Below are 126,722 nucleotides of genomic sequence, written 5' to 3' on the forward strand. Positions count from 1 at the left end.
TCATTTATTAAATACCAAGAACTAGACTTCCCTTGCCAGGAATCTGCAGAAGTACAAGCACCAAATTTACTTATGCCGGAGGAGTGGACCACAAAACTCAGAACACGCAGAGAAAAATCCAACTGTTTCCTTGAGCAGTAATAACTATCTGATCAGGGCAGCACCAGCTAATCCCCCCACCACTGACTTTCTCATAGCCTCTAGGTTATGCCTAAAGTCGTGCACTGGAAGTGACTCCTGGTCACCAGCACCAGGGAGGAGATTCAGGTTGGCTTCCTCAGTGGAAGAGGCCACACTGCCACTGCATCACCACTAAATGTCCTCCTGCTCCCTCGCCCCTGCTCTCCACAAGCCACATCCCGGTTTTATCTGCTCAATAATGATTTATTCTACAGGCCACTTGCCATGTTACAGCAATGGCAGCAGGGATCTGTGAAGCAAGAACAAACTTCTGAGGTCTCCCAGTTGATTGTTTGAAGCCCCTTAAGGAATGAAACAAGATACCTACGGAGACTTGCACATGAAAAACCAAGTATTTTTGACTTAAATCATTCAAAACAACACACAAAACTAATTTGGTAGGGAAGCAAGTTGATCTTGTAGCTCATTGGCACCGCACATTGGATTTTTCTCTGTAAAAACATAACAAGGTAATTATTGGTGCAAAAAGGATTAGGCTCAGGGCAGTTTGCAGAACTCTTTCCTCCAGCAGCTGTGCAGTATTACCATTTTCAAAGGCAGGACTCAAAGACTTATCAGCATTGCTATCTAAGGATCTTTCTTAGGCTGTGCGATCCAGAACTAGACACAACAAATTCTCATCTGTAAATGTCAGCACTCGCAGTAGGCAAGCTTTGGTTTCCCGTTAATACACAGATGGAGGATCAGATCAGAGATCAAATGTCAGAGTCACTGACGACAGGAAATTAAATCAGTTTAGATGGAAGCCAAAATAATATCAAAACATCATTTTTTTTTAAATTAGATCTCATACTTTATGCAACACAAATATGACATAATTTTAAGGGCAAGGGAGTAGATGGAGGTTTTGAAGGAGTTCTGATTTAAAATGCCCGAGAAAGACCGAGGGTGACAGCTAACATAAATTGTGGCTAGCCTCGCTGCATCCAGAGGGAGCTGCTGGGATGCTTGGGGACAGTCACTGGACAAATTCAGCTAAGAGAGTCTCAGAGGAGTTTGAGAGTCCCCGCAGCACGAGTACACTGTCAGAAGTGGCAGAAGCTGAGAGTTTCACTACTCCCGCCCATGACGGCCTCTACTTCTACAAGCTGCAGAGGAAGCCAGCATCTATCCACCTCTTACCGGAGAGAAAGCACGGCCGTGTTAGTCACTCCTATAACGTGCTTGACACAGGAATCAGCATTCCTGCTAGTCAGAAATTACGTTAGGGCTGCAACAGGCTGGCTGGCCACAGTTTGGCATTAGTGTAGCAAGGAAATAAGGGCAACTTTCCACAGCTGTGCAGGAGACCCCTCTGTTACTGCACAGTCTCACGCCAGCATGTTATTCTGGGTCCCTTTTCCATATTTGAGCAGGCAAATGGTGAAACTTTTATCAAACACTTGATAAGTTCAGATTTCATTGCAGCTACCTATTCATTTGGTGCCCAATCCACATCCTTTTGTGTGACAACAGCTGGCCACCTGTGTAAAGAAGGTTTTGAACTTGAGCTTCAAGCATGTCTGCAATCTTCCCAGAGATGCCATGGTGGGTCTTTCACCTCTCTAGTTTCCAGAGTGAATCAGAAGCAGGGAAGTGGGGAGGCTGCAATAACAGCTTCCAAATTCATCTCCAGAAGCAAAGAATCCACAGTCCAGAATAAACACACGTTGCACTTCTTTGCAGCATTAGCGGAGCTCAGAGAGGATAAGAGACAAGGCTGGAGCAAGAGCTACAGCCACAGAATTACACAGTACACTGGCCCTGGACACAAACATACTTACAGTTATTCAGGTGGTATATGTGAAACCTTGCATGAATACATACTTGCATATAAAACGTTAATACAGCAAGTGTCAAACACAAGTGCATGCACATAAACAGTGGCAAACAGAGTTGGGAATCCAAAAATCAGACCATGACATGCTAGGAAAAAAAAAAAAAAGAAGGAAAAAAAAAGCTCCAGCTCTTGGCCTTGCTCTTCATGTTTCTTTGGTCTTGTATTTGGAATACAAGCAATACAGAATCCGCATTGTAGTCTTCATATCTCCGTTCACAATATCTGTGGATACACAAGAAACAACAAAACCAGATGGGAATTATTAGCAATCCCTGGAATAGAAAGAGACTGCAACTGCCAAAGACAATCTTCCACCTTTCCCCAATTAGAATCTGAACTTAGACAATCTAATTCTAACAAGAAGCAACACAGGAATGACAGAGCTAGCAAATTATTTATTTATTAAATGAACTTAAGGAAAAGGGACCTTCACTGCACTATCTTGCTAGAAGACAGGATAAATAATGCATAGAAAGAAACAATTCTTCACTAGCAGAGAACAGAGTAGATAATTTAATAGGACTTTACAGCTTTAGTTTTTTATGATTCTTCTACAGCAGGAATCATGTTGGGAATTACGTGACACTTTATTTTTTGGTTGTAGTGTTTCCATCATGTTTTGCTGCTGTTGGCTGTTTTCTTTTTTTCATTTAGTTTTCAGCTTCCGTGTTCTTGACTAAACAAACTGCTCTTGTATTTAATAATTGCAATGGAAGAGGCTAACTGATTTAGAAGGTTTACTGTTCTTCTTACAGTGCTGTAAATCACCCGGAGAAACACTAACAATGAAACACTAGTAAATGAGATCCTTGAACAGTCTAAATAGTGTAGCTGTAATAAGTACCCCTAAATCATATTAAATTCAATCACTAGCTGAGGATTTTCCCAGTGAAGTTAAAGGACCTGCAGATGTTGGCACCAATATTTCTTATACTGATCAACTCTGTATTTGAGGCAGTGCAGAATAGCCAGAGGGAAGGAAAGAAAGCATGGGTTTAACTCCTTTCATACAAAAGGTGGATCTCAGCACAGAGACGTGAGCTCACGCAGATTACTCTTTTCAAAGTTAACATAAATAGCTTTCCAAACTCCTAGCTCTATGCAATATGGCAAAAAGCCCACAATTCATGCATGCCCATCATGCAAACTGCCAACATCACCAAAGCAGTAGCGGAAAAAGAAAACAAAAGAAAAAACAAGGGAACTCCTAAATTGTATCCTTCTCTCTCCATGATGCCATGGGTTACGCACTAAACACGTGCACTCACTTGCTTATGAATAACTAACAGGGGAAGAGATAATGCTTTCTATTTTTAATAAAGATTTTATTTCCTTATTCAACAACAAGTTTTTGATGGGGTGAGGTTACATACCCTGCACTTTGCAAGGGGTCAGGCTAAGCAGTCACAGCACCATCCATTAATGTAGCCACATCCCTCATCCCACCAGGAGCTAATAAAAAATTCTTCTGTGGAGCATTTTTTTAACTGGAAAATTGGTCTCATCCAAAGGAAACTTTTTTTTTTTTTTTTTTTTGGTGGGGCAAGAGAGAGGAACATGCATGTACATTGACTCAGCGATGAAAGCATTCACTTGGATGTAGGAGATCAAGATTCAGCTCCCAGGTCTGAACTAGGCAGAATAACAACTGAAAACCTATGCATTTCACATTCAGAAGACTGACCCACCAGCTCTTCTGGGTTTGAATAGAGCAGTCAGTGTTTCTCATTTTCAGGACATACTCTACAAAGTATCTTCCCACGTGAAACAAGTTTGTTTTTAATGCACCAAAACTTTTTATGAGATAGGAAAATAGCTTTCCCTCCAGCTCAGCTGCTGTAATTTCCCTAGGAGCTGCCACTGTTCTAAATCTTTAACAAATACTGACTTACTAAACAGTTTAAGTTTAGTGTAAAGTTACTAAACTTACAACGATCCAACATTTTTAGTATAGAAATAAAGATTGTTCAAAACAATTCTCAGCTTTACTGCTATTCATTCTGAATGAGGAGCTATGGGGCAGCCATATAATGAAATGTGTCAGTGTCACATTGCAGAACCTACTTTCTTCAATCACCCTAACTTTTGCTAAGCCAGGACATTAGCAATTCTATTCCAGACAAGTTTGCGTGTCATGACTCACCTTCAGAGTTCACAGAAAAATTCAGAAGACCTCCATCTGCCAGCAAGTCCAATGCAAGGTTAACGTTGTGAAGCTGTTGATGAGAGAGAGAAAGAGAGATCAATATAACAGAAAATATTTTCCATGCAATGATGCAATGGCCAGGAGGTTTTAAAAAATATTTCTCTAGTAGCTGAAGATACTGGTTCATAAATATGTACCCATATCCTTAGCTTTGATGGAGTGCTCTTCAGAATTTCTACCAATTATCATATAAAATTGGATGTAAAATCCATCTCCAACAAAACGTATCCCATGAGGTGGGCAGAAGAATCCATTTATTTAAAAATAGACCTTGCATGTGAACGTCTTGTGTTAATGGATGTTTCCACAGGGAAAACAGGCTAGATTCATACCTGGATCTAATAGATGCATGGAATTTATTTCTACTTTTTTAACAATGCCCATATGCTTACCACATTTGGAACAAACAAAAAACACATAAGGAAAGAGTTCTCTATATTTCATTCAGAATTACAAAGATTGGAAATCTTCCCATCAGCTATATTTGTGAGCTAGAAGTTTATGCTTAACGTATAAAGATGTCTATACACAGTAACAGTAGTGATGATATCCTTAATATTGCTCATGACAAATTAAGCACACGTCTATGAATGAAGGCTGGGTTTTTTTCTGATTTTTCCTCACTGGTTTTTCTCTCCCTTCCCCATATAAAAGCAGCACCACACGCATATGCAGTAGTCATGAACGATTTTTCAAGTAATATAACATCCCATTACTAGCTTCTAACAGCTTAAGGGCAGTTGTTTACTTGGCTGGTAATTAGCAAGCTCCCTTCCTCTAATGAAGTAACAAGGCCTGAACGAACTTCAAATTGTCTCTTCATACATTCCTTAGGCTACCGAGCAAGTTATCCTTTGGGAGGCACATCATAACTGCTGCTGTGCTGTTCCCTGTTATCTTCTGACAATAAGCACAGGGGTCCCCCATGCATAAGCCAACCAAAAACTGTGCATTCTGAAGCATAGCAATAGTTTTATGTTTTACCTGGTTCTCTGGTTTACAAGTAACGAGACTGACAAGTAACTGAGTTTGGATTTGGGCTTGTTTTCTTTCTCTGATAGTCAGCAGCCAGGAGAGCTTAAGCTTATACAGATCTACACAATTTTCTGATGGGAATGAATAAATCGAATGTTTCCTTAATGAACCAGCATAGGTAAAAGGATCACATTTTCTTCTCTGTAATGCATATGAGATTTGCAAGGAACGATAACATGCAGATTTCAAAATAAATCTTCAGACAGAAATACTGATAATTACCAAAAGAAAGGCAATCTAGAAAAACAAGTTGTTTCATCCAGCTGCACTTGCAGACTCAAAAGAGCTGGACAATTCTCTAGGATTTACAACCGGACAGAGGTCAGGACATTTGGGGTATTTCAGCTCTGGGCCTGTTTTGGCAAAAGTACCGAGTTCACACAGTTTTGATAAGCACAGGGGCCCTCCTTCATCATCATCTTCATCTCCTGACTGCACAAAGTTCACTCCTAACTTCAGCCTGGCCTATTTTGTGATTATATTCTTTGTCTCAGAATACACACCTTTCCATACACATGAGTGCCCAGAGCTGGACTTTCTTTTCAGTTACTTGTAAACCTCATTTTTTGGTAATAAACACCCAAAAAACCTGCAACAAACCTACCCATGGGCAGTGTTGTCTTCTTGCACCTGTAGGTGGGTCACCTCCCGAATTTCTGCTCCTGCTTTCCTCACCCCTCCTGTCCCTCTAACACAGGCTCCTGCCCTCCCTATTTCTTGTTACTGTTTCCTCCTCAGTATCACTGCTTCCATCCCAGTTTCCCCTCCTTGTGATTCATGAAGTGTACGTAGCAGCTTTGAACCACAAGCTTTCAGCTTGAATGAAAGTTGATGCACCACACCAATCGTAACGGTGCGTGTGGTTGTCACCATTTTTATAACACAAATGACGTGTCTTAAATCTCAGCAAAGGTTACATTTTCATACTTTACTGTACCAATTAACGTCTAAAATGACAGGGAGTTAGAAAGCACAGGGGAATTGAAAGACGTATTTTATGTACAAATGACAGTTGAACTATGGTCGCTCAATATTTTTAGTTTTATTGTCATCCCGCTTTTCATCTTGTAATGAACATCAGAGGAGAAACAAATGGTAAATACCACTTTGGCAAACTGTTCAACAATAAGTCCACTACTTGGAAGTAACTTTGCTAAAATGAAATAACTAGGATGTAGAGAATTGTACTGAACCAGTACCCAACCCCATTATATTCTTCCTGGAGGCCAGTGACCAGCATGTGCAGGGTAAGAACTAGAAAGTCTGAGCTCTGATTTGTACCAGAAATGTAGGGGTATCTCATTTCTTGAAAGAGGTCTGTGAGGCTTGAATAGGGCTGATCCAAAAAGAAAAAGGTTATCTATGAAATTTTAAATAAAAAAAAAAATTCATTGACTTCCTCTAAGTAAAGTTAATGGAAATGTTAAAAATGTATTTCCAAGTCAATGGACTGGAGCAAATTTTGAAAACTGAGTGGAGGAGGAGAAAGGGAGGAAAAACAACTGCAAGGAAATGCTTTGATTTTGTTTGATTCAACCCTTCAAAATATATTTTCCCCATTCTGAATCATCTTAGATTAAAAAAAAAAATCTGATTTTTCCTAATACCTTAAACAGTCATCAACAGACAGCAATGAATTTTTGACAAAATTTGAACCCAGGGCTCAGACAATTGTGCTTTTAAATGTTTTGATTAAAAGCTCCACAGTATTTATTAATTAATATGGGACCTCTGAGAATTTTCATCACAAATAAATTTGCCCAGGGAGATTAACTGTGGTGAGGTCAGGAATCAGACAAAAGCCTCATCTGTGCGGGGAGGCTGTAATGCAAACCATGCCAGAGGAGAGATTCCCTTCTCAGGCAGCTCTCAAGCAAAAACGATCTGACATGTTTCACCTTCAGAGATCTAACTGAATATAACCCAGGAAAAATAGCTATGGTGTCGAGATTTTCAGAGCTATTCAGTGACCCAAATGAAAAATCCCTACCCACACCAGAGACAATTTGAAAATATCTCAAATATCTCAAAATATATCAACATCCTAGATCTGTGGAGGAGGCATTTACACCGGCAGCCCAGCACACACTACCTTCTGGCTGATGCCACCTTTTTCTTTTAAAGCACTGATGAAATCTGCCTGGTAGAGGTTGAAAAAGGTGTCAAGCAACTCTGGCTGGGTAGGTTACAGCTCTCAGCCTTAGGGGAGGAAAAGATGTAAATCCTCAAGAGCTTCCTAAGCACAGAGGTGGCCTTCAAAATGTGCTGGTCATATCTTGATTAAGCTATATTTTTAGGACAGCCTAAGGAAACCTATAGGGATCCAGTTCTGCTACGGAAGAGGTGTCATCCACTTAAAAATGTTGTTTGCAGGACAGACTTGTAGGAGACAGCATACCAAGTCCCCACCACACAGAGCCTCTGTATTTCACTGGAAGGCTTCAGAAGCATGTATCTGCCAAATAAATGCAAGTAACAATAGTTTGCCTCCCATGAGATAATAACTAATTTTGAAGACGACATTGACCTGTTTCAAGGTATTTTAACAGCACCGAGTGCGTACATTTGTACTGTCCCAAACCACTATCCTGCAAATACTGTGCACACATATGACTTCACACGCAGCAGCAGCAATTAAAGCAAGACGCAGAGCTCTTCACTGACATACGGAAGCATTAAACACACAAGATGTTTGAAGCCTCAAGCTCTAAGTAATTAAATAACAACCTACCATCTCCGTGGTGCTGGCTGGAGTCAGGAAGAAATCCCTTAAATTCAGAAAGTAACCCTCCAGTTGTCCAATTAACAGAAGTAAGATAACTCCATCTGCAAACTAGATGAAGAATGATCTGAATATTATTTATTACATTGGCTTTGAGTAAATTACTCCGATAAATGCCATTCCAGCAATAAAGGAATTTAAATGGTACTCTAGCAAACAGACAGCCTAATGACTCAGCTCCCTCAACCCCTTCCACAGTGAGCTTCGTATTTAGTTACATAAGGCTCCCAAGTTCATATTAGTAAAAATACAACCTTGTAAAAGGACAGCTATTGTTAACAAACTATTCCAGATGTGAAGAGACTTCAGACAACCACAAGCAACAAACGCGTAACTATAAATAAAAGAAAATTGTGGCTAGTGCCTGAGATTTACAACAAAACACTTGCAAAACTTTCTTTCTCACAGTTGCCCACCAGGAAAACCCAGAAGAGCACTGGAGCACGGCTCAGCTTTTCATCCACGCGGCATAAATGGCAGGGACTGCCACTGCCCCGAGGTTTTGAATGCTTGGAGCAAAGCAAGAGCTGTGGGCTGATTTCTGCGTGCGTGTCTGCAGAAGCAGGGAATGAAAAAGCCACGAGGGACGTCCCCAGGCTCATTGCTCATCGCTCGCTTGTTCCCTGGGGAGGCGCGGAGAGGATGCTGCACCTCCCCGGCTCCACGTGAGCTGCCCGGAGGCAGCTGAGGAGCACAGCGGAGGACCAGTTGTGCCTCTCTTCACCAGCACCCAGGGAGGTGATCCCGCAGTGCCTAATGAGCACTTCTCTTGCAAATTCATGGACTCTAAAGAAGCTCGACGTTCAGAGGATGGGACTTTGAAATGTAATGAAAATCAGGCCTTCCTACCATGAAGCAAATCCAGCATTAAAAATCACTAAGCACCAGCAATCAACTTGGCTTTCAGTTTAATTGTCAGAACACCCTTATTCCCATCCCAACAGAAAGAGCATCCATAGGAGTTGGGCAGACTCCAAAAATTACTCCCTGTAGCATTACAAGGGCAGCATTCAATACAAAGCTATATTTTTTCATTACTTATTAACTTCAGAAACTTCAGAGACTGAAGCCTGGTATCTTAACCCGAAGCTAGAAATAATTGTTATGTTGCCAAGTTTCAAATTACTACAACAAAAAGGAGGAATTCTAATCATGAGAGGAAACACTCAAATGGCTCACAAAACATGGTTAACATGCAGCTTAGAGCAGGCTACCTGAGATTCGATGTCTTTCACATTTAATCCTAATTTTCCAACATGCTGGTTGACAAATTGCAAAAACACCTAAAGAAAACAGAAGGAGAAGAGAGGGTGGAAGAAAAGAGAACTTTTTTTCAGTGAAGTCATGAATTATGCTTTACCTTACAAATTTTGATGTCTATTAAAAAAGTAAATTACCTTTGTTACAGCTTCCAGTTTATCTGGAGCACGGCTAAATAATTCATCAAAGGCATCATCTTCTGTATCAAAACAAAATTAATTGCTATTATTTGGAATAACTGTCAGATCAGAGGTTTTAAAGTGGCTCCAGGAGGAGAAAGGTGTTCACATCTTATAAGCCAAGGAGGAAAAAAGTAGTAGGGAGACGGGTAAAAATTCTGCTTTTGTATTTATCAGAGGACAGGGCGACAGGCTTCCCTTCAGCCTGACTACATCAGAGAAAACAATTTACTTCATTCAGCTCTGTAATTTTCGCCTGCAGAGGTTCTCAAGATTTGTGCTGCCACCAGTGTGAGCAATGCCTAAGTTTCACATCTCTACAGTTTATCTCTTTTCAGTTATGTTTTTTTAACCCTGAACCTCTGGGATAAAAATATTGTAAGCAGAGAAGAAGAGCTATACATTTTACTGCTCTCCCCCAACAGAAATGTCAGTTACATCAAATTTGCAGAAAAACAGCCCTCTTCCTTCAAAAAACCACAAACTAGATATTGGGTTTGGAGACACTGCCCCTCCTCTCAAAATTCACGGACCTCAAAAATGACCAGCGCTGCCACCCAGTTTAAAGGCAGGCACCAAGCTGGTGCCAGCAAATCTGCGCCAGAGAACTACCACAAGTTTAAAGATTTCCAAGGAAATTAGATTCATAGAAGTCCTTGTGAACACCCACCCTCACCTCCATTTTCAGCCCAGGTTTAGCAAGAGCAGGATGCATCTCCTCACGGTAACCCGGCCACAAGACTGCTCTGGTTCAAGCATGAACAAAGCATTTGAAACACCCTTAAAAATCAAGGGCACTCTGGCAGCATAACTAAATGGAGAACCAGTTTCTATGGTGCAGGAAAGCAAAGGCAGCGTTGCTTAAGGAAGATTCCTCCCAAAAGCCAGCAAGAGAGAAGACTCCACTGCAAAAGGGTTTCCTCGGGCTTCTCCGTTCTCCCTGTTAGGGGGTTGCTGCAGGAGCAATGTCAGGGAATAGGTGAATCCATCAAACAAATCACTGAGCAACAGTCTGAAACCTGCAACAGTCTTGCAAACTAGAGAGCCCTCTTCTGGAGCCACGCTTTGGGATTTCTCTCTTTGTTAAGCAAGCTGTGTTAAAAATAGACAGAGAGAGCATTTTGAAGAGTGAATTGCAGATTTCTCTTTCCAGTAGAATCAGCCCACTGGAATAAACACTTAATTACAGGGGTGGGGGTTTTTTCACAATTTCAGCCCACACTAGAGGCCACTCAGTGGAAAAAGTGATAAATATGTATTAAATGATGTAGTTTGCACCTCTGCAAAGGATGAAAACACTAACGTAAAGGGCACAGCAGAGAATTAAAATGGTTGTGTCATTTCATTGGGGATGAAACATGCTCCTTTGGAGCAAGGAAGAGCAGCTCACACTGAAGCCTGAGCAGTGCCCAGACCTTCTGCAGGCTCTGCACACATGCACATTTTTCACCTCAGGTGTTTCACAGCCCTCAAAAGCCCTAAGGGCAAAATCTCGGGGGACATTGGTTTTACTGAGCTGCCGTCCATAATCAAGTACAGTAGATTTCAAAATCTCATTTGCAAACTGCGGAAAGGAAACTACATTGAAACTGGTAGCAACAAGAAGCACAATTCTCAAGCCATTATGCTCATAAATAGTTCCAACAGCGAATGAGGTCAACATGTACACCCAAGACATACTCTGCCCCCAGTCAGGTCTTCTCTGTTGAGCCATCAACCCACTGTTTCATTTCTTGTCTCACCTCCCATCTGTTGCCTGTAGTCCACAGACAAAGTGACCACCCAATTTCCAAACTATATTGTATTGATATGAACAGACATTAACAGAAGACATTTGGAGAAAAATACTAGGAGAAATCCATGAATCTCCATTAACTCTAGTGGGAGCATACTGATTTTATCATGAGGTAAAAAACGGATCAGAATGTGGTGTATAATAGCACATAATAGTGAAACACTGAACTGGGCAATGCCAGTACTTACTTGACTGCGCTTCTAAATTCTCTCTGAAAGTGCAATAAAAAGGAAGAATTAGAAAAAGCATTCAGTAGAACTAATCTTATTCATAAGCAAAGCTTATCTGGGCCATCAGCTAACTTGTAAAGCAGGAGACACAGTACAAAGCACCATTAACTTCATGTCAGAGTAACTTTCCAACAAACATTTTTAAGTGCACTGTATATCTGTATAGGCTCTTGGAAGTATATGAGATTTTAACTGGCCCACAGACCAATGAACATTTATTTTATAAGCACAATCCATAGCATCCTCTTCCAATAAGCTGCTCATGATATTAGAGTTTGAAGATGTTCTAGCATATAAAAGATGATAGTAGGAAAATCTGTTTCTAATTCTTGGAATGATGTCCATATTTTCTCAGTGTATAAATGGTATCCTACTCCTTTAATAATGACAGTACCTCACAAACTCAGCAAGCTCAAACCTTTCTTTCACAGTAAAATAAGAACAGAACTGCCTCCTTTCTCTTTATTTAATGACACCATATCAATAAATTAAACATAGATTTAAACCACTGTGGCTTTAGAAAATTTCCAATTTAGTCTGGGACAGGTAAATTTACAGTAGCCAATTTTTATTATTATATTTGTTACTATATTCCATGGCAATGACAAATACTAGGCCTCAGAAATAGTCATACACATTATTTTAGAGAAGTTTATATAAAGAGTAAAGAAGGGTATTATAATACTGAATCTGAAGAGAAAAAAAAGGAAAGAAATCAGAGAAACAGTTTGCATGCATATGCATGCCTGGGTTTATGCTTTTTGTCATCATGATGATCCCAGCTATTTTTTCTAAGGGGGAAAACACCCACAATATTTCCTTTCTGATTGACAGTGTAAAAACCAGATATATCCCCTCTTACTTGTTTTCTGTGATATATTCCACTGCATTTGCTGTCTTTAATCCTCTGGAGGTGTTCTGTTGAAAAGACAATAAATATTTTTGGTTTTGTTACACAAAAAAAAAAAATCCGTAGGCGTTAATGAGGCTTTCATGACCCATTTGCTGCCTTAAATGATTACCAGAGGGCATTTATTCAAGAAGTCCAGTACAGTTAGTACAGGCACTTTGAGAGGTTGCTGCTCCCTTCTGCTCTGTTCACTCTTCAACCAGAAGTTACCTACTTCCCCATCACAGGAAGCCAACAGAGAAGCACATGGTGCCTCAGCTGGTGAAGTTCAGAGGCTGGCATGTTCACCTGAAGACTTGATGAATGCATCAAGTTGCTTTGGGCAGGCAACAATTTCCTTGTGCACCTCACTGCATTAAGGACTCCAGTTTTACAGCACTGGAGGTGGTCACCTCTGCCTTATAATAACCTCACACCACAGCCTGCCACCCATTGATGAATCCCCCTGCAGAGGACTTAAGTTTGGTGGGTTGCTTAGATTTAGGTTGGCAATTCTTACTATTTCTGAAGCCACCTGGGATCTTTGCTTACGTCCTTGTATCTTTGCTCCTCTATATAAATCTTAGTACTCCACAAAACATCAAAAAACCAGTGCTTCAACCCAACTGACAGTCTGAAGAGATAGGAGAGGACGGGCATGCTGGCTGCTTTATTCAGGCACCTGGCAAACATTTCTTATCACAGAAAAGTCTTTGGTGTTTGCTGCTCTCCCCTTTTAGGCAGCAAAAAACACTGTTTACATACTGAGTCAACTCCTTTGGGTCAACTCATCGCTGAAGAGGAGCACACCCAGCGCCACCGGCGCAAAGGCAGGTCCTTCCTGCAGGCACGTGTCACGGAAAGGCCAGGCTTGCTCTGGTCTCCTTTGGGCCTCCTCAACATTTCCCCCTTCCTGCCCTCGACCCCTCTTCTGAGCTGTACCTTCATGGGCTTTTCTCACTTTTGACCTAATGATTACCGTTCCCATTAGGAGCATTGATTTGTCCTACGGGGAATGGGCTCACTACCGCAACCCCATTATCTTCATTGCCGCTCCTCTCTCTCTCTCAGGGTTGACAGCCCTTTCCGATGCTGCAGTTTCACAGATAATCCCTCCCAATTTCTGCGCAGCTGAGGCACTCGCAGGCCCATAAGGCACTAGATGGAGGGCTGCTTTCCTCAGAGTCTGGGTTGTCACTGATCAGACCCGCATGACAGGAGCATGGGCAGCAATGCACAATTTGGACTCCCATTAGATACCAGAGAGACCACTCCTTTGCTGAAGTGCTCGGCTGGGACGGGGCCATAACGGCTACCTTTGCAGAACCAAGCCCCAGAAGAAGCTGTCCCTCCAGGACTCTTTTAAACCTCCTAAAGTGACACACGTAGCTCAAGGGCATGCTTCGTTTCAGTTCCAGTTATGATCCTTCAAAGAGGGAACAGCGCTAGGTCATGCCATACAGACCATGTGCTGGGCTCCCAACACCACTGAATTGCAAACCCTCTGTTTAAACTGTAACACAGTAGTGCTAATTTTTGCAATTATATCCCAAATTGCGGGATATTTGATGTTCTCCTAAAGTCCCAGAGTTGATTTTAAGAAACAAAATAGAGGAAGAAAGCATGTAGATCTCAGCTTGTAGTGAAAAATACCAAAATGTGACCCCAATGGAAGGGGAGTAAAAACTCCCTTCCCCTAAAAAAATAAACCCTCAGTATTAAACCAGTGTCACGATTTATGAGTGCAGGCTTCTATTCTAAAACACTTAGAGATAGAAACAGCAGAATTTCTTCTTTTTCTTCTTTACAGAGATCAATAGCTGTTTTCAGTTTGGACCATTCCTTTTTTTGATCAAGGAGAAAAAAACAGCACAGTGTTTCTACCCTTTTAAAGATACAGCATCTGAACTGAGAACAAAATGATAGTCTAGTCCAGCACTCAGAAATTAAAAGGCACAGTTCACAGAAAATACAAGTATCTCTTTCACAGCTGCACACACATTTCTCCCTAATTCTAAGCAAATTAGTCTTGTGAAAGGTCTCTAGGATCTACTGTAACAAATATTGAAACTATAATTACCTCAATGGTGATTGTTTCCACCTGAACATTTGGAGGCATTGCCAGGTTGGGTTCAAAGTGCTTTGCTATTGCAACCAGAAGATGCAGTGTGCTCAGTAAGTCCTTTGTCAAGATAGCTATTCCGTGTAAAGAAAGAAAACAATGTTTAGTGTGCAAAACAAGTAAACCTCACTCTAATGTCATAAATTCTCCCTGTGCAGAGGATCCCAAAGTCATGGAGGGCCATAACACAGGTGGGACATCAGATTGGGGTTTATATAATATCACAATACAGCAATACCACACCTTAAAAGTTCTTTTTGTGAGACATACACACGGACGCTGAGGGCTGTTGTCCACAAGCCACACACTTAGAGGATGCAGCTTGCATGACCCAGTCAGGATCAGATATTCCTGTCTCACTTCTGATTCAACTAGTAATTGAAAACAGGTTGTTTAATTACTGTTCTGGCACCCCTTTGCCTCATAGCAGCCTTATAGCAGAGGAAGCCCCGTGATGGATAATCTTCTTCAATTTCAGTTCTGCACCTACATTCCACACTCCATTTCAGCTGACTTTCTTCCAGTTGCAAACACTTCGCCACAGCTTCCAGAATCACAGAGAGTTTCTGTCGCTGTTTTTTTTCCGTTAATGCAATCTTGTCAACATCCAGCTTGAGAGATCCTAGGTTTTCTTTGACAGAGAGTCCATAGGAAGGAGAAGGATGTATTTTAACACCATCATAGGAAAAAAATAAAAATAAATCAGAAACATAAAATGACAGCAAAGCACATAAAGTCTTGTTTTAAACGTTCAATACCACTTAATAGCTTCCACAGACCCACATCCCACACCTGTATGCCTTGTTAAACTCCTGCGCTTTCTGAAAGCCTCAGTAATATCAGTGAAGCTCTGCAGAAGAGAGACGACTCAAGGCGTTCCTTGCAGCATCATCCCCCAACCCTAGCACTCCACGTTCCTCCTTTTCCTAGTGGAAGCTACAGGAATCCAACGAGTGAATCCTTCCTGTACATAGTGTACAAAGGCAATATCAACTCACATATATAGAAGAAATCCCAGCTCATTGCTCATGCAAGTAAACTATGAAAATAAGCCAATCCTGTTCATGCTGCTGCCCTCAGCCTTGGTGAAAAGGAAATATGATTTGAAAGACATCCCCAAAGAGAGTGAAAGGGGAAAGAAAAATGCAGTAGGGACAAGAGAGATGGAGAAATAGAAATAGACCAAAAGGCTGTTCCAAAAGGTCACTTCTTTATACAAGCACCTCGTAGTGTAGAGAGCCTCTTAGATTTTCATTAGTTCTAGTTCCAGTTCCAGCCCAGTGCTTTAGACCTAAAACTTTTTATTATTTTTTTTTAAAGCAGAAAAACATATAAATTATAGTGCTGACTCCATCCAATGTTTCTTGTAGCATCACAAGTCACCTTTGTGTTCCTGGCTTATGAAGCCCTCCTTCCCTTCAGAGGCACTGTAATTTCACACTTCAAAGTTAACCTTTTTATTATGTTAGGTAGCAGTCAAAAGGACTTTCTTAGGAGAAAAATAATTATATAAAAGAAATAGCGGATCATCAGGCATTTGTTCAGAATTGCAATTATCCCAGGTGGTTCACAGTGCAGTGCTTTCTCTGTTAGTGAGAAGTGAGACTCCAGCAGATCACTGCTATTGCGATTTGTGAGGTTTATTCTCTGATCTGGAAGTTCCTCCATGATGCGTTTGTGAGCTAAACTCAAAGCAGAAGCTTACCCAAAAGATGATGAAGTACCAGCCCATCATACAGATCTTCTTCCAGACTTTTAACTACTATGTGTTCCTCTTTCAGAGTTGTGTTAATCCAGTCAATCAATAACTGCGGAGGAAAACAAAGCAGCTGGCAATCATATTCTTGTTGTTTAGACAGTATAGCACTCAGTGTACAGCACTCACTCACACTATACTGTGTTTCACCTTTCTCTTTAGTCCCTTATCTCACATCTTGGTTTGCTTTCAACCTCCACTTCGTTTGTGCCTTTTGGTTGTTTTTTAAAGGGAAGTTAAGTACCAGTTAGTTCTCCCTAATTTTCAAGTGAGATAGATGTCTCACAAATTATATTCCTATTAATTTTGTAGAAATAGTTATACAGGTGGAGAGACAGACTCTATTCCCACTTCCATCAGGGAAAAGGCTGCAGAGTACACTTCCCAACCCCTGCCTTCATTGGACATCACAGAATTCGCACAAATTCAACCGTCAGACAAAAGTTTGTAAGAAAAGAGGCTTCACTCATTCTGTTGGTTGTTCCTTGTAGTCATCCATGTTACTAGCACTCCTCCCTTTACTCTCCTATTTTTGTTTTCTTTTTCTTTCTGCAATTTTGTACTAATCTGTCTCCAAATACTTTTGGGGGGAAAAAAGGCATTTTGTTTATTTCGCTTTCTTACGTGGTAGTCCTCCCATCGCCCTTTCCAATATCCTTCCTGCCTTTGCAAGGGGAAGCTGCTCAGGAAGCCAAGGGCTGGCTACAAGTGGTAAGGAACCACGTTCCCAGTTACATCCCTTGGCCCTGCAGACCCTTCCTTGAGCACTGTGCTCCTACACAGGAGAGCACAGGAGCTCCTCAGCACTTCCCCAAGCATGTGTTTTATCCACATATGTTGACAGAGAGGGAAGATGACCTGCTGAAGCAGAACTGAAAAGCAGTAGCCCCAGCTGGCTGTTAACAAGAACCTCTCGAAAAAAGGATGGGTATTGCTTGTATTGCTGTTATTGCTACAAGTGAGTGTCTGGAGTTTGTTGTGTGGATAATATCCTTCTCACTCACTGTAAGCAGAGGAGAATATTCATACCAGATCCCTGTAAGTTAGCCAACATTAACAAAAATGTAAAAATCCATTTGGGAAAAAAAAACCAAAACAAACAACTTGCTTGAAATCCCACAAGAAACAAAAATGCCTGGCACCGGCACTTGCCTGAACTGAGAAGCTGTCAAAGTGTTTGTAATACACTTCCAAAGCTAAGAAGTAAAAATAATTTTCTAGAGCAGAAAGCTGTGCTCCTCAGCTAATGCTTGCGCATTAAGACCCGGTGATGCTCTAGATGTGCGAGAGAGAGAGCGGTACCCCAAACGTAACGGTATAACCAGATGGAAGTCAGAAAAGCAGAAAGTACTGCCGAGTACAGATCTATGAGATCCCTTGTTTGCCATCTCGGCTCTAAACAGCCACATCCACAGCCTGCAGCTCACACAACTCTGCTTTCAGTCCAGTTGTTGGGGCCCCACTCAGCTGCAGAGCAGAGCAGAGTGTTGTGTCTAAAAATGAGTAAATAGGGAAAGGAGAAAGGGAATACTTCAAGAAGTTTGCTACTGGCTTCCAAATGTAACCATCTTCTATTTTACATGCAGTTCGATATTTATAGTAACTACAGTGAGCTATGTCACATTCCTTAGTTCCCCAAAGCCACCTCAAAATGAAAATGAAGTGGAACAGAGCCTTTGACCGAAGCGAGTTTCTTTGCTCCCCTAATTCTTCCCTTGAAGATACCTCCCTGTCTCCATCTCCATCCCAATCTCTTCTCTAGAGGAGCCACGAACTCTTTAGATTAAGGCGGCAATCAGTGGCACTGATGGGCACCCAGAGGACTGCCTCCCTTGGGACCCAATTTCCACCTCCTCATCATCCAAAGAAAAGAAATTAGACAGTGAAGAACATTGTTTCAGGAGTCTCTGATGGGAAATGGATTAAGCACTGAAGCTCACAGGAATCTTCATAAACTGAGGAAAGCTCTTCATTTTTGGCAGTCTGGAAAGAACAGATTCAGCGTCTCTGTAGACAACATAATTGCATTTTGCAGCACCACCTTTCAGATTTTCTCTTTATATAAAAACATTGTGAAAGCCTGACACAAAAATTAAATCTTTTTTATCAAATGTGCATGAAAGTTTAAGAAAAAGTAATATAGAAATGCACATATTTATGGATTTATGAATGCCATCTAATACACACATCAGCACATAGCCAAAGCTGGTTTTTGTAATATTTATAACAATTTTAGCATCTCCATAACAATTTTAGTATCTCCATAATGCAAGAAGTGCTGGCCTCATAAGAGACATGCCACTTTTCTTCCAGGAAATTTCAGTATGCTAGCCTTCCCCTGGGCTGTGCCATTAGAGAAACACGGTGATTGAATGCACAGGGGAGATTTTCAAAATTACTTGGAAATAAAGTACTTTCCCATGAAATAGGATTCATCCTTCACAGTTACCTCAAACAGACAATGTACCATACAACAACTTGAAAGCTTGTCTCCTGAACTCTTGGTGACTTGCATATCCTTCATCCCTTCTCCCTCTGCTCTATGCTATCCTCGTCAGGCTGCATCGCAGCCGAGCCAGCTGCCACTGGAGGTAGAAGACAAGACAGAAGACTGTTGCAAATCAGCACAGCAATCCTAAAACTTGTTATCATGGGATCATGGCAGCAAACTTGCACATATCCAAACATCTCTCTTTAGTCACAACAGATGCTGACGTGGGTTTGCTTTCGGTCATGGTCCGCTGTTCCATCTGGATTCTCATTGCTATTACACTATCACTACAAGTAGCAACTGGGTACTTCTGGTGTGGTTCATGAACACGTCCCAAGGTAGGAGAGGTATCATATAAGAAGAAATTCAGTTTTTAAATCTACACTCCACTTTACACACAGCAGTGACCACTCGGGTGATGCAGGCATTTGAAGCTTGGTCCTGTGTGGCCCCAGCCATCGTGGCACTGTGCTTAAGCAAAAGCTCTGCTTTACTTGTGTGGAGCCCAAGTGCCAAAACCAGAGCTCGTCCCCATCCGTAGAGAGTGGGGGACTGGGGCCAAAGAGTTGCGTAATTTACAGAGCTGAGCATTAACACAACAGGTTAAAATAACTTGAGGTGAGGGTTAAACAATATAGTAAAAGAAATGGTACCTGTTTTAATTCTTCCAATTTGGGATTGTTGCTTGAGGTCGGTTTTATGAGTTTCTTCTTCTCACCTATGAAAGGAAGCAAACAAGATCCATTACAACTATCAGATATGACTAATGCAAGTTTGCTGTAAAACCTGCTATCAGTTTAATATTACCCAATATCACTAATTGCCATATGTAGAAACTCTGTCATTTTTTAACCAATTCCTTATGAGCAAGAAAATGGTCTATCAGACTATTAAGACTGCTGTTGGAAATTATGCTTCAATATAATTCAAATCAGTAAGATCTAGATGGACAATTCTGGAAAGAGGAAAACAAACTTGGTCAGATCCTTATGTGTGAAATTTAAACTTCAGTTAAAGAAACAGCTAGAATTTGTGTTGCTTCTTCATGATCTGCCTCTAGAGAGTCAGCAGCCAAATTACACACACACAGAGCTTACTCACTGCTGATAAAACCATGGGACCACTGCTGAAAAATACACGATTCATTTCTACTGCACATTTTCTGCTTGGTTCTTCAGGTCATTCTTTGGACCTTTTTCTGTCCTGGTTCATAAAGTACATACCTTGAGCGATGACGTTCTCAGCTAGGAATTGATTAAGTGCAGCAGGCTGTGTAAACACATTTAAAAAGTCTGGATCCATTGTCTTTTCTCACTCCTGGTAAACTGGTAGAAAATATGGGGGGAAAAGAAACGTGAGTAAAGGCACGTAAAGATCAAAGTTAGTGCTAAGAAGAAAACAAACAAACAAAAACAGAAGCGTTTTTTCCAGTTACTATTTCATGACTGGTGGATTGCTTTTTAAAAAAAATATCTGAAAATGTATTCAAATGTGTGTAAAGAAAAGGAAGTTAAAAAGAACCTTCCTTTTTTCTGTTATTCATCAAAATGTAGGAAGAAAGCCCTGAAGTACTAAAACTTGCCTTAATTCCATCTAATTCTGTTTCACCTGAATTAGATCAGTAAAATCCTATTTCAACTGAAATGAAAAAGCTTTCAGTTCCTAGGTATCAATGGATATCTACTATAAAAATGACCAATACTTAAGAAGTATTAAATCAAGAATACAGTAGTTAAATTACTGAGACAAGCTTATAAATGTAAGCAGTTTCCTTTATTAGACCAGCTGGTATAGCTGTGGGGAAACAATGACATGTTTCTGGGTAGAAAATCCCATCTTCATGTTAGATTAAGTTGCATGGCTTCTCAAAGATTTTTTTATTATTTTAAACACAGATTGGAGAACAACTTTCCTTCCCAACCCAGATGTCCTCAAATGAAAGCAGAATGACAATACACAATACAGTGGTGAAAATACCTTGTCAAGAAACACAAAACTATGGGTGAGGTTTTCCGAAACAGCTAGGAGTCGTGTTGGAGGACAGCAGAAGTCAGAGAAAGGAATGGGGTTGTCAGAGCTGGGTGGAGAGGCTGCATAGCCATCTATACGTGCTGTCCTACCAAACACCCAGCTGAAGTTTATCTCTATCACCAGCAACTATCTACAAATAAAAGTCTGGCAATGATATCTCCCACTCTTCTAGAAGCCATGACTCAAACCACAGTGCAAACGGAGACGAGTCTGATTTTTTCACCATGGGAATGTAAGACTGTGCCGTGCTGCCTACACAGACAACACAAAAGATAGAGCCAGGCTCTACAGGCAGCTTACATGGTAGGAAATGTTCAGTTTTAAGTGCCTGCTTCTGCAATCTTAATGTTCATGTAAAGGTTTTTCAGTCAAGTCCACAAGACTAAAAAAAACTAAGACGCTTTAGCCTGGCAAAGACTAAAACTCAATAAGAAGTTACAGATAGTAGAATTTGAATAGTCTCTTTTACAAATTGTATTACAGAATCATAGAATCATTTAGGCTGGAAAAGACCCTTAAGATCATCGAGTCCAACTGTTAACCTCGCACTGCCAAGTCCACCACTAAACCATGTCCCTAAGTGCCATGTCTACAATGTTCCAATGCTTGATAACCCTTTCGGTGAAGAAATTTTTCCTAATATCCAATCTAAACCTCCCCTGGCACAACTTGAGGCCGTTTCCTCTCATCCAATCATTTGTTACTTGGGAGAAGAGACCGACACCCACCTCGCTACAACCTCCTTTCAGGTAGTTGTAGAGAGCGATAGGGTCTCCCCTGAGCCTCCTTTTCTCCAGGCTAAACAACCCCAGTTCCCTCAGCCGCTCCTCATAAGACTTGTCCTCTAGACCCTGCACCAGCTTTGTTGCCCTTCTTTGGACATGCTCCAGCACCTCAATGTCTGTCTTGTAGTGAGGGGCCCAAAACTGAACACAGTATTTGAGGTGCAGCCTCACCAGTGCCGAGTACAGGGGGACGATCACTATCCTAGTCCTGCTGGCCACACTATTTCTGATACAAGCCAGGATGCTATTGGCCTTCTTGGCCACCTGGGCACACTGACAGCTCATATTCAACCAGCTGTCGACCAACATCCCCAGGTCCTTTTCTGCTGGGCAGCTTTCCAGCCACTCTTCCCTAAACCTGTAATGTTGCATGGGGTTGTTATGACCCAAGTGCAGGACCCGGCACTTAGCCGTGTTGAATCTTATACAGTTGGCCTCGGCCCATCAATCCAGCCTGTCCAGATCCCTCTGTAGAGCCTTCCTATCCTCAAGCAGATCAACACTCCCGCCCAACTTTGTGTCATCTGCAAACTTACTGAGGATGCACTCGATCCTCTCGTCCAGATCATTGATAAAGACATTGAACAGAACTGGCCCAAATACTGAGCCCTGGGGAACACCACTTGTGACCAGCCACCAACAGGATTTAACTCCATTCACCATAACTCTTTGGGCCCAGCCATCCAGCCATGCAAGAAGTAAGATGGGTCTTTATTAAATCAAATGTATGTTGATTTAAGTGCAAGAAATCAGAGTTATATACTGCAACTGTACAAATATATGGTTGTCTGCAGAGGTGAGGGGAACTACAGAAGGATCACAGCTCTGAGCCCTGGACAATCATGGCAGCGTATAGTTTGTGTCACAGCAGCATCTGTACTAGCATGAGTAAGAGATCTCATCTTTCCCGACAGTCCTAAAATCTATGAAAGCCAGAGCAGAGGATACAACAATATGATGACCAGGAAGACTTTTTACAATCCTCTGAATCATCAAATCCCAGCTGCTGCTGGACGCAGGATACCCGGCAGGATGGACTACTGCTCTGCACTCTAATTGGGAGTGCTACCTGTTTGTGGATGGGAAATGCTCTCCCTTCTCTCTGAAGTTCAGTGCTGCAGGGCCACTGTAGGAGAGGGGAGGCTGACTCTTTTTGTTCTTTTTTAACAGAAAGCGAGATGCCCCATGTTAGAAGTTCACACAGGAGAGGACTCCTATTGTCTACCCGAGATGCCCAGTATCAGGAGCCCTGTCTCCCAAGGCTCCCTACGTAATAAGTGGACGTGGCACCTTTAAAGAGCAATCCAGAGCATTTAATCGAGGATCTAGCCCTTGCTTGCATTTTTCAGTTACCACCTCCATTCTGTTACCAAAAAGACAGCCTCAGCTGCTGCCACAGGTGCCTGAAGTGAGATGCTGTGATGACCCAGCCCTACAAGCACAGTGGAGCAAGGCAGCTGCTGCAAATGCTTTGCACACTGCGCACAGAAGATCTCCAAAGTGACATTTCTCTCCTTGATAGTTTTATACGCCAAACATCATGGTTCTGCTCTGCAGGTTCTCTCTCACACATTTATTAAAGGCTCCAGTCAAAGTGCATTATGAACATGTATTTTAACACAGATTTTGCCAAGCCAAGAATATTGGTAGAAAATAGCAACTGCATGCTTTTGCACATCAGTCTGGTAAAACAAATTAGGTACAAAATTCCCAGCAAGCCACTAGAAGAAAGGGTCATGAGAGAATTAGTTTCATTATGGTGGCTGCAAAACTGAATGCTGTCTCTAAAAAGGTGCTTGGTAAAATAAGATAGGAGAAACTGAGTCATTTAGTGCCTGAGGAACAACTGAACTATCTGAGATAGGACTGCCCAGATGAAATGAACTGAGAGAGAAAAGTTAATTAATACAGAGCAACCTAAGGACAACTTACTTTTAAATTACGTTTCTGACAGCTGTTATGCCTTGGGAAGTCCTGCTCATAAGTCTTCTGTAATCATCTGTGTAAACCACAACTTACACTAACTCAGCTTTGCTGCAATACTCAACTTCTGTATCTCTTACTTCCTTTGACCATTTACACATCAAAGTGATGTGTACTGCCTGCCACATCCTTGGTCTCTGTTTGGCCAAGGAACCCAAACATCAGAAGCCACTCTTTAAAATTTGGAAGTCTGTATGAAAGGCCTGAAATTAAGAATTTGCAATAGCATAAGTTAATATCCTCTAAGGCCTCAGTCCTGTGTGTCCTACTCCTCAGAGTGTTAAAATTGCTACACTGGGTAAGACTAGTTTGTCTAGTATCCAGTCCCTTACAGCACCCAAAAGCAGAAGCTTAGGGGAAAAAAAAAAAAAACATAACCAGAGCAAGCATATACAGATATTTTCCTAAAACACTTCAACAGCCTGCAGCTCAGCCTTCCTAAATCAAAACTGGGGTCCTGGCAATTAGAAGCTGTCAGCACATTTGCTTCCCATGAACTTCCCATTCACCCCTTGAATATGTGTATCTCCCACCATTCAGCAGTGAGGAGTCAAAGACCGTGGCTTTACCTTGTGTGAAGCACCACCTCCTGTTGCTTGCTCTGACCTGCCACGTGCCAGCTTCCCCTGAAGCTCCCCACTACGATCAGTGCAAAGGAGACCAACTGATTCACATTCTTCATCTCACTGTGTTACTACTCCATGTTACTACTGTACTACTATCCTACACCCTCAACAGTCATTTCTTTCCGAAACTGAGGAAGCACAGCCTACATCTTAGTCGTCCTTCACAGGGAAACCACTCTGTAGTACCTTTGATCATCCCGGTCGCCCTTTTCTGAACTCTCTCCAGCGCTATCACAGCCTTTTTGAAGTGCTGGGAACCAGACCTGCACAGATTTAGGGAGGTACACTGCAACCTCTCGTTGTTCGCTGCATTGTTCTCCATTCCTCTCCTCCTCATTCCTAACACTGTTTGCTTTTCTGATCACTGCTGAGCGCCAAGCTGACACTTTAATGGAACTATCTATTACATCCCCAAGATCTCATTCCTAAATGGCAATGCTCCGCTCAGAGCCCATCATTTATCTGGAGAGCTAGTATTGTTTTTTCCCCCATGTGTTTCGCTTCACATTTACCTACATTGATTTCCCACAGCCATTTCAGAGCCTGAGAACTGCAGTGCTTTAGCATTTAATAGACTCATTGCTTATTACTAATAATTAGCATTTGCGACCAGTCCTTAATGTGGCAAGTTTCATTTCTGTGAGGCTTGATCCTAGACAGCAGCCTTTCAAAGAACAACATACTGCAGAAACAACATAAAATGGAACACGACTGGGTTGGGACTCCTTCTTGGGGTTAGCTGTTTAATGAGAAATAGGAAGGGATGGAAGATTTGGTTCTCACGCGCAAGCTTCCATGTTTGCTGCAACCAGCCTCTGCAGCCCCTCGTTCAAATTTGCTGTTCAGAGCTGTGACTGACATGCTGTTTTTTCCAGCCTCCATCCTCCTGCACGCGTTATTTATCAGTACAGGGGAAGAGATCATTGTAGGAGACAACTGCTTGAATACTGATTGTAGAGGCATTTCATGATGACATTTTTAAATAAAACTGAGGTTTAATTATTGACTATTCAAATGAAATGGCATAATTTGATCCTTCATTCTCTGTTACTGAGACAACATCACAGATATTACAGGCTTGTCTGTCTTAAAGTCAAGGAGTGTTTTATTTCTCCTCCGTCACTGGCTGAGGCAGCCAACAAGTGAATTTTTCTTAGGCCAAAAGCTAGACTATTGCACAACGTTGCAATGCCGCAACTACCGATAAAACAACTAATTCTCTCAGTGGGTCAGATCAGCTCACTTCTCCTCCATGAGTCTTCACACAGCCTGGCTCCCACGTATCCCTGATATACCACAGAAAGCATTAATGAGCTACCAGTGGTCTCTGGCATACAAACTAGCTGTAGAACATACAGAAGGCACTTGCCGATGTTACCAAATTGTTTCAACTGTTTTATTTCCTGTTTGAAAAGACAAAAGCCCTACTCCGCATGAGCTCAAAGACATTTCCTAGGAACAGTTGTCTAAATAGATCACACAAAGGAGGGAGCAAAAAACAAGTGGGAATGTTAATGTTAATAGTAATATTTCTACCTTCAGAAAACCAGAATTAAAAATAAGTAAGAAAAAAAAGAGCATATGCATTGTGTGCACAGTTTAAAACTTACTTTTACTTCCTTGTTTAGTACCAGATCTTTCAAGAGCCATTTTTGCTCATTAGCATCAGAAGAGATGTTGTCTTAGCAAGAACAATCCACATGGATGCAGAAAGTCTTACAGTTAAAAAAAAAAAAAATTAAAAAAGCACCCAAAAGAGTCCCTTTTTCCAAACTTACTATTCTCTCCTTCAGTAATTCTCCAGAAGCTCTTCCAAGATCTTCTCACAGCAGGCGCGATGAAATTTATGGGGAGAGGGGACCGACCCCCAGGCTCGGAGCGTCCTGCACAGAAGCTGCAGCCTCCCATGCGGGGCAGCACGAAGCACGCCGACTATGCAAGAGGGAAGTTGTGCCGCGCGGTACTGACTACTCGAAAAAACGAAACCACAGTCGTATCCGGAACTTCATTGTCTATGTGCTTGGTCCCTGCTGGAGACTAAAACAAACAGAAATACAAATGCAGGAAACATGTAACCCTGCAACTCCTGAAATACCAGAAAGCATTAGAAAGATACAATCATTCTTCCATGGTACTGCATGGCATGACTGTTTGCTAGTCTGCATCTGGGGCAACTCATAGGGCACTTTTTCTTTGCATGTAATAATAAAACAGCCAACAACAGACAAAATCATCACGCTACATTACACCTTTTACTCATGGTCCTTTGAGCATTTTATAAAGCAGATCAGCACTACTCTACCTACCTGGTAGAAGGAGAAACCTAGGCAGGAGGAGATGAACTCATTTGTCCTTAGAGAGCTAATTAGCCACACCAGGGCCCAAAACACTCATCTGAGACAAGAGTTATCTCCACTAGGCAGTGCTGCTGCTCTTCCTTCCCCTTTCCATCATTGATTAAAGAGGGAAAGCTCCCTACAGCAACCACTTTCCCTGGACATGTCCTTCAGGTACCAGTTACATTCGTTAACTCCTCCGGAAAGCAAAAGCAACTCTGCAGTCCTCCATGAAATCCCTGAATGAGACAGTAGACAGCCACACTAATTAAGCTGGTCTGGTTTAACACTGTTAAGGGACAGACTCCTGTGTTTAGCTCCGTGCTATAGACAAGAATGGATAGTTTGGCATGAGCTAAACGGGATAAAGGAAAGTGGTTTGAAAACAATTTCCAGCTGCCATGAATTCTTAGTAACTGAGAACTTAACCAAAAATCCTTAATCAAAGGGCAAATTTAACTGTATTTTCTAAGCAGATAACAAGCACAACAATACCTCAAATTAGCAAAGACCCAGAGTACCTTCTTACCTATGCAGAAGTGTATGTCACAGCCTAGAAATGTAGTAAACAAAAAACAAAAGGAAGGTATAGTTGGAGATGCTATTGGGAACTTTGGACAAATCCAGTTTTATATCAGCAGGCAGAGGGAGCAGGAAGAAGTAAACATTGGGAAATCCATCTGTAATTACGAGGTCTCTCCCTACTTCAACTGGCAACTCGAAGGACTTCTTTCTTGAAAGTCTTGTTCACAATACAGCGCGTCAGTGCTAAAAGACGCTTTTCAGTCAGGTCTGAAACACACGTGATGGACAAGCATCTTTTTTCCTCCAAAAACTGATGTTGCCACCAGTGCATGAAGTATCCAGTCTTCTGTAGAACACCACCAGTAAATTCTGTATCAGAGTCGCATTTGATTTCACGCCCATCTCCCCCCCAGAGTCTTTCTGTACATTCTCAAAGCACACCTCGTGCACACACACACACCCTCACACACACACCTGGCCCTCACATAAAAATAGCCACTGAAGAACAATTCAAGGAATCAAGAGCACTCCCACCAATAACAAGTTCTGATAATGCATTTTCCTGCTTCTCCACACGGCCTTGCTTTATTGGAGAGCCACTCTACACTCTCTCCATACCAGAGCAAAGGGAAGCACGCAGGCATTTTCAATGTCACTCCAGATTTACTTGGGCTTCTGGCTTCCCAAGTGCTCTGTAGACACATGGGACTGGCTTCCACATGCCAGGCTTCCCTCCTGTGCTGCTGCGGAAGAACTGGGCCGTAAGTGTTCAAATGGTATCAGAGAGTGTAATTCAGTTACTTTTCTCTTGTGGAAGGAAAAAGGTAAACAACTTGATCAGGTCCAGTAGCTGAGCAACACACACACACAAAAAAAAAAAAAAAAAAAAAGGCAGCTGATGAAACCTACAGAAGAGCTCATTTGTGTCTGCCCATACAATCTCATCACCTGTACCAGGGCCAGAAACCTGAGATCACTGCTTTGCTAGGTCTGCACAGATCATCATGTATCTAGGACCCCTGATGATGAAGATGGCTGAAGCTCACCTTTCAAAAGTTCTTCCCACAGACTTGTCCATTTAGCAAAAAAAAAGATGTAGAAAACCAAGTGATCATTATTTATTTATTTGAATAAATAGTACAACTGTCACAAACCATGCATAACACTCCTGCTGTGATTTTTAGCAAACATAGCATTGCATTGTAACTTGCTTACAGTACACAACTCTTGTCACAAAGCTGGATGTCTCCAGCATATGACAAGTCCAGAATTTTATCTGCAAGGCTGGTTTTTAATAGTTAGAAATCCAGAGTAAACACTGTTAAAAACATCAGAAAAGACTCTTAAAAAATACATTAATACTGAAAGCACTGGGGTGTGGGGAAGAAGGGCAAGAAATCCTATAAGGTTTAAACTGATGTAAAAAAATCTGCCACTGTTGGTTTTTCATCTTGAAAAACAGGATGCAGCTGAGGAGTATATGAGCTTTTTCTGTGGTAATATAGCTCACTGGAACTGAGTGCGTCAAGCAGATGCACCTAAAAGGCAAGTTGTATGGACTGGAAGACAGACATTCATTAAGTACTTACAAATGTGGAAGCTTTAATGCTGCAGAACATTCAACATTCCAGATGAACTCAACAGGATTCAGATCTACCCCACTGGCACCCAGGGAACATATGTAAAACTCCAGTAACACAAAAAGCTCATGAATAACACTTTTAACATTGACTTATCTTTTTGAGAGGAAAAGAAGTAAGTATCATGCATATGTAACAGAAAGGCATGACAAAAGCAGGTGTTTAGAGAAGCTTTACCTACATTGCTCTTCCTGGAAACTGGACTGATAGGGATAAAGTTCCAGTTCAGTTAAATCCACCCTGCTCCCAATCTGGTTAACAATAAATACAGCATCTACAGGCAGAGTGACCTGGCTAAACAGCAAGGAGCCAAGGAACGAAAAATGTATTTTCCCTGTGCAACATTTACCAAAAGACTTGAAAACATAACAAAAGAGGGTATGGCACCTGCCCCCAACCTGTTCAGGGCATCAAGCCTACAGTCTTGACTGACAGGGATATTAATGTAAGGAATGCTAAAAGGGACCCATGCCTCAGGTTGTAGAGGAGGGACTCAGGTTTCTGCAGAGTGATCAGAAACACATAATTGAACAAAACAGAGACTCTTTTAAAATTTGGTGGTAAGTTCACATCTGCTTACATGCAATGAAGATGCCAGCTGTATAATCCCATCTCAGAAACAGGCATTCCCCCTCCCAAAGCCAAACTGCTCTTATCAATCTCCTCTTGTCATTTTCTGTTTGCTTTTAATATTAATATTGCTTGCAATTTCAAAAGCTAGATTCTCTGGAGGTCTTTCCCAGCAACTCAGAGAATATAAACAGCATTGGCACTTCCACATCACCTGAAGGGAGGTGCGTGGAATGACAGCTCTTTAACAGACCTGTTTCCTGCAAATAACACTGCATTAAACTAAAAGTTTGAGAGACCTTTCAGTTCAATCACCTTCCAGCCTCACGATACCCCTATTTCACAGCACAAAAGTTAGACCAATTTCATTAACTTGCCAGGAGAGATGACCCACCAGGCCTTAGTGCCTCTGCAAGTCTCCTCTGTAATAACTGCTAGCGTCGTGGTAGAGTCTAGTGGCCCCATCTGAAATTCAAGTCCAATTGTTCTAGGCTCTGTATAAACAGCGAGAGGTCAGCTCCCTCCTGAAGTACAGGCAAGCAATGATTCCCCACAGAAGCTTACAGAGTAGATAAGCTCTGAATTTTTCATGGAAAGAAATGGCAACTTCCTTCCATCTTTGTTTTGCAGGTGTGAGGGGAGGTGACCCAAATAATTCAAATACTAGAACTCAGAACCCAAAAATATGAAACAAAGAAGCAGAAGCCCATTTCTCTCCCTTTGAGACTAAAAAACGTTTAAGGAGGGAAGGAGAAAATCCCAATTGTAAAATTATACCATTCAAATAGCACGTTTCCTCTTGAACTCAGAAGGGTAAATAATGTTTGGTGTAAGAAATCCATTTTTAGGGAAAGAAGATGCCTACTTACAGCAGGACTCAAGTGAGCCCATGGAGCTGAGCAATACTACGTGCTTCCTCTTTGGGGCACTCTGCCTAATGTTTCACACAAAGTCACGGCTGCCCCAAAAAGAAAAGTTGCTGCTGTGATACATAAAAGCAGTAGTCAAATCTCTCCCCTGTGCACTCCAAGGAAAGGAGTGCTATTATATGCATATTCCACACATAATTTACTGTGGAAATTACAATCCCATTTCCTTCACACAGCTCTCCTCAGAAATCTACTCAGACGGCTCATGTTCCAGCACAGCCTCCTTGTACACAGTGCTGCACCTAGCACATCACCAGCCAGGAACAGCTCTACAGATGAAACCTGTTAAGTACTATGAGGTAACTAGAGTCTACCGGATAAATCTAGCAATCCTTTTTAAAACAGATTCCCACTAAAATCCATAACAGCTTAAAAGACTACAGGACTAGGCCAGAGCCTAGCAGAGTCTTTCTTGGGATGGCACAGAGCAACTCAATGAAATTAGTTTAAAGCATAACTGATCACTGCAGAGCTTTACATTTGAGTGCTAACCATTGGCTTGCACTATGTATACCACGTCTTGCATAGCCCAGTGCAATCCATAAGTACAGGCAAGCTCTTATTTATACAGGAATTCAGTTTTACTCTTCAGGAAAGAAAATACATAAAACTGTTTATAAAAGCCTGACCTCCAGAACTGTACAGCTGCCAGTAACTCCAACAGGAATGAATCTGACCCTTTAACTCAGCTACGTGAAATGAAGAGTCAGCCTTTAAACTGCCAAGCTCATTATTCCCCACGTTCGTTTCAGAAAGGACTGGGGGCAAAATGCATTAATCCAGCCTGTGCCTATTTGACCAGCTCCTGACTGACCAGCTTGAAGCTGCATGCTTAACGGATGACAGTGGCTCTAGCAACCAAATTTCTCCTAGAAAGGAGATGAAATAAAAAATAGACATCAAAAGATTAGCTGGTCATCCCATTGCAAGACTTATTCTGTGTAAATACTGAATGGAAATAACACTGAGTAGCATGAGGTTAACACAAAAACTGAAGCTTTTTCCATTAGCTTCAGATAGTGCCTGTAATTCCCCTCAGCCCCACCCACCCAACACAACATACAAAACCTTATTTAACAGAAAAGACTCAGCTTCTAAATAAATTCCAGTGCTGATTTTCTATTGCTAACACTTAAGCCTGGAAAATCATCAAATGCCAGTTGCAACCAAGGAGTATGCAAAAGAAAGTCTATTGTAGAATCAAAGAGTCTCCAGCCATGAGGAAGCTCTCATGTTTTCCCTGCTTATTAAAGTAGTTAGTGGTATATTTCCTTTATCAAAAGAACATTTGTTGATCATAACAAACAGACCTAACAGTATCTTCTGGTAAAAGTGTGAAATATCTACACAGTTTCAAGTGACATAGAGAATACACATGCATTATTTTCAGTGGGATTGTCATACAAACAGCTACAGACAGACCACATCAACTGTAGAAAGAATGCATGAAGTATAGCATAAGGCACAACGGGAGCGTGCAGAGGGTGTGTTTATTGTAATTTCTGCCTAAGGAGGTTGGAAGGATGAAGACCTCAGCAGCTTCCAGGATCATTCAACGTTCTTGTACTTTGTGAACAGGTTGTATAGAACCCTGAGGGTAGACTTCAGATCCAAGTTGACAACATCTGTGGAAGAAAAAGAGAAATCCTTAATTTGCTTTTGTTCTCCCTTGCTTGTCCTCAAAAGAACAAAAGTCCCCACATCTCTGAGCCGGTGGGATCAGCAACAAAAAAGCCCACAGAGTTCTGGTCTCCCTAAGTGAAGCTTTTTAAATGTCCAATATGATGCACTTCAAAACACCTTCACGATAATACAGTCACAGCTAACTTCTCTGGGAAACAGAAGAAAGATAATTCCTTCCTCATCTAAAATTGGTTACAGAGAAAGTCTACAGTCCACAAATAAACAAAGCCTGAATTCTCTTAGCAGACTCAAAGCTTTCTATTATCTAATATCCCTTCTTACCATGCCAGGCCAGGGAACAGGTCTGGAACAGTTCTCAACAAAAAGCTTTTCTGCTAGCACCTCCCAACCTATTACTACAATAAAATGCCAGGAAATACCACAGTGTCATGGTTTAACCCCAGCTGGCAACTAAGCACCACATAGCTGCTCGCTCACTCCCAGCCCCCCTCAGTGTGATGGGGAAGAGAATCAGGGGAAGAAAAAAAAGTAAACCTCGTGAGCTGAGATAAAGACATTTTAATAGGACAGCAAAGGAAGAGAAAATAATAATAATAATAATGATAAAAGAATATACAAAACAAGTGATGCACAATACAATTGCCCACCACCCACTGACCGATGCCTAGCCCATCCCCTAGCAGCAATCGCCACCCCCCGGCCAAGTCCCCCCAGTTTATATGCTGAGCATGACATTCTATGGTATGGAATATCCCTTTGGCTAGTTCGGGTCAGCTGTCCCGGCCATGCTCCCTCCCAGCTTCTTGTGCACCTGCTTGCTGGCAGAGCATGGGAAACTGAAAAGTCCTTGGCTTAAGATAAGCGCTACTTAGCAACAACTAAAACATCAGAGTGTTATCAACATTATTCTCACACTAAATCCAAAACACAGCACTATACCAGCTACTAGGAAGAAAATTAACTCTATCCCAGCTGAAACCAGGACACACAGACACGTAATCCAGGGACTATGGGGGGAGGCACAGCACAGAGAAGGCTGAAGAGGTGGAAAGAAAGGTTGGATATAATATGTAAGAAAGGAGGAAGCAAAAAATACACAGTAAACAATATATATGGAAGTAGAAATAAGGAAGAACAGGTAATTAAAAAATCTTTCTAAGAACTAGGAAGACAGCAAACAGTTAACAGACTAAGTACAATTAATGTGAGGTCCAGGGAAACACCTACTGCCTGTTTTGAAGAATCATTGCCAGGACCTCTCCACCCTTCCCTCTCACCTCATACTGGGTAACACTCTAACCCCCACACTTCATCTGGTATTTTCAGTAACCTCTCAAACTTTTCTTTCTACCCTCTTTCCTGTGTTATTTTACATATTTAATTTATGATTTTGTATTTTGCATTTGCAAAAGAATCTTCTCTTGCCCCAAAGAAAGGAAAGATCCTAACTGCTGTGAAGTAATACACCCTGAAAAAAGAGATGTCTTACCTGGATAACTGAAATATGAAACACATTTCTAATTTTTCCAGGTATCACAGAAAGTTGCTTACTACCACAGCATTCTCAGTAAGGTAACAGCCAGAATCAGCATCGCTTCCTCTGTACCAAGACCCAGTTCACTCAGAGATGGATTTAAAATGTAGATTTAGCCATGGGAAACAACAGTTCGCAACAGCCATGCATTTCTAAAGCTGGGAAATCAAGGCAAATATCTGGAGAAGAGACAGCTACCAGCAGATCTGACCGACTGATGCTGGCAGTCACTTTTGTTTGCTAAACATAGTGCTGGCACTATGAAAATGCCAAAAAACCTGACCCAAACAGTCAGCTCTGTAGTGGTCAGAGATTTGTAGTGTGTATTTGCCCCACTCCTCCCAAATGGTTTTCTTTTTCCCATGCCACCCATTTTCAGCTTCCCACTGAAAGCAGGATGGATCTTTTCCCTGAGCCACCGTAACCTCCATCTCAGCTGACACAGCATGAAGCAGCGTGATCAAGTCTTGCAGGATTCAGTTCCTGCCTCTGGCTGACATCACTTCAGAGGCAGGAACCGCCTATGTCATAAACCAAGATCAAGGCTCCAGTGGAGAGAAATAGAAGTCTGGAGGGTAGAGCAGAAACATCGTGGGAAGCTAGAAGCACAGCTAGGAAACCAGGGCATGTCCCAAGGAGAGAGCAGCTGGGAGTAAGAGGCAGCGAAGTGCCAGAGCAAGAGCTAAGGGCACCAGAAAGAGCACAAGCAGGAGCTGGAAGGGGGCCCAGACCTGCAGCACTGTGCTGGGCAGGTACCATCCATCTGCCCTCATGGAGGCATTTAAGGCTGACTCCTACTAATCTCCAACAGTGATTTGAGCTAGGTACCTGCTGCTGATCACCCCTGGCGATTACCCTGAGCAATGAGAGGTATGGGAGGCCCCATCACTAAAGAAGGAATGGACCCAGCTCTTTTGTTTGGCAGCGTAATGACATGTAAATTTAGGGTCAGAAGAAACTATTGTGGTCACATAGTCTGATCTCATGTACAACACAGTCCAGCTTTACCTTGGAAATCCTGTATTGAGCTTATGAACCAACCTGTGGCTGAATTAAAATATAAGCTTAACATTGCATGTTTTTCTTTTTTTTTTCTTTTTAAATCTTCCAGTGGTGGAAATCCCACCTCCATCCCTTGACAATTCAGACTGATGGTTAACTATCTTCACTGTTGCAAAAGTTATACTGTAATTCTAGTTTGACATTTTCCTAACTTTCAGACCTTGTTATGCCTTTGTTTGCTGCATTAAAGAGTACACTAGTGTGAGATGCATCCTCCCTGTGTGGGCGATTACAGTGTTCCTTATTGATCAGCATCTAACAGGCATTCCCAGGAATAAGGATATTCTCAGCCTCCCATTTCTTATTTTGAGATGAAGCATGCACAGTCATAACTACCAACAACAACTAATAAAATGTTAACTGAAAGTGGCCATAAATCATCAAAACAGTTTAAAATATTCCATTAATTTAAACCTTTCACACTCCATAACAACCCCATTAGAGGTTAATACATTAATCCACTACAACATACTTTTTCTGCAATATCTCAGCATCAAGTTCTGCACTGGCTCAATCTACTGAATTGGGCTGGAAGAACAAAGAGGAGCTGTCCTGTATGCTCCTATTTTTGTTTATCACCTGTACAAAGACACACTAAAATATTAAACAAGACCTCTTTCTTGCAAGCACTGCAGAAAGCATGGGCTATAGAAATAAAAATTGTGATGTTCTGCTCTAGACAACGTTTTACATGAAAATCCTTGTCGTGGTTCAAGCCCAGCCAGCAACTAAGCACCACGCAGCCGCTTGCTCACTCCTCCCCACTTCCCAATGGGATGGGGAGGACAATCGGAAAAAAAAGTAAAACTCGTGGGTTGAGATAAGAACAGCTTAATAACTAAACTAAAATATAATAATAACAATAACTGTAATGAAAAGGAATATAACAAAATGAGAGAGAAATAACACCCATGAAAAGACAAGTGATGCACAATGCACCCGCTAACCGATCCCCGAGCAGCGACCTGCCCTCCTGCCCAACTCCCCCCTGTTCATATACTGGGCATGACGTTCCATGGTATGGAATATCCCTTTGGCTAGTTTGGGTCAGCTGCTCCGGCTCTGCTCCCTCCCAGCTTCTTGCACACCTGCTTGCTGGCAGAGCATGGGAAACTGAAAAGTCCTTGACTTAAGATAAGCGCTACTTAGCAACAACTAAAACATCAGAGTGTTATCAACATTATTCTCACACTAAATCCAAAACACAGCACTGTACCAGCTATTAAGAAGAAAATTAACTGTATCCCAGCTGAAACCAGGACAGTCCTACAACTAATTCAAGAGGCATTTACTACCTAATTCATGCTAAAGGACATGGATTCACCTAACAGGTTTTCCAGCCTATTTAGGAATGAACAATAGATCAGTATGGCATTAACAGAGTATACTATATACAAAACTTTTTGCAGAGCATCAGAGTCTATGACAAAATTAATTCTTGTTCTAAGAAACACGTATTATATGACTGTACTGACTGTCAAGATCCTACAGAGGATTCAATGAAACGACAGTGACAAGCAAAGCCCAAGATGTTACTGTCCTCTCCACATGGGCAGCTTTTCAAGAGCAACAGTCAGTTTTACAGGCAATTCCAGCCACACAGACACCACATGAGCACACTCACTCCAACAGCTGTGAACTACTGCTGCCAGGACTGGGTACACACACAGAAGAGTAAGGAATACACACAAGAGACCATACATCCTGCAGCAGCAAAAAGCGAAAAGGAATGCTCTATGAGCTAATTTGGCTCTCTAACTTCTATTAATAATTAATTTTTTCAATCAGTAAAACACTTAAACATATTCTGCTGCTTACTGAATCTACACACCTTGTCCGGAGCAAACAAAAGATCTGCTGTAGTGTTCTACCACTCATGACAGTGTAAGGATATAAGATAGCTTTATGGGAAGGTAATCTCCTCTGTTAGATCAACCAATGAAAACAAAACAAAAAAAAGGACAAGCTTTCAACTAGAGAAGTCTTCTCCTAGGTTTTTAACATTTTTTCTCTCTCAAAACAGGCTTATCTAGCTTACCTGGTCTCCTACTGCAATCTCTTTAGCCCTTCCACTCAAAAAACTGGCATTCCTGATTGTGCATTTGTATTTCTCCAGTTTCCTTGTCCTCCTCATATACCCACCGACTCAGCTCCAATACCCAGAACACTCCTTTACTTTCCCAAGTTAGTGTCTTGTTTCACCAAATTCTTCAGGAGCACTTTTCATCCCCAAATTTAAAAGAACAGCACTGACAGGATACATATGCATTTAATATTGTCTTTTGCCTTTTTTTCCCCACTATAACCAGCTCCACTATTTGTTCATCTATTTACTATCACCACTTTGTCTCCTTTTAAGTCAGACTGAACATTTCTTGGGGGCTCCTCATTTTTGATTGTTCTGCGGAAGCCTCCAACACGTATGTAGTTTGTAACACCAGGAATAAAAATTGCTCATTTAGCACTCATAAAGTTTTAATTCCTCTTTTTATCCCTAGTGCAAACAACAATGCAGACCTCATCATTAATTAATTTCAAGGTTCAGAGACTTTAAAGGGAAAACTCAGTTTTTACACTTTTCAGTTCTGACTCCCAAGTTCACATAAACCAGGAAGAGAGTTTGCTACCAGTTCTCCTAAAAAAACCCAAAAGCCTTTCAGGTATCTGTCACTGAAATCTGATCACAAGAGCCCAAACTAGCGCTAACTGTAAGAATTATGAGAATTAGACCACGAAAAGCTTCCTGCTTGGATTGTAACTGAGAATACCAGCTGAATTTATAATATAGCACTGAACAGCTCTTGAATCATTCACTAAAGCTAGACCTGTACACCTCAGTGAATCTATTCCAGACAAGAAACACAGGTAAGGATATACCCCAGTCACAGACAATGAATCCTTTGGAAAACTGTGAAGGGGCGCATTTACAGCTCCACTTTGTGGTACTACTGCTACTGTCTTCAAATGGAGTTGCACTTGAAATGTACCTGCTATTATGTCTTTATATACAGTTTAAAGCCACACGGCATGTCCATACCTTCAGGGCGAGCTTTTGGTTTCTTCAGTCCTCCATCCTGCATCAGCTCAAAAGCAAAGGAAACATTATGGACCTGAAAGAGGTAAAGGTTTTAGAATCTCAAAGTTATACAGGCATTAAAAACCTTTAATCAAATTTAAAAAATGCTTTATTCTCTCTATACTTGACATAGAGAATGATAATTCTATTTAAATGAGTATTAAACACTTACATGTTTAAGCATGGCAGAAAGTACATGAGAGACTAAGAAATGTAAGCTTGTATCATTATAGGGCAAATATTCACTTTTTCATGCAAAGGAAGTAATCTAAGATTTCCAAATTTCAAGTGTAAAAATGTGACTGGGTACCACATGAACCAGAAAACCCCATTAAGCCCCGATCTCATTCTCTATGGCAGAGGCCAGAGAGCTCCCAGCAACAACGACAACAGAGCTGCATTTTGTTGAGTTCTTCCTGTCTGTACCCAAGATCAACATTTCCGAATACAAGGCAAGAGATCACTCGCCATCCAGGCAACAAGGAATGTAACAGAAGTGACATGACTGAAGAGAGATGAGAAAATACATACGGGTGTGTAAGAAAGAAGAAATAAGGACACTAAATGGAATTATTTTCAAACAACATTAGTCTTTTCTGCATTATTATCAGCTGCATATCAAGCAACATCAACATCACATCATCAAGGAGCCAGGCTGCTTGTTGCATGACCTTGTACTAATCCTTTAGTCCCTTGGTGCTTTGGCTTCCTCTACTTGAAAACAGAGATAAAAGTCTGTGCTGGTTTTGGCCGGGATAGAGTTAATTTTCTTCATAGTAGCTAGTATGGGGCTATGTTTTGGATTTGTGCTGAAAACAGTGTTGATAATACAGAGATGTTTTCGTTATTGCTGAGCAGTGTTCACACAGAGTTGAGGCCTTTTCTGCTTCTCACACCACCCCACCAGCGAGGAGGCTGGGGGTGCACAAGAAGCTGGGAGGGGACACAGCTGGGACAGCTGACCCCAACTGACCAAAGGGATATTCCATACCATATGACGTCATGCTCAGCATATAAAGCTGGGGGAAGAAGAAGGAAGGGTGGGGGGACGTTTGGAGTGATGGCATTTGTCTTCCCAAGTAACGGTTACGCATGATGGAGCCCTGCTTTCCTGGAGATGGCTGAACAGCTGCCTGCCGATGGGAAGTGGTGAATGAATTCCTTGTTTTGCTTTGCTTGCGTGCGCAGCTTTTGCTTTTGGACTATTTGGTCCACTTTTGCTATTGGACTGTCTTTATCTCAACCCACGAGTTTTCTCACTTTTACCTTTCTGATTCTCCCATCCCACCGGGGGAGAGTGGGCGAGCGGCTGTGTGGTGCTTGGTTGCTGGCTGGGGTTAAACCACGACAAAGTAAAATTAAGTTTCTCTAATGAAGCAAATGCTTCAAAAAATGCTTGGTGGTGGCAGTTCCTAGACAGACTGTGCAGTGAACTTGCAAAACAAGCTAGGCACAACTGTACAGAAAGAGCTTCCTGAACAAGCCACCAAGGATCATACATGAACATAAAGTCAGAGGAAAGAAAACGGACAAAAAGGAAAAATGCAAGAAAGTGGGTGTCTTCTTTTAATCTCTCCTTTGAGGGTGAACATTATGGTTTAAAGAGATCTGCATAGCAGCTTTCTCGTCCACGCTTACTGAAATTTAAGCAAGGTAATTTGGATTATGAATTCTGTGCATTTTTGTTACTGCAAATGACAGTTCTGGAGATACATAGCAAGGGGGAGAGATTTAATTAAAGCTACTCATCTTGAAAATCAGGGAGTTACGCATACAAAGCTCCCCCTACAACAAGGAAGAAAGGCCCCTTTCGCTGGCGCTTATTGCTCAGGACTTTATTAATCTCTTTTTACCTGCTACAGTTCCTCCTCATTCATTGTGACAAAACCAATCACTTTCAAGATGAAAATATTCTTTCCTTTCCCAAAAACACAGTCTACCTCTCCTTCTTTGAGTTACAAATCCCCTTTCCTCAAGGCAGAGTCTCCACACAAAACCACAACATTACTGCAGGAATACTGGATAATCTTTATGAATTTAAACTGTTAACAACAAAATCATAACTGAACAGGTGCCGGCTACAACTCAGCATCCTGCATTTCTACATGGGCGAAAATTCAAGATACTAGGATAAAAAAAGCAAGACAAAGCTAAAAAGGAGAGCTTGTATAAGACGTAACAGACAACCATTTTCACACTGCTCTATCAAGTTCCTGTGCAGTATGCAACATTCAAAATGAACTAATCCCCATCCTATTCACAAACAGAACACCTAAAGAAGCCCCTCTTACCGGAGCCTGATCTCCTGCCTTCAGGGAGCCCCTTTAAGCTCCCTATATAACCTATAGAACCAGCAGGCTCAGCACATTAGCCTGGGTCTGTAACGGCACTCCTTTGGTGCAGCTCAATTTCCTCTTGCAGTGCTGATATGATCCACCCAGGCAAAGCTGGGTTATTCTACCGATGATGAAGTCCCATCCCTCAGAGAGCATGCACCTTTGCTGAGGGGTGCTGGACAGCAACAATCTGCACTGAAGTCAGTACGAAAAATCCACCATTTTAAACAGCCCTCGCGTTACAAAGCATTTGATCTTTTAATTTTTGCCCATGTTTCCACTCCTGACCTAGCCATCTCCTGCTCCAGCTCAGCCAACACAAAACTTGCATCCTCTCCACTGCAGAACCTGGCAGAATAAAAAGCAGGGGGCAGATGCATTACTCCAGCACAACCAGGCTCAGAGTATTCTGATACCAGGCACCGAATATACACAGGTGTGCATGCAAGTCCAGGAACAACTGCAGAAAGAGGCAAACTTTTGGTTATGACAATAAAATATGTGTTAAGCACTATTCTCATCGTTAACACTAGGAAGGACACAGGACAATGGAGCAAGTGTGGCGCTAAGAGCAAGACACTTATTTCGTCTCCTTCCATCTCTAATACCCTGATTATGAGCAAGACAACCTAAGACTGCAAAGAATCTACTCTTCTTCCTCAAAGCTTGTTTTGTCTGAGACACTGTTAGGCAGCAAGTCATTCGCTCCTTACCAAACAGAAAGAAATATCCAAAAAAGACAAGCTAGCACATTCTCTCAAAAGTTAAAGTCAACAACGTTGGCGATGATCCTGCCAGGAACTGGACACAGAACCAGATGTCTGTGCTCACAAATTGACTTCAGACAGGCAATTTTTTGCATGCTCCCTCCCTGGCAGGATCAGGGCATCCATCTTGGCTTTAGATCAGCTCTAAAACATGTTACCTGTGAGCACTCAACATACAGTTTCTAACCCCAGATCAACCAAAGATCATGGCCCAGGTACCACCTCTTCTACTACTCATTTACAGTATCAAGTAATGTATCTCATTTACATATCAAGTAATGATATTTATATGCTTGGTTTGTAGGAACATTAAATAAACTACAGAAAAATAACTAATAGGTATTAGGCAACTGATACTAATGAGATGAGGGGGCAGTTTTTAGGGATGACATTCTGTGACCTCAGGAAGAAGCTCTATCTCCATGTCAACCCCAGTGTATAGGATGCAGCTAAAGCAGAGCTTCCGATCTCTCACCTTTTGTCTTTCTTGCCTATTTACACAGTACATACTAGGCAAGGCCAGGCATCAGCTCTGCTGTCTAGCACAATAAGGCATCCCTCCGCACAAAAAACACTTCAGGCAGTACTACAATTTAATAAATCGCTTTGATTATGCAAAGTACTATACAGTACAAAGCACTTATTACTGATTTATTCTTTCCAGATATTCAAGAGCTTTATGTGCCGTTTGATGCTAGTAACAGAATACCTTTCTTCCTTAACTATGGGGAATCTACTCATTCATTTCACAAGCAACTTTTAGTGGTATTAACTATCAAGTGTCACAGCCAGTGCATCTTTGCTACAGCTCCTGAAGAGAAGAATGTACCAGGTTCTGATTTACTGGGCACAAAGAGAAAGGACACAATGATTGGAAAATATCATGTGGTAACAAAGCAAAAAGAATATAACCTGGAGTTTCTACTCACCTTTTGATCAAAACTTTCAGGTGTTAAGTAGAAGTTATGAAGTGGAACAAAATAGTCTTCAAGGAGACCCATGAGCAAAACCAAGTAAACACCATCTGCAAACTAAATAGAAATACTGATGACATTCCTAGGTGAAAGCATCTGTTTTCAAATAAGCATTCATAAACAAGCAGAACAAAGAATGCTTGGCCCACATTATGTACTTTGATTTCTACCTCTGTTGTTTGCTAGCACAGAAGTGTAAGATGGTTCAGGAGTCACAGACTGCTCCTTTCAGGCATAGCAAGGAATTGACAGCATGTGTAACAAGCATTTAGGGGTTTGTTTCATTTGTCCCCTGGATTCACCTATACCCTTGCAATCAGCAGTGCAGCTGAGCAAGCTAAATCGGTCTTTTCTTAAGAGCCTGTTGATATAGCTGCTTTCTTGTCAGTTTTCTAAAGAAAAGAAAAAAACACAGGATACAAGGCTTTCTCCCTACATCTGGTAGCACTGTTTCCCCTACCCTCATTTCCTGAGCAAAACAAGGAAGCCCATCATCTATTGCTATAGCATTAACCATGTAAGATCATGTGCCAACGACTACTTAAATTACTTACATACAGTAAATAGCTCTAAGCAGAAGAAATTAAAAGCAATTCACCTGGGAGTTATCTACAATTTGTACTCCTTAGTTGTGCAGAGTATTTGGTCTGAATACACAGGGACTGAAAACAAGATCTTCTTTATCTCCAGCCAGTTACCTATTTACTAGGCTACTGAATACTTTGGGGTGAGGTTAGAGTGTGTATGTCTGTTCTTGCTCTTCCTCATGTTCATTTTATTTGCTTGAGGAATCTTGCCAACTTCACTACAGTATTTAACACAGCTTTTTTGATTAAAAAAAAAAAAAAAAAAAAAAGACTTCCTGGGAAACATGTTTGCACATTATATACTCCCAGTCCTACTACTACAGCACCTGGTCATTTCAACCACAATCCCTCTTAAGTCGTGTGTGTTGGACATTCAAATCTCTGCCCTTAATCAGAACTTGAAATTAAGTCTCCCCAGTCACAGGTAGGAAGTTTAACTTCACAAAAGAATTTTTTTTCCAAGTCAAAAGAGATTGTTTACAATTGTAGTAAATACTAAATAATATACTAAATACTTTCAGCAATACTATTCAGTATTCCTACTACACAGGACAACTACTTACTGGCTAAGAGGGGTAATGTTATGTATTTCTAACAGACTTCTCACTTGTGATCCTGATATGGCGTATGTGACATCCTCTAACCTTTTCAAAAAGAAATTGTTGGGTACTTCCAAGGCATTAAGCAACAATTTCTTGTGACAGATCAGATCCAGTCACCCATTTATTTCAGCAAAGCTATAAAATAGCAGTGAATGACTGGTATTAAACTAAGCCAGGCTCAAACCAATTACCCATACTCCTGGTATAATTCTCGAGATGCTGTGCTTATTTTTTGGCCAGGACAATAAGATAACCATCTCTCCACAGTTCAGTGAACTCTGGAAAGAATATCTGCTTCTGCTTACCCAAGCCCATGCCTGAAAATTGCTTAATTTTATCTGTAAAGTGAGAACTACCTCACTGACACTGACATTGTCACTGAAACACTTTCTTAAGGTTTCCAAGCATATTCAGTACCCAGTTCTGTGCTAAAGGCAGAGAACTCCTCAGAGCAGACGGTGGTGGACAGTCACCTCCGCTAGCTTTAAACAACTAACCTGGATACCACTGGCAGTCAAGCCACTGCAGTACAGGAACTCCGAATCGTTAATCCACACTGCTGAGAAGCAAGCACAGCGCATGTGCTCACAAGACAGCAGGGTAAAGAGGAGGATATGAAGGCCTTTGCTGCAAAAGCAAACTTGTTTCCAGTCCCACTTTGATGTGATCAAAGCTAGCACTGACATCTCTATGATGAACTGCACGCTGCAGTCCACACTCCTCCTGAGAGCCCCAGGCAGCCAGCTATTAAGAGCTTATACCAGTTCATCATGAACCCTCACAGCTAGAAAAGCCACAACCCGCCATCCGCCCCTAACTATTGCAACTGCAACTGCACTCCACTTTGATCCAAGAGACAATCTGCCCTGAAATCCAGCCGTATTCTACAGTCATTAATATGACCCTATTAAATATCCAATAATTTCACCTTATAATACAAATCAACAGCAATATGAAGTACGTGTAAACATGAGTAAAGGAAGCAAGCATCAGTGAATGTCATTGCTACTTAAAAGACAGAGCCCTGATCCCATAAATTAACATGCCCAAAGATAAATAGTTCCATAACAAGATTTTATGGAGTGAGGGCCTAGATTTGCAATTTACAGATTACATACAAAAAGACAAAGTCTCCTACCTGGGTTTCTAACTCCGTCACTTCCAAATTCAGTTTATTCAAGTGTTTGTTCACAAAGGTGATCAGAGACTATAAAAGAAAACACCAGAACCAGTGATGTTAGACACTACAGTCAGTGCCCATGTGAAAGAGTTAACATAATCTTTTAAGACTTTTTTTTAAGCTTAATACATATGCATGTGTGCTATTTGCTTTTGCATAAATAAGTACATAAAACTGCAAACAACTCCGTCATATAGTCATTTTTGTTGCACCATATGCCAGAAGTCACCAGATGGTGCTATTACATACAGCTTACTAGTTATTTTTCCTAGCACATAAAGCATACTTTAGCATCGTGGGAAAAAGCTGTGATGACATTGGTTCTTTTGTAGGTTCTTTGTGAAGATGAAAGTAGTATGCAGTAGGTGCATTTACTGTCCACACTAATCTTTTGAGGTTCTTGGAGAAGATCTACTACCTGGGAGCCAGGCATCAGCAGCACTGAGCTAAGACTCCCAAGAGAAGATGACAACAGTACGTTGTCCTGCACTCACCTCTGTTCCTGGAGTGATGTGTACATATCAATTAGCAAATTACAGTCAGGATGTAACCCAAGTTTGCCATTTCTATTCCCGCAGGAAGCAGACACATGCAAGATCCTGCTACTATGAGCCAGATACGTGCTAATGTATTGAAGCACAGAGATTTGCCAGCCTGCTTACAACACTTCCAAAACGGACACAGAGTTGGGTGTTAACACTTTTATTGTGTGGATAGAGTTAATTTAATTCTCTATCAACTTTAAAAACACTCTTCTAGAAGACGTTTCAGACTGGAAAGATAAAATCTTCCAGAGACTTCAAAGCATTATTTTAAATGCATACATCCTCTGTTTCATATGAAGTGAAGGGACAAATTACAACACTGATCTTCGCATACTACGGTTCTAATGAATAGCTTAACAGCCATGTTGGAACTAGCTGATGGAACAACGTGGAATCTCTTCCTTATGTGTTCTCTAAAACTAACAAGAGCTGGCAGAGATCAACAGCTACTTTACCCCTCCGCTCTGCCTAGCACAAAGAGCCATGTCAAGAATATGTCTGGATAGGTGTGCTTTGCGATGATGCCCAGCCTTGGAGGAGAGACCACAGGACCACACGAATTAGTGTTAAGAAGAGCCCTGGGACAAAAGCAACTCTTCTGTAAAAGCTTTATATTTAGCAAACTTATTTATGGGTGAATCACATTTCAGGGCACTGTGGAAAATATCTTCCAGTTGTGGAAGATCATCTTTAGTACAAGAACGAGCTGAAAACCAAACAGCGAGTGCTTCTTGGGGAGACTGAGGCTGAAGACATGCATGACTGGCTGCTGTTGAGCCTAGCGAAGGGGTCACCACCACCAGCCGCCCATTAGCCTACAGCCCAGCCCCTCCTCGCTGGAGGACAGCACCTGGGATATAAAAGCATGTACAATTGTCCAGTCAGAATGATCTGTACCACTGCAAATCCTCTGCAAAGTAGCTTTTTCTAACCTGCATCATTTTGATTGAATCTAGCAGTGCTACCTAGAAAAGCCTTGGCCAATAACCCAGAGTAATGAGACAAGCCTAACTGAAGCCAATGAATCCAGGTATCACCTGGCTTTGAAACAGTGATCTTTGGGGGATAAACATCCTTTTCACTATTGCAGAATCCTCTTCTGCTGTTTTCCAGACCTTTCTGGATATGTTTCCAAAAGCATAAGAAAAAAAGCAATGTAGAAAATAAAACTTTAATTTTATTTTTTACCTTTTTGACTACGCTGAGTTTGTCTGGTGCATGATCAAAAAGTGTGTCAAAGGCATCACGCTCTGGTTTCAGAGGGGGGGAAAAAAAAAAATATCAATACACCTCCAACAGCCAAGTATGGGAAGCAGGTTATGTGTCCCAAGCTTAAAGGTCTTTCTCAGAAATCCACGTAATAGAGACTCAAGTTAAACGTTATCACCCTATTTTGGTGTCTAACTAAGTGCCAGAGTGAACTCCCCTGGGAATTTTAGAGGTAACTGAAAATAAATGTATCATTCACTGATTTCCCTTTTCTGCCATTCATAATTCAAAATACGTAGGTGGAAGAAAAATTAAAATGAAATACAAATTTTGACTATGCCCCAATCCTAACTTAAACAATGAGCCACTGAAACATCACCTGGTTTTGGTGCACTACAGCTACAGTGATAGCCATGGTTACATCCACCACTCAGCATCAAAATCAGATATTCATTTGGTTAATTTAAAACTACTAGTAGTACCCCTGACTTCAGTAAAGCTTAAAACTGAACATGAGTGAAATCTGATTCAGCAGTGTATGAAGAGCAAAGCTTACATACAGTATGAAGATTTAAATTATGATTAGACCTTCAAAGCATTGTATAACAATATCTAATCCAATCTAAAATCTACTAAATTGTCTATATTAGTGCAACATTTCACACTGTGGCAGCTTTGGGCTGACTGAAATTTTGCAAACACTGAAGTTTTTGAATGACAACTGTCATCATCAGGTAAAACAAGAAAAAATTAGAAATCTAACAAATTGCAGTTGCATTAAAAAAAAAGCATAAAAAATGCTGGAAAAGAGTGCAGGTTTTAAGCTGTTAAAATTTTCAACATAGTTTTTAACAGTTTTTCCAAGTTCTAATTCTTTTTATTTACAGAACACATTTTCTATTGTTAAATAAACAAACACATTTATTATCCAAATTCCTTTGGTATCTGAAGATATGTTATTTAGCCCCTATAGCCCCCTGACATTACTCATTTTCTGAGTACCTTATTAATTATTAATGTAGATACTCTGCAAGAGGGGAAATGGTAGTGTTCACATATTATAACTGGGGAACAGAGAAACTAAATGACTTGTTCTTCATCACACACAGTCCTTTACAGGAGCCCACATCTCTTCGGTGAGAAAAAGTGACTTAATGCCACTAACAAAAGTAAATGCAAAAAGAGAAGTCTCTTGGCAGCAACAACAAAAAAATTGTTTTTTGTTTAGAAGACCAGATCTGCAGTTGGTAAGGTCTAAACTCTAAAATCATGGAGGATGTAAGATACTCCATGCAAAGGAATTAGAGAGGGCTGACTGGTCGCTGAAAGTGGACAGATAAACAGAGTTTTCTTAGACCTTGTACCATACACCTTTGCTTCAGTAATTTTCATGTATTCATTTATATATAAATTAAATGGTCACATTATGAAGAAGGTGCAACTCTTATTGCTGGGCGTTGCAAGATTTTTACTTGAAAGCCACTAGCAACAGTACTAGGAAATATTGCCCTGTGCATCATTTTTGCTATTCATTACTTACCAATGAAAACAAATCAACAGAGAACAGTCTAAAGAGTACAAACAGTACACTGGATGATCTGGTTCTACCCATTATGCTCCACATCTGTGTGGAGTAACAAAACCTGCCCCTGCAATACATTCCAACCCCGTGGAATTGCTCAATCCATTGTCTTGATCTGCTGAAGGAAAACAGACAAGATTTCTGTGCCTGACATAAATAAAAAAAAAAATTCAGAGTCAACTTTGTTACTTACCAAATCTTCCCATCATCATCCTGCAAGTCAGAGCATTCAAAAATATCAGGTTAGTTCATGAATAATCACTTTGAAAAGACAAGACCATGGGCTTAATGGGCCTTTTCCTGCAAGATGCCGAGGGCTAACCACTCCTACCAAGTCAGGAGGCTGAGCATGTATCAGACCAGACCCAACGTGCTGCAGGAATGTCCCCCAGCAGACCACCAGTGATGTCAGGGAGATACATTTGAAATGAATGGAAATGCATAATTATGTTTTATGCATAATCATGATTTCTTATGCATAACTATTTTTACAATGAAGAGTGAATGAACAAATGTACTTCTGTGTACAGTTTCCACAAATACAGTCATCAGATGCTACACCACACAGCTCAGAGGGAGCAAGGCTATCTATCTCACTTTAATCTCTTTTCTCTGAAGAAAGAAAACATACATCATATCTGGATATTATGTAGCTAAAACTGCCACGTATGAATTATATACACGGCCAGTGACATCACCAGACATATGCAGATGTTTATCAGCTGAGAATCAGGCCTTGATTTGCACAGAGGAATTTGAAAGTATTCAATGAATGTTGGATTCTGCTGATCATTGCATTTTCCGTAGCTATGCTTATATCTGGTTATGCCACACATTAAACAGTAAACCTCTTAATATTGTGTAATATTAAATAATTTAATAAAATACATGTATAAACACACATGCAAATCTGTAAACATCTTTCTTGCTGAAAAATGTCTAAACCCCACTCCGCAGATTACATCTTACAAACCACATCTGAAGGAGAGGACAAGCTAACTACATTGTTCAAGAGCATCGGAGTGAGGGGAGGAATTTTGGCCCACAAACCTCAGGTAGAGCTCTGATCCTACAAAAAACACTATGAGATCTTTAATGTCCACACAGAGATGTTATGATCTCATTTTTGAGCATTTCCATCCGAAAGATCTTCCCCACTGAGCTAGCCACATGGTACTTCATTTATCTTCAAAGTCATGGAAAGTTGAGCCAACTCTACAGGGAGCCAAAACAGTGATAAACTGAAGGAGGGCTCATGTAAGCCCCGCTTAGAAGAGTTGCCTTCAGGCCACATGAAGGGAAATCTCAGCTTTTATTTGCAGCTAAAGTGCATGTCTAGCCTTCTCCTTATAAAAAGGACTGTAAAAACATAAAGCAAAGTAATCAGTTGCAAAAACTGGGCAGGGAAGAGGTTTATTTATTTATTTTTGCTGAGCTCTAGTCCTGAGGTACTATTGAAAACAGAGATCATCTCTCCTTACAATTTTAACAGGGTATCACTTCAGTTTTGAGAGGTATTTCAAAGAATTGCCTTTTGTCAAACTAATTCTTCCCCAAAATATCTACACTGGCCCTTCACTTGAGAGAGGCAACAGCACTGGGCAGAAATTAGTTATATATGGCTACCTCCAGAATGCGGGGAGGGGGGGGGAAGCCCACAAAGGTCACTTTCAATGACCTATTGTGGTCAAGCTTCTGTAACACTAGAATGTCAAGAAGACATTTTTCTCCTTTGTAACATATTTCCAGAGACCAAGTTATGTCTATATAGTTAAAAAAGCACCACATTAAGGGATTTTGTTCATTTAGCAGGGCCGGGGGGAAGATTAAGTCTCTCTTTCGTCTTGGTAAATGGGCTCACACCATGCGCCACTGACACACTCCGAAGCTAAAGCGTTTTGTGCTTACTCTGTCGTAGTCGTCAGCTCCTCTGTAACATGAGTGGTCTGAAGGAGGCCTTCGCGTTTCTGGAAAGGAAGATGGAGTTAGAAACTGAGACAGCATTAGTAAAGGAGAAGCTCATTAGGGGCTCTGCAGCATTCAGAATCTTTCAGAATCCCAGAGGAGAAAACTGGATAAAACGTGCTCGCTAAGTTTTGGGGAGGTAGAGGTGAAACAGCTGACACAGGAGGGCTCACTCCCAGAACAGTGGCATTTATCAGGCTGACAGCCAAATGGATGTTTGGGAAATGTGTGTGTATACGTATATTTGCAGCCAACAAACTCGCTAACATTCTCCTCCTGAGACCAGAGTGAACATCGTGCCTGGAACACAAATTATAGAGAGTTTGTCAGCCCTGTCTTCAATTCCTCAAGGGCACTCATTCATGTCACGGTGTCAACCAACAATTTGACACGACTGGCAGCCTGGCTCTCCAGAGAAGTCTGAGGCTGAAATAAAATGGACGGCTGCCCCCAGGCCAGGGCTCCGGTGTGCCAGCAAAGCTCTCTGGGCATGAGGGCGGCTCTCCTAGAGCAGGCATGTTACTGAGGCCACCAGCCACACGCTTGTCAGGAACACATATATCCACCAAGGAAATGTAGGGAGCATAAAAAGCCCAACTAGGGATTTCACAACAGATAGTATTTCTCTGTTACCGGGTTTTCTCTCCTCGGGATAATTTTCTGCATGAATATGGAGTCTCCTACCCAACAGAGTTAGCATGCAGTGAGACTCAGTTTCAAAACAGCTTTCTAACAGCTTCCTCAGTTCTGTTAAGACACAGCCCCCTAACACAGGTGGGGTCAAATGTTTCTGAGCCTCTCCCGAGTTTTGGAGACATGGCACATGCCTCTCGGAGGCTGGAAGTGTTTTTACCCAAGTCAAAAACTTTCTTAACATCTCTATGGGTCCCTTCCAAAACTATGGGATATAGCCTTATGCCCGAATGGAGGAATTTCTTTCCTCCCTTCTCTATGCTTAAAAAGCTGACACAAAGAGCTCAAATCTCAGCAGCCATCTAGGAACCAGGTCTGTCAGAATGACTTATGGCAGGGTTAATAAAGCTGCTAGCTCAGGTAAGCAGGGAAACCACCCTTCCCCAGGCACAAGCACCGTACATATATGCCGTCTCAATCATTTTCACCAGGTGAACCCCAGACAAGAACCTGTTAGGGAGAACAGCTTTGAAGAGAAACACATCCTTCCCCAGAAGCAATCTAAGAAACAAAAATTGAAATCTAAAAACCAGTAAGAAGAACTCCTGCCCTTCCACTGCCTACTCAACAAATGAAGGCAGCGTTGCTTTCTCAAGCCACCACCCAGGGAGCCCGGCTGCAAGCACGGTGGGAGCCGTGGTCTCCCATCGCTGTGCTGTTACAGCTCCGTGCCTGAGCTGGGCCCTGTGCTGGATGCCGCCAGCTGGCCGTGTCTTCACAGCCCCTCACTTCCCTATCACACATACATCTCATCCTGCTCCCCCGAGGGAGCCACGGGAACGGCGCCAGAAGGTTTGGTGAAACAAGCCAGGATGACAGCATGGATGGAAAAATGAGGAAGCATCTGACAGGGCAATGTTTTCTTGCATACAAAACAGTGTTGTCTTTATTCCATCCCACCATGTCTCTGCTTTATTAACACAGGTTTCTGGACCTTCCGGGCTCCACGTACCCCAGGGAGAAGATGCTATAAACCGTGAACAAAAACTCAGTAAGTGGTGACTAGTGAATAATGCCTCCGAACGCCTGATAAGAAGGAGGAACGGATGCCAACACCGACTCCCCAATAGGTAGAAATGGCAGCATTTCTGCGTAGCCCCCTCCGAGGCAGCTGAGCATGCTGCTCGCACAGCAAGTCCAGGTCCCTTGGCCTTGCAATCCAAAAGTAAATGTCATTCTTTGATAAAACTTTCATTCCTTGCTCCACTGCCACCAGACACATTTATTCTTCATCCTGCCTTGCCTCTGACCTTTCAGTCTGCAACTCAGACTACATGGGAATTACTGTAAAAATACCTTAGATCTCCCAGTAGCACCAAGGTGGGACATGTTGCAATTTTAAAAATGAGGATGAGGAAAGCTAAGTGCAGAAGATGGCAATTCCTGAGCCTTGTAAAAATAAATGTTCTTAAGGCTCACTGTGTTGGTCATTACACTTATTTCTGAGAATGTTTTTGTTTTCCTGAATTAGGGTATTTCTTCATCATGCAAGTTTACATTTCAAATATCAGGCAGTAGAGTCAGCTGGAAGAAAAATCTCAGGATTTTCAGTTCTCATTGGAAGCATGCACTGAAACCACAAAGTTTCTGTCCTCCCTGTCCTCAATGAGGAGGGCTGGAACAACAGGCACGTGCTGAGTGACACCAGTATTAAAACATGTATCATTTTAGACTCTTAACTCAGCACTTGGAGCAGCTATCAACAGGATCTTAACTAGAAGACCCACCTAAACCCTTGCTCTGCTAGGACACTTCATGTATAACTTGGACATACATTGCCATGGTTACAAAATTTTCTGTTTCACACAAAAACCACCAAGAAAACCAATTCTGGGGGTTGATTCAAAAAGGTTTGACAGTAACTAGGTTTCAGGAACTCTACTCTTGAGAGGGGCTACCTCATGGTGCCCATTATAAAATAATATAAACAAAAGTGGTTTTCTGCTGGGTTAGTCTTGCGGTTGATAGGTAGATAGGCAGACAGACAGACAGATAGATAAAATTGATAGATAGGTAAAGGTTCTTCCTGCCAAAGAAGGTAAAGCAGAGAGTCCTCTCCAAAATGCTTAGGGGTTTCTGAGCAAACTATACAGTGCAGGACCAAAAAACAAGAGTGTATTGTTTGACAGATACAGATACAGCTACAGATCTTTCTCAGGCTCTAAATTAACTATTTTTAATTAAAAAAAGTACAGCACCTTAGGAAAGTCTCAGTCTGTCACCTTGAGATGCTAAAGGAAGGGAAGAATTTAAGGGAAGGGCAGAATCACCACCAGTCTGTGGAGATCTTGATAAATACTTTCCATGTAGCACAGTGCTGTCATAATATTATGTCATTTTATGGAGCAGGACACTAAAAATTAGAGAAGAAAAAGCCCACAACACTTACACAAGCTAATAAGGTATTCTGCATTGCTCTGGGATGGGCTATGGAAATGCACACAACTTGGCTAAGCAGTAACTTGCTTAACCAGTATGATGCTCTTATTTTCATAGTGTAAGCACAGCCCTTCTGGGCAAGAAGCACCTCATGCATCTGCACAGTGTGAGGACGGCTCAACAAAGTTGATAATGATAATCCTAAGTGCCAAAGTCACCCATGAAAGTGAGATTTAACTAGTTTTGAAAATTTCAGTGTGGGTGTGCTCTTGCACAATACTCCCACATCATCTTGCAAGGTTTTTTTGCTGCGGGGTCAATTCTGCAAAGCTTACAAAGTCACTTAAACTGTTGATTAATCCCCTTAAATGCATATTCAAGCAAGAAGAGGCATTTAAACTAAAACCTCTCAGAGAAGACATCTTATGTTAATTGTGATCTAGTTTGACAGAGCCCTAATCATTATTGGGATCGGTAATAGATCATGTAACAATAAATTGATAATTATAATAATGACAATCTTCTTAATAATAGTTTTCTTACTTGGATTAGGAACAATATTAACCTCATTACCGTTCTTTTGTTTGTCATTAGTATAACAAAGGCTAAATAAAATGCATTTGAAGAGATCTGTGTTACTGAACCAGCATGTATTTTTAGACTAGATTATGGACGCTGAACTACAAAAATTCAGTTTACCAAACTATAAGGCAAAAGTTATTGTTTCAGAAGAAACATGCTTCAGTTTATACTGTGCCTTGCTTTCCATTTAAATAAACAAAGCTGAAGAGTTGCAAGCTCTTCCTAGCAGTGGGATAGGGGGGCTGAAACAAGCCTCCTCTTGCACGGGGCCAGCTGAGGCAGGCTCACAGCCAGCAGTTGCCATAACCATCTCCAGGACTCCAGGCTTTAGGTCCAAGAGCAAAAGCTTACAGCCTCTCCAGCTTAAATTAACTCTTGTTGTACCATTGCTCTGACACCTTCAGGCACTCCCTGGCGGACACAGGAGTTGCTCTTTCTCTCTTTCTTTCTTTCCCTAGTTTCTGTCAGCATTTATCTCACCCTGTCTTCACCTCAGCCTTGTCTAGTCTCAAGATGCAGAGACTCTGGTGAACCAGATGCTCTCAGTAGGTGTCTTCTCTATATCGCTCCAACAGCAAAAGATGTGAAAACACCTTCTCCACAGCCTTCCCCCTGCTACAGAGGTGGAGGGTCCTGAAGCTTCAACTACGGACAAGGAAAGGGAGGCTTTACTTCTTCACCTAAGGTTTTTTCCTGACTTATCAGTTACAGAAGACACTCCACTACTGGGCAGAAGGAGATTTCTAGCATCAGGGTGTCAGAGAACCGTTGCCCATCTTATACGTACATTTTCCTCCTTACCTTTCCAAGACAGTCAAAAGAAATTTAAAAAGAAATTAGTCTCCTATTTATGTTCATGTTACTTTATACCTAACTCACCATTCTTAAAATTAAAGAACTACAGCAGCCAGAAAGCAGTTCAAAATCACCTCTTAAAGATAATACATACATTTATTGTGATCTAGGGAGTATCCACCAGTTACTCATTTACATCACACCCTGTACCTCTAGAGCATTCAGGCAGGCAGCCTGGAAAATGCCATTATTTAAATGTAAAGCAAAATGAGGCTTGCCTAATCAACCACCACGCAATCACATCTTGTAAGGGGATCCACATTTGCAAAACAGAGTCCGAGATCACTTTATCTTCTTTATTCTTGAAAGGAAACCTACTACAGCCTGACAGCTCTAACAGTAAATGGCACGTACAGAAAGCACTTCCACAGCCTGCTGCCAGCAGCTGAGCCTGCCTTGCAACAACAGCGCTGAGCACCACAGCAAACAGTCATGGCATGATCAGAGTGCCAGCTGGAACAGCTCTGCCTGGTGTTTCAACAGCTGTTGAGAAAAGCTGGGTTCGCCTGCTACAGACTGTACCGCCACAGGAGCTTCAGCTGGGATAGAAGGCGAGATAAAAAGCAAGAGTACGTAAGCTCCGAAAGCAGAGTCTTTGTAGAGTGAAAGAAAATGGTCAACACCAAGCAGAGAAAGGAATAACTAGAGCAGTATCTAGGGCAGGAGGGAAGAAGTCAGGGTTCCTCAAGTCAGATCTCTTCTCCATATCTAAGGAAAGCTAACAAAAACACAAGGCTGTGAAAGAAATGATGGAAGTCTATTAGCATGCCAAGGAAAACAACTTGTCTAAGTCTGCATAATAAGTCATTGGGGAAAAACAACATCAGTAACAGGCTTCCCAGACTAGGGATATTCTATATGCTGAAACTCCTTTCTGTGCTGTTTGTGTTTCAATGGCTTCTCTACAAAACATGCATGGCAAAAACCATTTACTAAAGTGCCAGAAATTACAGACACAACTCTCTCTTATACAAAATCCCATCACATGTTTTTAGCTTGATATTGCAGTAGCAAATGGTGGTCCCAAACATATTAAACATATGATGTTCTCGGGATCACATTTAAGCACACCAAAAATGCATTCCCAGGACTGGGACTCTCTGAACAACTGGGACAAGAATTTTCTAAATGACAAGAGATCGGGGGCAATGGATGGGAGCAGCCCAGTACTGCAAAATCAGAGTGATAAACAATGATTGTTCTGATCAATTTCTCTTACGAGTTCATACTCACCCGTACAACTACCACTTGTACAGACACATGTTCAGGCAGTCGAATGGGAGCCCGGAAATGCATTGCCAAAGCTACCAGAAGGTGAAGAATGGAAATCAGATTCTTGCCATGGATTGCTGCAGGGAACAAGGGAAATGAAGCAAATAAAAGAATACTACAGCCTTATTTTAAAAAAACAGCTCTGGGAAAAAGGCAGGGGAAAATGCATTTAGTGAACATATTCTTCTTTCTTTTTATCCTTCTTCCTCTTTTTCCTAAATGAACAAGGCCTACAATATAATTTTACAGGTAGCAAAGCCTAGATTCAACCCTCCCTTTAAGTTACGTGCCTAACTTAGGAGTCCAAACACTTCAGCTCCCTCTCTAGTCAATGAGGACAGGCAGACTCAATGACTTGCTTTCCACTGTACTGGAGAATACTGGAGAATTCTGCTTTTAGCAGACTTCCAAAGTGTTAACACAAGCTTTCCTGGCTGTAAGAGATGAAGCCCACCCACTACCTAGGTGCAGGGACTTCTCAAATTCCATTCTCACTTTCAGATTGTAACAGGCCATGCTTGAACAGAGGGCACTTTCTGCTTAGCCTGTCAGAAGCTGCATCCTCCAGCAGGATGCAGGATCCTTTTACTCTCACTGTGGTGGCCTGAAGGATTAGACCACCCTCTAGTATTTGAATGACTAACACATTTCTCATATCTGTAGGGATTCAAATTCAGGAAGCAAATAAAAAACTTTCTAATGAAAGCATATCCTTAAAGGAACAAATTACTTCAATTATCCCATAGCCATGTACATCTGTCCTTAAACAAAGACCACAGAAGATGGTACCTGTTACAATCCATACATGGATGTGGTAACACCCTCTACGCAAACAAATAAATAATTTTTAAAAACACACTGCATCACAGAGAATATGATCAACCTATTGGTTATCATACCCTCCTTGCCTGTGGAGCTGAGACAGAAAGCACAACAGAGTCCTTACAGTCAACGTTCCACTTGATTGTCCAGCCATGGGGTCGGAGTAAATCATGGACAGCTTCCAGGACTGTCTGCAACTTTTGTTTCTGACCAATTTCAGATTGCGTCACTTCTGCCACGTTCAGTTTACGGTCAGCCAATTTTTCTGTATTTGAAAAAAAGAACAACAAAAAGAACAGACAAAATCAGATCAAACAAGGGCCTGGGTGGGAATACCAAGCACAAAGCACTGGGCCGAGCTGGACTCTGCTAGCAATTTTCCAAGACAACAATTTTCCTCAGAAAGCAAAATAGCTGAAAACAAACCTTTCATCAAAGTGTGTCAATTCCAATAAAACCTGTGAGAGAAAACTGGTAAGGTCTGGCAGAACGTGCTCATCAATCAGGTGTCAAAATATATAACAACTTTCAGACAGGCACCAAGTTAGTAATAATATTTATTGTACCTCCCATTTTCTTTCACTGCTGAAAAGCATTTGGCACAACACAGCCTTCACTACACAAGGAATCTGCACAGGTTTAATGGACTTCTCTAATAACAAGTTAATTTAGGACAAAAAAGGGGAAATATTGTGTGAACATTTACTTCAGCTTGATAAGCTTTATTTCAGGTTAGCTGAAGGTATGAATTTAAGCTAAAGCAAACTTTGCCTCCTCAAACCATCAAAACTCATAGACTCATATGACCCACAGATTTGTACTGGCTTAGTGGAACTAATTTAAAGAAAGAAGTTGGTAAAATCTTGTCATGTTATGACATTGTCACATCATGGTTGATTACTTCCAAAAATGAACTAATGCAGGAAATTTTGTAAAATGCCGTTACTAAAATTTGAATTCTGTTTCTGTAATAGAATTATTTATTGCCAAAGTCATAGACAAGTCATTCTTCTCTTCCTCTGCATTGTGGCCCTTGCCTAAGACATAGGAGCTGAATTTCTCTAAAAAAGAAAAAAAAAGAAGAATGAGAGCTGAGGAAGGTAGGGTAGCGTCCTCCAGCCACCAGAGCAACGGCAACAGCTGATCTCTTTTCTCCCTCCACCCTGGGGAAAAAAATGGTCAAACTCACTCTGCTGCTGGGACTAGGAGGTCAGGACTGGCTGAACATATTCCAGTTATATATTATTATTCCAGTCTTTAAAACAAAAAAAAAAAACCTACTCAACCAAAACTGTTTTCACAAAATGGGATGGGCTTCAACTCTAAAGACTATTTCAGAAACATTTCAGAGTTGTCAAAAACTATTATTCCAATAATGGAAATATTTCTGCTCTCAAGTTCAAGAGTATGTTTCTTCTGGACTTTTTACCTAGCTGAAGATACATATATCTGTTTTTAAAAAAGTGACAGAAATACAAAAGTACTTTAATAACCCAAACAGAAGACACTTGCAGGTTATCAACTCACAAATACTTTGAACATTTTGACTGTTTCTATCAATCTGCAGGAGGAAATTTTTATCAATATCTGAATAATATTAATAGGAAAAATGTTCTTTAGCCAAGATGTCTCTCGGTCTTTTTTAAACTGACTACCAAAACATGCAAATATTATTTTAAATTATTTTAGACTGTTTTTTTAAAAAAATATTACAAGATTCATTTTTTGGTCACGTGTTATGGCTCCTATCTATTCTCAGCCCAGGTTAGCTGCCAGTCAGCAAGCAGAAATTTATTTCCTTTCACCCTGATACCACGTGTACCAAGCCACTCCAGCCTCTCTGAGTGGCACTACTTGTACCTTGATAAAATTAACTAAACAAGGAGCTCCACCTCAATCAGTCAGACAGCCATTTGCTAATCTCTTACTCCAAACTGCTTCAAAATAAGCCCGCTGACAAGCTGTTGTCTTTCATCTTTTTTTTGTGTCTGCCTATCAAGACAGATCTTCTTGAAACATCTCTCTCACACAAGGAATGATAACTACTACTTGAAGTTTAATGATCCTACTTTGTTAGCCCTTCCTGCAGGCACCAGAAAAGAAGACTTGCACTACAGAGGGCTGACTTAATTCTGAGGCCTCGAGCATCAGGAGCACCACCACAAGCATGACGTGCTTTACCTCTTGCATCAATGAGACAGCATGAAGATGGATAGATTCAGTAATATAAGTCTTGCTGAAGAAACCAAGACACCACTGAAGAACAACAGAAGATTGGGGCTGAGTTGTCATAGCTTCAGGTCAGGGGAAAAGCATTTGCTCTCCAGTTAGAGGTCCAACAGGAAGAAAATGAGGAAACACCCGTCCAGTTAAAGTCTCAGGCTGCAAGGTGTACATGCCCACCTCTCCTCCTGTAAGCAATGCTACGTTCAGCTGAGCTACATATGTATGTATGCATGCAACTAAGCACCTTCTGCATACCTGAGGGTGGAACCATGGCCTCCACAGGGAGTGTACGAAAGCAGTGATACATGCTATGACAAATGGCTACAGTGAAATGCACTACCACCTGCTGAAACAGCAGTGTCTATATGTTAAGAAGTACAACTGTATTCACACAAATACTCCCCAGCTAAAATTAACTCTACACCCCTGCTCCCCACCATGTCTGGAGGGTCCCAGCTGCAGTCTAATCGAGCAGTGTTAGAAGTACTCTTGTTTTATTCCTCAAATTATTTTTGAGGAGTTTTAATTGCACACAAAGTTAATTGTTGTTAACCAATTTTGAAAGCTTGTGAATGTTCACCAAAATGCTGCGGTCCTGTTATTTAAGGGGCATATGCAGAAAATTCAGCAAGCAGCATCCGTTAGCACCAGTGGAATTAGCACCACTAGGTCCTCTTGCCTGACTCTGACACATACATCCCACATCCCAGCCCACTCTTGAAAACATGTCATAAGTAAACTGAGAGCAGTCTGACTATCCATCTCCAAGACACAGTGTGGATTTACAATGGCACTTGAAGCTTCAAGTCTCTTGGTTTGCTAAAAGCACCCCCATAAATCACTGCATCATCATAAGGTTTTCTCCATTGTGCTTCTTGCATGAACACACACATTGCAAAGATGTAAAGGGGTTGCAAAATCACAGTCGCTTAACTGAGTATATCCTTTCATGAATCATTTGCACATAAGTGCACATTATGAGTATGTGCCTGCTGCCATGCATTCTCTTTTTCTCATTTTTATCCCCTAAAAGTAATTCTATCAGGACCTCAAAAAAGCTCTCAGCCCAAAAGCTTTCAGAAGGAAACTATACAGACAAAATTTTGGACCATGCAGCTTCTGCTTGGTCCCCCAGTGTAAACATGAATCTCTTCACATTTTTTTTGCCACATATTTCAGCTGTCTGGACTATACTTAGTCCATGAAACAGATACCTAGGAATCATCTGGATTTCCTCCCCTTTCAGCAGACAGCCTGAGAAGAACAGATGGAGAAGCTGACACTGTAGCTATCAGTGAAACAAACTGTATCCCTGGTGAGATGGTGAGTTACTGCACAGATCTGCTGCTGTCTGCAGCTTTGGAAGAGATTAACTTTGGGCCCCTTCCAGTCTTTGGGGACGCCTTCTCTTGTGTGAACTCACCTAGCAGCTTTTGCAGCACCTGCCCATCATAAAGGTCCTCTTCAAGCTGTTTGACAATGATTCTCTCCTCCACCAGCACATCATTAATCCAGTCAATTAGAACCTGGAAGTACAGAAAAAGGAGGCAAATATCTAAAAACCACTGAAATATGTTCCTTCCATTCAAGGCAGTAATGAGGAATATAAAACAAAGCACGAGTAACTATATTTATGTATTCCCAAGTTACAGAGAAATATAACAGACAAAGAGATGCTTTTGCTCTGTTGCTTTTAATTCAGGTCTTGCAGCATGGCAATTTTAGTGCCCTCTATTTTTCCTCATTAAAATGTCTCCTTACTGCACCAATTCTAAAGCAAGTAGCAACTAGCAGCTCTGCAACAATAATCTTTGCTAGTATCTATGTTTTCCAGGTCCCAAAACTCATCTTACCTGTTTTATGTAAACAGCAGACCTGCCAATAGATGACAACAGTCCCACGCTCCCACCATGATCTCTACCTGGAATAGATGTGAGCAGTGTGCCAGAAAGAAGAGCTTCAGAGGAGAAAGAGTGAATGCTCCTACTAACAGGAGCTAAACAGACCCACTAGCTAGATCCCTGCCATTAGCAACAGAACAAGGCATTTCATCTTAAGCTATTGCAGAGTACAGAAGTCTGGACAAATGGGCCTGATAACCATTCTACAACGTATATAATAGTCCCCATATGCTGACTACCATAACTATAAAAATCATTCAGTCACCTGCAAAACAGGAATGAACATAAAGAACCTTTAAAAAGAAAAGGAACTGAGTTAAGCTTTCCAGGTGCCAAAGACAGTAATTTCCAAACAGTTACAGGAAAAACAGCCTTGACTGTTTGAAGTTGGCAGTAGTGCTTTCCTCCAATTTATTATTTGGAAAATCAAATTATGCAAAAATAATATAGTTCTGTGGGAAGAGACACAATGTTAAATCCTGCTAAATCCTTGATTCTATATGAGGACAAGAGTTTTGCCAATCAAAGACATGCAAAATCCATTAACTCAAGCCACCTAAAGCAATAAGCCTCATTTAAAAATTCTGCAGTTTTTAATTTGCTTCATATAAAATTGTGGATTCTTTAAATTCACTTTCTGATGAGATCCCATACTTCTGCCTCTTCTCAGCAGTCATGACCGCTAAGAAAGTTTTGGGGTTTTAATATAGAAGAGATTGTGACACAAAAGCAAATAAACAAAATATAGACAGGCTTGCACTGGAAAACACCCACCTTGGCAATCCTAGCAAACACGAGCATTTGAATATGTTGGTCACAAGGACATTTAAGTAATTCAGCGTGGCTACTGAGGTTCATTGAATGTACCAACCTCAAGTAAGTTTTGCTAGGCTTAGTGTTGACAAAGAAGTTTACAATCCAAACACGAAATACTAATGCTTCATGTACCTCTAATCTATATCTTTAGTACTTCCAAAGCATGCTGAAAATGTGCAGGGCTGAAACTCAGCTCTAAAAATAGTGTAAGTGGCAAATTTTAGCTAGGTGATATGGCAACCAGTCAATTCATGGAAAGCAAGGATCAGCATCAATGCTCACGTATGTGAATCACTTCTGCCCTCTAAGCTGCCCAGAGGGATGAAAAATCTCAATAATAAAAATGACTCCTCTAAAGAGCTTTCTTTCAAAATAAAGCTTTTCCGTAAGTTATTCACGAGTCAATAACAGCAACTTGTATCAAAAGTGGTCTTCTCTAGAGCAGGTAAAGGAAAAGTGGAGGTGACGTTTGAAGACAGATGTGGATATACAAGGATGTGCTCTGCACCAGTATTATTGCCCCACTTCTCCCCTGTGACCTTGCAGGAACCTTATCTATCACTTGTGCCACTGCCTCTATCAGATGGCCTCCGCTGTGCGGTTACAGCTGCCACCACTGTTCCAACACATGCCGCCAAGTTGTTCCACACTCTCACATCCACCTAATGCCATTTGTCGGGCAGGAGGATCATACAGTTTCTCCCTCTCCTTCCCCTGCCTCATGCTCCCCTCCTGCAACACCTTCAAGGCTTGCACTGCCAATGAACTGACAACCGTACTTCTGCTTCAGCAGCCCAGCCTGCTGGCACGTGGGCTACCCCTGGCACTTGGGGTCCTGGATTGAAAGGGGTATTGCAGCACCATGCCCTGGCAGGTACAGTCGTCCTCTCACTTTGGCTGTGGTCACAGGAGCAATGCTGGGAAGCCTGTCTCCTGACACATGCTCTGACATGCCCTGGAAACCATCTTGCTTCTCTGTCACACAGCCTGATACATACATCACATATAGGCAGAGAAAAATGTCAAGACAATTGCTCTTCCTGCATTTCACCCTCTAGCAGTTCTCAGGATGCCTCTTCAGCAGTCTCTGGATCAGGTAAACTCTCCCTGCCCAGTCCTTCTCCTTTAGGTTTAAAGCTAGGGTTTTCAAAAAATCGTAACATGTCAGCTATCATCTGGCATAGGGCATCAAACCTTTGGATTTCCTTTGAAAACCCTAATCAAAATTAGCTCATCAGAGATTATAGCCAGCAAAAGTTAAATGCAAGAAGATGCAGCCTAAATAAAACAGCAGAGCTCTGCTCTGCAGGTGGGGAACCGTGACCACATTTGGAGAGAAAACACCAATCAGCTATTCTTGTCTCTCTCAATCTTTTTCAGGGGATAGAAGGACATTCATGGTAAAGGGCTGGAAAGAGACATTAGACAAGTTAGCAAAGGATTACCACAGCTGGAAGACAATGAGAAGAGGGATACCATCCTTCACCTCGAAAACTGTTCACAGTGATATAGAAAAGTGAGTCCTAAATAACAGATACTTTCTTGTCCCAGATCATCTAGAAAGAGATTTTCAAAGCCTGTCAATAAGGTGACTGCCCATTTCCAAAATGATACAAGTTTGACACACATAGACATCAACAGAAAAACAACTGAAGAAATAAAAGTCATTGAAGATTTAGGTCTTCCATGAGATTTACAGAGCAGACTTTCAAAAATTATCTGAAGTTCAGCTGAAATTATCATTTGATTATCAGATCCCATTACAGTCCCTACAGGAAGAGGCAAGATTTCCAGAAGTCATCAGAAGCATTGTTAAAGGAAGACTCAGGATGCTAAACTATTTGAAACCATTAATAAACATTTTATTTTGTCTGTCCTGTGCTGAATGGTATTGAAGTCAGAATCTACAAAATGCCAAGGGATTAAAAATAAAAGTCTGGAAGTACCTTCTAACGTAGGAGCCAACATCCCACTTCCAAGAGTGCAGCTACACAGGAATCACAAGGTGGCTTTGAGTACAGGGTGTTAAAAAAGGGAAATACTTACACTATGTGCTACTTAAATGTTTCAGAGAAATTTAACACTGAAAAACTTTTGGCAAAAAAGTACATAAAAGAGAGACAAATTAAACAAGGTCTAGCCATAGTTATTTTATTATTTTAATAGTTCAGCACCTGAATGAAAGAAAAATATCCCAAGGAACATTCTAACTTCTTTAGTATTCAGACTACAACTCCAGCTCTGCTAGAAAAAATGAATTTGCAATTTATATTTAAGAAAAAAAAAATCCAAGTGTTTTTTTTTTTTTAACAGCCCTTGAAGACTGGCAAGTGCTGTAATTAAAAAACAAACAAACCAACCCCAAAAATCTGCTCTCCCACCCCTTGATCTCCTGACTGTGTCTTAATTAGGAGCCTGGAAAAATCTTTCTGCACAGAATTTTATTTTTTTTTTAAACTTTTACAAGAGAAATAAAGCACCATATTGCTTATTGAAATGATGAACATCCAGAAATACTTTCTGGTTCTGCTCACAGAAAGTCAGCTCTCCAGTTCTTTGTAGTTGCTCCTTCACGCAAAGACAGAAGCAGAAAATATTCAATAATCTGAATGTCTAAAAATTTAGACAGCTTGATACAGGCACAGAGTACTTGGTGGGAAGCAGACAGAAGGTGCAGGCAGAGAGCTTTTCCTGTGCATGAAAATATGCTTAACTTCGATCTGTCTGGTCTCACACTCCTCTACCCATTCCTTCTTTTCTGTGCCTGCACTTCATACATCTGCAGTTCAATATTGTCTTTTAAGCTTGGGCTACATGTGCTGCATTAAATAACGGCTGTAAGAGAAACACTGCAGGACTGAGGAAGTGCTTTATTGCAAAGCCTGTTCTCCCAGCGTCAGCTCTAACACTATGCCTCTCCTTACATGCAACGGCTGGTGAAGCCACCACAAGATCCCACATGTAGCTCATGATCTTCAATGCACCTGAGACTCATCTGCTTGTTCAGTACTTAAGAGACTCACAAAACAGCATGCAGGTACATGGAAACATTTGTTAGTTCACTTAACTTGTCATACCTTCATAAAAAGCTGCTTTTCTATAGTCTTCCATAGTATTTGGGATTAGCAGCATGATTTTAAAACTTTAATACAATATCCCCATGTCCTCAAAACCATGCCTGCCCTTTCATGCATATCCATAGTCATATAAAACATCTCTAAACTTCATCAAATGCTCAGACACAGGCGTTTGTAGTTGTAAAATTTCCAGCAGTGCTTTAAATTCTGACACATCCATTTATCGTATCATTCTTAGGACAAATGCATATGTCTGGTTAAATGAGCCGTGTTGCATTACTAAACACTGGGCTGAAAACTGAAATTCGCCATGAGGCAGACAGCTGAAACAAAAGAGCGCTAGAAATCTAGAAGGAAAATGAGTCTGCCTGGCTGACTTTTTTTTTTAGTTCATGCAAGATGGGTTTTTACATCAAACTTCACCAGCTCGGTGAAGTATTTTTGTTCTGCAGGCTGGCTGCTTCCATGGCGGTGAGGCACATTCAGAGTTAATCTGCAGAGTTCAAGGGCATAAAGACCCCACAGTCACTGCTATACAGTAATGAACAAAATGAAAAACAAGACAAAACACATGAACGCATCTGGCACAATGGCAAAACAGGAAGCCCAGTCACCAAAAACAGCAAAGAAAGAAACCCTCATTTCAATGACCCTTTTCCCCCCGACTTCTGGGAGAATTAGGAAGCAGAGATCAAAGGTATGACAGCTTAACTGGCTTCAGGGTTGAGAGTGGAAATTAATATTAAAAATTCATATTCAGGCCTGGAAACTATTGACTAAGCACAGAGCACTGGCAGCCTGTAAACAAAAAGAAGGCTTCTTGTTTTCAAAAGCAGACCACAGAGCATTTAGGAAGCACGGTTTCATTTGGTCACATGTGAAACCTTACCAAAAGGACAGTGGCTTCATTTTGGTTTTCTCTTCACCACAGTGAATTTAAAAAAGCCATAAAATTAGACATGGAAAAAGGCGATAATTTCTAGGACAGTGAATGATTTAATACAAATGAGAATGTTTACTCATTTCAGGCAGTATCTAGAGCAGCAGTGTTTGGATCTGTATTAAGTTTAGACGAGGCTTTAAAGGCCGAAAGTTGTTGCAGTATCAGCCGATCTTACAGAAGTCTTTTGCAGGGAGGGAAAGCATCTTGCAACTGTGACTTGCTGTCTTTTGTCAAGGCAACGCACTTTCAGACAGGACCCAATTCTTGCAAGCTGCTGTTCTAAAATTTTGGGTTCAACTAGTAGAAGCTCTTCTTCATACTTTTCTTACTGAAATACATGACAAAACCCTAGCAAATCTGCCACTTATGTGAAAAGTTAAAATATCTTTTCAAAGTCTCTGACTCAATTCCTACAGCCTATTAACTCTAACTATGTTTAGGATAACAACCAGCAATGAAGCTTTTGAAACTTTTACCCTTCAGCCATATCTGAACCAGAAGGCGGAAAAAAGATTCCTTCCACCTTTACACCCAATACACAAAGAAATACACATGAACAACAACGAAAGCACACATAGATCAGCTTCCCTTTTTTTTTTTTAAAAAGTATTCAAAAGAGAGCTAGAAGAACCCCCAAACCCTCTTTACAATTAATGACATGGACCAACTAGGGGAACTTTATATATTAATGGAAACTGAATTTTAAACAGATTCACAATAACATACAGACTAGAAACCTGACTCTGAAGTATAGAAGAAGAAACAATGTATCACATGACACCTCTGTATCCGATCACAAAACAGCCCAAACTTATAATTCAAATGCTTACTTTAATTTAGATGTGCACTTGTCACTTGGCAAATATTGGGCAATGAGTAAAAGAAGCTCACACATTTCAGACACCAGAAATAGAGTATTTTGTGAATAAATTATTTATACATATATATAAATAAAACGGTAACTCATCTCTCTTTCCCTGATCTGAATTTTCAGCTTTAGGTCTGTTCAGCCATGTACGAAACTGTGTTTGATTACACACAGAGCAAATGAAGTGAGGAAAAAAAGGCTGCTGGCCACAGAGGGAACTTAGTTGAACACTTCATATTGACAAATTGTGGCCAACTATTTTTAGAATATCGTCGATGATAACAAACAACACTTTGAGGCATGATTCTAGTTCCTGATGATTTTCGTATGTGCAAGAGGACTTAAAGCAGGTATTTTAGCATCCCCAACTAAGCAGCCCTCAACAAGGGGATTCACTGTATATTTGCTTTAATAAGAGTGAGGAATTAGGTTTTTGCTGGGTTTTTTTTCTGTCGGTCTCTCCGTGTTACCACAATGCTATACAATCTGTCTCTCCAGAGTTACAACAGCTCTGTTGAAATGACTTCCAAACGCTTACACAAGCTTGCACTGATCAATCCACTATGCATATAATTCCTATGGCATGAGGCTAGCAGAAATTAAAACAACATTTTGTGGAGACAAAGAGATATTAAAGCAGTGTCAGCAACGCGTATCTCTGCTGCTTCTTTGCACTGAGATCCATTTACCCAACTGCATGTGACTGACAGAACAGAAACACTCAAAATCAATGATGGCAAACCATTGGCATGTCTGACTCCAGTGTTGAAAGAGATTTGGGCTGGCACCAATGAAACTAAGTCATACTGCCAAATTTCAAAAGGCATGAGGCTCTATTGCTGCTATTGACACATTCCTCATTCAGGGGAAAAGAGAGAGAACCACTTTGAACTATAAAAACCTCCATCTATTCAACTCCTCACTCCTTGCTAGTCCGTGGAGATCCTTCATTTCAAGCTCTGTGGGGCAGGCAGTCTTTTCTGCTGGCTGCTGCTGCATAGCACTTAGCATGGCTAATTCTCATCCAGCACTGGGGCTCTTCGAAAATGTCATTAACCACCGAAGAACAGAAAACAACGAATAAACTGCTCTTTTTTTTGCATTATCCAAACTCTGTGGCATAAAATAGGTTTTGCCAACATAATGGAAACCTCTCCCTGCCTTACAGATTCACACCAGTATAGTGTTAAATATTTCTCTAGCTGAATCTCTGTAAAAACTCTCAACTGCTGAGAGGTATGCAAATGATTAGCAATTACCTAAATTATATAATTTTCAAGCAGGCACTCTACAGGACACATCTCTCCTTTGAGGATGATCCCAAGGAAACAATCTCCAGTTACTTGCTGTTCCCTGCACGAGCTGCTCCAGTTCAATTGGTAACACGTTACTCTCTCTTTGTGCAAATGTAAGCTGGCGTCGTGAACCAGAGCCTGATTCTGCAATGTGCCGTAAGCACTCAGACACATTCTCGAGTGCTGCTCTAGCCCTGATTTTCATTCCTCCTGAAGGTTTTCAGGTTTTTAAACTGGAAAATACAAGCTTGCTAGACTATGACATCCAGGGAAGACTCACCAACTCATATTAAATTCAACAGCAAAATTCCCAATTTAAAAGCAATTCTGATCTCAGTATCAAGTCTCCTGGATCACAGAGTGCATCTGGTTCCTTCACTGCAACGACTCTGGTTCAGATGAATTATTCATGATAATATTGCTGCTCCACTAGCAAAGAAACCACAGTACATTTTGAAAGAGTGGTGCAAGACCATTGTACCTTTTGAGAGAATTAATGGACTTAGGTACTAACAAAGAAAGAATGTGCAAATTCACTTAATTTAAAACCACAATGTATTCCAGGTGAATTAGAATAACAAAGAAATTTGAGCACAGCTCCTTGCTAAACTCGGTTTGATGTGGTTTTGTAACCCTAAACATGTTATTGCAGTGTTAATAACTGATCCCTGGGCTTGTTTTAAAGGTGTACCAGGTGAGCAGTTTACTGAGGCATTCCGTGAAGCACATGTGTGTAGCCAGGGTGCACAAGGTTTCCTGAAAGGAATGTGCCACAGCTCAACCCCCTATCTGGAGATGGTATCCACTATCCAAAGTTTTCAGACCCACCCAGCTACAGCTGCATTGTTGTCTCTAACAAAAATAATTTTTAAAAATAATTTTAAAATAATAAAGAGGAAGTGTAGTGGGAAGTATAACACAAGCACAAATGCTTTTTGGAAAGAGATCACATTTGTTCAGAATTGCCATCCCTTCTCTTCCTGCTCAAGCTTTCACTACATTAACCTCAACAACTCACTGCATAGAAAAGGATCTCCTAAACACTAGTCCTTCAAGATCAAATCCTCCATCATACCCGGCAGAAACTGTGAGCACTGCTGAGGCAGGAAGCCACACTTCACATCAGCACAGCTGGGAACACCATTATCAACACCTTGGGCAGGCGTCTCCAGTGACAATACAGATTCAGGACAATCTGGCCCCTGCCCCAGCACACAGGTAAACTGAGGACTTTTCTTTAAAAAAAACCCAACAGAATATAGGGCAAGAAGAATCTCAGTTCCAACTTTCCTCTAACACCAGAGGTGTCCTCGATGTCCCCTACCATGCCCTTGCTCATTTCAGTCCTACTCCTTCTCCTGAAATCTCACGAATGCTTTTCAAAGCTCCTTCCCTGTTTTCATAAACAGAAGGAGCCTAGGTTTATGTGCAGTGACTGCAGGCAGATTCAAGCCAAGCACTGATCCTTGCTGTGATAATCACAAGGATATAAATGGACAATGGAGCTTTACTCCGTAACTAGCATGAGCACACCTTTTCTTGTTTCTCTCGTTGTTGCTTTTAGCCTTACCTTGTTGATGACCTCAGTTTTCACAGATATACTTCAGTAACAAATTGTTATTCCTCAACCGTGTTCTTGGTAACCAGCTCGTAAATGACTCCAGCTTACTAGTTAAAGATTTCAAGAAGGACAAAATAGTGATTTCCTACCTTGATCAGTTCTTTGAACTTGGGGTCTTCTTTTGAGTTAGGATCAATCATAGTGCGTTCCTCATTCTCCTCTGTCCAAGTAAAATGGGAAGCTTTAGTGAGATTCACTTCAGATGTACACTGCTGAAATACTGCAATAATTCCTAATCATGAAGTGGCCTGTCAGCTGATCAAGAAATGACAGTGCCTAGTCATCATCTTAGCAAGGGAATATCCGATGATCAAACTGTTAGGCATTTTTAGAGTCACACAGAAAGATAACACAGCCCTAACTTCCCTAAAACAAGATTGTTTCCACTGACCTTCCCCAGCTCAGACCCTGCTGTATGCAGAATACTTCAGGAAAATCACTGTCCTCTATATCCTGTGGGGCATGTTAATATTAACATGCCAAAAAGTGCAGTCAACTACTTTTCTCCCTCTCCTCAATTTGTACTTAATTTCTATTTTAAAACACCTGTCCCAAATTGCACAATCTTGAAGAGTATAGCAAGCTTACGGCACTACACTCAGTGCAACTGCGGAGACTTGGGCTGACAGTTTGTGCCTCCATTCTCTGGTTCCCTGAAACCTGGTCACGCGTGCAGCCCTGAGTGCATGAACTCCTTAACCTCCTGTTAAACCGGAGAATGAAAATTACCCCAATTTATATCAGTTGTACTTGTGCATGGGGGAAGAACATATAATAGATTTCTCAGGTGTAAAGTCTTCTATTTCTTCTGTTACTGGGAGATGGAGAGAGGTGAGAAATGCTTTCCAATGGCCAGCAGGACAACCACAAGAGGCATGAATATAAAGATTAATTTTTAGAAGGGATGATTTGATACAGAAATGTTGGTAGCAAAATCAGCTTGAGCTCAGTGAGGCTAACAATCAAACAACCCTTGGCAGAATTATCTTCACAAAAGCACATACAGACACGTGCATCACGTGCATGTTTATATGCTACCGTAGATATGGACACCAGTATTTAGGAAGCAGCTGGAGCAAGTCTCGTATTTCAAATTCTGGTGCTTGCTTTCAAGTAACAGACCTCTCCCTGCACCCTTCATTTTAGCTCCTTTAGTAGCCAAGTGGTAGCTGTGATCTAGGTTAGATCTGTTCCTTTCAGTGGAGAGCAAACCCTGGCCACCACGCAACAGGAACACAAGGATGGGTGACAGTGTCACAGCTATGCAAGGAGATCCACATCTCTTCAGCTAAAATAATTATTTATAAACCCCATGGATTTATCTTTAGCTGAGTCTAGACAGGCCATATGAAATCCTATTTTCCTATTGATTTCTCAATCCTTCCAGCATGACAACAAAGGAGGGGTTTCGGTATGACCATTGGTCCGGCCATTGCCACACTGCATAGAGGAACCCTTTAAAACCTGACAATAACCAACCTACAGTGACTTCCTATTGCAGTGCTAGACTTCACTGCTGTCAGATGGGAAACAAGACACTCGCACATCCTAGACACAAGACAGACTATACCATCTAACTGGTTACCTTAGACTTCACCCAGACATTTGGGTTCAGTATTTTCTAGGGCCTCTTATCTTTATTAAAAAAATAAGACCCTGCTATCTGAACATACTTGACAAATTTCCACAAACCTCTGAAAAAACATGAATTGTTTTGCTGCTTTTTATTCCCCTGTTCCTTTACTTCCTCATTACTGCCTAGGATGAGTCAGGCAGTCTAGTTGTAAGGAAGTGACACCCACTACACACCCAAAATACTGCTAACTGAAACCCTGAACAAGATTTGACCCATAACAGTATACGATTCACCACAAAACTTTGCTTAAGGTTCACTGGTGGTCATGTCTTTGCATGACAGGCCTTCAGGAGTGGTCCTGTATCTTCTAAAGTCATACACACCTTTAGTGGTACCCAGAAGAAATCACTGGAGACACTCCTGATCCATACATATACACAGAGGAATCAACACTTTGCTCACGTCTCAGAAGAATAGTACTTTGCATTTCCCACTACTCTTCTAATCAAAAAAACTAAATGACTAACACTTTTTTGGTTTTAATGTACTGTTTTATTATTTGTCTCCATGACAGCTTGCTTCAGCTAATTCCGTAGATTAAAAGACATATGGCCAGGAAAGAAAAAAGTGGTTTATTCCAACAAGTTTTAAACAGTTTTGCTATTAAATTATGCTGTTGCTCTTGTAGGGACTGGGGGGTGGACGGGGGGGGGGGGGGGGGGGCACGGAACGGAGAGAACAGGAATTTGAATATTTACCTTTTTTCTATAAAGCATTACTTGTTTTACATACTTCTATCCTAATCACATTTAATTACTATTTTCAGCAGCCTAAATGCTCATCTGTTCATTCAGTATCAGGTCCCATTTTGCGGTACTGTCACTTGCAAAGCAGCAGCAGTAACCCAAGGAGGAACATGGCATCCACTAGTTAACTACAGTGTAGTATGTACGTTGAGACAAAGCAGTCTAAGGGTTCCACAGGAACCACGACACACACTTCTGCTACAGGCTTTCTGTGGGTTGGTCCTTTTGCACTTCAGTTCCCCACCTATATATACAGAGAGAAGATACCAATTCCTTACCAAAGAAGGATGTCTGAGATGCACTTGGCCAATGGATTAATGGAACTGAAGTAAATCTTAAGCAGACAAATTCAGCAGTATTTTCCATCTAATTCTTTGCAAATCTCAACTTTCTGTCTACTTTCAGGATGATCACAGAAGAACTGAAGTTCTCTGCCAATTCATTGAACAAGTCAAGTTTCCCACAAACTACCTACTTTAAGTGTATCTGCATAGCTGGCACTGCTCTTTAAACTCCATTTTAGCCCTTCTAATTTCTAGTCTACATGTAACATGCAACAGTTCTCAATTCTCATGCCCAATTCCCTCAGTTTCAACTGAGCAATCTCCATTCAACAGTAAAGCAATGGATATGGGGGTCACAGTGGCCACCTTCATTAATAATCGCTTAGTCGAGGTCTGTAGCATGAATACTTTACCTAACAGCGTGTCTTCTGGATGGATGTCCACGGTGCTTGGGTTCATTGGTGCATTGATAGCATTTTTACCTTCTTCTTGGAGGTCACTCACTGAATAGAGGGAAAAAACAGAAAGAAAGACTGTAATAGATGTAAAGTTTGCAGATATGTAGGGGTTGAAGAGGGTATTCATAATAAGAGAAAACATCTGGTAGATCAATTTCAAAATGGGCCCACCGTTTATGGAATTAAGAACTGCAGCTGCAGTGGAAAATAAAATCAAAGTAACATCCTTTCGTAGCTTGTTATTAAACTGAGCCACCACACAACTGGCTGAAAATATTTTGCAAGAAACCCAATTCTGTGGTAAGAGCAACCTCAGAGTACTTGTTTCTCCAGAAGGAAGGGGTGTGAGTTTTGTCTGCAGGACAGGCCAGATCTAGAGCAGACAGCAAACTGTAAAAACAAATTCCTTTTCTGATAGAAGAACCACCACTCATCATCACCTTTTCCACCTGCAGAACACCAGGAACTGCAACTTGCTACTGGCCTTATTAAAAGCCTCAAAGAATCCCAGGGAGACCTATCAAATAAAAATGAAAATGTATTTAATTCTAGCACTGCCACTGGCTAAAAATAGATGTAGCATGATCTGGTGAACACAAATCTGGAATTTGTGATTTCAAGCTCTTGTCCTAAACCTACAACTCTCATTTGGGAAAGTCAGTAAAGTACTCTTCATCAATAAAATGGATATTAAAATACTTCTCTACGTCCTGCCACATGGGAGGAATTGAACTTGAGGACAAGTACTGAATAGCTCTTTAGTATCTTCACAGAGCTTGACAGTAAGAAAACCACTAGCAATGCTATAACACTTTTACACTTTCCAAGGCACATCTCCCCCTGAACTCAGATAATGATTATTTATTATAAGCCAAGCCATTGAAATATATGCATTTGAAATAGGAGATACAAAGACACCGTAACAGCCCCATCTATTCAGTGACAGTTCTGTGTTAGCATGGGCTAAGATCATTTGTGGCAGCATTTGTGGTATTGCAGTCTCCTTTGGGAGAGGTCCCAGTCCCATACTCTTTTCAGGGAAAAGCAAGGACTTCCAAATAAATAAGCTCTGCTAGACAAACTTTTCTGGGAAAAGAAAAGGAGGAACAGTTAACTAATAGTCACAGTATCCCAACAAGCAATTCCTTCAAGAACAGTCACTATTCCCCTTTCCCACTGGAAAATCAAACCACAGGCTAATCATTTGCATGCAGTCTGGAAAGGTTACAAAATCCTGCATCAGTACTTGCTTTTTTCCTGTTTGATAGAAGGGGAAAACACAGAGATCCTACTGCCCCAGAGGAGGACAGGGAAGAAGAATATGCTACAATCCCCACTCCTTCTCTCATGGATACCTGAAACAGGTGCTTAAAACAAGTTACCACATTTCTTAATAGCAGTTCCAAGATGTTAGTTAATTCTGGTTCACAGCATGATACTGAACATGACTAAAACCCTCAATTATGAAATGCTGTTCCTATGTTCTGCAAGCAACCAACACGAGTCTCATATTTTGAGACCTTATGGCTTATGAACCATAAGCAGCTGGTTAGAACTAACACAGTACAAAGCCTGGGGGAAGCGGGACTGCCAGCAGTAAGCACGGCTTGCTTTCTGTATTGTGTACCTTCTGCAAAGGGAAGGGAAGAGAACAGCATTCTCGACTGCAAACAAAATACAATGTCTGCAGGCTGAGATTTAACCTCAGCCTGAATAAAAGTCGTTATTAAAGAAACTCTTAATTACCCCTTTTCTGCACTCATTCTCATTTTCTTGGAAAGCTTGCCAAACAAAAGTCAGGGAGCTAAGAGGCCTCGTGCAACAGACCAAAACAGCTCTAACAGCCTGCCTTACCCAGCCCTGTTTGCATTAGGCCCAACTAGAGCTTTCTCACCCAAGCAGCTCCTACACTGTGATGCCAATAGGAATACAGTCACCAGGAGGCACAAGAAAAATCACGTGGAAACTGCACATTACAAGTAAGATTTCTAAAACCCTGCTAGGACTGTAAATGCCCAAATTCCACTTACATCAGAGTCTTTTTGGAAGTACCAGCCTTGTTTCTAGATGTAACTTTCTTTTCATTATTATAGCATTGCTGTCATTCTGGGAATGCCAAGCGTTCAATAAGGTCAGGGCACTGCTGTTCCTAATGCTCTGCAAATGCAGAAGAGAGCTGCTAAGTTCCTCTGGGCAGTGAATACATGGTACTGTCTTCAGTGTATGCTATGTAAACAAAATGCTGCATACATTTCAAGCCAGAATACTTTCAAATGCAGCTAAACTAGTTTTATTCCCAAAAGTTCAATTAAGATGATACACTTGCTTTTTTTTTTTTTAATATAAAAATGATCTCCACTCTTCCTAACAAAAATACCTTGTCTCTGAGCACTTCACTAAACTGAAAGAAAACATTAATACGAATTTGTGTATTAAGCCCCCATCCCTCACGACATGAGGAGCCACATAAAACCCTTACGCTTGCCTTCAGATCCAGTGCGGCTGGGCCAGCTCCCACAGGACCAAAACATCCTCTCCTACCGCTACCGGCAAAGCACGGCTATGTCAGCAGAAAGCCTCCCAAAGCCTGCTGCCCAGGGAGAGCCCTGCTTACAGAGAGCCCATACACCAGGTCCTAGGCAGACAGCTTAGGAAGAGATTCTCGCCATAAATGTAATGTTTCCTACCTCCTTTTTTGCGCCTCTTACACAGGAGCCCTGCCATCCCAGCCCCAGCAGCACAAACAGGTTGCAGATGAACCGCATGGGCCGTCTGAATCCTGAAGGAGCGGCAGCAACCGGATAAGGGGCTGTCAGCTCAGGACTGCCAAACCTACGTTAATTTGGGCATGGTGACACAGGAGGAGGCACTAAGATAGCCTCCCAGCTGCTGGGGTTGGCGGGAGGGGGGGACGAGGGACAGGAGGGAGGACACAGCACTTGGCCATGGACTCCCAGGCAGGAATCCCTCCCTGTCCTTGCCGCCTCTGCAGATAGCCAAGTGCCTCCCTTGGCCTGCTGCTGGCCGCCTAAGAGCGGGCACCTCAAAGATGGCATTTTCTCTGCAAGGAGCTTCCTGAGAAAGTCACCTCCACCCTCTGGCCAAAGCACAGTTGGGTTCCCCACTGCGACAGCTTGCCCCAGGAACACACAGGTTCACAGAGCAATAGTCAGCATGCAGACAAGCAACTGTGCTCAGGAACATAAATTTGCCAGGGTATTCCCAACACCTGCTGCACTCCAGAACCCTTTCACACTGCACTTGAGCAAATGTTGAGGACTTTTTCCCTGCTCGCTGCCCCCACTATTCACTTATCACTGTTGAGCAAAGAAACAGAAGCAGGAAAAGGAAAGCAAGCCACAACACTGGGAAAAAACAGAGAACCCACAAACGAGCAAGCAGAGACAGTTAAAATTAGTCAAGATGGAGCAACAGGTACCATTTCTGAGAATAACCTGATAGATGTTTTAATGCAAATTTACAACAAAAAACGGTTTTCAGCCCATGCTTTCACAAACCCAAAGGTACTGTAAAAGATTACAGATATTAATCGATTGGCAAACACCAACCTCCTCAACTTTGTACCAGCAACAGTGGCTTTGCTGTAAGATTTATACCAGATCCTTGCATCGAACGAGCCATCCATGCAAAAGGGCATTTTACTGGTAGAGCACAGCTGCACTTGCACAACAGGTTATAGTCATGGTAGGTCCCACATGAGGTATTACTGCTCCTTGCCTGCTCTTCACCTGCCCATTCACAGTCCCCTTCTTTTCCCCTTCCCTTCCCCACAGGAAGTATCTTCCCCTGTTGTGTTGGCATAGTTCTTTGCTCTCTAAATGAGATCTGTGTAAAATATCTTTCTCTAAATCCTGATCATTTCATTTCATAGATTGGTCAGAGGAAACCTGCAGTAGGGCAAGACAGGAAGGGGTAGGAAATTGAGTACAGGCTGGAGTAGCATCACTTGGTCCAGGCTGGTCCCCAGCAGAACCTTTCCTGTATCTGTTGCCCCAGGCCGGTTTGTTTGCTCCTGCTGGCACACCACAGCACGACAGCGCAGAGGTCTCCCTCAGACATGCCAGCAGAACTCGTACGAGCAGCCCCAGCATCCAGGGAACGCTCTCCTGCCCACGAAAGGAGTTTGCCCCCACCTTGACCCACAACACACACTCAGCTAAATGGTTACAGCCTTAACGTAAAACTTGCCAATGGTCTAAATGAGTCAGCTGTGAACTTACACAGGACAAGTCAGGTGTAACTACAGGCACAGAAAGCTGATGCCTTAGAAAGGTATCTGGCAGAATTAGCTATGATTTCTCCCAGATGTCTGCTATAGCCTCCCTCCCTTCCGGCTGGAGATCTCCTCTCTGAGCAGATCCTCAATTAAACAGGCAGCACTAGTCCTCCAAACCGCTTCAGTACCCCATCAGCCAGAACTAGCAAAATCCAAATGTAACAAGGGACGGGCAAGCGGCCAAGGCATTCAGCAAAAACCCTGAGTATTTCCCTAAACCAGAAACTTAAATTCATGAGTAAAAGGTCACTTCTCTACCGGTCCCCAGGAAAGCAGCAAGGGTTCCTGGCAGCCCTCCAATGTTTTAACAATCTCCTGGCAGTGTCAGCAGTCAACATGATTTAGTCACATTGGAAGCTGTGCTGGCCTTTCAAACAAATTAATACAATGAGCGGATCGCATACACACATGCTATACAGCACTACATCTGTAAGCCAGGCAGGCTGTCTCGGTGCATGGGATTACAGGCAAACTGCACAGAACAGGAGCAATTAGCTGCAGAAAGTTGGAAGTGCCACCAAAGCTGTCAAGGATTTCTCACAAGTCAGGAAATGGCCTTAAAAGTCAGCAGAAGCGCTATAAAAAGAAGAGATGTCCCCGCTTTCTCCTTTTTATAAGAAAGAGCAAGCTGATGTCAACAATTTGATCCTTTCTACTTTCATTCTTAATAGTTTTAGTGTAATTTTAAAAGACATCAACAACAGCACAGTTCACCTCTTAAGTCTTTACCGTTCACTGCCTTGTTATTAAAAAATTGACCGCAAGCCTCTGCCTCTTACAAAAACAGATGGTAAATGCTACTTAATTTTAGCTCTAGTTATTTCTGACTGCAAGGCTGAATCCTACCCCACAGAAAGCAGCAGCTGTCGTGACGCTAATCACGGGTTTCTGGATATGGTGCTTTCCTTCGCATTCAACCAGTGCCAAGCTGGCTCTGCAGTGCTGCCTGACCACAACTTTTACATGATGTACTTTCATCTCGTGATTAAACCCTAACTTTGGAAGTTATTAGACTGCTTTGTTACCCTTGGCTCCACTACAGATGATTTGTTCAAGTAACTTTGTCATCCTCTTTGGTCGGAGCAGCACACAGACAGGAAACGTGCAATGACCACGTAAATTGAACTACACGGGAAGCTCTCTTCCTGCCCGCAATGTCTTACTGCTTCCCAAGTTTCCTTGCTCTTCCCGGAGACAAAACTGTGACCAGCTGCACTTTTTCAGACAGTGACTCACCTGCCTGCAACTCATATCCTAAGAGTTCAGATAATCACATGCAAAATAGAAAGTCCATATTCAAGGTCATTTCTACCCCATTCAGACCAGTGACACGACCCTCATTCACTCGCATCTCAGGTGAGACATGGCCACAGGACAAATCCCCCTGATGAAGCAGCCAACCCTTGCATAAAAGATCAAATATCTGCTGGAGCTCCCACTTCCCACAGGAGGTGTCAGACCAGAAGGCAACAGGTCCCTGGTGGGTAAAGACCCTGCAGTGTCTCTCTCTTAACCTGCTCCTCCGCCTATCACAGACCAACACACGCAGCCACGCACATGCAGAATTTCTACCTGACACCTAAAACTCTTTCACGACAAGTCGTCTTCAAAACTGTAAGCCTTCTAGGAACATTAAAAAAAAATAAAGTTTTACAAAAACTGGCATCTTCCAGGAAAAACTGTTGTACTGAAAGATTTCAAAACCAGCCCCAAACATAATGAATGCTGATACACTGAGACTCTTTGTCTCTTTTCTAGAGACAAACCACACACACAACTCACCAGTCTGCTACTGCATTACTAATTGCTTAACATTTACAAAAGGCTCTGAGATCTTTTGATAGAGACTGCAGGAGAAAGACAAAGCCTCCATTAATTATAATAGAGAATTAATAATCCCAGGCAGATCAAAGGCAAAGACTTGATCAAATCCACATAAAGGCACTGTATCAAGGGACTGCATTCAAAGCAGAACTGTGGTAATAAAGGAAATTATTTATATGCCTCAGTAGGCAGACAAGGCACTCACAACAGCCAGGCTCTGTCACTTAAAGAAATGGAAAGACCTAAAAAAAGGGAAAACTAAAGCTAAAGGCAATTTTTAGGAAAGGGCTGTAATAATGCTTTTGGTTTAGTTGCAAAGAGCAGGCTATGCTTGCTTATATGGATGTGTTAAACTTATATAGATGAGTGGTCCATTCTGTGACTGCCAGAACAGTCGCCTTTATTCTTGCCAGGGGTAAAATATGTATCTAGCGTGGTAGCAGTATATTCAATACTTGAGCCAGCTGGAAACCTTTATGAGAAGCTCGGGCTTTGTTTTGTTCGTGAGGGTGAAATACTGCTTTCAGATTTTCACCCATGAAAATTCTTATCTTTCTATCGAGTCGTTGGGGTGGGGGGTGAGGGTGAAAAAAGAATTTGCATTTTTTGGTGGGTGACACCTCTGTTGAGGTAGCCAATATTAACACGGCTACAGCTGTCCTGGCCAAGCCCTGCACACGTACCAGCCCTCCTGAAAAGAGGAAGGGTGCGCTGAGGCAGAACGGGAACAGGCAGAGATGCAGGAGCTTGGGAAAGAGGAGCACTAAACAGACCGCAGTGGCCGCGAGCGGCTTTCAACATCACCAGCACTGGCAACTGAACACCAAATCAAACAAAACGAGACTCTGTAATTACTAAGCAGACAGATCTTTAGCCAGTTATGTGGCCCACTTTAATTCAGCAAGAAAGCTGAATCCTGCAAAAAGCAAGCTGCTGTGCACTGAACCAGTTTTCTGCTCCAGCTCCCTGCAGGGCCCTGCGAATGCAGCACTGGTGCTGCCGAGGAGGAAGGAGGATCCTGTCCTCACCCAGCCACTGCCACGCTGGGCAGCCTTACCTTAGTCTGTCAGCCATGGACAACACAACAGCCGGCAAAGCAGGACTGACTACCCCTGCTGTTACACTGCTGGAATAACTGAACAGATAGATCCCACCTCCGGTATTAATCTGGCTCTGATAGCAACTGACAAAGCCAGAGCTGACCTGCAGCTGCCTGGACATAAACAGACAGTGATAAAAGCCAGGGTGAGCCCACAGTACCAACACAGAGCCACTGTATTTAACATTTGGGTCTTCTTGCCAGCAGTCGTACTAATCCCATTCAAGCTACCAAAAGGACCAGACCAGAATTCATCTCAGCATTTAGCTCCCCAGCTGTTTTAGTCTCCTCCTGCTCAGCTCATGCAACATGTCTAACACCCTCTTAGTAAATACTTAACCAGGAATCCTTCGAAATAGGTTCTGCAAGGCAGAAAAGCAAGATGCAGACTTTGACAGAAGCATACACAGAGCTATGGAACTAAAACTAAAAGTCAAACTTGGGATTCATCATTTTGCTCTAAGTCCCTGTTTCTCATTTATTTCATTATTGTCTCAAGCCATAGTTATGTAGCTGTCTTCATCAGGCAGGCATCCATGCTGTCAGCAGAGGGGCACTCCAGACTTCGCCTCCATCCCTAGCTGCCACTCACCCCTTCCCTTTTGCTGGCACTAGTGGTTGCAGAAGCCACATTATGGCACAGAGTGGGGACAGTGTGCCTGAAAACTAACCAGATAAGAAAGGGGAAAAAAATAAAGTTAATTTTCCCTGTACAGACACACAAACAGTAATGCTGGCAAAAAAAAAAAAACCAAACACCCCACCAACCAAAAACCAACCGGCAGAAATAAGAGTGTGGACAAGAATGGTGTTGTAAACTATTTATAAAGTTACACCTACAAAGGTGAGGTTTTCAAGTATAGAAAAAGCCACCCAGTAGGATACTGAGCAGACATACTGACCTACTGACTTAGTCAGCTCTGCTTCAGTCTCCCTGCGTTGACCTTACAATGGCAATCCCACAGCTTTGAAAATGGCACATTTTTTTAATCACCTTTCCTCATGCCTGAGAGGTGTAAGTGTATTTTTAAGCAGCTCCCAGCAAACAGTTCTGACATTTTGTCCTCCCTGCCTGAAACGGAATAACCGTCCCCTTCGTGCACAGGAGCAAGGAGAGGTCAACAAGCTGCATTTGTTACTCGTAATATGCTGCAGTATTCTCAGGATGCACGCTGGCTGTTACAGCTCAGTGTCGCTTAGACCCGGTGTGCACTCTGAGGTCTGGAACCAGCACCTGGCTGGGAGCAGGACCCCACAACTTAACATGGTGTATCCATTCATTTCACGGATGTGAGATTTTTCTCCCCCATTTTCTGCCTCTTGCACTAGCTTTTGCAAAGCCTTGTTAATAAATGGGAAAATGTTTCAGGTAGAGAGGGTCCCAAGCCCTCAAGCATGTATTTTATTTCTAAGGCAAAAATAAAATACTCTCTAAAGTATCTACCCCTTACTCAGCTCTCCTGAGCACTAACATAATACACACCAAAACTATACAGCTTCTACACTCCAGGACATGAACTGAGCATACCTTTGGCACTTGCTTTGTCCTGAACTTGTAAACAGACTGCTTCAATCCCAGAGTTTTTTGACAGGGAAAAGCCAGGCTGCTGCCTCAAACAGCACAGGCAATAACTGAAGCTTGAAAGGACCCTAAAAGCAACTAGGGAAAGCTACACTCCTCCCTCTGCACACAAGTTCTACTTGAAAATGGGGAAAACGTACTTTCTCAGCCTCCCCCAGTTACAATTCCATCACAACATACAAAAGGTCATTGCTTGCCATGAAGCAATGGTGGAGGATTATGTTCCCCCAAGCATACCACATGAGCACCAGGACAACTTCCACCTGAAAGAAGGATGTGGAGTCAAATCTGCCTGATGAGAACAGAGAGAAAGAAAAAGTCTCATAAGAAGAGGAAAGGACTGAAGGAGACTTCTGGCCTGTATCCGCCCCCAGTAGAAAACATGCAAGACATTTTAAATTTACTGCCATCAGTTCTCCATGAAATACTGTATTCTACTATATAGTGCTTAGTACTCTCCAAGGCTTCTGTGTACTCCTACAACCAAAGCTGACGGGCACAAGCAGGTAGGGAACAGCGCATTCACAGTCTAGGAACTCAGTCTGAGATCCCCAGCGAAGCAGGTTGATTTCTGCAAGGTGCCAAGCACCAACAAGACTCCTTTAACCAAAAGCAACGCCAGAAACCAGAATCAACTCACTACTTAAGGTATCCATGTTTGATGGGTCCAGCCAAAGCAAATCACCAAGGGAGAGACAGCAGAAGCTGTCAGAAGCACAGCTAATAGCATTACTCTGGAATAGAGATGCCTAGTCCATTCATTCAATTCTTGTCTTCTGCATCATGAAGAAATCTGGGAGAAAACAGCACTTCAGTTTACTGCCTCCTCCAAGCTCTCTCTCTGATTCCACATACAAATCTAACTGTGCAAACTTTATCAAGCAGAACACTCAGCATCAAAAAGTCCCTACTGCGGCTCATGGTAACACGTTTTACAACTGAGCTGGTTTCCATCCCTCCACCAACTTCTTTCCACCTCCTTCTCATGGTTTGACACTTCATTTGTAGGTACCCGAATGAAACCCCCTTAGTTAACTGCCCAAGCAGTTTTACCTGCTTCAGCTTACTGCTTTCCCATATCCTTCACCCCCCTGTCCAAAGGCATGAAAAGGTTAACAACCACCACCAAAAGCAGTCTACCGTGCAAATATGAAAACATTTGATGTTGCTTGTTCATCTGAACATGTCAAGAGAAGTACAGAGTAACAGACTCACTTCTGAAGACAGTGATGGCAGGTGAGCACAAGAAGTAACAGAAAGGCACCCTCTTCTCCAGCCAATAGTACAGAGCTCAAAAAACAAACTTCACACAAATGGAAAGGAGGCTACAGCTATGACTTGCAATTCAAAAAAAGCAACTTTTTTGCTTCTGCAACATGATTCTACAGGAAGAATAAGCTGAGATAAATGATCCTGCAAACCACAAATAGTGCACATGCCTAATCGCTGGAGTTGCCCAAATGTCACCCAGCAGAAAGACAAGGAAAACCCTGAAAAACACTCATATATAGCAACTATATTTGCAACACACATGTTGAGGGTTTGCTAGCAAATACTAGTTTTCAGTTCAACAGAGCACAGGACCAATGGAGGGATAGGTAGTGCTCCAGACTAGAAGCTTTAACCTAAACACTCAACACACAGTTTTCAGAGTACCATATACTGAAGTTGCTGATGCCCAGCTCTACCCTTCCTGCATCCTGCCCGCATCCAGGGCAGTAAAGCAGTGTATTGAAAATGAACTGAAATATCTCACTATACAAGCAGACGCTACAAAATACAACGAAGTTTTCTCAATGGTTTCCAGACAAGTCATATGTGGAAAATTATTTTACTTGTTGCTCTGAGCACCAGAGGAGCCTGCCAAGACAAGCACTTCAGTGATAAGCACCACAGACCTCACAGTAAAAGTAAGTCTGGAACTCAGAGCCCATGGTCAGATAAAAGCCAGTCCACAAGGGGAACATACAGTGAAGATAGTGGCTGCCATAAAAGCATTCAGATGTTCACCTCTGTCAGGTTTAACTAAGAAATAAACACCACCACATCCTAATGGAGCTGCTGAAGACCGTGTAGAAAGAGTGGAGCCCAGGCCTCTGACTACCATTCCAGTCCACTCTCCCAAACACAGCCCTCAAGGGATAAAAAAATGCAATCATGAAACAACAGCCAGCCCAAGAATCAAATCAGAGCAAGTCCAAAGCACAAGAAAATGTCACATTTCACCAAGTATCAAAAAGACCTGTAGCTGTTATTATTTATTTACTTCGTCAGCACACCAAAAGTTTTACATGATTTGCAGTTCTAGCTTTCCGTGGTCTCTTTTAAAGCCTTTGCACTGATAATAACAGGTCCTGTGAGCTAGACAAGGTGGTGTTTCTGTGGGGCTGGACATCTTTCAAGCTCAGCTACTGCTCAGTCCCAAAACAGCTTTCTAACTACACAGCCTCTCCGACTCACCCTCACTAAAGAAGCAGCCAGAGCAGCAGCCCAGTGGAATCCGTGCTTTCCTCCTCTCTAAAAGGTGAGACAGGCAACAAAGAGAAAAAAAAATTGTACTCTTACTAGTACCTCAGTGCAAAACCAGTAAAAGGACCCTGATGAGAAGCACAGTTCCACTGCACACCCTTGTATTCACATGCTCATAAATCATTAATCCACAGACTTCACGCTGTTTAAGAAATGTCCTTACTCCAGCCTTTGAAGGGCCTAAGCTGCCAGGGAGCCACATAAGATCACTGGATAATTCAGGGTGGAAAGGACCTCAGGAGGTCTCTAGCTGAACCTCCTCCTCAAAGCAGGGTCAGCTCTGAGATCAGACCAGGTTGCTCAGGGCTTTCTTGTGGTGTCACGTCTTAAAACCTCCAAGAACAGAGGCTGCCCAAACTCTCTAGGCATCCTGTCCCACTGCTTCATAGTCCCCAGCATGAAAAAGTTTCTCCCTTTGTCCAGACTGAACCTCATTCATTTCAGTTCAGACCTACTGTCTCTCTCCTCTGCTATGCACAATGGTGAAGAACCTGGCTCCATCTTCTCAATAATCTCCTCACAGGTATCAGCAGACTGCTTATTAAAGATCTTCCTGAAGCAGCCTCTTCCATAGGCTGAACAAGGCCAGCTCCCTCAGCTCTCCTCACAGAGAGAGGTGGCCCACTGCTGAAGGTGCTCCAGTTCAGCCGTGTCCTTCCTGTACTGAGGAGCCCAAAACTGGACACAGTGTATCAGCTGGGACCTAAGGGGTGCTGAGTAGAGGGGGATAATCACTTTGCTCAATCTACTGGCTGTGCTTCTGTTAATACAGCCCAGGATATTGTTGGTCTTCACAGCAATGGCACACTGCTGGCTCGTGGTCAGCTCGCTGCTCACCAGGGCCCCCACGGCCTTTCCAGCAGAGCTGCCCCCCAGGCAGGCAGTCTCCAGCCTGTATCATTGCAGGGGGCTCTTCCTTCCCGAGTGCAGGACTTCTCACTTGCTCTAGTTGGATTTCAGAAGGTTCCTGTCGGCCCATTTCTCCTGCCTGTCTACGTCTCCCTGAATGGCAGTCCTGTCCTCAAGTGTATCAGCTGGTCACCCAGTTTGGTGTCATCTGCAAACTGTACGAGCATGTCCTCCATCAGCTCCTCCAGGTTACTGAAGAAGATGTTAAACAGGACACATCCCAGGACAGACCGCAAGACAAACAGATCACACGACACAGGGGCAGTGCCATAGGCGGCTATGAGGATCTTTTTCCCCCTTTTCTTGCACAGGGATTAGTTACTCTGTTTTTACTCTTCCAATGTAATAGATACGAAATCTTTCACACTCCCAATACGTCTCCACAGAATCATCTGGCCAGCTATGCTGCGACACACCAGATTACTCAGCCTCCCTAGAACAGCAGTGCCCATCTCCTGTGCATTCAGTACAAAAGCGGAATTCCCCAGCTCAGACAGTTTCAAAGTAAGTGTGTTTGCGTTCTTGGAGAAACCTCTTACCAGCCACTGGATCAACAGCACATTTGTTTAGCAAATGAAGGAACCCAGTGAGGATGCCTTCTACCAAGATTCTGGGTGCTACAGCATCTGCACGTAATGCCATTCATGGGAAGTCACTCACTAAAAATCACAATTTGTTTTACCAGTTTCTCCACAGAAAAGAAAATCCACACGTGTTCCCCATTGGCTAAAGAGCTGACGCAGAAAGGCTTTTTACCAGGTGCTGAACTAGCCTGGCAGATGTTGGTACCTGTGATCTGTTTGTTAACATGTAAATGACAGGAATTAAGGGATCAGAAATATACAGTTGGAAAGACAGTATAAAACAAACACCTTAAACGTCAGAGTCATGGCTTGGTCAAGCATAGCGCGCTAGCCTTCTTATTGCTCTTACTACTGATGTCAGCAGAGCAACAGCCACCACAGTTTAGTTTTTTAAACTAAACGATACGAAGCTAAATGATACTGAGGATCCAAGGTGATGATTTAAACTATGGCCCCTCACTGTGTTAATGCAGCTACAGCTGCAGTGCTGCAGTAAAAGTGGGCATTTTCAAGACAGCAGTCGAATTAAGCACATCGTAAGTGGTCAAGAGGGAAACTATTAGTCTGAATCTGTGTGAGCAGTCAGAGGAAAAACTCACAAGCACCCAGTTATCCCAGACACGTCATGGAAACAAACATACACCTTTCTCCTTCAACCATACAGCAGAGAGTGGATACCAAGGCCAGTCCCTCTTCCCTTCTGTCATGGTTTAACCCCAGCCAGCAACTAAGCACCACGCAGCCGCTCGCTCACTCCTCCCCGCTTCCCAATGGGATGGGGAGGACAATCAGAAAAAACAGTAAAACTCGTGGGTTGAGATAAGAACAGTTTAATAACTAAAGTAAAATAAAATATAATAATAACAGTAATTGTAATGAAAAGGAATATAACAAAATGAGAGAGAAATAACCCCCAAGAAAAGACAAGTGATGCACAAGGCAATTGCTCACCACCCGCTGACCGATGCCAGAGACGCAACCTGCCACTCCTGGCCAACTCCCCGCTGTTTATATGCTGAGCATGACATTCTATGGTATGGAATATCCCTTTGGCTAGTTCGGGTCAGCTGCCCCGGCTATGCTCCCTCCCAGCTTCTTGTGCACCTGCTTGCTGGCAGAGCATGGGGAACTGAAAAATCTTTAACTTGGGATAAGTGCTTCTTAGCAACAACTAAAACATCAGTGTGTTATCAACATTATTCTCACACTAAATCCAAAACACAGCACTGTACCAGCTACTAGGAAGAAAATAAACTCTATCCCAGATAAAACCAGGACACCTTCCCATTACCATCTGTCTCTCTCCCTGACGAGGGACCCTCAAAAAACCCAGCTCCACACAATCAGAGAAATGTTGCTTGGAAGGACCTGCCAAGGTCCAGCTAAAAGCTGGACTACTGCCACATTAGATGAGGTCAGTCATGACTGCTTCTCCCCTTCCACATGCAAAAAAAAAAACCCATCAGTTTGTGTGGCAGACAGCATCTGATCTGCTATACAGGCAGCAGACCTGGTTTGCTCCTGGCACAGCAGAACCATTTGGAGCATGACATCCTGCACACAATTAAAATACAGTTTCCCAATGATTGGGCTGCATTATACACACTCATTTAATTACCTAATTAAAGAGTCAAGATCCCTGTCGGACCAAATTCAATACAGATCCAAGATATATCTATAGTGTTAGCATACTTGCAGCCTAATTTTCCAATGGAACCAATTCACTGTAACAATACTGGGAGCCATACACAGGGAAGAAGGCAAACAGTAATCCCAAGGGACAATTTTATAACCCTATTCCTGAGGAGGAATATTAAGCAGAAAATGCAAGCCTGTATGCCCTGGTACTTTCTCCTATTCTCCCACTTCTGAAGAAAATCACGTCAATTTTGCAAAGCCTCTAAATCCATCTGCTGGACTAGGCAAGCCAGAGAGCAAACAACACTATTCTATTTTAAAATGACAGAGGTGTCTGCATCTGTTTAGTAACACACATGCATACATCTGCCAAACAGACCTAGTGGAAAGACACTTCCTGAGGATTACACATTTGGCTATTTAAAGACAGTAAAAAAGACACCGTGCCTCTTTACAGACATCAGAATAGCTCTCCTCCTCATCCAGCTCTCACAGTCTCCTTCCTTACTCCAAATAAATTGTGTATGCAACCATCTCAGCTAATTAAAAATTAGCAATAAGGCCATATGGCAGCTATAATGGAAAATACACTATTTCTTTTTTCAGTGGATTTCATTATGGTTCAACCACGCAATGAAAGAAGTACTAAAGAAGGAATCAGAATTCCAGGAGTCAGAACAGCTTGCTTGTTTTATAACCAAAATGCAGCATACATTGAAAAGAGATTTTATAAGAGTTTATATCTGATTGCCAGACAGGTCTCCAGGATTATAAAGAAGCCTTTTTTAACTTGGAGAAACAATCACTGAGAGGCAAAACTGAATTCCCAGAGATCCTGTTGCTCGCCACTAGCAAAGCCAAAATCAGAATCCCGTCTCATGGCCTCCCCTCTCAGCCTAAGGGCTCTGGAGAGAGGTCTGCAGCGGGTGCATGGAAACAAATCGTGTGTACAGGATTTATAATTAGAAGCTTTGTTGTGCAGATATATGTTCCTCCACAAGGAAGTGACAGTGATTTAAGGGCTCGAAGTGTATGGAGCCACTGCTCTCAGCCAGTACATGCTGCCAGGTGTGCATGTTCTCTCTACATCTGGTTTTCAGAGCAAGACTTAACCGGATTCAAATTACAAAACCCTGAAACCACATATGTTAGCCATAACACTTTTCCAGCTAAACTAGACATACACAACAGAAGTCACAAATTTTGGGTTGCAGCTTTCTACTTGGCCAACAGAAGAGTACAGATTAGGAAATCTGTACCTGAGCAGAATATGCTTCACCCTGGAGAGATCACTTGGCCACTGACCTATTAGCTGTGCAACACAGAGGTTCCTGTTCCCACTTCCCCTCCATGCTCAGTCCAAAGATAACTGGGGGTCACTGTCACCCACGCAAGAACTGCTGGTTTAGATCCCCCCCACACAGCCCCTCCTGCGATGGTGGCGACGGCATGCACCACCACCAAGCAGCCTGTCCTGCAGCAGAGGTCCCAGGATCCAGCGCTCCTCCTGAGGGCAGCCTGGAAGAGCCCCCATGAAAAGCAGGGCTCTCCCACTGCTCATCCTGCCCCTCCTTCCCTTCCACTTCTCTCCTCCTCACCACAACGCATGCCACACTTCCCTCCACCGCCCACCCCTCAGCCCAGGGCGAGAAGTGCCGCTGCAGCCTATGACAACAACCGGAGGCAGGTACACCGCAGCCACCGGGATGGCATGTAAAGCAAGGGCCAGCCCATGTATGCCATACAGACCCCAGGGGAAACCTGCCGCAGACGCACATACTTTGCAAGTTACAGTAAACAACTCCGACAACCGCATCAGTTGATTTTGCTGTGCCCTGAGGAAAAAAACTAAGCTTCATCAGTGACAACGCGCATATATAACACATTTCACAGAGCAGGCAGAGGACGTACGAGGGAGGGGATAAGCAACTAGCAATGTCACCATGCAGAAGAGCTCAATTAGAGGGCTGTGCAGAGTAAGGCATGTGGACATCATGACAGCTGACCAGAACAGAGCCCGTGCCATCAGTCACGTCCAGACACTGGCATAGGTCAGATCTTTCTCTGGAGCCACCTGGTCGACTTCCAAGTAGCTGGCTTCTGCAACAAAATACCCAGATCCCGTTAGTTCAAAGAACCTGGAGGTTTGCTGAAGTCATGATTGCTATAATGAGCAGAGGTCAGCAAAAGGAGAAGCCTTTGGGAAACAAGGCTTCCCTTCCTTCTTTCTTGCTGAACTCCAGATCTCCTGAAATGACTGTGAGGAGTTTGAGGGCTGGCCCTTAGCCTGCTGCTGCAGTGAAGACCTTGCCTTACCGGCATAAGAACATGGACAGACTGAAAACGCTGAAAAGGGAACAAGACTCCAGGGTTAAGAGGGCACACACAGAGCCTCCTGCATTACCAGCAGCAGCAAGGGTGACAAGGATCACAAACAGATGATGTTATAGGTGAGGCACAAAACTCCTCCTCCTTACGATACATGTCAGTGTCTCTGTACGGTCGTATGTCCCCGTCAAGACATCATGTCCCAGGAACCCTGACACAGATAACCTCTCAGGTGCGTATTTGCAGGCCAAGATTTCTAGTGGTGCCCAAGAGATCTGTACACTCAACTCCCTTTGAAAACTAACAGTAATTTGGCATCCAAATCCCTCATGAGCAGCTTTGAAGTACCAGCTACGCTGGCACTTCCACAGCTACAGCTTGAATCTCCTCAGCTGTGTCCATGACATTTGTATGCATAAGGTAAACACACTAAATTTCCTTCCCAGTTGAACACCAAAGCTGTAACTGCTGAAACACCAATTCCTCCAACTAGCAGACTCTGCCTCACGCTGGTCTTGCCACAGACCACATAACCCTGGATCCCTTAGCAACAAGTTGTTCTGACATGCTTTCGCAATGGAAAGAGCTTGCCAGCTAATCTCCCAAATCTCCTAACATCAAAGTATGATCCAAAGCTCAAAGCACTGCATTGGAAAACTCCACCAGCTTCATCTGTTTTCGGATCAGCTGGCCTGTAACAGTTCTTGAAGTACATAAAAAGACATTTAGCACTGTTATGCATAACTATACTAAATCTTCTGGACTCCTGTATTGCCGACGTGCAAATCAATAGGATGCACTTATATTAATAAAGAGATCTAAATATTACAACTCTTAAAAACATAAGCACTTAAGTCAATATGATTAATGCATTTATGATAATACATTGCAGAACACAGCCTGAGCTCCCTGCACAGATCCACCAGTGGGACCAAGAATCTCCCCTTCGCACCATCTAGCAGAGGGCATCTGCACAGACTTTGCATGAAGTTGTGACTTTGCAGCTCCCCCCATTCATATCAGGTCCATGTGCAGCCTTCCATACATCAAAGTCTCACAGGGCTCACCCACACACTCCTCGAAACAGAAACAGCCAGACGCCAGCTTCTAGAAGTCTCTCCCAAGATGTCAGCATTAATAATCCTTTAGAAGAAATGAGAACATCAATGTATCATTGAACAATTGCCTTTAAGTAAGAGTAGACTTTAGGGAGAAAAGGAGTCCCTTTCCAAATCCTTGCATTAGTATTTTTAAGAAATTCGAAATCTGGTTTTGGAAAATTAGAAGTGTTGACGACCACCTTGCTAAGGTTTTATGATGAAACATAACAGTGTTCTTACAATGAATCTTATTTTAACGATTGCAACTCTGAAAATAGAACACATTTAAAATGACTTTTTCTTAAATAAAAGCAAGTCACTTTCTTCAATCCACTACTGAAGAGCTACAGAGCTATTTCACATATCTTGCTGCATCCTGTCTGGAAGAAAACTTTCAGCTGTAATTCAAAACTCTATTGTCTCACCAAGAGACTGTGCCTAAAGCTGCGTTGGGCGAACCATCCTAGCCTAGCTGCAGTTACAGGAGAAAAATATGGGGTTTATGACACTATCAAAAGGATGATTCCTGCGCATGTAAAGTTCATTTTGGTTGAGACATTTACACAAACTATATCCACAGTACAGCTTTTGCCAGAATGGAACACAGTGTCAGAACCCAAACTGGCACTGCTCTAGCAAGACTGAAACCAGATCTGGTCAGAGGTATGCCTGAGCCCTACAGGAGAAACTCAGCAATTAGGCTACACAGGTTCCAACTGGAAATTTAGGTCTCTCTCTGTTTAAATTAGTAGTAGAAAGGATAATAAATTGAACCTGAATTTGCATATGTCTGCAGTGTCTTTCTATGGATATACACACATATTTGGAACAGTATGTAACTTCAATATAATTATATGCAAATTCCTTTCTTAAAAAGCAAGTAATTTGGCTTAATCAGCACCCACCTCATCTTCTGTTTGGCTATTTCAGCAGCAGTAGCCCATTACAATGCACAAACACGCTTCCCCAGCCAAATATCCTCTCAGACTGCAGCGAACGTACTTGTGTGAACACGGACCACAGAATTAGACCCCACATACTTTGTATTTGTCTCTCCATCTGACTAAGAATTCACTGCCACATACTACGAGCATGGAAAGTAAGTTAAGATGGGGGTGAGCTCCAACACCAGTCTATTGAAAGGAAGAGCCTTAAAAATACATTGAGCATCAGGTCAGGAGACAGTAAGAAGCAACCAGTTGAAGCTTATCTCAGATTGCACCTCACGGATCTGCGAGAGGCAGAATGGCTCCTGAAGTTTCCTGTTGTGTGAGAAATACCACAAGACTAGCCAGCACCCTGAAAGCTACCTGGCACTTCACCGCTAGTCAGAAATGCAGACATGCCTCAGGACAAAAGCTAGAGTGCAGGCAACACATCAGTAGCACACCTCCATCCTGAGCTCTCTATGCACCAGGCGATGCCAAAGTCCCAGTTCTTCCACATCAGAGAGGTGAGAACAATTACTCCACCAGCACCAGTTCATGAAGTAGGATACATGGGCACAGCCAGCATGAAACGCAATCTGCAATGGCCAGGAATGGTTGTAATCGGGACAAATCCTGGGCATGAATAATACCACCAACATGCGTGACACCTGCAAGATGAATGAAGATTGAGTTAAGGATGCCTTACAGCTTTACATCTTTTTGATCCATTGAACAGGCACCTTTCAGCATCATCTTAAAGCTAAATACATTTGTTAGAAGTCCCAAGCAGCCACTAGGCAGTGGCTCAAGCAAAGGTGCAGCACACAGAGAAGTTCCATTTTTTGCAGTCTGTTTACACGGATACACCTCTGGAGACCGCATAACAGACAGCATTAAAAAGAGATTTCAACTATTTTCAGTATACCATATTCAAATGAAAGATGAGAAGCATTTTCTAAGAAAGTCCAATTCTCCTATCCTGTTGCATTCAAGGGGATGCCTTACAGACTTGAGATGTGCTCACCAATACAAAGGCAATGAAGTAGAACTGGTTTTCAACCTCTTTTCCCTCCAGAGAGCAATTACCCGCGCAAGCAGCCCCATCAGTTTCAAAGGAATGATAAAGAAACTGTTTCCTCCGATTTAATTCTGCTATTGAGCTCATTTCCCCACGTTCTTCCCTCCAGAAAGCCAAAGTGGATCAGGCAGTATGAGCAGTCCCACGTGAACAATCTGGAGATGGGTTTTAGCATGTGCAGGGCTGTGGGAAACAGGCAGTTTATGCAGCACCTTTGCCTAAGGATCACGGCACCAGAGACGACTCAGGAGATAGAGTTTCCTTCCCTGGTTTTGTCACTGGCTTGCCAGATGACCTTGAACAAATCACTTCCTCACCCTCCACCTTTTCTCCCTGCAAAATAGAGGCAACAACTGCCACCTTTCTCTGGGAGAGAAACCTTGCCATCTAGTGAAATACGCATCTACCAAGCTATTTACCAAACTGGTGTGCCCACAGGCAAATGCAACAGTAAACTCTTCACAGCCACGCCGTCTCACTGTTACACTGAGCCACAGACCCCAAGAACAATACTTTAACCTCCCCGGATATGCATAAAACCTTCATATTATTCAGCTGCTGTTGCAATAATTCTGCCCCCTGCAGCACTGTCATCTCTCTCCTTCTTTCCCCCTCTCCTATTGATTTCATCAGGCACAATAAATTGCTCTTTTTCTGGAGCAGTTTCCTCACCCCTATGCCCACCCTCAATCGTGTCACTGGGAAACAACACTAAGCAATTAAGTCTGTTGTATTTCTCTCACTGACTCCTCCATATAGGCTATATATACACACACACATACACAGATACAGTAATAGAAGGTTTATTTAGCCAAACACCTGCTGCCCAGATCTTTCATACAGTGTGTTATGTGGAAAAGAAAAGAAAGCTTTGCAAGTAGGCTTGGAGCAAAGCTTGCAGCAAACCCCCTCCTTTATTTCAGTACAAAGACATCACTCTGACTGACAGGATTTTTTTGAAGTTCCTTGTACAGATGGAGATGAAACACAGCACTATGTGAAAGAGTATCTTTTACAGGGTCTGAAAGGAAGCTAAGGGATCATCTAGCTTACAAACCGTACCCTGCTATGGGCCCTGCCAGCACCCCAATAGTTTCCTAAGGTATTTAAAGCGGATTTTGGAGCTCCTGAACAGGTGTGATAAATTTATTAATCACATTACAGATGTGGCACATCTTGAAAGCCCAAGATACACCAAGACAGAGCCATGTCACAGTAACATCAGGCAAGCTTAGATTTCTGCAGATTTCCACACAGCCTAATGGGGGAGGGAGGAAGTAAAAACCAAGTGGTTGCACGAGCACTGGAACTAACACACCCTGCTCTTCTAAGGATGTGTGTCATGGCTGATTGTAAGACTAAGAACACACATCTCCATGCAGTGCTCTCCCCATAGACGGGTCCTTTCTCTGGCCGTGTCCCTCCCACGTGGGCTCCCTAGTAGCGTGTAAGGGTTGAGCTCATCTGCAGGTTTTCCTGCTGCAGGACTCCACTAAGGTCTTTCTATACTCACTGGTAACCCATTTTGACACAATCTACAGTCATTTAATAACCCTTAAGACCGGTAGTTTTCTCTCAGGGGCATTTTTAGCCAAACTATGGGTTAAAAATATTCCTGGGAAGGAAGAGGAAGGGAGGAGCCAAACAGACAGTGAGATCACCCACCCTGTACTTCCATAGGAAACCAGGGTAAAAACGGCTTCCCCATGAACAACGGTGGGTGCTGCTTCTTTTTAAGTCAGGGCTGCCTAGTAAGTCAGTTCAGCCATAAGAATTCAGAAACACAAATATAAGGTGTAATAGTGTAAAGCAGAGGTTTGACGTAGAAATTCAAAGGCTTCCTCAAACAGTTAAACAACCTATAGACTTTGACTTAAAACGCTGACAAATTTGACCTGAGGTGTTAACCCTACCTCACCTACCGGCACCCAGTTACAAAGCACTATGTCACACCATACTGCTAAAGCAAGAGCAGCAGCAAAGTTGTTCACATGCTACAGTAAATACTTCAAATACTGCCACAGTGACTATCACCAGCATACCCAGGAACCTTATTTATCCTCCCATCATAAAGCAAGGGTATGAGCTTACACTGGCCACCTTGATAAGCCTAACGAGCCCTCCTCTCCCAACACAGCCTCTCTAAAAATAGACTGCAGCATGTTATAAAGTAGTTAGCCAAAAAAAAAATTTAAATTTAGTTGCTTATGGGTCGGTAGCCACACATTACGGTTATCTATCACATAGCTGCCACCCATGATTAAAAAAAGAAAACCGCTTAAGTAACAAAACAAAAACTTTTTCAGTATCATTAATAAGGATCTTTGAGCTGCGTGGCTCAGAAGTTGTGCACAAAGACGAAACGGATTAATATAACTGGATCACAGCTCTTGCACAGACCAGGTTAAAGGTCGTTACATGAATACAGCTGAGGTGGTGACAGCAGGCCTGTATTTACACTATGATACAAAAGACAGGCAGTGAAAGCAAGAAGTATGTATAAAGAGCCCTCTGGCTTGCTTGCTTTTCATGTTGTTAGAGGCAGAGGAGGCAAGAATGATTTCTGTTGTGGCAAATCAGCAGCCAGTATTTCCATTTGCTATTCTGGAGAGGGCAATATTTACTCTGGGAAGATCACTCTGACCTCTGCTGGTTCCCTCAGAGAAACCCAGCAGAAACTGCCTGATGGGAGGGAGGCAGGGAGGGAGGAAATCCCCCAAGGGCAGAGCGGTTCCCAAGCACACAGGAAAAGTTGACCACATGGCTCCTACATGGTCTATCAACTCATTCAAGGAATGCCACTCAGATGAGCTTCCAATTTACTTCTGCTTCACACTCGCATACAAAGATTTAGTTTCTAGCCCTGAAATTTGCTCCTGCGGCTGCCCAGGTCCTACCACAAGCCATGGACCAGCCTCTCTCCCCCTGGTGCGGACCCCACCCCACCACCTCGTCACTGCTGGCCCCCTCCAGTTTCACAGCTATGATCTGGACAGCCTGCATTTGAAAACTACCCCACAAAAAGTGCAAAACATAAAAGGGTAATAAGCCATTTCCCCTTACAACGAAGGGCCTCAGCCGCCTGCAGCACCACAGCCTGTCACACCCAACGGGTGGCTCCACGGCTTGCAGATGGTCTTTCCACCCTTCACGTTTTCAGACTCGAAGGAATACTCAAACTAAAAGCTGCGTCACATGTTTCAGTTTCCTCCCCATCACACCGACAGAAGCGTGACTGTCATGCTTTACATTACTGCAGCAGCAGTTCCCCACTAAGTACCGAGGGCAGTAACCAAAACGGGCCCTTCCATCGCCAAGAGGAGCTGCAGTCACAAGAGCAGGCAAAATAATGGGCAAACTCAGCAAAACAAGTGGGTGGCCCTGCTGAAAGCGGTCACCTCAAAAACATCGCCTAGCAACGCTGAAATGTCTCGTTTAAGACGGGACGCTGCCAACCTATTTAAGCTCAGAAGCCACCTTTGAATGAAATACACTCTTTCGGAGCATGTGGTCGGCATCCCCCACTGGAGATGAGTTTTCTCCACCATCTTCCTTCAGAAGCAAATGAGATCATCAGGAAGGCACGACCGCTTCTGCTGCTCCTGAGCAGAACCACATTGGAGAAACTTGATTAAAAATAGATAATAAAGGAAATACCAGTAAGCCACACCAAAACAGCCAGCAGAAGGAAAGGGAAGCAATTTCCCTGAGCCAGGTTTTGAGGCCAAATATTTTATTTTTAAATATTAAAAAGCTGCCTTCTAAATGTTGCTGGCAATTAATAGACTCAATATGGGTAAAACATGTGCTCGCTCAACAGCCAGCTGAAAGGAGGCTGAAACTCGAATTACTCGTCCCTACCCTACACCCATCAGACACTAGAACAAAACCAAGGCCAGTTTTAACCGGCCAGAAAGTCAAAATTGCATTAAACCGTAAGGCAAGGACACCCAGATTTCCTGCTAGCAGATGGCAGCAGTCTGGGGATAACGCGGAGGAAGAGTTTCTCTGCAGAAGCCAGTATCTGGTCAGTCGGGGAAGCAGAGCAGGACAGAGTACACCATCCTCAAAGGAGACAACACTCAGGAGAAAGGTACACTTTGTGCATACAGGGCTGGACCATCTTTATCAAGTCTACCGGCAAGATGCCGCCTCCCTATCTACAACAACAAAAAAAAGTCGCGTTGCTTGAGAGTAAACAGCGCTATCTCCGCACAGCCTCTGGTGTAAGCAGACCGTTGCGAGAACGCCTCGCACGTGTGCCCACGAGCAAAGGCCATGCTGGGGGTGCAGCGCCAAGGTGGGTCCGGGCAGAGGCGTCTGCCCCACGCAGCGGCAGGGCTGGGTGCATGGCGGGGGCTGAGCCACCCCGACGCGGGCGCCGGTCCACTGGGCTCAGGCCGAGGGAGCGTCTCCAGGCTCCCTGCACCGAAGTCGGAGGCTGACGCCTCCCTGCCCGGCTGGTGCCGGCGGTGACAACCCAAATGAACACACTCGGTATATCCTGGTGGAAGTGTACCCATGCGAAATCCTGGTGCTCGAGGGCTAGGTGTTTTTGCTGAATATATCTGGTTGTGAAAAACACTCTGGGCAAAGTATCTATGCCAACATAAAGCCTATGGATGAAGCAGGCATGGAACAAAACGGGGGTGGATTTAGTCGTTCCCTCGTGGCTTCCTCAACGCTCAAGACCAGAAAAAACGACGCGCACAGCCTCCTTGGTCACCAGAAGTTTATTTCACAGCAGAAAGCGGGTTCTGGGGTTCCCTTCCCAGCCGCGGGCGGAGGTACGAAAAGGGGAGCCGGGAAGCGGCGGTGCGAGGGGCCAAGCCCGCAGCCGGCCCCGAGGCACGCCCGACGAATGGCCACCCCACACCGCGGGGAAGCGCCGGGCGCTCCCAGGCGCAGGGACCTCCTGGCAGCTCCCCCCCCCCCGCTGGCAGCCGCCCCCCAACGCCCGCCCGCGGCGCTTGGGGGCCCGCAGGGCGCACGAAGCGCCCTCCCGCCGCGCCGCCGCCCCCCCAGCCGGGCTGAGGCGGGCGAGGCCCCGTTCCCCGCCGGGGCTGCAGCCGCCTCGGGGGCAGAGAGCAGGCACGCCGCTCCCCCTGCGGCCCCCTCCCCGCGGGCGGCGGCGAACAAAGGGGGTTTCTGCCCCGCAGCCTGCCGCCCGGCCCCCCCGCAGGCTTCCCGCGGAGGGACGGGACGGGACGGGACGGGACGCGGGAGCTGCTGCAAGGCACGCCGGCCGGGTGCACTTTCCTTCCTCCCCTCCGCGCGGGCGAACTCACCCTCCTTGGCTTTCTTCTTCCTCGCCAGGGTCCCGCCTAGCTTGCCCAGGAACGACTCGTCTTTCTTCATCCTGTGGGGCCGCAGCGTCGGGGATCGGACGGGCGCGGCGGACATCGGCTTTGCCAGGGGGTCACCGGGGGATCCTGCCCGAGTCCTGCCTGATCCCTGCCCTGCCCGGGGGCTGAAGCGGCCCGCGGAGCCGAACAAAGCCCGGGAGCGGGTGAATCACCCGGCCAGCCGCGACCGAGCGGGGAGAGCCGGCAGCGGGAGGCGGAGGGGGGGGGGGGGTGGGTGTGCGAGCCGGAGCCGCACGGAGGGCAGGGGGCGGGCTGGGAGCTGCTGCCGGCGGCCACAGCGCCCTGCCACGGCCTGGAAGTCCGCGGGAGGCGGGGGCGGGCGGGCCGCCACGCCGCTGAGGGGCCGCGGCCGCCCCGGGGAGTTGCCGGCGGCCAACCCCGAGCCCCGCGGGCAGCCAGCCGGCCTCAGGCAAGCGCTGAGGTTTCACCTGCAGCGAGCCGTGCGATTCCCTTTTGGGCTGTCCTGCGACGGCCGAGAAAGGGGGGCCGGGGGGGCCGGACGGGCCGCAGCTGTGTGTGTGCGGTGACAGCCTGGCAGGGGGCTGCGGCACCCCGCGCCCCACGCCGAGGCACCGGCAGAAGCACGGCGACCGGGCGGGCCAGACCCACGAGGGTGGAGAAAAAGTGGGTGAAAAACATTGCAGAAAAGCAAAGCCCCGGGTCCCGTCACAGCCAGACCAGAGAACAAAATCGAGGGCAAACTCTTCGCGCGTGCCGTTTGTCAGGGCTCTGTGTAGCAGTTTCTTGCTGGCTACATTCAGATTTGCCTCCAAATTTTGCAGCCAAGCACCTCTTCTGTCAGACTAGCCTGCCTTCTCCTCCTGGCACGTTACCTGTTAGGTTTGGCATCTCCCTTGCGGTAAGGTTGAGAAGGGGGCCGTAGGCTCCGTGTTTGGCAAGCTCACAGTTACTGAGGCCCACAGGCACCTCCGAGAGGGAAGCCACCACCTCCCAGGTCCCTGAGCACTGCCACCGCCGTAAGCACAGTGTATGCACACAAAAACTGCCAAAACTGGAAAGCTGGATTTGATCCCGCAGAGAGAATTTCTTATTACTTATCATTTTACAGCACCTGGGAGCGTGATAAGGGCTTTGTGGAATACACATTAAAAACAGATCCTGAAGAGTTTATAGTGTTAGGCTCTGATCCTGCAAAGTCTTACGCACACACTTAACTTCAAGCCCCTGAAGTGGTCCCATCGACTTTAATGAGACTACTGGGTACCTAAAGTCATGCACATGCCTTTGGCTGTGCTCCTGCAAGCGGTTCCCCATCAGCAGCCCTTGCCCCAATGAAGAACCGCGTTCAAATCAACACGGCTTGGCACAGGATCCACACACCCAGCTTCCAGGACAGATTTTCATGCTTGTCCTAACACAGAAGTAACACTACACGACACATCCAGAGCATAAGATAGCAGAGTTTTCCGAGTGTGTAGTTTCACAAGAGATTTAACCCGAGCTAATCCTCTCTGTCATGAAGATCTACTCTTGTCCCTTACCTCCAGCTGCTTGTTGCTTTTCTACAGGCACTTAGGCAACTAATCAAAAAAACCCCCAACAAACCAAAACCAAAATCACCCTGCTCAGCTTTCCAGTGTGACTGAGCATCAAGTCACCCAAGGCCAAGTGCCAGCAGAAGGGAAGTGGAGGGAACACATGAATAGGGCCGGGAAAACCCTTTTGAATGGCAGCACAGACTTCTATGAACTGGAGTTTGTCATGAATTTGCAGCCAGGTATATGATGGAATGATGACTTATTTCAAGTGGACATTAATTCTTTGGGGATCCAACTCTAAATACATTCAAGAGTGAACACAAAGTTTTTTTAAATTTTATTTTATTTTTTTAAGATGATGCTTTCAGAGGAACGTGCCAGACTGGACCGACACATTTTAATCCAGCTTTGCAATTATAAAGACATTACCAAAGAACAGGAGGAGTATTGCTGCTGTCAGTGGCAGAACAGTGGATACGGGAAGTTCAGGTGCTTTTTAAGACAAACTGCGCATTTCAGGAGTGGGCAGTGCAGGCTACCAGCTGAGGCACGGCAGGGAACTTTAATCAAGAGCCTAAAACTCACGCTGTGGTCACAGGCCAAAGGGACCCGCTGCACCCAGCAACTATGCCACCGTGCCTGTTGAGAACATGATACTAGTCAAAACAGGGCAGGGCTGCCCTAAACTGCAAGAAAAGAAAAGCTGCACAACACTCGGCATTTCATGAAAATGCCTTTTCATTAAATGAGACGGCAGCCATGGAGGATCCTTCAGAATACAAACCCAAAACAGGAGGGTGTTTGAACTGGAATGTGGCTTTTTGTCCAAAGAGGAACACAGTGCAGGATGCGGTTTGATTTTGCCTGAAAGTGTTTGTAAGAGACTGAGCATTTTGCATTTCTATCATAACTGCTGTTAGCAGAACATGGAGCAGTTTCTAAATACAGAGATACTGTTAATTTACCTATGTTGCATTTTAAAATCTGTATATTTTTGTATCAAATCTGTAAATTTTTGTATGAAAATATTTTGCTTTTCCCTGTTGAAAGTAATATTTAACACAATAGCTAATGAAGGATTCAAGAAAACAACACTTGCTCACCTGTTTCTCTAATTGGTTTTCTTTCTGCATTTGAACCATAGGTTTGCCTTGCAGGCTCTATTTCTGTTGTGTTTTGCAAATCAACAGGAGAGTGGCAAATAGACAAATACTGTTTCAAAGCATACAACTGAGGCGTAGAGACAGGTTTGGAGTAGGACCTGCAGCTACTTTTAATATTCGCCTTTAATGGATTAGATTTCAAGTTTATAGTGTTCCTCTGCTCAAGCCACCTACTGCTCCAGTGCAGCGAGGTCCGAAGTTGCCCACAGCACCGCTATGCATCATTGGCAAAAGCAACCAAGAACCAGGAGTGCTGTTTGTACGTCTCAGAAGTCCTGCATTGCAGGGAGCTTGGACCAGGGGTTCCTCATCAGATTAATGAGCAGTATTTCTACATCCGTAATTTCCTCCAGCCCCATACTACCATTACGTTATGTGTTTCCACATCATTTAAATATCTCACAAAATAATATATACTGTGGATTTTAACATAACGGTCACTCTCACTGTACAAGTGCACTGTACAAGCAGCATTAGCTGTTCCTGCAAGCCGTGTTTCTCATGGTCTGCTCTGCCAGCCAGGCTGCTGAGTGGTGATCCTGCCCTTGCTGAGCTTCTCCATTCAGGAGCCCCGGGAACGCTGAGCTTAAGAATGGATTGGTGACAAACAAAAATCTCGGGAAATCCTGGACAAAGCCTCTCTGAAGAAAGTATGACTTCTCTAAAAACAAGCAAGGCAAAACCAAAATTGTAACCACGCTATGCTTGAGAACTTCAGGGAACACAGCAAGCCCCGGTGTAAATTAGGGCAGTCCCTCACATCTGGCCCAAACCTAAGTGCAACATATGGATTCACTCTAATTGATCATAGAATCCATCATGGAAACAATTATAAAACTTCACTATTTGTTTGCGTAAAGAGCAGTGAGAATTATTATAAAGAACATACAAATGAGGCACATGTAGGCACCGTTTCATCAACAGTGCATTCTGCACGTTTTCCAGCTTCCAGTAGGTCTAGCCCCCAGACCAGACCAGACCAGACCAGTGATGCCCACCTCTTCTTGCCACGGTACTGTAGACTACAACAAAGGCTCCAGGCACCTGAGGAAATGGCCTTTGCTGACCAAACCACTCTTTCAGCCCATGTGCTCTCTTGGAGGGGTGCAAAACAGTTTAATAATTATGATGACCCATATGTAAGTGGCACTGCCTGGAATGAAAAGAACCACTCTGTCAAGTTTAGGAGCTGCACAAGCAGAAGATGATGCCAGAGATCTTCAAGGGCTCATGTGTTAAATTGGTGTCCAGACAAATATGCCCTATATTGGCAGTCTAATTATTTTTCCCCAAGCATAATGTCTTGCTTTAAGCACTCATCAATAAGGTATCCTGAAACTTACACAAAATCTATTTTCTCATTCCTTCCCAAAGTTTCTTTCTCCTGATTTCAGAAATCAATTTCAGTAAGTGGAAATCCTGCTTAAGACATTGGTTATTACCTCAACTCCTCTTCCTGTTTCCTTGGCAAGTCCCACACCTGCCAATGGCTTTCAATTCTGATCTGGTTTTATTGCAGGATATGAGGAAGCATCCTGTGATCTATGTTTCATGGAGCATACAGAAGAGATTTTATAAGGGTCTGTATGCACTAAATGTTTAATGCATAGCTGATGCAAGTTGCAGTGACCGCACAGTCTTGTTCCTGCATCGTCCCAGCTCCATGTGCCCGTGTACCGAGCACTCTGAGAATCTTCTCACGTGCTCACCTCTTCCCTAACCAGCTCAGATTTTTGTTAAAGGTTACTGCTGCACCAGGACACTCATGTCTTGCTTTGTTACAGAAATGTTTGCCTTAGCTCATAGATAACACTGCCGTTAAAAAGCTGTGAACTTTATGCTATGCTGATTTTGGAATGCGTAGTAAACATAAAACTTAAAATGGAGCAGTTTGTTCTTAATTAGACAGCCCACTGCGCCAGCTTTAGTCAAATAACCTCCTTCCTGCAAATACTTGATCTTTAAACCTCACAGCAAGATAAGCCTGTCTTGTGTTTGCCCATAAAGGCAATGATGATGATTATTTTTGATTGATAGTGCTTCTTTGGAAGAACAAATAAATTCTATGTCCTGAAACAACAGTGTGTTGCCCATAGCAAAGGCTTTTAGACTCTAAGTGAGAAGTTGTTGAGGCTGGGATCAATACCAGTTACAAATCTGCATCTCACTTAAATGATTTTGAGGTTTCAGGCTATACCTAATGAATGTTTTATGTTGATTTCCTGTGCAGGAGAAAGTCCTTCCCTGTGCTCTTGCTAGTGGAAAAAAGTGAATTAGCATACCAAAAACTTTAGCTATTCTACTTTGTTCAAATACCTACACTTCAACTATTACACATTTTTCTAGTGAATATTTCAACCCTTGGAGTTGCTAATGAGATGCACACCCAGTCTGCCATCCAGGTTCACATATGGTATAAATACATGCATTTTTCACACAGTTCTGTGTCTACATATCCAAAAACACAGCTGCCACACTCCTTCAGTACCAGGTTCGCCAGTCACGTGTGTTGTTGCAGCGTTTAACAGCAGTAGTGCCGGTACTGCGAGTGCTGAAAGTGCATCATTTCTTAAACAATTTAATACAAATACAGCTCCTCCAGCTTTTTGGAGGAATGCTCTCAAAATCTTCACAGAGTGGAACTTACATGAGCTATGAGACTTGTGTGTACAATACAAGCACTGGTGGTAAAATTAACTCCCATGCAGCAAATGCACCAAGACAAAGACCAGGCACACATTGCGAGAACAGTCCCTGCAGTTCTTTCTACGTTGTAAGTTAACATTATAATCAATACTTCAGGAAAATAAGAGGGGAAAAAAAAAGGTAATTAAAAAAATTGAGTAGCCTTAATTATGCTGAAGATGTACATAGAAAGACATCCATTGCTTAAATTGCCCATTTCATTTAAGGTTATTATACATTTTTGCAAAGTTGAATAATTAGCAAGGAAGTCAACTGCGTTCTCCTGGTACAGGCCAAACGAGACACTTTATAAATGCAAGCTTCATTTTCAATGCATCGAAAATAACCTGAATCCATATGACAAGCATTAGTAACACTAAAGCACACGTAACTGTTGATCTGCAGCAGGACTGGCAGAGTGGATGTTTCATTTCATAAAATTCATACTGAAGCCTTAGGTTACATTTAGCTTTAAGGCAGTGTGGAAAATGCATTTTATCCAGCCTCTGGGGGAAAAAAAATAAAAATCAATCGGTTCCCATACCTGAATGTTTTTATGAAATTGTAATCAGAAAATCTGTGAGTACAAACTTCAAGCAAGAAAGCACACAAACTGGTTCACAAGCTATACACACACAGTCCAAACAGCATATGAAACTTCACCGATTAAGTACAGCTCTCAAAATGTAACCACTTACAAGCAAGTATCTTTCAATAATCGACATAAAACCAGAGAGATCCATTTACCTCTGACTTTGATGTCCTATGTATTTATAAAGAAATGCTTAAATTTGTAGCGTAAGTAGAAAAAGTATGTCAGCCTATTGCAAAGTAAAAGGAGGCCAGGTTGTTTGAGACGAGAGAGCCTATGGCAAAAGAAAGTAAAATTACACTTCAAGAAAACCAAAACAAAAGCTGGAGTCATTCTGAGTCACATCACAGTGGTTCAAACAAACAGTGCTCTTCTAAATAGGAAATGAAGAGTTTATATCAGTACTTTTCATCAAGTGTGTGTTAGTCTTTAATAACTTAACTGGCTGATGGCCATTAACAGTGACACAGCTGCTGCTGCATGAGTTGAATGGGCTTCAGTTTGAAGTCCATTATTCTGTCTAAAGACAAGTATGAAGGCGGCCAGCTGCGTTATTTGTTTAAACCTTCCATACTGAATGAGACACCAGCACTCTACGTCCCAGAAAGTTCTCTCTGGTACCCCACCTCTCATCAGGGATGAGATTCCTCTGAGTGTATATTCATTAAGAAATCTGTCAGAGTATAAACATGTCTTTTCACAAATAGAGAATTACACTGGAAAGATTAAATCTAGTTCGAAATCTGTTTTTAATTTCAGCCCCGAACTGTTAGCTTTAATATTTAGCTGAACATTTAAAAGTCTGAATTCACATTTGCTCATTTTAACATTACTCACCTTCTTTTTTGTAGAGGTTTTCTGTTTCCTCTACCATAGCCTTATAGCATTTTATACTGTATTCAAAATTTTAGACTACATGAGATTACTGTAAGTAGATGTATCACAAAATATGCTGACATTGAACATATGGTATCTCATAGTTCTTCATGTATTGAAGCAAAGCAAAACAACCCACTTTTTAAACTAGAAAATCATTACATACAGTCTTGTTCTATTATAATACCTTTACTGATTTTTCTAAGATGATAGATACCTTATAGACACAAGACAGTTATAGTTAATTTTTCTTCTTGGTCTACCAAATGAGTGAAAATGTGGTTTGGGGAGGGTTGGGTTTTGGTTTTTTTTTTTTAAATAACATTACTTATTTAATACTGAGGCAGAAATGTACCACTCAACTGATGCTACTGATTTGTTTCAGAATAATTTCTATTATGTATTCTATTTAACTGAAAAACTTTTAAAAAGACCATTTATTCCATGCAGACAATAGCTCTACCAGGTGCAGACCGGGTTGCATTTTTTGCTTAACAACGGAAGAAAGCCAAATGCTCTGACTTGCACAGAATACGTCCAGCATCAAGTCTCATCCCAATTAAGTTAAAATCATCCAAGAGCACTGCAGTTGCTAATAGCAATTTAGCACTGCTGTCATAAAACATACATTCAATTACGCTATTTCGAAAACCTTTCCAAGGTAGGGAAGCTGTGTAAAAATCTTCCTGAAAACGATTGCTACCGCTGTGGCTGCCAGGCTCCAGCCCTTTTAAAGACAAGACAAGAATGGTAGAAAAAACCTACAATCCGATACACTCAAATTCTGTAATTTTAGGATGGTTTTCTTACGTTATCCCATACAAAGTTCAGGATAATCTCCCAGACATCTGACCAACTCCTTAATATTCCCACGAAGGAGTAAGGTTCCCCCCCCACCCTGTAACATCACAGTAAAAATTTATACTTTCTTATTTGAGTAACTGCTCACGCACCCCAGAGAAGGGAGAGCCAACCTCATCCCCACTCACTTTTCTGTGGGCCTGTACGTTTTATTGCATACGGGAGAGGAAGATTCTGCATGCTTCCCTCAAAGGGCATGACATGGACAGCAACTTCTACACAGATGCGCGACAAAAACAACGGGTATTTGGAAAGGCGGCAAGTATCAAACATGAGTTGCTACATCTCTGCAGAGATTTCCATTGGCAGCAAGTACAGACCTGTACTAAAAAAGGCACAGAGCAACAGCAAACGTACTTGTGTTGAAGCACGTTTCCATATTATAGAGGTCAGCGTCATATTTTATTTTTAAAGCTTATATTTTTAAAGCAAATACAGTTATGCTCTTAACAATATGACAGCAAACCCGCCCCCTACATTCTAACAACCTCCTAATTACCTCTTCCATCTTCCCCCAAAGGTCCCTAGCAGCTTACTCATGAGCAGTACCTAGTACCACCAGATCTCCCAAATATAAAGAGCGTTTTCAATGTTTTTCTTGGAACAGCTCCAAGAAACCACTGTCTTACAGCTGGTGATGCAAACACTAGCCCTACTTCTGACACATTACTGCCGCCTTCTCACTGGCTCAGAGGTGCGCCCAATACAGCAATGAGACTGTACAGCCCTTGTCGCAAAAAGCCCTCCTCTCCTCCCCAGGCCTCCTTTAGCCCCTGGAAAGGACTGTAAGCAGTAAGGTAACAACACAGCTGAACAAACTCTGTGCTTCAGATGCTATCTGCAACCTCAGCACTGTTCACATAAAACTAAAGAGCCCACAAGCACGTGGGCGGTTGTTTCAGGTGTACCATTTGGAGGCATTTATCACCATCTCACTGTCCCTAACAGTGGGCATGGCCATAAAAGCAAGAGCATCTTGACTACTCAATAGGTAAAGTGATATCCAAAACCATCCATTTAAGCAAATACCATGCTTTTGAATCACAGCTATGACTGCAGGCCATCCTTACACCTTTTATCCTTTCACAGATACACTCTGGCCAGAAAGGCAATCAGCCAAGAGGAGAATTGCTTGAGATCTGTGCAGAGCTGTTCTACCACCGAGTCTGCTTAGCACTGCAGCAGCTTCTAGTGGGATTCAGATTTCTGTCTTATCCATCCTAATTATTAGAGCCTCTGCAACAAATTTTAAATGGGAATATTTTAATCATATCAATATTCTATAGAAGTAACCACGTAATCCAGATGTTGCTTCCAGAGGAATACAGGACTACTTTATATACCGTGATAGCTTTTGTGCACTTGTTATATGCTGTAAGAAAATGTTATCTTTCGATGTAGTGCAATACAGGTAGGGAAACAGTGACCCAGGTAAAGGCTCACGTAACATGATTTTTCTGCCTTTATTCTTACTGGACAATTCTATGGTGTGCGGTACAGCGTGGTCTGTCAGCAGATGTGCTTGAAAGGCCTCATCAGCCTTCAGCAGTTTCCCCCATTCATCCCTTGTTTCTCATATAGATCACAGCAGCTCTGTCAAAACTTAATCGTGGACTAGCTGCTTCTTAGTGTGCAGACTGAGGCTGAGGCTATTTCTGTAGGCCTGCTCAACTCAGGAAGACTACTATGCCCTCTAAAATGGCCAGCTGATACTCGCTTAGGGTGCTCTCATGTAATATTAAAGTACTACACTTGAGCAGCCTTTAGTAACAAACAATGTGCACAAAAAAAGAGTTCTTAAGGCAACAGAATACATCTAATTTTATCAAAAGGACCAAAATAAACTTTGAACTCCTAGGAGAAAATCCTAACAGTATTTTGGTATCTAAACATTCCCATTAAAAATATTTTTATATGTCAAAATGTAGATAGTGCTGGAGAAAAACTAGTAACATTTGCTGACATTCTTAACATAGTGTCATATTTTATCTCATAACAACAAAAAATCATCAGAAATGCTTTGTTAAATATGTATTTGCTACAGTAGCTGTTAGATACACACACTGAAAAAAGTTTTTTATATTAAATTTTGGTATTTGAAATAGACCTGACTTCTGTCATTCACACAATTTTCTGTTTTGAACATCTGTGAGCCTGTTGCTGCAACTTTATGAGAAGGGAAGGATGTTTAGTCAAGTGGAGCTCTGCAAAACTAGGCAGACCAGTTTCTAGCCTTCATATTTTAGAAAGTGAGTTATCAGCACAAACAGATTCAGTTACTGTATTACAGCAACAGCAACATATACCAATGCTAAAGCAATGTATAAAACTGTGGTCTCTTTAAAGAGAGTGAAGTCTCAGTGCTAACTTGACTGGGAACAAGATTTCATGGCAGTCCTGGCAGCATTCAGCAAAGTCAAGCAGCATGCCAGTATGTCCAAACCTGTGTCTTTAGCTGAGTAGAAGAAATCAGGAGTATAATAGCTTGTGTATTTCTGTTCTACTCTCCCAGAATCTTCTTTGTATTATGATTTTGCATTTGCCAACAATTAATAACAAAAAAATGTAAATTTAGATGCAAAGAAAGCAGATTCTAGGTTCAGATTCTCTTAGGATGACAACTCAGGATTGATACATATAAAAAAAATTAATATGTAACTATCTTCAAAGATGAGTTGTTAGGACTAAACTAGTGAATTAGTCCAACCTTACAAAAACTGGAATATATGCCAAGTGATAAAGCAGGAGATCACTTTTAAGTGAAATTAGCATCTAAAGAAGTCAGTAGAGAGGCATGCCTCTCACACAAGAGCAAACAAGGTAGTATCACATGATCACGTCTAGACATCCCTTTTTGCAACTGCTACAAAATGATGTGTTTGCAAGACCTAAATCAATGGCTTTGCTGAGAGCATTAGAACACTCAAAACCACCTCAGAGTTGAGAATCCTGAACCTTTCAAAGTTATTCTTGAATTTTAGCATTTACTGTGCTAGACAGCTGACTTGAATTTTTACAGTATGCAATTCAGACTGTAGGAGGCATTTAAATATAGATGATTTACAATAGTGAAATATATTCAAATCAGAACATTTTGGTTCACTTACAACCATTATTTGTATAAAATAATTTTTGATGCATAACAGAATTTTTTCAGGGTTGTTTGCTCACAGAAGTTGATGATGGAAAAAAACTGTTCCCCATTAATTTCCACTCCAGCCATACCCACACTCGGTCATCCCAACACTTGTGAGGCTTGTGGTTGGCAGAGTGAAGGCTGTGCAGGCCAATGACAACTATAATCATGTGAACTGTATCCAAGAGCCAATTTCTGACACAACTCATAACAACTAGTAACTAAAAGCTGTAAGTTAAAATAGCTAGAATCCTACAAACACTCTCCCATGTTTGATAAGAATCAGAGGTACAAAGAACCTTTAGAGCATAATTCTTTAATGTAGTTTCTTGTGGAGTCTGAGAGGTAAATCACTCAGATGTGTATCTGTATTTCAAGAAAAAAGTTAGACCATATCAAGCTATATTATAGCCTTGATTTCAATTACAGAGCACAATTTCATATACTGATGTAAAACATTTCTGTATTATAGAAATCTGATTCCTGCTCCAAACTGAACACCATCACATATCCTGAAAAGAAACAAATAATAAACAACGTAAGTGATATATAAGGTACTGATGAAATTAAAATCAATTCTCCCTATCCCCAAATTCCCAAGGTTTTCAATCTTTGGAAAGTTACAATTCAAATTTTAGCTGACCGGCTTTTTAAAATAAATGCTTTGCCAATCTGTCATCCATATGGAGTATCTACATTTGCAAAATAAAGCCCATAATTTTCAAATTGCTATTATTCATTCACATTTCACATGAATGACAAGTAGGAACATAATCCAACTCCTGTACGAAATACAGAGTATCTCACACATATTCACAGGCAAGAACAGGCCCCCTGTCCTGGGTTTGGCTGGGATAGAGTTAATTCTCACAAGAAGCTGGGAGGGGACACAGCCAGGACAGCTGACCCAAACTAGCCAAGGGGATATTTGATACCATATGACCTCATGCTCAGTATATAAACTGGGGGAGCTGGCCAGGGAGGGAGGAGGGATCACTGCTCGGGAACGGGCCAGGCATCAGGTTCCAGGTGGTGAGCAACTGCATTCTGCATCACTTGCTTCGTATATTCTTTTAGTAGTAGTAGTAGTAGTAGTATTTCTTCTCTCCTTGTGTTGTCCTATTAAACTGTCCTTATCTCAACCCATGAGTTTTTAACTTTTTCTTCCGATTCTCCTCCCCATCCCACCGGGGCGGGGAGGGGAGGAATGAGCGAGCAGCCACGTGGTGCTTAGTTGCCGGCTGGGCCTAAACCACAACACGCCCTGAAGCTTTTTTATTGTGTACTATAGTATTTGCTTGATGTAGGATAATTGGTTGCTAACAAATTAATTTGTTCTCCCTTTCTCTTTATCTATAGTTAAACTTGTTTCCATTTTTCAAGCAAAGACATTAAACTCAGTATTTATCCAATCATTTGTTTTTGGAAGGCTTAAGAAAATCCCATGAGCTGTTTGAGTGATCATTTCCCCTAAAGAAATAAAACCTGCTACACAGCTATTCATACATTTCAACAGCTGATGTCAAGTTCAATGAACTTTGAAACTTGAGAAACAAAGTCTTAAACCAAGAAGTACTGTGGAACCAACATGAATATAGTGAGCTGAAAGAAGAGCATCAAGTGCTGAAAAATCTCTAAACTGGCATAGAATAAACAAAATTAACAGGCAGCAATTCTCTCTGACAAAACCAGATTGAAGTGCAGTAACTTTTAAAACCAGTTAGTACTACAGAAATTGGTGTAAAAAACAAACCTGTCACCAGACTGTACTCCCATGGGGAAACAGTAGTTAAGTTCTAATCTAGCAATGTTTCCAAGTCGGAGCACTATTCCGGCACCGTAAGACCATCGGATATACTCTGCCAGCTTCTGCAGGTGAGCTCTGGGACCATCACCTGAAAGCAAAAGAGCAGGAGAACAAGAATCAAAGTAGACTGTCAAGGTGGTCTAAGGCTAACTGGATTTTCAGAGCTAGAAGACAGACTACTTAGGAGCACCTCCTTCAGATTCAAAATTTATTTACTACCCACAACTCCCAGAAATGCCAAGTCTCTTGGACTCAAAACTACTATGATTTTAGTTGGATTGCTCGTTGATCTTCATTTCCCACCACAGGGTACCTACTTGCATGAATCTGGAAACGAGTACTAAAGACTTAAATGTCTTTAGTGGGTCTCTATTAGTTTTAAAGTTGATTAATCTGCTTTTCAATTGTGCATCAAGTGTCTCCTTCCCATATGGATGCCGCCCCTCTTCCATCAAGTGAGGCAGACATCAAATATCACTATATCCCAAAACTGATTGAAATGATATTGAAAAGTCATACACTAATACACTGAAATACATCTTGAAAAAAGTTGGGGATGGGAGAGAAAAAAAAAAAGTCACATCAGCTACCATACCCTCATCTACACTCTAATATCACCACCTTTTATTTAGTTCATCCCAGTAAACATTAGAATCCAACTAAAACATCATCTTCCAACCTCCCTTCAGAATGGTGGAAGATAGGAGGTGTTAATCAATTACCACACCAGTCTGCGAACACCCCCAATTCACAGATACTACTGTTACCATCCTAGCTCTCTTTCCTACAAGTTGTACTAGAATTTATGTAGAGAGCTAAAAAAATTACTGGCAATCTGTCAGTTATACAAGTTAATAGCAGCAGCTTTTTGACAGGCACCAAAATATACGCAGTAAACAAACTGCTTCTGAGTAAATAGACAAAGAACAGCTCTCCTTTTTGCTTTTATATATAGACAGAAGCAGGTTTTGTTATATACAATTCTACTGAGTCTTACCATAGTTAAGATTGCAGAGGTTTCCAGCGTTAAGGAAGAAATGTGTTCGGAAAAGGTCTCCAAACCCTCCCCGGCCTGGCCGGAAAGGGAGAGGGGTGTATAGATGCAAGCCTCCAGCCCAGTAGGCTTCTCCTCCCAAGTAATCACCTGTTTAAGTAAAATGTTGGAATAAAAGCATTTACTGTGGAATATATTAAAAGAACCAGTTGTTAAAGGTACAAGAACACATCCTTAAGTTGTTTTACATTGCACTTCTACCCTTTACAACTCTTGCCACTTGCTTCTAGCTCTCTCCAACCTCACCACTATCAAGTAAAAAAATCAGCACTTACACGATTCTTTAAACCTGCCAAGTGAAGTGCCTTTTTCTTCATTCCCTCACCAGAACAGCCTGAGGCATACACCTACTTGTGGTTCATCAGAGACTACTTCCTGAACACCTCTGAAATACTTGCTTTAGTTTTAAAAATGGGAAATTGATACAATTAAACAATTAGCTTTAAAATATACTGAATACTGAATCCACTGATAACAGCAAGTCAGCAGCAGAGTAAGGAATGAACTGAGGAAGCTCCTGGCTCTCAAAACACCTTTGTTGATCAGATTACCTTTCCCCTAAGCTAGCTGCACATATGCTGTATCAAACAGAGATTTAATGTGACTGTTGTTATAACCATCTTTTGGGAACTCTTTCAGCTTGAAGGTGCTTACTAATTAAAGTGACATACTGGAAGTATGCAAGTCTGAACACACACTTGGTTTACAAAATTAGCTTATGGCTTAACTAAGAACTACCGGGCTTTATTCCATTGTGAACTAATACATAATGACAAATCAAAGACATAACACTTCTCAGATTCAAAGTGCAGAATGAGTGCAATTATTTTTAAGCTATACAAAGCTTAAGGACAGAATCTGACTCTTTGTTACACACTAATATTTACAGCATTGTCAGAGGAGTGAGATTTAAAAGTTTCAGACCTTCACTCTGGGGTCCAATGCTGTACATACTGAATCCACGCACGCTTGTTGGTCCACCAAGGTAAAACCTAGTGAATACAGTCATATTTAATTTAATGCTTCACTTGAAAGGATGTATTTGAAAATACCTAGCCATACTGCTAACATTGCTTTTCAGAGTTACAGGTAACTTCGTAACAGGTTTAGTAAAGTGTATTTAAAGAAATACAAGAAATTGTATCTAAATCTAAATCCTGACGCATATGGCAAAAAATTCAAAATAAATAGAAGTATTAAAAATAAAAATCAGTCTTCCATCACTTACGAAGATCAAAACAGAAGGATCCCCAGCACTGGAGAAGAATCAGAATACAGTCTGATTCTGTCTGTTGTAATAATTTTGATCGAAATACTGCAGTTGAGATCTACCACATGTGAAGTTGACACTTAGTATTTACTGTAAATAAACTTAAGTCTAAATGGTTTCTGCTAGCGATCTTTAAACACAGGTGTTAGAGGGCAAAATTGTCTAAAAAGCCAACATAGTTACAATATGGCCTTACTTCTAAAAATACCTACAGTGTTACCTATGCCTGATACAAAATTTTGCAGATGGTAAATACCATTTTGCAACCATAAATATTGGCAGACAGAGCTACTACATAGCAAATTATAAATTTATACTACCCCAATACAAAAATCAAAACAGAAGACATGGCTTGAGTACTAACATGCAATTAAAGCTAACTTTATTCTCCTAAAACTAATTTTATTCTCCTCAGAACCAGAACTACTACTGCTTCTCTCTTCTGCTATAAAGTTTTCTTTATACATTACCTGGGTTGACTGAAAAAAATTAAGAAATATTTAAAAAACTTGCCTATCAGCTATACTGGATGGCTTGTCTCCAATAGGTACTAGCATTCCACCCCAAAGTGATGCTGAAAAAACCTTTGGAGAGAAAAATAAGTTTATTAATATGTATTACTTAATTTCCCTAAAAACAGTATTAGTAAAATTTCATCGCTCAGTAACAGGCAGAGCTCCCATTAGTCTGACAGAAAGTTACAGATGATCACAGTGTATGCATGGATATCACATCATCAGTAATGGTATTTTCAGGAAACTCTTGATCATTGCTGCCCTCTTTCTTTTATGCAGTGCTACATCTTGAAAAAGTCAATACAGCACATTTGAACCAAGTGCTACTTTCACAATAGCTAAAGCGAACACTCATCTAGCTCCTATTTGCTTATGAATTTTCATGTCTTGAAATAAGATAACACCGCTGACATGAATTACTCCTGGCAATTTTAAACCCATAGGAGGCTAAGTCCAGCAAATAGCTACCAAAAATGTACAATTATTACCTGTCTGTAAATAAGCCTTATAATTAAATAAAGCCACCTTCTGCAATTCACTATATTGACATCAAATACACATACAGCATTACTGCTTATCTGTACAGTAATTCTTGGGAACCAAATCACTATAATAAATACATTTAATCATTTGCTTGCTGCCTGTGTACCAAGTAGAAGTACTACTGCCAGATGGTGAGATCTGTTGTCAATACCTAAGCCAAAAGTGCTGGATAACGTCTCTAATTTTAGAACACACTCCTGCTACCTTCTGCCCTGAAAGTCCCCAGATGCCTCCCCTGCCATTATCAATGTGAACTCATCAGGCAGTACACGCGTATCTGGTTACACAACACACGGCATATGCAAAAGCCAGTTGCACACAAGTCCACACTCATGAACAATGGGTGACATAGAATTATGTACGCTACGTGATGAGATATGCTTCACTTTCATTCACAATGTAGGTGTATTAGCAGTCATGGGAAAGAGCAAAGTCCTCTTTGCGTAGCCACGAAGCCATTAAATTACTTCATAGAATACGTTGTCTTTCTCAGCTGAAGGTCAGCAAATAAACGTAAGATGATTAGAAGTGCACTCATCAGGCAATGCCTTTTCTTCCACCACATGGAAAGTGCAAATATAATGATGTAATAAGAAAAGGGGATAGCAAATAGCCTTAAAATGCCCTTCTGTGTTGGCCTCATTGGTCTAACTCAAGAACTTCATTGCACTGAGTCACCTCAGAACAAAAGCAGGACACAGCAGACTGACAGATCCTTATAGCATCAGTTCATTAGTATCTGCACTACAGAAGTAGCTTGGAGTTTTTCAGTTGTACTGTTGGCATAACGCTAACATTCTTCCAGTCTCCTAGAATTTCTTCATTATTCCAATGCTTCTTAAAAAGCTTTCAAGATGCAGAGATCTTCTCAATGCTTTTTTGTTTTGTTTTGGGTTTGGTTTTTTAGTATGTTGGGATGCAAATTATTGTAACCTCTGATTTTTAAATCTTCATTAATAGAAGTTGCTGTTTAATTCCCCATTCAGCTAAGAGACAAGAACTTACTGCACTACCTCCATGTGATAAAGAACTTCTTTCTAAATACAGAAATATTTCTAGTATATAGTTAAATTATTTCACTAAGCAGAAAAACACCTATTTCCACCTAATACTAGCTCCATCCTGTTAAAGGTGCCTGAAACTTAAGACCTCTATGTTCTCATAAGAAGGTGGAGTACATTAAACATGAACTTGGAATGGAGTTATCCAGTGTCATTTCCTCTGAAGGAAATCTAGTTGGTATACACAAGACTGCTCTGCCAACCAAATCAAGACTTCTAAGTGATGATGATGCAGAAATTTGCTTCAAAACCACACAGTGACTCCAAACCAAAGTACTAATGTAGACACCACACCATAAAATCTGTGATGTGCTCTGTCTACAGGGTGGCAGACTGGGGTCTCATATAAACTTCTCACGCTACCACATGTCTTTCTTACTGGAACTTAAATCATTCATTGTGCACAAATATGAAGTTAAAAATGTTGTAGTGCAAGATTAATGTAGTGAAATAAGCCTTTCCATTCTTGCCCAATAATCTTACAAAGAAGAAATAATTACATGCTATGATACCAAAATCAGTAGTCATATATTCATAATTTACAATGACAAAAGAAAACTAAACCAAGATTAGTCAGAATATTGATAACCGGGTGAAAGAGACAGAACAAAGGCTGTAGTAAGTTTTTGAAAAATCACTCTTAAGAAAGATCACAAAGAACAGACGTGCCCAACATTACTTCTGAAATGAAAATAGTTCATATGGTTAACTGTCAAACAAGTCATTCTTTCCAAAATGCCCACTTCTCAAGTGACTATGCAGTGCAGGAACGTCAGGTTAAAAATAAAGAATATTTCACTTTCAAAAAACCAAATCAAGATATCTACACCATCCATCTTTCACTTCCATGATCTTTTTCTAATCCATCATGAAAAATCATCATGACATATATTCAATAACCTCATTTGTTAACTCAGATCAATTACTAAATTATCTTTAAAAAAATTACCGAATCCCAGATAAGTTGCTTATTCAACTGAAATTCAAAATCCTCTTTTAGAAAGCTCACATCTCCACCTGTATAGCCAGCCAGCTCCTGCAAAGACATAAGTTTATGAAAGTTGTAACGGATTTTACATGTTTCTTCCCCCTAAAAGTTCATCATGTCTGCATCAGCATAAGCAGTGTTTTCTGTACAAGAAATATAGATACACACTGGTATGGAGAGACAACTGAATTTTGGACCAGTGAAAAAACATGCATGACCCTCAGAACAATGAACTGCAATTTTCTCCTGCAAATATTAAACCAAGGTATTGCTTTCTAAGCCATTTTGTAAATGACAGCAAAATAGAATGGAGCTGGAAAATTCAGCACCCAAAATCAAAACTCTTACTGTATTTACCTAGACCTGAGAAGATTTCATATGTACTAAAGCAGAGCTGAAGAACCAGAGAGCCAGTTGCATTACACCAGTGCTAGTTGAAGATAACAAGTGAAGTGACTGAATCAGTGTTAGAGGCAGCATCTAACAAATGATATGTTAACTAAACCCTGAATTATAACCACCCATCTCACTCAGAAACAGAATAGTTCACGGCTGCTTACAGGAACACTAGCACTTCTAGTTCCAATGACACTTCAAAGCAATCTGCTTCTAAAGCATTGCAGAACTTAATGCTTCTGAAGTATTAACCCATACAGCAGAAAAGCCAGCTTTTCTAAAAGTTCTGAACGTAACAAGAGTGAAAACCATTTTCTATGCCAAAATGATACATGTGTATGCCTTTGAGAGTTATTTTCACCCAGTCTTTCATTTTTAATTCTAAGACAAACTTTGTAAGTAGCAACAGGATCACAGTCTGGTAGTCTTACATTACAGTGTTAGAAAACAAGGACTAATACCTACTGTAAAGTGTAGAGTAAATACTGTCAGGGATAATGTATCTCAGCTAATAAATAATTTAATGCTAATGGCAAGATAAAATGGCTGTGCTGTTTGACAATGGTATACAAATGAAAATTTGCCACCATAAAAAAGGTTCCATGATTTTAAAAGGCACATGCTATAAAGATAAAAAGTAAATACTGACCATCGCTGTCTCCTAGTCAATTTACGACTGATTTCTAACTTTAGACATTTTTAACATGAACATCAATTAGATAAATTAAGACTTACTCAAACACATTTACAGATAAAACCCAGTAATAGTATAAGTGATTTAATACTACCTGATTAATTTTTAGCAAAGCACCTCGTCTTGGCAAGATTGAAGAGTTCCGGGAATCAATTACCATAGCGTGCTGAAAAGAATCAAACAATTATTTTTAAGTTCTCGTATCTGTTGAATACCACAGAGTGACACTATTATTTTCCTTCAAAAACTGTGCACACAGTGGAAGACAGCCACAGCTCCAGCTAAGGCTAGCGTAGCTCCATGGATTTGGGAACAATGTACCTACAGACTAACTTAGTTCTGACTTTAGAAGTCACATCAAATATATATATATTTATACCTTTTGGCCATGGTACACACCAGAAATACAGCAGCAACAATGCTCCAGTGTAAATCACCGATTTTGTGACAGTAACCTGCAAATAGTTTATCTCCTACAATTTGTAAGCTACAAGTTAAAGATGACAAGTGACCAAAAAATGGTATAGGAAAGACTATTTAGAAAGGGCATAGCAACTGTAGGATGAGGAAATTTACTGATCCTGTCTTCTACAAAACAAGACAATTCTGCAAAAAGAGGCGGCAGATGACACGGAGGGAGGCCCTGCAGAAAGAACAAGCCAGCCTACACAACAGTCAAAATGCAACAGTCAACTATGAAAATACGTTTTCTCTTTGGACCTCCTGGATGACTCTGTGTGAATGACCAAACACAGCAAAAGATGTTTGAAGTAAAACACACTACCTACTGAGACAAAAAGCTCCTTTGGTATCATTCATAAGTATTAAATAACTCAAAATAATGTGTTTTAAAAAATTATCAAGAAAAAGCCTTACAGAGAGAGAAGATTTAAGAGAGTGTCCACTTTCTTCTCGAACAGAAAAGGATGCTGTTCTAGCAAGGCAGCCAAGCTCTCTCCACACACCCTCCCACTTCAGCGTGTGATTGGTCTTCCAGATTGGAAACTACAAATACACAATTGAGTAAGACATGAAAAAATTTTTGCCAGAAAATTAAAATAAGCATTTCCCTGAAAATTCTTTCTCTCTAAAGTTTTTTTATACATGAGTCTATGCTTTTCCTTTCCAAACTTCTTGGATCAGAGAGAAACCCTTTTTCATTTCAGAGTGATGCTAATTCTGCTCCAGCCAAGAGAGTTTCTCCAAGTAGGTGCACACTACTTAATCCATCCCAAATGAAAAATATCTTGAATTGGGCTGATACAGTCAGCTAGGCAACCAGCTGCCTCTCTGAAATGATACTTTAAACATTAAAAATTTGGAGAAAAACACATTGGCATTTTTATATGGCCAAAACAAGACTGAATTCTAACAAAAAGACTAAGGTATATTACCTCTGTCATTTTAAAATCGTTGACCTCTTTCAAGTAATGACAAGTTAGCCCTGTGCACAAGTGTTTCAATCACTAAAAAAGTAAACCAAATACTTGCAAAAGCCAGCTGTGACCTGAATTAAGTGTAAATGAAGCATGTGTTCCACAAACGCTTGTGCTACACTTACATTAAATTCTGTTGATATTCCTCTATCAGTTTCACGAAGAGAGCTCCAAGGGAACTGTCCAGTTACTTTATACAGGTTAACTGAAAAACTGAAACACAACATTACTGGTAGGTTTGAAAGTGAAACTATTTAAGTAGGTGGAGTTTTAAATTATCACAAAAACTTAAGAAACCAGCTCTGCTACATTATTAACAGACCCTCAGCAAAGGAATAAATTTAATTATTACTCAATGAAAGATCTTATTAATTGTTTTATATTCCTTAGCTAAAAAAAGAAGTACTCAAAAATGCATCCCCTACTTTCTTTCAAAGTTTCCAGGCTGTGGTTTGAAGAATGACAGGCCATATGAAGTTTCCTTTGTTCCGTAGGAGAACTGGAAGGTTACCTTTTCTGCACGTCCAAAGAGATTTGGGAACTTGAGCCCAAGTACCTACAGAAAATAAAAAACCCCCACATTTCATACAGTTTGCTGTCTTGCATCTTAATTGTAGGCCAAAGACAAGCATATCTACCATGAGAATGAGAAACGAAGACATTAAAAACAGTTGTAACTGACTGTGTTTTTCTTTTAAGTTAGGTTTCTCTTTGCACTGGCAGCAAAAGCCATCACAATAGCACAAACTTACAGTTAATCATCCAATTTTTATTGCTGTCCAGTAGCTGCTGACTTAATCTGCATTCTCACTGTATCATCAGTACTGCTATTATTTCAAGCAAAACCTCCCAGCCAGTCTCAAAGCCCAGGAGAATAAGTCTTTGGCACAATAAGCAGCTGCTCTGCAACTGCAGACTTTCTAGCTGATCATCAGGAAAACTACTTGTCAGGTAGGGTTCATCGGAACCACAGCAACAAGCCAATGGAAAATTATCAATACAGAGTCACTCTCCTGTATTTTTGTTTTGAATAACAAGGTGCTTTTGCAACCAGTCCTGACGGCAGTACAACATACCATTACAATTCTCCAGAAACTAGTTAAACACTTTTGCCTGTTCTGACACAAATTCCTTGTATCCCTTTGGCAGCTCTTGGCCCTTTGGCAGAAAGGATGGAGCAGATTTCTTCCAAGCACAGACACTACCAGGACTGTTCTACTGTTGTGTGTTCTATTTTAAAAGAATGTAAAAAAGCTACCAAATCCTGATTGCCTGTCACAGCTATTGGAAGCAAATCAGTCACCTGAACTTTGTGATGATGGCTATTATGCAACTATCCAACTAACCAGAAGCCACTAATCCAAAGGGCTATTAGTATGAAATAATAGATCTATAGGCTTCAGATGAATTTAGGGGATTAGAATAAATGTCAAATCTATTTAACTCTTAAGGAAGCATACTCTCTGCTGCCAATACCAGTGTATACGAGTCATGCTTTTATATCATTCAAACGTTTTACTTCTCTGTAACAAATTAAAATCAAATAGAGGGGGAGGCCGAGTACAAAAAGAGAAACCACAATAGCTTTCAGACTGTTTTCAAATGCACTAGAACCAACAGGCAGGATTCCCCACTGGTTTCATTCAGGTCACGACACCCTGGACATTGCTCTCAGCAGCGGACCTGCATAAGCAGCTCTCAACTCACTGAGTTCCTATTCTCTCTGCACTTGCAAAACACCATCACCTGAGTCATGCAGTATCTTATCCAGGTTAAAAATACCCCTAAGAAGAAAAGGATGAGTCCCTTGATCTGGCTTATCTACCAGCCCCAGGCACAGCTGCACTGTGCACATGAGAAGGCAGAATGGGTGCAGGAATGAGCACCTGAAAGCACAATCTACTTACACTAGCACTTCTGTTAAAAGGACATTAACAGAACAACAGTACAGCTGTCACTTTTTCTGTCAATTGGTAAATATTTTTCACACAACATTTTAATCTGATGCATCCTTAACTGAATCAAATGGAAACAAGTTCCACAGTTTGTATGGTTCTGGAAAACCTTGCATTTTGCAGCCCAGAATAACTGGTACTGGGCTAAAATAGTGAAAACCACAAACAATTTCTAAGTCAAACATAAAGCATTTCGACTGAGAAGAAAAACACTTTAAACAGATCTCATAGAAACTAAATGCCAAACTCCTTACTAATCTTTCCAGTAGATAAAGCACCTCAAATATTATCAAGAAATAATTTAAGTAATTTTAAGAATTAAAAAATTAACATACTGAGTTGGAAGCTACAGCATTCTTCCCTAGCTCAAAATAGGCTTTTGCTGAATGAAAGCCTGACTAATACAAAGACTCATTACAGACAAAGGTCTGGCAAAGCCTTAGTAAAGCTGGATCAAGAAAATAATTTGGCTTGGATCAAGTCCTCACCAAATTCCTTACTAGGTCTGAAACATGAAAGTAAGAGGAATACCAAAAGGAATTAATAATTATTTGAAATAATCCATACCATACTGCCTTCATTGTTGCCAACCATAGTATTATAGCTTCCAGTTAGTCTTCTCAATTCTGTTACCTCAAAGATTACATCTAAACCATTTGGAAGGGCATCATCTCCTACATAAACAAACAAACAAATGTATGTTATCTCTAAAGAGCTATTTAAAAAAAACACAGACAGAAGATGACTTGAATTATTTGAAAATTGGTTGAATTAAATGATAATAAAAGTCTACATTACAAAGAAAAATGGCTTGAGAAAAAGATGTCCTTTGGATATGAGTGCAGAATTGGTTCAATCATAGCATGACTGGCTTTAATCATCAACATGTTACTTTAATTATGAAATAGTAACATTTGTTTGTTACCTACCCACTAAAAACAAAGATGTACACAAATTCTCACATCAGAATAAACAGAAATTAAAGTGGTCCAGACACGGCAAGAAGGACACCATCACAAGGGCACAGCTCCCAGCACTCTGCAGGTAAGTGCTGAACAACAGAAACAGCCCAGTTCCCTCAGGGCTCTGGCTACAGCAGCTGTTCCAAAACACAGCTGTCAAGGGTACCTAATTCTGCTTGAAGCAAATGGGACAGCATCCCATCGCCAGCAACCTGCGGGACTGCACTGTGTTTCCTTCTCGATAACACAGCTTTCCTCTGCTGAAGAGAACAGCAACGGGTTTGAAAAGCAACCACAAGCCCGGGAATGCCAACTGAGCCTTACTGCGAAACCTGCGTACATTCAGCTGCCCCATACATACTATAAGCCAATTTTTAATCGCAAGCACTGATACAATTACTAGTATTTCCTTAAGCACCAAGGATGTGCTGATATAATGTCAGTTATGTGATGTGTAATACATGGAAATACAGGACACATTTTCAAGCTTTTCCTCAAGTGTTCCTCTGAAACTTTGGATTAAGGGTTGTGTACTGTAACTATTTTAGTGCTGGAAATTCACTCATTTTTGCATGTATACAAGTAATATTTATATACACATACACATATATACAGACACGTGCAAATACATCTTTTTCATAAGGATAATGGATGTAGACACATACGTTCATATATATAGCACACCTACATGTACATCTAAAATATATAAAGGTACATGAGAAAGTTATATACACAAAAAATGTCCAACCTATTACACAGGGAAATATACATTACAGGTATGCATGTGTCTATGTGTGTATGAGGAAAAAGGTGGGATTAATGAGGCAATACATACCTTGACAGGTATCAATCAGAACCTCTACCTGTCTGAAGATTCCTAGACGAAGCAACTTTTCACGAGCTTCATGCGATTTTCTCATCACCTACAGGATGAGATAAGTAGCTCAAGTCTTTCAGGTTATCAAAAAGTAACTAGGACAAAATAGTTAAAATGCAGCAAAGTCATACAATATTCACAGATTTTGTATACAAAGACACATATGTGTGCCTTCAAAACAGATCACGACCACTTTAACACTTGAACTGTAAAGAAATAAATTAAACCCAGAGCATCTGGCTCAATTCCTACCTTCTGTTAGTTTGCATCCTAATTGTTATCATACTTAAACCTATTATTCAAACACGCTTCAGTACTTAAAACTTATACACCTATTCATAGGGCTCATGCTTTTCGCAAAAAAACTCAATCACCCTAATCTGTTTAAATTTAGACCAATTTACAGGTCTAACTGCCAGTCGTACTCCAGAAGGAACCACCACCTAAAAGTGCAAGGACATACAGCCTAACTCACACTTTGATCCACTGTGGAGACTGGCTTCAGTTATCTGTGCTGAGATCCAATAATTTATCTTAAGCAAATTAACTGAAAGTGTCACCTACACAGTTAGTAATTTGCCATCTCACAACATCTTTGAGCTGAATACATCAGAAAATACAGTATCTGCCAGTATTTCATATTTAAGTTTGGCTTCCATATCACAAGATCAGAATCATCACAGAACTTGACAAAGTTGCCCCATGTCTGAAGGGAGTAGCCCAAAGCAGGAAAAAGAGAGAAAATCGTAACCTGAATTTTTAAACAGTAGGTCTGATATTCATTACAGTACTTACATCAATGAGATTTTTAGCCTTGAAAACATCAGAGATTTCATACATGATAATGTCATCTTTGGTCCTTCCAAGTCCCTCAAAGTGCACATGCTGAACCACCACCTAAACAGAACAGATGTTTAAACCCAAATACTGAATTTGCATCTAATAATGAGGACCAAAATCACCAATGCAGAAAAAAATATTGTTCTCCAAGTGAAAAAGCCTGAAGAGTCCTAGGCTAATTACTGCTAACCTACATTATCAGAAATCAGTGCTATCTACAATTCTGGAAAGTTGTTCCCTTAACATGATAATTAAAGAAAAAAGAATTCTAATACCAAAGCTAATACTGGTTGTAGCAGAAGAGACAGTAACAGACTGTAGCTGCTGGGATTTTAGTCGTAAGTGTTGTATGGACAAATAAGTCACTACAGAAATCACACTGAGATATTAAGACATGTAAGACAAAACATGTAGTTAGTCGTAGTTAGTTATTTCTTGCATCAGCTACACATAAGCAAAGAGTTAAAAGAAAAAACAAACAAACCTACAAGCCAGAAATATTTAAACTCTAGCTATTAAGATTATTACTACCACAGGAGCATTGTAGTTTAAAATGCATATTAAGATCACTAGCATTATGAGGTTTTATATTTTCTTAAAATCATTCACCTTGTTATATAATCATCTGAGATAATTTTATCTTAAAAATCACAACACACTCCAGGTTAGCTTGTACAAATGGACTACAGTGATTGCGTTTCCCTTATTTTTCCAACCTTTTCAGTGTATTATAATTTTAGGGGTAAGTGTCAAAAAAAAAAAATCTGCAAATGCTTCATGTATTCATATATAATAAAATAGCAGAATAAGAGCAACCTAGCATTACTGCAAATTGCTTAAAAAACCTATCAGAATATATGCATAATGAATTAAATAAAAAACAAATGTTATTACCAAGCTTCTAGTGAGGATGACTCTGAATAGCATAAGGAAAAGGAAAATTTTAACAAAAACTAAGATAATTCATGATATCTCACCCCTCTAGCACGGCTAAACATATCATGGGCCAAGACAGACATGCTTGTACATGCGAAATATTTAAAAAAAAAAAAAGTTACCATCCTCTGCTGAAGTTAGTATTTCCCTTAGTAACATAATTCACGTGGTGGCACTTTACCCTAACCTGGCTAATACTGCACTCTAGCAGATTAAGGACAGTTGCTCGGTTTGCTCCTAAGCAGTGCTGCAGAAGCAGTGATCTCTTATGAGAGAGCGGGGGAAGCAGCATCTGGAAACAGGTCTATTAGCTCAAAGCTGAATTTTAATAACAGCTCCTGTGGTAGGGAAGAAAAGACCTGAAACTAGGCAGAATCAGATTAAATTCACAGTACTAAATTTAATTCCTTCACATCTCAAACCACAGTTTAGAAAGTTCCCTTAGGAAAAACAAGCAAGCAAAGTTGCCAAGATATTTCTCTTCAGAAAAAATTCAGGATGTTGTTCAGGTACTTACATCTTTGTTTTCAAGAATTTCCTGCTTGGCCTCAGGTTCAACTTCAACCAGTTCAGCTTCCTCTCCCAAGGCACCAAAGTCTGGCCCACTCATTGGAAGAGGCTCCAAACTCTGAAAGCATAAAAGAAAACTGCATTTAATATGGTATGCAGATTTGTGATTTATGCCTTTTGCAAAGGAAAAAACCTGTGGTTCTTGACACTGTGCTCATCAGATCCTAAGGGGAAAAAAGCAAAAGAGAAGAACTAAAATGAGGGGAATTACCAGCACACTTGTTACCTACCTGCTTGCTGAAATTTTTAATAGCTTCCATGTTGAATGATTTCTCAAAATTATGCTGCACTTTTCCAAAAACAACCTTATTTTTAAGCATGCTTCCTGTATTAAAGATGAATTCTACCTTCTTTAAAAAAATCTAAAAAATCAGGGTGTCACTACTTAGTTTGGGTTTTTGGGAGAGAAGTGTGAATGTTGAACAATAAAAACAAAAAAAGGGTGTTCTCAGCATGTTACTTTGTTTTGTATATATTTATATGCTTTTATATTTTAATATTTCTTTTAAAAGTAACCTTCCAAGTAATGCTCAAGAACCTCAGGCCCTATCCATCAGAGGTGAACATTTTCATCACAATGGTTTCCAGCACAGCATGGCTTTATTTACTATACCTGAAAGAGTCCTAAAATAAGACTTATCAGAAGATAACAGATTCAAGCATGAGTGAACAGAGGGTTACCTGCAAAAGCAGAGGTCAGGATTGGATAACTCAGTAAATCTACTTTTAGTCTTAAGTCACTAATACAGTACTTGCTGCATTATTTAAGGATAGCTGTTTTGCTGGAATAGTAAATTGCTGTTACGTATCAGAATCAAGTTAAATGAAGACAGAATCCTCTCTCACTCCCAATAATTTTCAGGCAAGCATGAAACACTCTGCATCCACACAATATTGTGTATCAGTTTATACTACAGATGGATACAAAACCAAGAATACAAGAAAAAAATTTGAAACAGAAATTAAATTAGTCATGGTAATTAGATACTCTGGAGCCTTAACAGCCCCCTGCAGCTGTTCCTCGGTCTAATTAAACACTATGTAAAAGCCTGCTGGTTTTCAACAGGCTCACAGAAAAGAAGTATTCTACCTGGGATCTTGAGGAATTGTCCAGACCATTCTTAGCCCGCAAATAAGTCAGTCACTCATTGATCATACCTGAATTATCTACATTACAGTTTTAAACAGCCCAATGCAGGCTCCCCGTGGTTGCTTTAAGGGGAAAGTAATTTAAGCCAAATTCACAAGGTCTTTCACCAAATGGACTTAACATTTGCTCTGTGATTCCTTTGCTTTACAGTCAACAGCACCACCGACTTTTTCTACATTACACTGATAATTTCATAGCTTGACTTTCTCATAACCTGTCTCGCATGGCTCTTACACTTTTCCATAAAGCAGACTGCTCAAGAGTGGGCTGCTTATCTAGAATATCCTGAGAGATGCTTTTCTAATGAAGCCTCAAGGCATGGAGAATTTATTGCCTTCCTAAAGTATTTCACAGCATACATATCGTTATTCTTTAAAATTATTTTCTGATGGTTAAGACGCTCTTTTTCCTGTTGCCATTATAACCACTACTTCTCATCCTAACACAACAAACACTTAAATCCTTACGCTCCTTCTTTAAGCAATGGTATATGGATTTGGAGATTTATGTGTCTGTTCATGAAGATCTCCAGGCGCTTCAGGCCCGAGAGACACAAGGGATCTCTTTAAGCAATGCTGCTGTTTCCTGGGGAAGTGCAAACCTACAACCTCCACCTCTCACCGCGCCAGCTGCAGTTGTGGGGCAGTTTCTCTTTGCTTCGTGGTTTGGGATTTGGGGCGGGGGGGTCCGTTTGGGTTTTTTTCTGTTGCCATTTACGTAGTGTGGCTCTTGCCAGCCCCCCGCGGCAATGTCAACCCCGACCGCCCCCAAGGAGGAAGGAAAACACCGGGAAGGGAAGGCAAGGCACCTCCGAGCACCGGGACGGCGGCGGCGGAGGCCGGCCGGGCCGGGCCGCCGTTCTCCTACCCCTACTCCTCCGCCTGCCACCAGCCGGGCCCCGCGCACGCCCCTGGCAGGACGGTAGTTACCGACCCGGCTGCCCTCGGCGGCGCTGGGCACGGAGCCCCGGGGTGCCGCCGCCCAGGCCTGCGTGAAGCCCCTCAGGCAAGGCGGGGCACGGCAAGGCAGGGCGGCCCGATCGTGATCCCGGTCCCAGCCCCGGCGAGCCGCGCTGTACCCGGCGGAGGAGGGCGGCCGGCGCTCGCCCCCGCCCCGGGCCTGGCCCGAAGGTCGCCGAGGGGGAGCACGGCCGTGCTCCCCCCTCGGCGACCTTCGGGCCAGGCCCGGGGCGGGGGCGAGCGCCGGCCGCGGCCGCTGGACCACCCTCCGGCGGGCCCCTTCCCGCTACCCCGCGGCGCGGCGCTTACCCGTGCGTGCACGGTGCCCATGGCGGCAAGGGGCGGCGGCGGCCGGGGGCAGCGGAGCCGTGCGGGCCGGGGGCCGCTAGCGCTCAAGGCCGCAGCACGGGCGCGGCCATGACAGGCAGCCCCGCCCCGGCTCCCATTGGGCGGAGGAGCGGGAAGAGGCGGGGTGAAGCTTGCCCTCCGCCGGATGCTTCCTCCCGGGAAGCGCGCGTGCGCAGCCAGGAACAAGGGAACGGGGCGCTTTGGGGAAAAAATTACTGCCTAAAAAAAAAATATAGTTTTCACGCGTACCCCCTTACAGCAGCACGCTAAAGCTTTGCCACTGCTGCCTCTTGGAGGTGCGTGATCGAAGCGAAACGCCTCCCATCTAAGATCGACAGGCAACAAGAAATGAACTGACGTTGCAGCAGGTACAGCGGCAACGGCTCGCTGGACCCCGTGAAATCAGACTGGTCATCTTAAACTGACACTGAAACTTAGTGTTTTAAATTACTTAAAAGAGTTATTTAGGCACTGATACCTGTACTGTGCTAAGTTACTGAGTTTTAACGAAGGAAGGAGACAATGTTCGTTTTCTTCCTCCAGACCCAAGTAACAACTT

At 42.0% G+C, this 126,722-nt stretch overlaps 3 protein-coding genes across 3 annotated transcripts; all 3 read right to left on the reverse strand.

The window, feature by feature from the left end:
• Nucleotides 1-2,146: 2,146 nt before the first annotated feature.
• PARVG (parvin gamma) lies at nucleotides 2,147-26,044 on the reverse strand. Its single transcript, XM_050911870.1, has 13 exons — nucleotides 25,969-26,044; nucleotides 19,989-20,090; nucleotides 19,419-19,483; nucleotides 16,224-16,326; nucleotides 15,009-15,149; nucleotides 14,477-14,592; nucleotides 12,370-12,425; nucleotides 11,466-11,488; nucleotides 9,441-9,502; nucleotides 9,258-9,326; nucleotides 7,993-8,094; nucleotides 4,164-4,236; nucleotides 2,147-2,242 (listed from the first exon to the last, which is right to left on the reverse strand). The coding sequence occupies exons 2-13, from the start codon at nucleotides 20,065-20,067 to the stop codon at nucleotides 2,163-2,165; spliced, it is 969 nt and encodes a 322-aa protein (XP_050767827.1). The 5' UTR covers nucleotides 20,068-20,090; nucleotides 25,969-26,044; the 3' UTR covers nucleotides 2,147-2,162.
• A 5,206-nt stretch (nucleotides 26,045-31,250) lies between these two features.
• PARVB (parvin beta) lies at nucleotides 31,251-97,120 on the reverse strand. Its single transcript, XM_050899173.1, has 13 exons — nucleotides 96,913-97,120; nucleotides 71,683-71,772; nucleotides 68,693-68,763; nucleotides 59,506-59,608; nucleotides 55,981-56,121; nucleotides 54,996-55,111; nucleotides 49,197-49,255; nucleotides 47,482-47,501; nucleotides 45,686-45,747; nucleotides 43,911-43,979; nucleotides 41,539-41,640; nucleotides 37,468-37,540; nucleotides 31,251-31,815 (listed from the first exon to the last, which is right to left on the reverse strand). Exons 1-13 carry the CDS (start codon nucleotides 97,025-97,027, stop codon nucleotides 31,739-31,741), a joined length of 1,098 nt encoding a protein of 365 aa, XP_050755130.1. The 5' UTR covers nucleotides 97,028-97,120; the 3' UTR covers nucleotides 31,251-31,738.
• Nucleotides 97,121-108,098: 10,978 nt separating this feature from the next.
• SAMM50 (SAMM50 sorting and assembly machinery component) lies at nucleotides 108,099-126,201 on the reverse strand. The gene is made up of 15 exons (XM_050897999.1): nucleotides 126,125-126,201; nucleotides 123,654-123,764; nucleotides 122,156-122,257; nucleotides 121,319-121,406; nucleotides 120,089-120,195; nucleotides 117,992-118,122; nucleotides 117,692-117,779; nucleotides 117,007-117,135; nucleotides 116,225-116,296; nucleotides 115,002-115,088; nucleotides 112,447-112,517; nucleotides 111,588-111,655; nucleotides 110,607-110,753; nucleotides 109,556-109,697; nucleotides 108,099-108,314 (listed from the first exon to the last, which is right to left on the reverse strand). Exons 1-15 carry the CDS (start codon nucleotides 126,143-126,145, stop codon nucleotides 108,269-108,271), a joined length of 1,410 nt encoding a protein of 469 aa, XP_050753956.1. The 5' UTR covers nucleotides 126,146-126,201; the 3' UTR covers nucleotides 108,099-108,268.
• Nucleotides 126,202-126,722: the final 521 nt, after the last annotated feature.

The sequence above is a fragment of the Gymnogyps californianus genome, chromosome 1, assembly GCF_018139145.2.
Source record: "Gymnogyps californianus isolate 813 chromosome 1, ASM1813914v2, whole genome shotgun sequence".
Taxonomy (NCBI): domain Eukaryota; kingdom Metazoa; phylum Chordata; class Aves; order Accipitriformes; family Cathartidae; genus Gymnogyps; species Gymnogyps californianus.

Excerpts from the sequence above, each read along its gene's own strand:
- PARVG (XM_050911870.1), bottom strand. The coding sequence starts at position 20,067 with ATGGATCCAGACTTTTTAAATGTGTTTACACAGCCTGCTGCACTTAAT. Across the intron at positions 9,327-9,440 it reads AACTGGAAGCTGTAACAAAG|GTGTTTTTGCAATTTGTCAA; the intron begins GTAATTTACTTT and ends TGTTTTCTTTAG. Across the intron at positions 4,237-7,992 it reads CAGCCAGCACCACGGAGATG|CTTCACAACGTTAACCTTGC; the intron begins GTAGGTTGTTAT and ends TCTCATCAACAG.
- PARVB (XM_050899173.1), bottom strand. The coding sequence starts at position 97,027 with ATGTCCGCCGCGCCCGTCCGATCCCCGACGCTGCGGCCCCACAGGATG. Across the intron at positions 71,773-96,912 it reads GAAGAAGAAAGCCAAGGAGG|TGAGTGACCTCCAAGAAGAA; the intron begins GTGAGTTCGCCC and ends CCCTCTATTCAG. Across the intron at positions 47,502-49,196 it reads GAGCTGACGACTACGACAGA|GATGATGATGGGAAGATTTG; the intron begins GTAAGCACAAAA and ends TCTGACTTGCAG.
- SAMM50 (XM_050897999.1), bottom strand. The coding sequence starts at position 126,145 with ATGGGCACCGTGCACGCACGG. Across the intron at positions 118,123-120,088 it reads GCAACAATGAAGGCAGTATG|GTACTTGGGCTCAAGTTCCC; the intron begins GTATGGATTATT and ends TATTTTCTGTAG. Across the intron at positions 111,656-112,446 it reads CCATCCAGTATAGCTGATAG|GTTTTACCTTGGTGGACCAA; the intron begins GCAAGTTTTTTA and ends TGTATTCACTAG.